The following is a 143,838-nucleotide window of genomic DNA, read 5'->3' as shown; positions in this document are numbered from 1 at the left end:
AGAGTTGCAGTTCAGAGTTTAGGAAATTGATGGATTGGGGAGAGGAGGGGGGGAGTCTTTGTTTGATGGGGATGGGGGGGGGGGGTGTTTAGCCTCATCAGCAGCGGATAAGGCAGGTTGGAAGCAGACACCTGACACCACCTTTTGACTAAAAGACAGACCCTGGCAGACAAAAAGGACTGTGGAGAAGGGGAGGCAGCACAGTATCCATCTCCTCCTCCTCCTCCTCCTCCTCCTCCTCCTCCTCTCTTCCCTCCAGTCCAGTCCTCAGCTTTCCTTCCCGTAGCACCTGCGCGCTCAGTCCCCCGGACTGACCATTCCTTCCCTCTCTTCCCCTCATCCTTCTCTCCATCCCTTCACTCCCATCGCCTTCTCCCTGAATCCTTTCTTTCATCCCATCGGCTTCTTCCCTGCTTCCTTCTCTCCTCCCCCTCTGATTCCACTTCCCTCCCTCTCCTCGGTTTCTACCTGCATCTCATCGGCTTCCCCCGCTTCCTTCTCTCCTTTCATTCTGATTGTCCTTCTCGGTTTCTACCTGCATCCCCCTCCCTCCCTCCCTCCCTCCCTGTTTCTATCTTTCCATTCCCGCAGATTCTCTTTCTCTCCCTTTCCTCGTCTTCTTCTGGCTATTCCTCCTTCCCTACTGCCATTGCTGTTGGATTTTGCTTGATTTGGGGGGGGGGGGGGTTCCCTGCCTCGTGCCCCCTCCCAGGCTCAAAGAGAGCTGGAATCCCCTCTGATCTGGATACCCCGAAGCAGGAGCCGATTTGCCTTCACCCTCCAGCAGAGCATGGGGCTGCATCCTTACTTCCTGGAGAGAGTCCACCACTGCCTGGACCAGGGATTTGGGAATGTCGGGGGCTAATGCTAGCTGGTGTCAGCTAAGGAGGATCCGGGCCCAATCTCCAGCATGGCCCCCCCAGCTTCAGCCGCAGCCACCACCAGTGCCAGCAGCACCAGCTCTGTCCATCAAGAGGAAGCAGAGGGAGGCAGAGAGGAGGTGAGGAGAGCAGTCATTGCCTGGGATGGGGGAACAGGGCAGGTGAGGAGAAGGGGGGCTGAGGGGAGGGGGGCTGAGAGGAGGTGAGGTAAAGGATTATTCAGCTTCAAGGGATAAGAGAGGAAGGGGGGTTACTTTCCTGGGAAGGGGATAGAGGGAAGGTGAGGAGGGGAACAGAGGGAAGGAGAGAAGGGGGGTTACCTGCTTAGGAGGGGGATGGAGAAGAAGTGAGGTGAAGGGTTATTGACCTGGAAGGGGTGAAGAATGGGGGGACAGGAGAGGGAAGGGGATCACCTTGGAGAGGGACAGAGATGAGGAGAGAAGAGGGGTTACCTGTTTAGGAGGGGTGGTAAGGTGGGAGGTGAGGTGAAGAGTTGGTCACTTGGAAGGGGTGAAGCGGGGAAGGACAGAGCGGGGGTAGCAGGGAAAATGGTTACCTGCCTTCAAGGGAATTGAAGGAGAGACTGCCTGATGGGGGTGGGAGTGCGAGGGGGGGGGGGAGCAGCAGAGACAAAGTGAGAAAGAAGGATTATTACCCATCTTGGAGGGGGCAAAGAGGATGTGGGGTATGGGGAGGTGATGCCTAGGACAGGTGTAGAGAGGAGGTGAAGAAAGTGAAACAAGGAGGAAGGTTAACTGATCGCTGAAGGGGTGGGGGGGGGGGGAATTGACAAAGGGGTTTTCTGCTGGGGGAGGGAGAGAAGTGGTTACTATTAAACTTAACCTGTTTGTTAAATCATAGCTATGTGGTATTTTAAATCTCACTATGACTAGCCCTTAGTATGGGGCAGGAGGGGGGGCATTAACCTCAGATTTGAGCACTTGTACTTCCCTTTTGATATAAACACTGCAGAACGTGGGGAGGAGGGGGGTGCGTTCCTCTGTGACAATGCAAAAGGGAATAATGTGATCAGACAGCTCCAGGCCATTGGGAAGGTTGGAGCCACTTCTGGTTTTACCTCCACTGCATCTATGGACTTGTAGTGTCCAGTATTGGTGAGAAAAGCGGGGGTTTGATCAGGGTGTCGGGATTTTTGCACTGCTAATCTCCTGGAAAGTGCGCCTGATCTGCAGAGGGTTTCCGTTTGTAAAAGAAAGAACAAGGTGTTCAAACAGGCACTGTTATCCTAAAAACCCTGGGGGAGGCAGTCTGTACCACCCCCATCTGGAGCTACAGAAGCAGCTGTAACCCAAGTGTGAGAAAATGGGATTACTGAATCTATATCATCTAACCTTCACCTGCCAGGGAGTTTCTGAATTATAGATGAGAGAAGGCCCAGAGGAGTCCCGGAAATTGAGGGGTGTTAAATGAAGGTGTGGTATAGTTGTATTTTGGGAAGGGCATGGGGGGAGAGCACCTCCTCTCCCCCAGCTGTTGCGGATGCCAGTGCTGAATTGGCTTCTTCCACTCACTGCCAATATGACCTCCTTGCCCCCCCCCCCCCCCCCCCAAGTAGGCAGGCAAACTGTGTCACTGGGAGCCCATATGTCTGTTTTCTGCCCTTTCATCGTGATGGACCTGGAAGCCTGAAGCAGGACATTGGCCTGGGCCAGTGCACTCTGGACAGACTTGTACCCTGCACAAGACCTGAACAAGCACTGACCCAAAATGACCTCCTTATTTGTACCAGAGAAAAAAGATATCTCAGGAGCATTTCTGCTATTTCTTTGAGTGCCGGATACTTTAGGAGTGTCTCTGTTATTACCAAACTTCTCAGATATCTTAGGATTATTCCTGTTGTTATTAGGGTTATAATACTCTTGTATTGCTCCATGGTGCGATTACACCTTGAATACTGTGTGCAATTCTCATCACTGAATCTCGAAAAAGATAGAGCAGAATTAGAAAAGGTACAGAGAAGGGCAATAAAAATGATAAAGTAGGTGGGATGACTTTTCTGTGAGGAAAGGCTAAAGCGGCTAGGGCTTTTCAGCTTGGAGAAGAGATGGCTGAGCGGAGATAGGGTAGACGTCTATAAAATAATGAGCGGAGTACAACGGGTAGAGGTGAATCGCTTGTTTACTCTATCCAAAAATACTAGGACTAGGGGGCACACAATTAGGCTACTAAGTAATAAATTTAAAACAAACTAGATAAAATATGTCTTCACTCAATGTGTAATTAAACTCTGGAATTCGTTGCCAGAGAATGTGGGTAAAAGCAGTTAGCTTAGCAGGGTTTTAAAAAGGTTTGGATAATTTTTAAATTATTAAGATGGACTTGGGAAAATCCACTGTATATTTCTAAGATAAGCAGCATAAAATCTGCTTTACTGTTCTCGGATCTTGCCAGGTACTTGTGACCTGGATTGGCCACTGTTGGAAACAGGATACTGGGCTTGATGGACGTTCAGTCTGTCCCAGTATAGCAGTGCTCATGTTCTTCTGTTCTTAATGGATATTTCAGGAGGCTCCCTGCTGTTCCAAGATTGTGGGATATTTCAGGAGGGTCACTGCTGCTATAGAAGATCTCAGATATCTCAGGAGTGGCCCTGCTGATACTTCAGGTGCCGGATCAATGGTGCAGCTAGGACTGAGTGGGCCCCGGCTGGAAAAATTAAAATAGCGGGGACGGGGGAGGTCAGAGAAGGGGTAACAAATCCTGCAAAAAGCAAACACATTCCACCTAGAAACAGAGACTCAGATACAAGATACCAGAGATGTACATTTCCAAAAGCTGACATATTACAATTAATAAATTCAGGAAAAAAATACATTTATTTACCTGTGTTGTCTGAGCATTGCTTTGATGCCAGTGTCTCTTTTCTGTTTTGTTTGGGGGGGGGGGGTTCTCTGCGGAGGAAAGGCTCTGGCAAGGCTGGCCACAGGCAGTCTGTTTAAACTGCTGCTTCTTCCGGTCACCTGCTGGGATTCTAGAGGACTTGGGGGGGGGGGGGGGGGTAGAGATGTCACACAAAGAAGGGGAGGAGGAAGGGAGATAGTGGTACTGGACACCTTAGGTGGTCGGTCATACAAGGCAAACACTGGACCAGAGAGCCATTGGATGGGCCTGGGCATTTTGCCAGACTCAGTCAGTGGTAGTTACGCCCCTGTGCTGGATATTTCAAGACTGTCTCTGCTATTACTGAAGGTCTCAGATATCTCAGGACTGTCTCATGTACTCCTGGACCAGTGCGAAAAAAGCCACGCAGTAGAGTTGGAACACCAGTGGCTGAGTGCGTGGCTTCTTCCGTGAGATTAAAGAGAAAATATTCTGTGGCAATGCAGTAAGCTAATGAAATACAAATTCAGCACAAGCAGAACTTGCGCGCTGACCAGGGAAAGCCTGCCTAACACCTGCGAAAAAGGTTCTGCGGTAAAGGCGGCTTCCCTGTGCGCGTGCCTGAAGAAAATGAACATGCCAGCACTCCTCTGCGCCAGGGGCATAGCCAGACCTCAGGGTGGGAGGGGGCCAGAGCCCGAGGTTGAGGACACATTTTGAGTGCCGCCCCGCCGCCCCCACCACCATGCCTCGCCTCCTTGCCCCCCAACCACCACGCCTCTTGGCCCCCCCCCCACCGCCTCACCTCACCTCGCCCCCCCACCGATTTGCCTCGCCCCCTCACAAACAAATGCCTTTGCTGGCGAGGGTCCCCAACCCCCGCCAGCCGAAGCCTTCTTCAGAGCGGTCTCCAGCGCAGCCGTGTTTGCTGCCTGCCCTTTCTCTTCTTGCTCCTCCTCCGCATGCTGACGCTGAGTGTCAGCATGCACAGGAGGAGCAAGAAGGAAGAAGAGCAGGGGGCAGGCAGCGAATGTGGCTGCGTCAGAGACCGCTCAGCATCAGCGTGCACAAGAGGAGCAAGAAGAAAGAAGAGCAGGGGGCAGGCAGCGAACGCGGCTGCGCCGGAGACCGCGCTGAAGAAGGCTTCGGCTGGCGGGGGTTGGGGATCCCTGCCAGCCAAACCAGGGGCCTGGATGAAATTTGCGGGAGCTCAGGCCCCTGTGGCCCCCCCGTAGCTATGCCCCTGCTCTGCGCACAAATCGGAATGTTGTTCTGTGTATTAATATTAGCCTTGCAAAAATTTCTTCTGCATAAAGTATTCGAGAGGCTCGTGTAGGCCTAGGGCAACATTCTGGTTCGCACGCAGAGGTGCGCTATCTCTTTTGTTTTCTCTGGACATGCGCACGGAGCTGTTACCTCCCGTTCTGTCTTTTAAAGCTGCGGGTACAGAAAGAAAGAAATAACTGTCAGTAAGTCCTCTTGACAAACCTTTTTACACTGCCACAGGCCTGAAGGTGAATTTCGTGCATTGTGCATGTGTTAAAATCCTCCATTTACTTCTGTGCTTTGTGGCGGAAAACCTAACGGTCTCATTACCATTCATTTTAATCTTCTGTGCGGCCATGTCTACCACGTGAATTAACTTCTGTGCTGACCCCCTTTCTGCGCCCAGTAACCACACGCTTCTGCTCGCAACAGGGGCGTAGCCAGACATCAAATTTTGGGTGGACCACTGGACAAGCTAGGTGGGCACATGTGGTATCGGCATCCTGTGCTCCCCACTCCCCCCCCCCCCCAATTTAAAACATTAAATACCAAAGCTGGTGGGGATACCCAAGCCCAGCCAATTGAAAACCTCCTTGAACGCATCCATGACTCTCTTCAACACAGCTCCACAGACACTGGCGCCCTGCCTGTGCATGCTCGATAACCAAGCCATCAACTGTTGGACCTGTGTTGAAGAGAGTCCTGGTCGCTATCAAAGAGGCTTTCAGATGGTGGGGCTTGGGAATCCCAACCAGCTGCAGTAAGAATGCGCTGCCTCTGGGTGGGCCTGAGCCCAAAGTGGGTGGGCCCCTGCCCACCCGGGCTAACCCATACCTATGCCACAGGCTAGCAGTTGCTTTCTGCATTGGCCCCTTAGTGCTCTCTGGGAGTCCAGGCAAATGAAATCTCTGGCTTTCCCAGTTTCCAGTGGTTTGAAAAGAGATGAGATTGGCAAGCGCTTCTGGCTCTGAAGGTCACACTGATTACATTCTCTCAGTCCATGCTCTAACTTGAGCTGTTGTCTAATCTCTTATGATTTTCCCAGGGTCTAGTTTAATACCCTGATAATATGTGCTTATCTGTAATTTGCACAGGATCCCAGAATAATCAGGGGTGTAGCTACCATTGAGGATCGACCACTGGTAGGGACCACCTGCTTTTGGACCAAAGTGCCCTCCTCTCATGCATTGGCTCTTTGCTCCCTGCCCTGTGGTCTGGTATCTCTCTTTCCCTTCCATCCTATGGGTCCAGCATCCCTCACTCCCCCCCCCCCCCCCTCCACATTGTCTTCCAAACCTGCTATGGGTTGCTCGTAGTGGTAGCAATGAAGACAGGCTGCCTCTGGCTGGCCCTGGAGCCTTCACTTTGCTGTGTCCCGCCCACAGGAAGTTGCATCACAAGAGGTTGGATGCAGCAATGGGAAGACCCTGGGGCTTGCAGAAGGCAGTTGGTTTTTATTGCTGCTGCCAGCCCAGCGACCCACAGAAAGCTTGGAGAACCATGGGGAGGGGTTGGGGGAGAAATTTCAGACCCATGGGGGAGGTGGGAACTGAGGGGGAAGACAGAGACTGAACTGGAGGGGGAGAAGAGAAGAGGAGAGATACTGACTTGGAGGGGGAGCAGAGGGAAGAGAGAGACCAGATTTGGGAGGGGAAGAGAGGAGAAGAGATGCTGAACCAATGGATAGAAGGAGGGAGAGAGAGATGCTGGTCGTAAGGAGGTGGAGGGACAGGGTGGCAGAGGAGAGAGAGGGAAAAATGCTGGCCCCAGGGTAAGAGGTGTGGGTGAAAGGAAGAGAGAGGGGAGAAGCTTGTCATGGGGAGGGAGAAGGACACAGAGAAAAGATGCTGGGCATGGAGTGAGCATAAGGACAGAGACACAGTGAAGTAATGCTGGACACAAGGGACAGGGACCCAGCGAGTGTTGCTGGACACGGGGAGATGTAGGGACACTAAGCAGCGATGCTAACCAGGACAAGATATAGATACAGAGGGGAGATGCTGAATTTGTGGAGGGTTATGTATCGGCCTTTCTGAGGTGACGAACTTTAATGTAATTTTAATTTGCTCTTTACCCTAGAAAGGCGGTATATCAAGTCCATGACCCCTTTTACCCTTTCATTACATCAGAGAGGGTTTTGGAACCTCTTGCAGGATCTGATATGTGTTGAGGTCGTTGTCTCTACAGCAGACTTGTGTCTGATCAGGTTTAAATTATAAGACACTGTCTCTTGAGGGTCTTTAATATATAATTGAGTTTTTCAGTCCCACCACCACTGTGACCTCATTCATTGGCCTTCAGTCTCACTAACTGGGGTGGTAAATCTCACTCTTTAGGATGGGCCATCCTTGGCATCTCTGACATTTTCCTGTTCTGTAAATCAGCTGCAGAGTGGCAGAAGCTTTGCTTCTTTCTTTCCGCTGCTCTATCGGTCTTCTGTTGGCCACAGGGTTTATGGTTTATTTGTCATTTACTATATCACTCTTAATAAAATAATAGTGCAAAAAGAATTACTAATTAAAATTATAAAGGTGGAAAGGAACAGCATAATATTCAAAAAAGGATAGACCCCACAAAAGAAGGAAATCGGATTCAACACATTAACCCCCCCCCCCCTTGTTTACAAAGCCATGTTAGCGGCTGCCAACACAGCCCATTCACTTTTTAATGGGCTGCGTTGGCATTGCTGCACAGCTTAGTAAACAAGGGGTAATTGAGCTAAAGTAACGTGGAGGAGTGGCCGCACCGGTCTTGCAATCCAGACGTGGCCAGTTCAAATCCCACTGCTGCTCCTTGTGATCTTGGGCAACTCACTTAACCCTCCATTGCCTCAGGTACAGACTTAGATTGTGAGCCCTCCTGGGACAGAGAAATATCCCGAGTACCTGAATGTAACTCACCTTGAGCTACTACTGAAAAAGGTGTGAACAAAGTGCAAATAAATAAATAATTATCAAATCTGTCAACTGCAGTAAGACCTAGGTTGTCAGAATAGGATTACCATATGTCCCCTTTTGAACTTCTTCAGCTATGTCCTCCAGGTTTTTTTGAATTTTTAGGAAATTATCCTCGTTTTCTTTTATGTGCCTATGACTAACACACATAATGAGAGAACCCGTCTCTGGCCTATGAGTCAGGCTGGCCACATGGGGCTGCTAAAGAGAGAGAAAGGCATTGCTGACCTCCTCTCTGTTTCTCTGCTGATTGAATCTGTCAAAGGAATTTTGTTCCCGCAGCACAACTTTAAGTAGATGTCATTCAAAGACTTTCTCACGTATCTCAGAAGCCATCCAGAGTTGCTGAGCGATCTCCGTTCTTCTGATAAGTTCACTTGGACTCAGACTCAGTCAAACTCAAATGCGGAAGTTTTTGAAAAGTAGATTATTATCTACTGCTGTACTTGTAAGTCAGTCACTGTTTGATGTGTGTTGATTAGCTAAAAGCCATTTACACATTTGCTATGAATAAATATTTCTTTGTCAAAGGAAGCAACCGGTTTTACTTTTTGTGTTCTCTGCAAATTTGGTAACCCTAGGTAGGAGAGGCCTGTGCAAACAAATTGGATTTTAGCATAGCTTTAAATTTAGTGAATATAGGTCATCTGTAATGTCACGAGGGAGCAGTGGTGTAGCCAAGGGTGGGCCTGGGTGGGCCCAGGCCCACCCACTTTGGGCTCAGGCCCACCCAGTAACAGCATACCTATGAATGTGGCTGGCAGGGATTCCCAAGTCCCACCAGCAGAAAATTCCTAACAACTGTCCCTCCTACATACCTTGTAAATAGCAGATCTTCATCTGCAGTGAGCAGTGACTGATACATACTGCTTGCACTGACCCCACAGCCTTTCCTCTGATGTATTCCCGCCTATGCAAACACAGGAAGTTGCATCAGAGGGAAGGCTGTGGGGCCAACATGAGCAGTGTGTATTAGTTGCTGCTCGCTGACGGTGAAAATCTGCTATTTAAAAGGTATGTGTGTTTGGTGGGAGGAGGGGATATTTGAGAAACCATATAGCATGCAGGCAAGAGAGGGAGAGACCAAATCACTTGTGGGCAAGGCGGGCTTCTTCTGCCTACCAATCTTGGGCCCAGGCCCACCCAAAATTGGGTGTCTGGCTACGTCCCTGCGAGGGAGAGAGTTCCGTAACTTTGGGCCTAAGAGGTAGAAAGGTGAGTGATGAATGCTTTCTAATCGAGCACAGGCTGAGTTTGGGAGAGACAAAAGTAAATCATTAGGGCTGCTTATACTGATAGGCAAAAGGGGCAGCTTCCCTGGGCTCCTGGATAAAGGGGGCCCAGCCACTCAATTGGTCTCTCTCTTTGTTCCCCCACTCCCTGGTGAGTCCTGCATCTGTCCCTCTCCCTTCCTCCTGCTCCCTCCTTACTTTTTTTTTACTATCGTCGTCAACAGAGCAGCACATCCCACCTACTCTGATTCAACTTCCTGTTTCCCTGTAGGTGGGATGTGCAGAGGGAAGGCCCTGATGCCAGCAGCCTGCCTTAATTGTTCCCACAATGAATCCTTTGCTGCCCATTTGCCATAATAAAGCGTTCCCTCCAGGAATAGACTCCAAATTTTTTCCAAGCTGGGAATCTAAAGACATACAGTTTCTACATCAAGTATTCCAAGACGAAAACCTTTCGAGTCCTTGTGAACTGAATTTTATTTATCAGGGAAGGAGGCATTTTCGTACCTACAATTACAACAAAATATTGCCTCTTTGGACAAGACTCAACTGACAGGGGAGATCTGTGAGACTTTGGATACAGCGTTGACGTTGGAGTCACAGCGTGAAGTTCCATTGACTGTTCATCATCATCGCCTTAAGGACAGCATGGGTTGTGCATCTAGAACAGGCATGGCTGCTGATTTGGGCATCGCTTTGCCAGAAGGTTGCCTGTTGACAGGGATCAAGAGCCTGTGGGGCCTTACAGATCATGTCCCTCACTGGAAATTACAAAATAAACTGAATATGAGGTTATATTATTCACCCAGGAGAGCCTGTCTAATGAAAATCTGTCCTTCGGCCGCATGCCCTAAGTGTGGGTTCAGGGAGGTGTCATTGGGACACATGCTGTGGAATTGTCCTATGATCCAAACTTTGTGGCAGATGTTGCTGACGTTCTTATCTCAGCTTTGGGCCCCTCCCAGTGAGAATGCAACCGAGTTTAAATTTTGGCACAGTTCTGACATTGTCCCCTCACAGACGGGGGGGGGGGGGGGGGCTCTAAGTTCCTCTGTTGGTTAACACTGATGGTGCTAAAGGTGGTCTTGACAGCTTGGCTCTCTAGGGACCCTCCCACAGTCCAACATTGGAGAGCAGCTATGATCCAAGTTCGTTAAAAAAAAATGTATTTTATTTATTACTAGTAAAAAAGGCCCGTTTCTGATACAAATGAAACAGGCGCTAGCAAGGTTTTCCTCGGAGTGTGTATGTTCGGGAGAGTGTATGTGAGAGTGACTGTGCGAGTGTGTGTGTGTGTGTGTGAGAGAAAGAGAGTGAGTCTGGGTGCGAGTGTGTCTGTGAGAGAGAGAGTGTGTGTGTGAGAATGAGAGTGTGTGCAAGTGCATATGTGAGACACAGTGTGTGAGAGAGAGAGAGAGAGTGTTTCACACAGATACAGTGTGTGCGAGAGAAAGTGTGTGAGAGACAGACTCTCTGTGAGACTGAGTGTATGAGACCAAGAGAATGTGTGACTGTGTGACACACATAGAGGCATATTTTCAAAGCACTTTGGGAGGCTAAGTGCTTTGAAAATGAGCTTGATAGTGTATGAGAGAGTGTATGAGAGTGAGAAAGAGAAAGATATTGACTTTGAGAGAGAGAGTGTGTGAGAGAGAGAGAGTGTGTGTGACAGAGATACCTCCCCCCCTCTCCCCCCCCCCCCCCCTCTGGTATCTGAGCGTTACTGTGCAGGACGCTGAGCTCTGGCTGTGCTTCAAGGAACTGACCAATCCTATTTAATAGAATGCACCTCCAAAATTCTGATGCAGAGAAACCTCGTGTGGTTGGTCACTTCTGCTTGTGACGAACCCGGAAGTACGTGATGTCAATTCAGGAGATGGATACAGAGAGCAGGAATGTCTCAGCCATGTAATCAGCTTCAGAATGTTGGAGGTGCGTTTTATTATATAGGATTTTTATTGCAGAAAAGGATAATGTAACAGATAAGCAATTATCCATGTTCCTACATTGTTCTTTGCAAAGTCAACAGTGTAGGGGTTACAGAGTATGTTCAGAGCGTTCGTGCTGTCCAAGGAGAGGTCCCATTTTGGTGTGGGTTTTGAGGGCAGTCATGTACTCCTTGAGGTAGTTAAGAGTTTAAAGAGGGTTGGATATGGGGTGGGAGTAAGTGAGGGGAGGAGTTGTGCACTTTTCAAGGTTTGTGGGGAGAGAATCTGCTTTTGTGTCTGTGTCTATGTGATGTTTTGGTGTAGGAATGTTTTTGCCATCATGTCAGCTGTTGTTTGGGGATGTGATGCCCCAGGGTTGGTTTGTGTGAGTCCAGAAAGGTTAGGAGGGGTCTCCAGGTTCTGGTCCACTTGTAGGAAGGCCCTGAATCTCTCTCCGTTTGCTATTTGGTGGAGCTTGGCAAGCCAATCTGTTTCTGTTGGAGGTGGGACGTTTTCCCATTTTGTGGCAATGGCCACCCTGGCTGCTAAGAGCAGGAAGCTGAATAGGTTCTGTCTGTCTAAGGTTGGGTTGATAGGGTCGTTTGTAATAAGTATTACGTTCAAGGTCTGCACTCTGGTTCATAAAATCATTCACGGAGATGCACCGGCCTACATGCTAGACCTTATTGACTTGCCACCCAGGAATGCTAAAAAATCAGCAAGCACATTCCTAAATCTTCACTTCCCCAGCTGTAAAGGACTAAAATACAGATCAACACATGCGTCCAGCTTTTCTTACATGAGTACGCAGTTGTGGAATGCATTGCCACTTGATTTGAAAGCAATCTACGACCTAATCAACTTTCGTAAATCGTTGAAGACTTATCTCTTCAACAAGGCATACCACGACGATCCATAATATGAACTGTAACTCATCACCACTTACCTAATATTCTGAATGTTTTCCCTCTGTACCTGATTGCTTAATTCTATTACGTTATCCACAGTGCTTTTTTTGTAGAAAAAATGGTGCCAGTACTCATTGTGGGCGGAGTCACCACATATGACCCCACCCCTATTATAGCCACACCCACATTTGCCACACCCCTTATACCAGCCATAGCGCATATAAACATACATCATTGAAAATATTATACTAGTATAGGAGAAAAAAATAACATGATTTTTTTTCATTATAAATAATTCCTGTAAGCTGTTACAGCTCCAGTATACCCAGTGCAAAATAAGACAGCAGATGTAAATTCTCAAATTGGACATATTCCAGACACTAAAATGAAAATAAAATTATCTTTTCTACCTTTGTTGTCTGGTGACTTTGTTTTTCTGATCATGCTGGCCCAGTATCCGATTCTGCTGCTATCTGTCCTCTTAACTCAGTTTCCAGGGCTTCCTTTCCATTTATTTCTTTACTTTCCTCCTTTCTTCTTCATTTCTTGCCCTACATCCGTAAGTAAAAGCTGGGTCCTCCACAGACTTGACTGTCCAGTGGATCCAGCTTCTGCCTATTTTCTACATCCATGTGCAGTTTTTCTCCTCTCTTCCTTTTCCCTCATCTCATCTCCTTCCTCACTTTCCTCGCCTCCATCCATGTCCAGCATTTCTTCTCTCTCCTTTCCCTCTCCTCCATCCACTCATGTCTAGCAGCCCTCCTCTCCCCTGCCCTCCATCCACCCATGTCCAGTGACCCCCGTCCCCCCTGCCATCCACCCATGTCCAGCGACCCTCCTGTCCCCCCTGCCATCCACTCATGTCCAGCAACCCCCCTGTCCCCCCTGCCATCCACCCATGTTCAGCGACCCTCCTGTCCCCCCTGCCATCCACCCATGTCCAGCGACTCCCTTTGTCCCCCCTGCCATCCACCCATGTCCAGCGACTATCCTTGTTTCCCTGCTCCCCCTCCCTCCAGCCACCCATACCCATCTGAGCCCCCCTCCCCGACCCAGTCCCCACCTGCCTATCAGCTCCATGCCGCCAACCCTCTTCCCCTGCCACCCGGCACCGTGATGACCCAGCCTTTAAAAAAATCAACGAAGCGGAGCGGTGCCTCACGTCTGTCCCGCATCCGCAATCTTTCACGGACCCCACTGCCCCTCCCATCCTGTCATCCCATCTCTTCCTGCCCCTTTCTTGCACCCACCTTGCAGCACCATATCCCTCCCGTTCCACTTTGCTTGCTGTGCGCTAAAAAACAAGCATGGCAGAAGCACGGGACCGTGGCTCTCTGCCTGCCGCTACTGCTTCCTGTGCCGACCCGGAAGTTAACTTCACATACCATGTTTCCCTGAAAATAAGACACTGTCTTATATTAATTTTTGCCCCCAAAAATGCGCTAGGTCTTATTTTCAGGGGCTGTCTTATTTTTCGGGGAAACATCGGGGTTGGCCCGCCCGCCCTCCGTCGCTCCCGGAACTAACCTTAAACGCCTCCTTTCACCTTAGCAGCAAGCAGTAGCAGGGCAGGCCACTCCTTCCTTCCGTGCCCTGCCCTCGCCTGACGTAACGTCCGCGAGGGCGGGGCACGGAAGGAAGGAGAGGTCTGCCCTGCTGCTGCTTGCTGCTAAGGTGAAAGGAGGCGTTTAAGGTTAGTTCTGGGAGCGACGGAGGGTGGATGGAGGGGGGCGCTTGGTGACCTCGGGTGGGGGGGCGGCCCCTGGGTGGCGGCCCGGGGGTGGCCTTGTCCGGCTCTCGGCGGCCCTGCTTTCAAAGAAAAATTTGCTAGGTCTTACTTTCGGGGGAGGCCTTATATCTACCAATTCAGAAAAACCTCTACTAGGTCTTATTTTTGGGGGATGTCTTACTTTCAGGGAAACAGGGTAAGAAGCAGTAGCAGCAGCAGAGAGCCACGGTCCCGCGCTTCTGCCATGCTTGTTTTTTAGCGCACAGCAAGCAAAGTGGAATGGGAAAGATATGGTGCTGCAAGGTGGGTGCAAGAAAGGGGCAGGAAGAGATGGGATAACACAGGATGGGAGGGGCAGTGGGGTCCGTGAAAGATTGCGGATGCGGGCAGAGGAAGTGCAGGACTCGCCGGGAAGGAGGGGTCGCTGGGAGGGGAGGGAGCAAAAAAAAGGTGCCGGTACGCCGTACCGTTGCGTACCGGCACAAAAAAAGCACTGACCACTTCTATCTTTTTCTTTGAATGACGAATGCCATGACAGAATATTGTAAGCCACATTGAGCCTGCAAATAGGTGGGAAAATGTGGGATACAAATGCAACAAATAAATTGTTGCAGGAATGAATGCATGAATTTGTGATGCTTCAGGAGTCAGACAGCACACACCAGTATGAGAAAGTAATCTTCTTTATTTGCCAGCAAACAAAGCAAGACATCAGTTCTAGCTCTCTTCTCTTTCTCTCAGCTCTTTTTGTCTTTCTCTCAGCTCTCTGTGTCTTTGTCTCAGCTCTCTTCTTATGCTGTCTTCTTCTTCTTCTGTCTGTTCCTTCTGTCCTTCTCTTTCTTCTGAGCTCCTTCTGACGTAAACTGCTTCTGCTCCTACTTAAATAGGGTCCTAAGCCCTCCTCCTAGCCTAGCCCCCTTTACTCCCAATTGGTTAAGAAATTGATTGGCTACCTTGCCTCAACCAATCATTACTTTTGAAATATCAGTTACATAGGTTCCAGACATCCTAAACTGACCTCTGACCTGGGGCCCCTTAAGCCAGACATTTGGTCTCCAGTCTCTTACATGTTATTATGATTGATTTCTCATATTCCTAGTACTAACTGCTAACTAAACTCTGGCATTCATTAAAGGGGTCAAAAGCCAATCTTACTTAATAGCATACAGATATACTTTCAGGAGGCCAGTCCTACACTTAGCTATAATTAATCAAGGAGAAGAGAGCTGACTAGTTCTGACCTTTTTCACCTATCAGCTTATACATTGAACCAGCCAGAACTATGGCTAAGTCAAACCACATGTTGATCTCCTCAATGCAGTCCTTGCTTGACCTCTTAAACAGCAGACAAAGAGTAATACAGAATTTAACAGATATTCTACACAGACACAAACCTTATTAATTTACACAGAATCAGTATTTCTTATAAGACATATTCTAAATATCAAAAACTTGTAAATACTAATCTATTGCCTCTCTCTCTCTAAATAGTATTTTCTATCTAAGCATTTTAAACTACAATTAATCATATGTCTGGCTCATTCCTTTATTCATTCATAATAGTTTACAGCTGTGCCAGCTAGCATTGGCAATTCACAAGGGACAGAGTTTCATTTCTCACTGACCTTTCCTAACCTTAGCTCGGCAAACGTAAATAACCTAAACCAGATGACATTCCTTCACTTGCTAGCAGAACTGAGAATTTAAAATAATATCTGAGCACCTTTAAACAAAATTAACCCTTCATATGATTTCTCAGAATTATTCAATTTCTTTTGCCCACTGCCTCATTCCCCCCTTTGAGACTAAAATCAGCTTATGCAGAGATAAGTCTCACAACTCAAACTCTGGAGATTATAGTGATCCTAACTAGGAATAGACTTGTGAATCACCATTACCCTACTTGTTAAGGTTCGACGGCATACTGCCGAAGCACATGAGGCCAGGAAACAAAACAACAACCCTGCTAAAACTAAGACTATTAGGGAAATGAACAAAGGACGTATCCAGGAGGTCAATGACCACCACCAGGAGGTAAGATCTAATCCTCCTCGGTAATCCTCCACATTAAGGCTGGCCAACTGTAGGACTTTATCCATAGCATGCCTAACTACATGCGTCCTATTTATGACAATAGTACAGCACTCTGAAGAATTTAGCACTGTGCAGAGGCCACCCTGAGCTGCAAAGAGATAGTCAAGGCCCATACGATTATACCTAGAAACTATACTTAATTCATTAATTTGATCCTGCAATGCATTGACTACCACATTCAGCTCATGAACTAAAACATGGAGTAGGGATTGAAGTCTCCGGGTAGCCATACCTAGTTCAGTAATACCCGCTACCGGGCCTCCAATTGGAATCCAGGCCGTGGCAGAAAGGGCTACAAGTCTCTTTTTAGTCAGAGGATAAGTAGAATTAATATACTGGAGGGCTAATTCAATCGCCTCATCCTCTGTGGCAACGGAGGAGGGTAAGGACAAAGCCTCTCGCTTAGAACGGTGCGGGGATGGTGGCTTAAGAGGAATAACTTTAGGAAAATAATTCAAGGTTACCAATACACAAAAATCATATGTGGCGGGAAGAATCATGTGGAGGACATTATCACAGAGCCAGTAATGACCAAGGAGAGGGCGACGAAAGTTCCCAATAAATGTTGGCTCAGGCTGGACAGGGTACTTAGGGTGCCCATAATGCGAGCCCCTATCCCAGGGGGAACGAAGACGAAATGGAGACTTTGCACACCATAGGCGCCAATCCCCAATTGTGACAGGCTGCTCATTTGTTAGTAACTCTTCATACCCCGGGGACTTATGAAAGTAGAAAATAAGCTTGGACACTATAGTCTTCTCAGTGGTACGCTTAGGAGCCAGATAATCACCTGGGTCATAATCTACAGGTATGGTAGCAGGGCACATAGGAGTACCTGGAGAAACTACCCACACAGATTCTCCTTTTTCTGGGAGAACATTAGTATAGTTACAGGGAATGGGAAGAACAGTTGAGATGCTTCTTGTTAAACAAAACACTCCAGAAGCTGGATAGGGAGACGTAAAAACTGGCCTTAGAGAAGATTCAGAGGGGGAAGTAGCATTATAAAAGGACCACCAAGTATAATCCTGGCTCCAAGGGCCTGAACTCGAAAAGTAGGGAGGTATAAGAGCTGGGAGTTGCACAGGGACAGGTACAGCTGGGACATCTGTAGTATAAGGAGAAAATCGGGAACACACAATACAAGGGGAAGTAATCTTTGCCTGGCTAATTAGTTCCTGGACAGAGTGTAACCAAAGGTTGGAGCGAGTTGGGGTATTAGGAACAAGGAGGCAAGGAGTAGAAAACAACAAAAGCATCCAAACTACTAACATTTTCTTTCTTCCTAATCTAAAACAAATACAGCAAACTAATTAAGCAATAATATTTCAACAGTCTGTGCTAATCACAGATTACTCTCATATAGTGTTCTCAGTCTTTGAGTTCTTATACCAGTTGGGATAGACCCTCAACTGATAAGGATCAAGCTCTCAAATTCCAAGAAAGCCAGAATCTGGACAGAAAGAGTCTCAGTATGAAGCCGAAGTTCAGCAGCTCCTGCAGCATGCAGTTGACCCTTCTTTTCAGCTAGTAGATTCTTTGGTTCGGGTCAAGCGCAACTTCAATGGCTCCGCTGGATCACTTTCTGCTCTCCACTGTCTAGGCTCCGTCTGATCCGTGCTGGGCTCAGTCTGGTCAGCAGACTTAATTCGAGACCAATGGACCCATGGAGTAATCCCTGCGACCTTCACAGCTGCAGGGGTAGAAAGCAAAACAGTAAAAGGTCCTTTCCATCGGGGCCCCAAAGGCTGGAGCTTCCAGTCTTTCACCCAAACTCTATCCCCTGGCAGGAAGGAATGTACCTGAGCCTGGAAGGGGACAGGGTTTATTTCTCTCACATAAGACTGAAGCTCAGAAATTATCTTACCCAGGAGGGCTACCTGCTCCTGCACCTGGGCAGACCCTAAAATCCCTATGTCTCCCTTAATTCCCTGTAAAATGGCTGGGGGCTTCCCATACATAATTTCAAAGGGAGAAAGGGCTGTTCCTTTAGTTGGAGTGCATCGGAGGCGGAAGAGGGCTAGTGGCAATGCCTGTGGCCATTTCAATTGGGTTTCCTGACAAATCTTTGCTAGGCTATTTTTCAAGGTTCTGTTTGCCCGCTCAACCTGCCCTGAACTCTGGGGACGGTAGGCACAATGCAATTTCCAGGTAATGCGCAATGCGCGGGACAGGGCCTGAAGTGTAGCTTCAACAAAGGCGGGACCATTATCTGAACCTATGGCAAGGGGCAGTCCATACCTGGGGATGACATCCCTAAGGAGAGCTCGAGCTACTTCTGTGGCTTTCTCAGTGACTGTAGGATATGCTTCCACCCACCCAGAAAAGGTACAAACCATAACTAAGAGGTATCGGAGCCTACCGCTCCTGGGCATTTCTGTGAAGTCTATAACTAGGGACTCAAAGGGTGTTAGTCCTCTAGACTGAACTCCTGGTGGAATACGGGGTCCCTGACGAGCATTATTCTGGGCACAGAGAGTACATCGGGCAGAGGCAGTGGCAACCAGACTATCCAATCCTTCCAGCACCACTACTCGATTGAGTAGGCGGGCTAGTGCTGTTTTCCCTAAGTGTGATAGGTCATGAGCTTGAGACACTACAGGCCAAGCTAGGTGGCGTGGCACCAGAACTCTGGTATCAGGGAGATGTAACCAGCCATCAGGTCTCCTTACTGCACCTTCTTCTTGAGCCCATTTCTCTTCCATTTGGGTATACATAGGTGTCCATTCTTGCAATCGGATTTGGAACAGGGGAGTCACAGTACTTGCTAGGGGTCCTCGAGCAGCTTCTTTGGCCACCCGATCAGCATGGCGGTTCCCTCGGGCCACTGGAGTATCTACCCTTTGGTGTCCCCTGCAGTGAATGACAGCTACCTTCTTGGGGGCCCAAACAGCCTCTAGCAGCTGAAGTATTTCAGGTCCATACTTAACAGGTTGGCCTGCAGCATTTATGAGTCCCTTTTCCTTATACAAAGCTCCATGAGCATGTAGGGTTGTGAAGGCATACTTAGAATCAGTATAAATGTTAGTCACCAGTCCTGCTGCTAGCTCCAGAGCTCGTATGAGGGCCACAAGTTCTGCTTTCTGGGCTGAAGTTCCTTGGGGCAGGGCTCTTGCTTCTATCACCTTGTCCTCTGTCACCACAGCATAGCCTGCCAATCGCTTAGAGTTCTCCACATAACTGCTTCCATCTGTGAAATAAATTACATCTGGGTCCCTCCAAGGAACATCTTTAAGATCTGGTCGACTGGAGTACACTTCATCCATAGTTTGGATACAGTCATGATCCGGTGGTCCCTCAGATGCTGGCAAAAGAGTAGCAGGATTGAATGTAGCCACTGTTTCCAGGTGTATCCGTGGATTCTCACACAAGCTGGCTTGGTACTTAACCATACGGTTATTTGTAAACCAGTGGTTGCCCTTATACTCCATGAGGGTGAGAACTGCATGGGGGACTTTAACAACCAGTTCTTGCCCCAAGGTCAACTTATCAGCTTCCTGGACCAGTAAGGCTGTTGCTGCAATGGCCCTCATACAGGCTGGCCATCCTTTAGCCACTCCATCCAGCTGTTTAGACAGGTATGCAACAGGCCTCTGCCAGGATCCCATCATCTGGGTCAGCACACCCAGAGCAACCCCCTGTCGCTCGTGGACATACAATGAGAAAGGTTTCTCCACATCAGGAAGGCCTAACGCAGGGGCTTGGAGTAGGGCTTTCTTTATGGCAATGAAGGATTGTTGAGCAGTAGGTCCCCATTCAAATGGTTCCTTTTCACCCCCCTTTGTGGCTTGGTAAAGGGGTTTCGCCATCAATGCAAAATTTGGAATCCAAATTCTGCAGAATCCGGCTGCTCCCAGGAATTCCCTAACTTCTCTTCTGGACTTGGGTTGGGGAATTGCAGCTACCGCTTGCTTCCTACTAGCATCCAGTCTCAGACTTCCCTGGGAAATACAAAAGCCCAGATACTTCACTTCTGACTGACAAAGTTGGGCCTTTGAGCGTGAGACCTTATAGCCTGCATCCAAGAGTAGCTCCAGCAATTCTCTAGTAGCCTCAAAACACTCTTCCTGGGTCACTGCTGCAATCAGGAGGTCATCTACATACTGGAGTAAAACTCGCCTGGAAGGCTCAGATTTAAAAGTCTTAAGGTCTTGTCCTAGGGCAGTCCCAAAAATGGTGGGGGAATTCTTGAACCCCTGTGGCAGGCGAGTCCATGTATACTGAAGCTTCCTTCCTGTTACTGGGTTTTCCCATTGAAAGGCAAAAAGCAACTGACTGGCTGGGGCCACCCGAATACAAAAGAAGGCGTCTTTTAGGTCTAGTGTTGTGAAATGGGTAGCTCCAGAAGGTATCAATCCTAACAGGACACATGGATTAGGCACTACAGGGTGTAATGAGATAGTGGATTTGTTAACCACTCGTAAGTCTTGGACTGGCCGGTAGTCCTCAGTCCCTGGCTTCTGAACTGGCAATAGTGGCGTATTCCATGGAGACTGGCAAGGACGAATAATTCCATGGGATAACAGACGATTCAAATGTGCTTGAATCCCTTCCAGAGCCTTTCTGGGAATTGGGTATTGACGAAGATGGATTGGCCGGGCACTTGGAAGTAAATCTACATGTACAGGAGGAATATTTCGGGCCAACCCTGGGGGATTATCTTCTGCCCATACCCCACTGACCTGAAAGCTGTCTGCCAGGGGTAGGTCAACTTGGCCCTGCGACTGATGCAGCCGCCATTCTTCTTCAAGAGGGCAGCAGAAACTCAATATACCCTTAGGGCTGGATGTCGGGGGCCGAAAGGAGACTGAAGTCTGGCCATCAGAGTCAAAGGAAATTTGGGCCCTAAGCTTGGACAGCAGGTCTCGACCTAACAAAGGGATTGGACAGTCTGGCATATAAAGGAATTCATGAGTGACTATGTGTGAGCCTAATTGGCATCTACGGGTTGTCAGGAAAGGCCTCCGGTTCTGCACCCCCGTGGCTCCCACCACTCGGACAGTTTTTCCAGACACAGGCGCTAATCGCTCCGTCACAACAGAATGTTCAGCTCCTGTATCAATCATAAATGGAATTGAGCGGCTCCCTATAGTTAGCTTGACCATAGGTTCCTGGGAGCCCAGTTTGTAGGAACCCGGTCTGTCCTATTCGTCCCATTCTGCCATCTCGGCTATCCCGATGATGTCAGATTCAGGAGGCTCATATCTTCCCTCTCGAACTCGGCCTCGGCTTCCTCGATCTCCTGGTCCCCTTCTCAGTCCCTGGCGCCTCTGGGGGCATTCATCTTTCCAGTGCCCTCTTTCCTTACAATAGGCACACTGGTCCCTCTCCAATCTTGGTCTGGGATTCTCCCCCCTTGGCCGGGATTGATTGAAGGAATCTCGGGGCCTGACTGGTGGTCCGGGGTCCCACTTTGGCTTCCCATTAGCTAGAGGTCGACCTCGGTTAAGGGTGGAATTAGTAATGGCTGCCGCTAAAAGGTCGGCCTTCTTCTGCATCTTCCGGTCAGCCTCTCGGCGCACCTCCTGATCTCTATTAATGAAAACCTTGGTTGCGATCTCAATTAGCTGGGTGGTATTCATCCCTGCGAATCCCTCCTGACGCTGCAACTTCTTCCGGATATCTGGCATACTCTGGGCCACCAATGCACTATTCACCATTCTCTGGTTTTCTTGGGCTTCAGGGTCAAATGGGGTGTATGTTCTGTAGGCTTCAATTAGTCGCTCTAAAAAGGCCCCAGGGGATTCAGTTGCCCCTTGGAGAATTTCAGAGACCTTTGCCAGATTAATGGGCCTCTTTATGCCTTTCCTCATACCTTCCAGCAAGTCCCGGCAATAGCCAGACAACAGTTCATAGTGCTGCCCATCATTTGGATCCCAATCTGGAGCTGCGCGAGGAAACCGAGCTCTAACCCATCCCTCTGGGTCCTGTGTCCCCCCGGGGACACGCTCTCGCGTGATGGCCTCAGCATTTTGCAAAATCTTCCACCTCTCCTCAGTTGTGAAGAGGGTCAGGAGAAGTTGTTGACAATCAGTCCAGGTTGGGTTATGGGTGGCCATAATGCTAGCCACTAGGTCCACCACTGCCTGAGGCTTTTCAGTATAAGAGGGGTAATGCGTCTTCCAATTCAGGAGATCGGTGGTTGTGAAGGGTACATACTGATAGGCCTGTGCCTGTATAACCTGACCCTGATTATTAGGATCCGGTCGAGTGGTAGTTACCTGACGAAGGGGCAGAACTCTCGAGGAGGTGGGAATAGAACCTGAGGTAGAGCTAGGAGCTACCCTCCTATCATGCTCAAAGGTGATTGCAGCAGGTCTAACCCATTCAGTGGAGGTATGTTGAACCCCTGAGGGATGGGGAGGGGTACTCATAGACTGAGAGGTGGTCACAGGTGAGTCAGTCCATTGAAAGGGATGCCGGGCCCCTGATGAGTGGGTAGGGGTATTAGAGGGAGAGGCTGGGCTGTCAGGAGTTGAGGAGTCAGGGAGTGGAACCCAAAGCGGGTCTTCAGAGGTTAACAGGAGAGGATTTGGCACAGAAGGGTAGAGGCCAGGTGAAAAGTCCAACCTAGGATGTGGTGGGGTTCGCACAGTGGGGGAGGAACTATCTGGAGAAGCCTGTGCTGGAGAAGCTTGGGCTGGGCGACGTGGATCTCTAGGGGTAGCACGGAACCCCAACAATGGGCCATAAGGTGGTGGCTCAAGGTCTGAGGGGTCATCAGAGAGTATGGGTTTCTCAGACAGGGTAGGGGCGGAAGCCACCGATTGGGTGGTAAGCTTCCTAGGGCTCTTTCCCTCTTCTAGTTTAGATTTTCTAATCTTTCTTTGAACACGGCCTAACATAAATTTTACTGGGGATCCCATATAAGTTTTCAACCACGAGGGAGGGTCAGTCACAAGGCTGTCCCAGGAATCTATATAAGGGAGTTGTTCAGAATATTCTGGTTCTCCTACAACTATGCTGTAGACCTTCCGGATTACTTCAATATCTAAGCTGCCACTAGGGGGCCACCCCACTCCCATAGATGGCCACTCAACTTCACACAAGGTTCTTAGAGTACTTGAGCTTAAAGTCTGTCCATAGTCATTAATTAAAAATCCTTTTTTAAAGTTCTTAAGCATACAGTCTAGGGGAGTATCAATTTGTCTAGATGATGTCCCACCCATAATGCTTACAGTTACAACACACAAAAAGGGAGGGAATTTTTGAAAATGCAGTAAGGGGTCTGCACTCTCGAGACACTAGGTAGACAGACAGCAATCGCTTCCTTCCGTTGCTGACCAATTGAACTCGCGTTAATTGGAAATGCAGCTATAAGAAGTCCGCACTCAATAATCATTCACGCATCACACATTCCATACAGAAAATCCCACCCAACAATTTCAGATTTCTCAGATACAGATAAGCTCAAGCGTTTTCGCTTCTAATCTCCTCTAGATTAGAAGGTACTAGGGCCTTCGCTGAGAGTTGATCAGGCTCTCCTTCCTCAATTTGTTTGAGGGGCTGATTTACAATTTTCTAGCTAGAATTACAATACAGAATACAGAATACATACCCGGCGAATGTTCTCCAGTCTGTTGGGTGCTGGGATTAATGCAGGATTCATCCCACCGCTGCCACCAAGAATTGTTGCAGGAATGAATGCATGAATTTGTGATGCTTCAGGAGTCAGACAGCACACACCAGTATGAGAAAGTAATCTTCTTTATTTGCCAGCAAACAAAGCAAGACATCAGTTCTAGCTCTCTTCTCTTTCTCTCAGCTCTTTTTGTCTTTCTCTCAGCTCTCTGTGTCTTTGTCTCAGCTCTCTTCTTATGCTGTCTTCTTCTTCTTCTGTCTGTTCCTTCTGTCCTTCTCTTTCTTCTGAGCTCCTTCTGACGTAAACTGCTTCTGCTCCTACTTAAATAGGGTCCTAAGCCCTCCTCCTAGCCTAGCCCCCTTTACTCCCAATTGGTTAAGAAATTGATTGGCTACCTTGCCTCAACCAATCATTACTTTTGAAATATCAGTTACATAGGTTCCAGACATCCTAAACTGACCTCTGACCTGGGGCCCCTTAAGCCAGACATTTGGTCTCCAGTCTCTTACATGTTATTATGATTGATTTCTCATATTCCTAGTACTAACTGCTAACTAAACTCTGGCATTCATTAAAGGGGTCAAAAGCCAATCTTACTTAATAGCATACAGATATACTTTCAGGAGGCCAGTCCTACACTTAGCTATAATTAATCAAGGAGAAGAGAGCTGACTAGTTCTGACCTTTTTCACCTATCAGCTTATACATTGAACCAGCCAGAACTATGGCTAAGTCAAACCACATGTTGATCTCCTCAATGCAGTCCTTGCTTGACCTCTTAAACAGCAGACAAAGAGTAATACAGAATTTAACAGATATTCTACACAGACACAAACCTTATTAATTTACACAGAATCAGTATTTCTTATAAGACATATTCTAAATATCAAAAACTTGTAAATACTAATCTATTGCCTCTCTCTCTCTAAATAGTATTTTCTATCTAAGCATTTTAAACTACAATTAATCATATGTCTGGCTCATTCCTTTATTCATTCATAATAGTTTACAGCTGTGCCAGCTAGCATTGGCAATTCACAAGGGACAGAGTTTCATTTCTCACTGACCTTTCCTAACCTTAGCTCGGCAAACGTAAATAACCTAAACCAGATGACATTCCTTCACTTGCTAGCAGAACTGAGAATTTAAAATAATATCTGAGCACCTTTAAACAAAATTAACCCTTCATATGATTTCTCAGAATTATTCAATTTCTTTTGCCCACTGCCTCAAAATAAATAAATAAATATGTAGCATTGCGGTTGCATATATTTTGGCTCTGGTTTGGCCTGTGATTTGGTGTCTGGTGTTCCATACCTTCTCCCAGAAAGACTATAGTTCGAGGCATTCCCACCAGATATCCTTGAAGGTCCCAGTGGATCTGCAGAGTCGTCACACCTGTTGGGGTTTGTGGTGTGACATATGTTCTCTGTAGTTTGTATTGTGAGTCTTGGTGGCCGACAGCTGTGGCAATTTTCCTGCAGTTTAGCATGATCTGTTCCCATATGGGTGGGGGAATGTCGAGGTCTTTATCTTTCTCCCATTTTTCTTGTACGGATGTTTTTGTATGTGGTTTTGTTTTGTACAGTTTGGTATAGCAGGGAAGTGAGACCTCTGAGGGATTGTGATGTCACCAGTATTGTTTCAAGGGGTTGAGTTTTCCCAGGAAGGTGGATCTGTCTGCATGGAGGAAGTGGTCTACCTGTATCAAGGAGAAGGGTTGAGAGGGGTGGTGCATCTTTTAGGAATGTTTTTACGTTTAGGGAGCGTGCCAGGTGCCCTTGACCTGGATTGGCCACTGTCGGTGACAGGATGCTGGGCTAGATGGACCTTTGGTCTTTCCCAGTATGGCACTACTTATGTACTTAACTTTCCATCATGGATGAAGTCGAGGATGCAGCGCGGGTTATTTTGGAGTAGCCAGTCGAACCGGGTATTTTGTTTGTATCCTGGTAGGAATGGGAGAAAGAGCAGGTGCTAAGGGATGGGTATAGGAAAAGGGGCTGAGAACAGGGTGCTGATACAGACACAAGCTGATTGGGAGGCAGGTGGGAGAAGGGGGTTGGGACTTGAAGATGAGTCTAGTGCTGGGTCTGGGAGGTGGGGTCTAGGGGCTGATGCAGAGACTGGGGATGGGCAATGGGAGAAGGCAGAGGATGGAAAGGAGCTTAGTGAGCAGGTAAGGAGGGAGAAAACAGAGTGGAGTGGAAGGAAGGGGTCATCATGAAAGAAAAAAGAGGGAGGAAACGGGTGAGAAGGGATCAGAATGGAGGAAGAGGGAGTAAGAAGGGCAAAGTGTAGACGGAGAGGGGGTGAGAAGGAGGAAGACTGGATAGATGGAGATGGGAAGAAAGGGGAAGGGGTGAAGGTTCTGGATGGGATAGAAAAAGGTTCAGAGGCACTGGAAAGGGACAGGTCTGAAGGAAATGAGGAAACCGGGTAGCAGGTAAGAGAGAGAGAAGAAGGGGGCTGGATGCCAGGAGGGGTTGAATGACAAGCAAAGAGCTGAGGTTTGTGAGGGAATTGGAGGAAGATAAATGAAGGCTGGGGAGGGATGAGTGGAAGATAGAAAGCTCACAGGTAGGTGAGTTTTGAAAAGAGAAAAACTGAGGACTAAAGAAGGGGATAATGAGGGGTAAGATCTAGCTGCTGGGTGAATACGCACAGAAGAGAGAGAGAGGAAAAAATGTCAGAGACAGATGTAGAGAGGAAAGGAAGACAGGAGAAGAAAGAATGAAAATGAGGCCCTGGGAAAGAGACGAAGACAACAAAAGAAAAGTTGAAAGGAGAGACTGTGATACAAGCGGATTAGGAAAATACAATGTTCAAACAGTAAAGGTAGAATACGGGTTATTTTCAGTTAAGTAACTGAGCACGTCATCTTGAAATGCGCAACCCTGATAACTTTATATTTTACACAGTACAGTATGTAGTGTTGCATTGCAGTCAGACTTCTACCTCGGGGTTGCTTATTCTGTATCTGAGATGCAGAAGTGATAGAAGTGAGATATTCTGCTAGTGTTGAGTTCCTGTGTAGGGACCTGCAGCACTTTGTTCTGTTTTTCTAGCAAAATGTATATTGATATTCTAGGCTGCTGCCTTGTAAAAGTAGGGGTATTACTATTTCAGCCCTGGACGTTAGTTCAGCTTTATTATGACAGGTTTTCTATGTGGGATGTGGTTGCTGGAGCTCTGAAAGGGCTCTTCCCTCCCCCCCCCCCCCCGCCCCACTACCTCGAGAGAGGTGGTGTTTTAGGACTCCATCTTAATTTTTCTGCCCGGGGCCCATTCATTCCTAAGCTATACCACTGAAAGAAGTATTTTGTCTAAGGTGTGAGATGTGTTAATTAGACCTCTTCTGTCACTTTTCTATTTTTATTAATTCATTGGAGGTGATACTGACAAGTTTGCTGTTTCTGTTGTTGGCTTCTTTAGTTGTGCTGAATGGGAGACTGTCTGGTCCTTGGAGATTAGTCAGCCTCATGGAAGAATTTTGAAATGTTTCCTCCATGCAGCATGCCCAACAAGTCAACTTTTACAATCATTCTATATCTCTCTCCTCTTCCATCACGAAGAAATGTTTGAGCAATACAAGTTCTCCTACTCTCACCTACTCGGAACAAGGCCCTGAGGCTTCATCATGCTCATCTCTGCTAGCCTCCAACGCTGCGGTATTACTGTTAAGCTGTTCTCGCGTTCTTATTTTAATCAATTCTCTTCTCCTATGTTCCCATGTTTATTTAAACTATTGGTTTCCCTCACTGATCTCTAGTTATCCTGCCTTACCATGCTCATCTGAACTAGTCTTCCCCATTGAGTACTAGTCCTCCATCCCTCCTATGTTCACCTTAACTAGTCTCCACCATAGAGCTCTAGTGCTCTATCCTTCCTGAGCTCATCTTAACTAGTCTCCATCATAGAGCTCTAGTGCTCCATCCTTCCCGAGCTCATCTTAACTAGTCTCCACCATAGAGCTCTAGTGTTCTATTCTTCCTGAGCTCATCTTAACTAGTCACCATAGAGCTCTAGTGTTCCATCCTTCCCCAGCTCATCTTAACTAGACTCCACCATAGAGCTCTAGTGCTCCATCCTTCCCAAGCTCAACTTAACTAGTCTTCACCATAGAGCTCTAGTACTCCTTCCTTCACATGCTCATCTTAACTAGTCTTCACCATAGAGTTCTAGTGCTCCATCCTTCTGAAGCTCATCTTAACTTGTCTCCATTATAGAGCTCTAGTGATCCATCCTTTTCAAGCTCATCTTAACTAGTCTTCACCATAGAGCTCTAGTGCTCCATCCTTCCCGAGCTCATCTTAACTAGTCTTCACCATAGAGCTCTAGTGTTCCATCCTTCCCAAGCTCATCTTAGCTAGTCTCCACCATAGAGTTCTAGTGCTCTATCCTTCCCGAGCTCATCTTAACTAGTCTCCATCATAGAGCTCTAGTACTCCATCTTTCCCAAGCTCATCTTAACTAGTCTCCACCATAGAGCTCTAGTGCTCCATCCTTCCCAAGCTCATCTTAACTAGTCTTCATCATAGAGCTCTAGTGTTCCATCCTTCCCGAGCTCATCTTAACTAGTCTCCATCATAGAGCTCTAGTACTCCATCTTTCCCAAGCTCATCTTAACTAGTCTCCACCATAGAGCTCTAGTGCTCCATCCTTCCCAAGCTCATCTTAACTAGTCTCCACCATAGAGATCTAGTGGTCCATCCTTCCCAAGCTCATCGTAACTAGATTCCACCATAGAGCTCTATATGTCAACATTTTTGATTGATGAAATTAAAAGTGAATAAGCAACAGGCTCCACAAATTGCATATTACAAGGCCAAATCGTCCAAACATGAACATAAGAACAATCATATCATCAACAATTTAACTTTTTTCCTCCCCACCTATAACCCTCCCTACCCTCCACTGCTATGTACTGAGTACACGTGCACAAAATATGCAATTTGTCTGGTCACTCCTGTGATCTGCTAGTTACAAGAGCACACTAATGTGCCCTCCTCTAACCGGGAGTTTCCAGAATACTTGTGTCCATATATATGAGGCTCTGCCAGAATCCTTATGTCTCAAAGCCGCTGTGTCTTAGGCAGATCCTTCTTGCTGAAAACCATAGACTTGACAACAACAGTTCCATGTGTCGTATCTAGATTCCATTTGACTTTACTCAAACATACAACTCGACCTCCATGTGCAATTATTTATTAACGTTATCTTTGTTATCTACTTACTGAACCGATTGTCTATACCCGCCCTCCTCCCCGCCCACCCCTCCCTTTTAAATAAAGCAAAAAAAAAAAAAAAAACTTGGCTAACATTACATGCCATTTAAAACTAAACTCCGCGCACTTGAAGAAAGGGATTGTATATAGGGTCTCCATGTCTCCAAAAATCTGGTTCATCTCTTCTGGGAGGGTCCCACCGCCCTACGCTCATGCAAAAGCAGCTCATGAAATCTGTTCCTCCAGTGCCATTAATCCACCATAGAGCTCTAATGTTCCATCCTTCCCAAGCTTATCCTAACTAGTCAGCTTATATGTGTGTCTGTGTGTGTCTGAAGTTTGCACCAGTACTGTCTGTGATGTACCTGTTCTGCTATGGGACAGTTTTAATCCTCGGGAGTTCTGAAATGTATTTTCCCCTCATGTGCTGAATTCTGCACTTGCCAGGAGGCAGGGTGAATCACATTTTTTCCCCTCTTCTGTGGCATACCTTTTCCCCCTTAGCACACACCCTGGCGCAGGGCGCCAAAAGCCTGACTTACCTGTTCCCTGGTAATTTCCATCCCTGGGTCTGGCAACACCCTTCTTTCTCAGGCCATCCTCCCCCCCCCCCCCCCCAGTCTACCTTTAAATACAGTTGTCCCCTCCTGAGCACCTAACGCTACCCATACTAGCCCCGCCCCACTTTGAGGTAACTTCCTGTTTCCGTAGGAGCACAGCAGAGGGAAGACACGGGTGCTTGGAAGGGGATAACTGCATTTAAAGACAGATCTTGGGAGGGGGGGAGAGTGGCCTGAGAGAAAGAGGCACATTGATAGAGGGGGGATGCTGATTCAAAAGTTGGCCCTGCCGCCACAGTCCCTCGAGCCAGCCCTGAATGAGAGAGAACTATTGGAGTGTATGTACAGTTAGGAGGGGGGTTTCAGAAAGAGTGCAATGGGTGTGTGTATGGGGAGAGTTGAGAGAAATCTATTGGGGGGGATGAGGTTTGAGAAAGAGAGAAAACCGGGGTGAGAGGTCTTGCTGGGGAACAAGGAGATAGAGAAAGTTGGGGAAGGGGGTGCCCACCCTGCAGAGGAAAACTGGAGGTTGAATTTGTCCAAGAGTGGAGGGGAGAGATCAAGCCTAGGGAGGGGTTGAAGTAAATGAGACTCCCCCTTTCTGGTGCTTCCCCAGGTCTGGGGTCCGAGCGGGCAGAGAGCCTCCTCAACGGGCAGACTCCTTCGGACCCTTTACCTCACAGTTGACGCGCAGTACCTCCTCCTGGGAAAAAGAAGTGGTTAGTGGGTTCAGAGACCCTCTTCTCCTCCCAGAGGCTCAAGCCCCCTTTGGGATCTAAACTGGCAAAGTTAGGACGAACCCCAGTGAACCATTACCTTCCAAGGTGCTGTTCAGGATTAACTCACTCCACAGTATCTGGTAGTTCATATAAAAATAACTGGAACTTTTATTAACCTCTGCAATCAGCAGTTCAGTCTGTTCAAACCAATGAAATACTGTAGATAACAGTCCAAAACAAAGCTGACTTGCTTTTAGTGTAGTATTTACAGAAGTACCGATCCAAAATATGTACACTTCATATAGCGCCTCTCCTTGTCCATCCCCTCAGTAGTAATCAACTCCCTCTTTCACATGGGCCCTGGGCTCCAGTGTCCTGACCCCAGTTACCATCTCCAGCTCCTAGAAGTGGTCCCCTTGACCCACTTTCCAGAGCTCCTGACTATGACTTCTCTCCCTCCTCGGCCACGGGTTGCCAGTTCTTAATCAGGGACTCAGGAAATCTCAACTACCCCAACTTGACATTTCGTCCTTTAGATTGTAAGCTCTTCTGCGCAGGGACCGTCCTTATTCGTTAATTTTGTACAGCGCTGCGTAACCCTAGTAGCGCTCTAGAAATGTTAAGTAGTAGTAGTAGGACTCACCTTTCTCTCTACACTGATCTAATGGCCGGGGAACCTTGGACCACCAAAGGACCATGTCCAAGCACATGATAACCCTTTTTTCCCCCCTCCCAACTCCTCCCAACATGTCACTCAAAAATCTCCCCTGCATCGTCTGGAGGCATTTTATTTCCTAACCCATCCTCTTGGGCGGGGCTTAATCCCCACCCAGGGATCTCCATGATACTCCCTCTACTGTCCTTGTACCAGGGCTGTGTCCTCTCAGTAACCCCATACAATGGGGGAAGGGAGGTTTACACAAAGTTTGAGAGTGAGACTGCTGGTATGTTTGTGTTTATGGGGGGGGGGGGGTACAGGGCGGAGAAATAAAGCCTGAGCATGGGGATAGATGTGGGAGTGTCAGGCCTGAGGCAGGGAAATGCCAGGCCTTTCAATAATGGGGAAATTGGCCTGTGGTGAGACAGTGTATGTTATATATATGTGTGTGTGTGTGTGTCTGGCTGATACCTGTTCTGTGGTGAGGCAGTGTGTGTTGTGTTTGCGTAGCTTGTACTGCTGCTGTCTGTGCTGTGCTGTTCTTGTTCTGTTTTGTGTGTGTGTGTGTGTGTGATTGTGTAATGGAGAAGGGTGCTACATCTATTTCATTGATAAATTGTGGATACTGATTTGTTCTGTTAGTCTCACAGTTCTCAATGAAAGTACATTTGTATAAAACTTGTTAAACTCAGTGCAGAGGTTAATGGATATTTGTGAGGGATGTATTTGAAGAATGCGTATTATTTTGTTGTTTCAATTAACTCCAGACTGGCAGAAGGAGGGAAGAGTTTGGTACTAAATGTGGTTGGTTAAGAGCATCAGAGGGGGCCACACAAATGTATTTTCAGTTGGACTGGTAGGTTGAGGGCAGAGCGAGGTCTGGCACATCTAGAAGGCTGGGTGGCACAGAATCCCCTCGCACCACACTCGGTCAGTAGAATGAGACCCACAGCTTGCTGCAGGAACAGGTTTACTTCATCTTGGATAGCCAGCAGAAGTCGTTTCCTCATCCCTTATACCAGTGGCGTAGCTACAGGTGGGCCTGAGTGGGCAGAGGCCCACCCATTTTTGGCTCATGCCCACCCGTTCTGGCCTCCAAAACAGTTCAGCAGCAGTAGCTGCCTCACTCTAGGGTTACAATATTTGGTCCCCCAAAAAAGGACATATGCCCCCCCAAACCCACCCCGCCCCCTTTCATACCCCACCCCGCCCCTTTCACACCCTCGCTCTGCCCCCTTTCACACCCTCATACCGCCCCCTGTCACATATTCCTCTCCCCCCTGTCACACACCCCGTCACCCCCCTTCCCTTCCCTTACTCTACTGCCCTGGTGGTCTAGTGACCTCTTCGGGGCAGGAAAGAGCCCCCTCTTTGCTGCCCGGAGCACTGCCCTGCATCCTGTTGCTGATCTTGGCGCCGATTCAAAATGGCCGCTGAGAGTTGAAGTCTCGCGAGGTCACGTCATCTTTCGGTGGCCATTTTGAATCAGCACCAAGATCAGCAACAGGATGTAGGGCAGCGCTCCGGGCAGGAAAGAGGAGGCTCTTTCCTGCCTCGAAGGCAGAAGAGGTCACTAGACCACCAGGGCAGTAGTAAGTAAGGGGAGGGGAGGGCCGGGAGGCTAGCATAGGACGGTCCGCCCACCCGCCAGAAATCCGCCAAATGGGCAGATTGGCAAAACCCGCCCAGTTGCCCAGACATGTCACTCCCCTCTCCTCCACCCTTGGACTTGACATTTTCCCCCTACCCTCAGCTCGGCAACACTCCCCTTTCTAGTTCTAACTCAGCACCTTTCTCAGCAGCAGCGATGCAGTCTGCTGCCTGTGCCAAACTCACAGTCTTCCCTTTTGTCACATCCCGCCCTCAGTGTCACTTCCTGTTTCCTCTCTGACATGATGCAACGGAAGTAAGCCTGCAGAATTGGTGCAGGTAATGGATGTACATCACTGCTATTGCTACTGTCGAAAGTACTAAGGTATGGGGGTCGTTTCAGAGAGGGATGTATTGCTAGGCTTTAGGGGGGCTGGAGACATGCTGGATCTGGGGGCAGAGGAGAGGGAGATAGATGTAGGACAAAAGGGGGGGGGGGATTTTAGAAGGCCCACCCATCCAAACTCTGGGCCCACCCAAAATGACAGGTCTGGCTACGCGCCTGCCTTATACGTCCCAATAAAGAGAAATAAGTTCATGAGATGTATTAACGGCTTTCTTCTCTTTCCTCTCCCTCCGCCCCAGAGGTGGCGATGTGGCCCTTTCCTCCTCCCACCAGAGGCTGACTGTACTTCCCATCTCTGCTGCCTGTTCAGCCCTCTCCCCCTCCTGACCCCCCAAACTGACTTGCAGTCCTCACAAGTGAAATCTCAGGGCATGCACTATTGAAAGGCACGATGTGCTAGCAGGATTGTATCATTCTCAGCTCTCCCCTGGAACTCATCTTCAGCCCCTCCAGGGGACACACAGGTTATTCCACCATCCTTGACTGTAATTGCATTTTAATGTCAAAATAAAGACCTTTTAAACACTGGAGGAGGCCACTGCTAAATTATGCATTCATTTGCTGTTGTCAAATTAATTGACAGTAATACGGATGACCTTTGTCTCTCTTCAGGGGCTGTCATTAAAAGAAAAATTCAGCAATAATTAATTTATAAAACTGATCATGCAGCGTTATTAAAGATTCTAATGAATTCTCTCTCTCTCTCTCTCTCTCTCTCTCTCTCTCTCTCTCTCTGCTTGGTCACCATGGGAACAGCAAAGGCCTGTGACACAGTCGCTCAGCAAATCGCTGTGCAGGGAGTCCCACTGGAAGTGTCTGCTGCTCTCCCTCCTCATGTACTGCTGCATGGGAGCCATCACGTGGTGCCATGTGACCAAAGTCACTAGGCTGACTTTTGACAGTGCCTACAAAGGAAAGTCCATGATGTACCATGACAGCCCATGCTCCAACGGATACATTTACATCCCCCTGGCTTTCCTGGTGATGCTTTACGTGGTTTATCTGGTGGAATGTTGGCACTGCCACACCAGGAACGAGCTGCAGTACAAGGTGGACTTGGAAAGCGTGCATGAACGGGTTCAGAGGATGCAGCAGGCCACGCCATGCATCTGGTGGAAAGCTATCAGCTACCACTATGTGAGGAGAACACGACAAGTCACCCGTTACAGGAACGGGGATGCCTATACCACCACACAAGTGTACCACGAGAGAGTCAACACCCATGTAGCTGAAGCAGAGTTTGACTATGCGAACTGCGGTGTAAAAGATATCTCCAAGGACTTAATGGACATGGAAAACTACCCAGTGACCAGATTACGGGTCACCAAATGCTTCAGCTTTGCCAATGTGGAATCGGAGAACTCTTACCTTACCCAGCGAGCTAGATTCTTCACTGAGAATGAAGGGCTGGATGATTACATGGAAGCCAGGGAAGGGATGCATCTCAAGAACGTGGACTTCAAAGAATACATGGTTGCGTTTTCAGACCCTGACAACCTGCCGTGGTACGTTTCCCATTACGTGTTTTGGATAGCTGCACTCTTGACCCTTTCTTGGCCCCTGAGAGTTCTGAATGAATATCGTACTTCCTTTGTCCATTACCATGTGGAGAAGCTCTTTGGTTTTGACTATGTGCCAGTGACACCGGCAGAAGAACGTTCATTTTGTCGGAGGATGCCACGGGTCAACACAATCGACAGTACTGAGCTAGAATGGCACATCCGGTCTAACCAGCAACTGGTGCCCAGCTATTCAGAAGCTGTACTAATGGATTTGGTGGGCCTTACCTCTTGTACCAGATACTCAGCCTGCCGGTATGCGGGTCGGTTTAGACAGAATTGTGAGCGCTGCCACAGGACTATAAGTAGCTCTTCCATCTTCTCCCGGAGTGCCCTAAGCATCTGCAATGGCAGTCCCAGAATGCCCTTTAGTGGAAGCCGCTTCTCTCTGGGACAGCTCTATGGATCCCGTCGCAGCTGCCTATGGCAGAGTCGGAGTGAGAGCCTTAATGAACAGAGCTGTCCCACTGAGCAAACTCCTCTCTCCAGCCAGGTCACAGTGGAAGAGGAGCCTCCTCCATATCAGGATGCCCTCTGCTTCCCTGTACTCATTGTACATCGCAATGAGGGCTGCATCAATCATGACCTCCATCGTATCCACCGCAATGGATCCTGTGTGGAAACCTCACTGTGACCATGTTTGAAAACACGGGTGTTGAAAAAGCGAACTCGTGCAAAATCCTGTAGGGAAGAACCTTTCATCATTTTGACATGCCAAACGACCTGGTAGGGTAATGTAAGTCAGAAGTTTCTCCTAACGAATCAACTGTTGGGATGATGCAACAAGCTAAGATTGTTTATCCTTCACTGAAAGGTTTGGCCATATTCTAGCAATACAACTCCAGTCTAGAGACCACATCTCTTAGCAGCTAAAGTCTCTAGGGCAGGCGTGCTTCAACAGAGCAGCTACTGAACACAACACAAAGCTATAAACCTTGATCACAACAGAACATATAAAGAAAACAAGTTAAGACGTGTGCTTGTCACATACGGTGGTCGCGGCCCTGTTCAGCCTCCAAAAATATGATTGAAGGTCAAGCAGAAAGTAGCAAAAGCACTGTTTTTCCCTACCTGTGACTTTCAAAGGCCAAAACGGACAACAGGGTTTTAACAAAAGATTTGGATGCGTTCTGCTGTTTACGGAACGCTGAGCACATACGGATAACATTTGTAAAATCTAGCTTTTATTTGGAGGAGGTTTCAGATTGTCCCCTACTGTGTGCCCTCTCAATCAGGTGAGAGGGTGGATAAATGTATTCCTCATCACCAAAAATTAAGGAGAACTATGGAAAATAAGGTAGGAAGGACAGGCTGTAGAAACAATCGAAATAAAATAGATACAAAAAAAAAGTAAAACACGATAAATAATGCTGTTTGACTGTTACAATATTGTTTGATACCATGAGATCTGCCCTCAGGTCTTCCAAAAGACCTAAATGAATAACATGCCAGCAATATCGATAACCATTCAGAGTAAAAACTGCTCTTTCTGGGTGGAAATGATTTCAGGGACTTGAAATGGTGATACCATCTACTGCCAGAGATTTTTGAGAAGCAGGGATAATGAGTGGATGGATACCTTATGAGCTGAGGTGGCGTGGGCATCCTGAAGATGAGTGACTATTGGACATCGGATGACAGGACTGTTCATATTAGCGATTTCTGGGGGAAAGGGCCCGCTGCACAGGGACTGGGCAGTTAGCAGATCAGTTTCATGAAATCGGGAGGCGGGACTGGTGGTTGGGAGGCGGGGATAGTGCTGGGCAGACTTATACGGTCTGTGCCAGAGCCCATGGTGGAACGCAGGGATAGTGCTGGGCAGACTTATACGATCTGTGCCAGAGCCGGTGGTGGGAGGTGGGGCTGGTGGTTGGGAGGCGTGGATAGTGCTGGGCAGACTTATATGGTCTGTGCCCTGAGGAGCACAGGTACAAATCAAAGTAGGGTATACACAAAAAGTAGCAGATATGAGTTATCTTGTTGGGCAGACAGGATGGACCGTGCAGGTCTTTTTCTGCCGTCATCTACTATGTTACTATCCTGCTTATAATCGAACGAGAAAAACGCCCAAGTTCCGACCTAAATCGGGAGATGGACGTTTATCTCACAAAAACGAATAACGCGGTATAATCAAAAGCCGAATTTGGACGTTTTCAACTGCACTCCGTCGCGGATGCGGACAACGTTGATGGGGGCGTGTCGAAGGCATGGTGAAGGCGGAACTGGGGCGTGGTTATCTGCCGATCAGAGATGGGCGCCTTTCGCCGATAATGGAAAAAAAATATGCGTTTTTAGCGAGAATTTAGGGCACTTTTCCTGGACCCTGTTTTTCCACGAATAAGGCCCCAAAAAGTGCCCTAAATGACCAGATGACCACTGGAGGGAATCGGGGATGACCTCCCCTGACTCCCCCAGTGGTCACGAACCCCCTCCCACCACAAAATATGCCGTTTCACAACTTTTTATTTTCACCCTCAAATGTCATACCCACCTCCCTGGCAGCAGTATGCAGGTCACTGGAGCAGTGGACTTCAGGCAGGTGGACCCAGGCTCACCCCCCCCCCCACCTGTTACACTTGTGCTGGTAAATGGGAGCCCTCCAAACCGCCCCCCCAAACCCACTGTACCCACGTGTAGGTGCCCCCCTTCACCCCTTAGGGCTATAGTAATGGTGTAGACTTGTGGGCAGTGGGTTTTGAGGGGGATTTTGGGGGCTCAACACCCAAGGGAAGGGTGCTATGCACCTGGGAGCTGTTTTACCTTTTTTTTTTTTTTTTTTGTAAAAGTGCCCCCTAGGGTGCCCGGTTGGTGTCCTGGCATGTGAGGTGGACCGGTGCAGTACGAATCCTGGCCCCTCCCACGAATAAATGTCTTGGAGTTATTCGTTTTTGAGCTGGGCGTTTTCGGTTTCCATTATCGCTGAAAAACAAAAACGCCCAGCTCAAAAAAAGATAAACGTCCATGTTTTTTCGAAAATACGCTTGGGTCCGCCCCTTCACGGACCCGTTCTCGGAGATAAACGCCCATGGAGATAGGCGTTTCTGTTCGATTATGCCCCTCTATGTATTCACCTATCTGTCTTAGTTTCTTGAGTGCTAGCTTCAGCTGGTCCCCCTCTTATTAAGGGTGGAGTAGATTCATTGAATTATATAATGGCATAGAGGAAGAGACAGGTTTATTACACCAGCCTCTGGGGTGTGAGGTTGATAATTACATGGCTCTACACCTGTTTTGGTTTTCTTTATATTCTCTTTATAATCTTACACATCTGGCTCTACCAACCCTTTCAGTCACCATGAGCCTTCATTTACATATTACCAGTCTTTAACCCTTTTTGTATCTGCTGCCTCACTTCCCATCCCTCCCCTTGCCCCAGCCCAGCCTGTTGCCAAGAAGCGTAGGTCATCAGTGTTATATATAGACTAGTAGGTGTTTCTGTTAAGAGCAGGCCAGCGTTTCCCTCCTCCTTCCCTCGCCAGCATCCCCAGCCCCAGCTCTTGCAGCAAAGGTGCATGAGCCAGATCTGAAAATGAATCTGGAGCAATGTCACTGGGCGAACTTCTGAAATTGTATTTTCTAAAATTTGTATTCCACAGGTCTGGATTAGATTACTCCTGGTGAGTTACAACAGTAAGACAAATAACAACATACATACAACATCTGGCTTAGGGGAGCAGACAGGCCTGGGCTTTAAGTAAGAAATTCTGGGGCGTCGTTCTGAGCTTCTCAAGGTAGCCGCGTAGCAGTGGTAAACAGTTTTCTCCAGGAAAGGGTTGACACCAGTTAACAGCATTTTCCCTCTTGTTCCAGAGCTTTTGTGAAGTGTTTATTTATTTATTTATTGCATTTGTACCCCACATTTTCCCACCTATTTGCAGGTTCAATGTGGCTTACATAGTACAGTCAAAGGCGCTTGCCCAGTCGGTTGGTAACAGATACAAGGTTGTATAATGATCGTATAAGTTATAATTGGAGGGTTGGAAGGGATGAAGATTGCGTGTTGTCCAGTACGATTATAGTCTTGTTGTGTTGCTGGGTGGGAGGTTTACGTGGGGTCGTTGGGGTAGGCCGTTTTGAAGAGGTTGGTTTTTAGTGATTTCCTGAAGTTCAGGTGGTCGTGTATGGATTAGTGGTCTTCATTAATTTTTAGGTTGGGGCACTTTGGATCCAAATGAGCTGAAGAAGAGCGCCAAATATCTTCTCATGTGAGAATCGATGACATCCACCCCACCAGCCTGTCTTCAAATTTTTTTATTGAGTGGATCCTCAGGGAGGTGGGCATTTCCAAATGCATTCTCTTCATCTATTGAGAAATGCCTTCTCCTTCAATCTTGCAGCTCTTCCCCTCATCCACTTCTCCCTGTTGGTCATGAACTTGGAGAGAGAAGCAGAGAGTAGCAGAAAAACCCGGAATGATGATGAGGGCCGGGAGGTCTCCAGGGGCTGCTGTTGGCTCCCGGACCTTGTACCACTGGTTTAGATCATAGGTTGATATTTTTTTAATATTGTTCCAGTATGCAACAGCGATACACTGGCAGAAATCTTCCTTTATAGAGGCATACCTTTTACGTTAGAAGAATTGAAATAATTAAGGTAGAACAGGGAGAAAACGAATGAACAATCCAAGCCCCAAAGAACATACCATGGAAGAAAGGGGCATATCAGCATTGTGGGGATCGAGGTAGTTGTGGGAATGGTGACCTGCTACAGTTGGGAGTAGATTTCAGGTTTCATGGATGCCTCCCTCTAACGTTTACAAAAATCAAAATTCTATGAAAATGCTGAAATGCTGCAGAAGAGGTTGGTCAAGCCATAAAAAGGGCTGTTCTATATTCCAGGTGCTTACATTTATGGACGGAATACCAACATTTGCATATGTGTACACATAGATGTGGAAATGCCCATGATCGGCCTAATACCCGCTTAATTTATATAGTGGGATTTGCAGGGGGACATTCACAGGGGAGGAGGATGGACGGGACATAGGCAAATCTCCTGCTTATGCTGAATCTAGGTCCCACACTAATAGCAGCTCTATGGCACCTACAGGTCAGGCATGTCGATATTCTGTAATGGAACCTGGGCAACCAAGTTCCGTTATAGAAATAGGCTTCTACCATGTGACCTGAAGAGGGGGTATTTATTGCATTTGTATCCCACATTTTCCCACCTTTTTGCGGGCTCAGTATAGAATATCCCCCAAAATGGTCAGTATAGAATATCCCCCAAAATATATTTCCATGGAGCATAGCGAGGCTCTGCCCTAAGGTTTAATTTTGCAAACAAAATGTAGAGATCTCGCTCAACGTGATTAGTTCCCATTCTTGGGGATTATGAGGGATGCAAAGTGATTTACCTGGTGTTACAGGAAGATAGTGACTCTGTCTATCTTTTGTTTTCAAAAATAGACAGTTTTGTGATTTGGACGTTTTATTTTTTGATCCATTTTTGAAAAAAAAAAAAAAGTCCAAGTGCAAAACGCACAAACTCAAGCCATTGGGTTGTAGGAGGAGCCAGAATTTTTAGTAGACTGGTCCCCCTGACATCCCAGGAAAAGCAATAGGGCACCCTAGGGGGCACTGCAGGGGATTTCATAAAATGCTCCCAGGTACACATCTGTCCATTGCTCCTGAGCCCCCCCAAAACCCACTTCCTCCAACTGTACACCACTACCATAGCCCTTACGGGGGAAGGAGGCACCTGTACGTGGGTACAGTGGTGAGTTTTGGAGGGCTTACAGTTTCCTCCACGGGTGTAACAGGTAGGGGGAGGTAGGAACCTGGGTCCACCTGTCTGCAGTGCACTGCACCCACCCACCACTAGACTACTCCAGGGACCTACATGTTGCTCTAATGGACCCGAGTATAACATCTGAGGCTGGCAAGTAATGTTTTACATCATATTTTGGGGGGATGGGAGGGGGTTAGTGACCACTGGGGGGAAAGGGGGAGGTCATCCCTGATTCCCTCAAGTGGTCATCTGGTTATTTAGGGCACCTTTTTGTGCCTTATTCATTATAAAAACAGGTCTAGCTCAAAACATCTTAGTTTTAGTCCTGGACGGTTTTGTTTCCTTCCATTATGGCTGAAAAACCTCTAAGTTTCAGGAACACCCAAGTCCCGTCTTGAACACGCCCCTAAGTACATAAGTACATAAGTAATGCCACACTGGGAAAAGACCAAGGGTCCATCGAGCCCAGCATCTTGTCCACGACAGCGGCCAATCCAAGCCAAGGGCACCTGGCGAGCTTCCCAAACGTACAAACATTCTATACAACTACAGTCAAAGCGTTTTACATATATTCAGCTACTTATTTTGGACCAGGGGCAATGTAGGGTTAAGTGACTTGCTCAGGGTCACAAGGAGCTGCACTAGGAATTGAGCCCAGTTCCCCAGAATCAGAGTCCACTGCACTATCACTAGGCTACTCCTCCGCTCCTAATAAAGACCTGAATGGTCCATCCAGTCTGCCCAACAGTGACACTCATTATCACTTCATGATTAAATCAACAATGAATGTGATGTAAAATATTTGATCATAAGTATATAAGTACATAAGTATTGCCATACTGGGAAAGACCAAAGGTCCATCGAGCCCAGCATCCTGTTTCCAACAATGGCCAATCCAGGTCACAAATACCCGGCAAGATCCCAAAAATGTACAAAACATTTTATACTGCTTATCCCAGAAATAGTGGATTTTCCCCAAGTCCATTTAATAACAGTCTATGGACTTTTCCTTTAGGAAGCCGTCAAAACCTTTTTAAAACTCTGCTAAGCTAACCGCCTTTACCACATTCCCTGGCAACGAATTCCAGAGTTTAATTACACGTTGAGTGAAGAAACATTTTCTCTGATTCGTTTTAAATTTACTGCATTGTAGCTTCATCACATGCCCCCTAGTCCTAGTATTTGTGGAGAGCGTGAACAGACGCTTCATGGTCTTCCTTTGGTGTTTCTGGGACATAGACCATAGAACTCTGCCCGACCCTGCCCTTACGTTCCAACTACTGGAGTTGCTGTCGAAGCCCACTCCAGCCTATCTGTCCTGTCATTTGCGGGACACAGACCGGGGAAGTCTGCCCAGCACAGTCCTCAGGTTCTAGCCACTGAAGTTGCTATCAAAGCCCTTTCCAGCCCATCCTAAACAGGATTGCCATATACGGGACACAGACTTTACATGTCTGCCCCGACACCAGCCGTAGTTCATCACAGCCGGAGTCACCATCTAAGTGTCACTTGACATATCCACACACATGCAACTCCTCATTAAGCTGCAGGAAGTGCTGCAGGGTTGTGGTATTGTTCCCATGCACAGAGCTGCAAGCGCTGAATGTTCTCTCACTGGTTCAGCTCCTTATTAAGCTTCTGGAAGCAGCTCATCCTCCTCATACATGAAGCCGTAATCATTTAGAGTTCCATATTCAAAAATGCAACAAGCAGGAAAGTTAACAACTTTAGTTAACTGTACCAGAAATGTAGCTTGTTTCTGTGTGTACTAAGTATCTAGTCTAAGGTTAACTGGATAATGTCTGGTTGTTTTTGGTCTGCCTGAGTTAAAGCTGGGTGTTGGATATCAACATGGACCAGCTACAGTTCAACTACACCCTGGGAATGCTCTCTGTGCTGCCTCTTTTCATCCAGGTAAATGTTATGCTTGTTACAAATCACCCACACAATATTTGGGTGGTCAGTGGAAAAACCTAGGGGGTGATTTTAACTATGAAGATTTATGAGTTCATAAGTGTTGCCATACTGGGACAGACTGAAGGTCCATCAAGCCCAGCATTCTGTTTCCAACAGTGTCCAATCCAGGTCACAAATACCAGGCAAGATCCCAAAAAAGTACAAAACATTTTATACTGCTTATCCCAGAAATAGTGGATTTTCCCCAAGTCCATTTAATAATGGTCTATGGACTTTTCCTTTAGGAAGCCGGCCAAACCTTTTTTAAACTCTGCTAAGCTAACCGCCTTTACCACATTCTCTGGCAACGAATTCCAGAGTTTAATTGCACGTTGAGTGAAGAAAAATTTTCTCCAATTCGTTTTAAATTTACTACACTGTAGCTTGATTGCGTGCCCCCTAGTCCTAGCATTTTTGGAAAGAGTAAACAAGCGATTCACATCTACCCGTTCCACTCCACATTATTTTATAGACCTCTATCAGGGGCTGCCAGACTGGAAGAGGGACTTCTCTACAAGGTCCCTGTAGACCTCCTCTATGTACTTCTCTTTCTCCCTCAGCTCCTCCCAGTCTGCTACTGTAGCCTCGAGAGAACAAACTCATTCTCTGAGAGCTAGGAGCTGTTGGCATCGAGCACACACATATAACCTCTCACCAAATGGGAGATAATCATACATGTGACACTCAGTGTAAAAGATTGTATAGCAACCCTCTCGCTGCTGGACTGCTGTCTGCATCTTAGTAAGAAAAATGTCAGGAAGTATTTTTTTCACGGAGAGAGTGGTGGATACTTGGAATGCCCTCCCACGGGAGGCGGTGGAGCTGAAAACGGTAATGGAATTCAAACATGCATGGGATAAACATATAGGAATCCTGTTCAGAAGGAATGGATCCTCAGAAGCTTAGCGGAGATTGGGTGGCAGAGCTGGTGGTGGGAGGCGGGGCTAGTGGTTGGGAGGTGGGGCTAGTGCTGGGCAGACTTCTACAGTCTGTGCCCTGGAAATGGCAGATACAAATCAAGGTCAGGTATAAACAAAAAGTAGCACATATGAGTTTATCTTGTTGGGCAGACTGGATGGACCTACAGGTCTTTTTCTGCCGTCATCTACTATGTTATTATAGATTTGTTTAATTAAAACTTCAGGTACTAGGGTTATTAGATGAATATAAAGAGCCTTAAGATTATCTAGTATAACGTGTAATTTATTTAGTGTTTGCTTCCCATAAACTAATTAAAAGTAATTAAAACTAATGAAAATTTAATTAAAACTCTAATGAAAACACTCATCTTGTTATCCTAATTAGAATAACTGACTATAAATGAAGAGTTGTGCTAGGGGGTGGGTGGGAATGAAGACTGAACTAGGTTCTGCTGTGCCTGCTAGATGCTGTCTGTTAATGCTGTATTATAAAGTTCAAGCTTTAAAACTAGGGGGAAAAGGGTATAGAGACTAGTTGATAAAGTTTGTGGGGTTTTTTAAATTCTGCCTATCAATAACCCACAATTCCTCCTTTAAACCCCTATCTTTAAGTTCCCAAAGCAGATAGCAAAATAATGTTCTCTTACCAGAGAAATGTCCTCTTCTCTCGGAACTTCTCAGAAAGAAAGTTAAGTGGGACCTTTCCTCTATATAGTTTAGCCGTTGAGTGAATTTCTAACACAGCCCAATAAAATAAATAGATAAATATCAACCTCTGAGTGTTAGATAAAAGCTGCGGAGAGTGACGGGATTGCAGGTGTGTCCCTTTGAAAAATTCACAATCAGTAGCAGCTACGTTAGCAGGGTCAGATATGGCGGTTGTTTCGCTCCACTGGACGAAGCTCTGTTCTCTGATAGCTCATTATTTAATTGTCCCCAGTACATTATGTTCAGAGTGACCTGCAGTTATGTAGGGGGCATGTGATGAAGCTACAATGTAGTAAATTTAAAACAAATCGGAGAAACGTTTTCTTCACTCAACGTGTAATTAAACTCTGGAATTTGTTGCCAGAGAATGTGGTAAAGGTGGTTAGCTTAGCGGAGTTTTAAAAAGGTTTGGACGGCTTCCTAAAGGAAAAGTCCATAGACCGTTATTAAATGGGGAAAATCCACTATTTCTAGGATAAGCAGTATAAAATGTTTTGTACATTTTTGGGATCTTGCCAGGTATTTGTGACCTGGATTGGCCACTGTTGGAAACAGGATGCTGGGCTTGATGGACCTTTGGTCTTTCCCAGTATGGCAATACTTATGTACGGGTTACACCTTTCTGACATCAGCAAGTTAAGAAATTGGACCTCTGCTCCACCAGCGATTGCCACTACATGGAGAAGGACCATCACAGGAGTCACTTTCCATCTCACTGAGAGTATTTTGTGATGAATTGTAAATATAGATGTTGACAAAAAAAATAACACAGTGTTGCCTTTTTTGTTGGAAAAAATAAAAAGTGCAAAGATTGGAAAACCAAGTTGGTGTAATAAAGTTTCACTCAATTGACGCTCAGACTCCAGGATGTGCAATTTCAGGTGCCATGCATCACTGATAGGGATGGAGTCAAAGAGGCAGCAGTGTATATGAGGGGAGCACACTCAGAGGGTACATTTGCAGGTCTTCTGCGTGCTTAGACAGGGCTGGCTTCACACGTAGGCACTTGCCTACTATAGGGATGGACTATTGGTGATGAAATGTAGATCACTGATCATAGTGTGTCGTCGTCTTAAAAGAGTGTACAATCTTTCCCAAAAGTGGACACATACGTGATGGTTTGCGCATATGCACACTATCGGGAAAAGAGTGTGCACTCTTTAAGAATCATGCAGCCTCTTTGCGCATAGGGGGAAGTTCTGTATAGATCACCCAAAGTTAGTTGCTGGAATAACCCATGCTAAGCTAGTGTTTGCATTTCAGCCAAAGGCTGTAAATGCTCTCACCCAACTGATGGCAGTTAGGCATGCAAAGGCAGGCATTCTATAACCTCACACCTAAATCTGGGAATGCCCCTTCCATGGCCACGCTGCCTTTGGAATTGCAGGGTACGAAAAATTAGGTGCCCATGTTATAAATAGGGTGTAGGGCAGAGCCATGCACAGCTCCTATTGACTGCCAATTACGGGAAAGGGAAATGGGACTTGATATATCGCCTTTCTGAGGTTTTTGCAACTACATTCAAAGTGGTTTACATGTATTCAGGTACTTATATTTGTACCAGGGGCAATGGAGGGTTAAGAGATTTGCCCAGAGTCACAAGGAGCTGCAGTGGGAATTGAGCCCAGTTCTCCAGGATCAAAGTCCGCTGCACTAACCACTAGGCTACTGCTCCACTAGCAACATTCCATGTAGAAGCCTGCCCTTGCAGATCAGCAATGCGGCCGCGCAGGCTTCTGTTTCTGTGAGAATATACTGCAGTGGGAATCAGGTCAGTAGAAGATGGAGAAGCTGCTAGGAAACCCCAGACCCCACCAACCAAAGACAAGAGAGGTGCTGTGGGACAGAGCACTATGGCTGGTGGAGATCCCCAGCTCCACCAACCAACGAAATGAAGGAACTGGCTTGAGGAGTGACAGAAGCCTGTACTGTTTCCCCCTGCTCCTCAACACAGGTACTGAGGGCATAAAAATCCATGATGGAATGAGTGACACCACAGAAGAAACAATGATAGCCTTGTGTGTGTGGCCTCAAAATGTAGATTCTAGAACACTTCCAGAAGAGATTGAGCCAGAAGTTGAGAATGACTGACACGGAGACAAGGACTCGTGGTAAATCCACACTAACGGTAATAATTTCAACAATTTGCGGGGATGGGTCAAAGTTGCAGGGACAGAGTTTGAGTTTGCGGGGATGGAGACATACTTTGCCCTCGTGTCATTCTCTAATGAGACGTTTCTGGCTAAGTGATATTCCATAAGTATGTACCTACAGTAGACTTCAAATAGAGGTTTTCCTAACACCTAAACTGAGTGATTCCCAAACCCATCCTGAGGGAACCTCGGCCAGTCAAGTGCAATTTCTACAACAAACCAGTCACAGGATTTTATTCATAAGGGTTTTTCTTTCTAATTTTGCGCTATGGTTGTGCCGATGCAGAAAGCTACTGTGGGCAGAAGCATGTAAGTAAGAGCTCAACGGACACTTTAGCAGGTGAACGATGCAGAAAGGTGGCGTTGAGACATCCAGACAGCAATGTCAGACAAGCACGCTGAAACTTTGGTTTGGATGCAAGGTGAGATATCAGGGGTAGAAAGGTAGATTTGGGAGTCATCAGCATAGAGATGGTAGGAAAAGCCATGGGATGAGATTAATGAACCAAGGGAAGAAGTGTAGATAGAAAAGAGGAGGGGACCAAGAACAGAACCCTGAGATACGCCAACAGGCAGAGGGATAGAAGTAGAAGAGGATCCACCAGAGTGAAGAAGAGAACCAGGAAAGGACAGAGCCCTGGAATCCAAGTGAGGACAGGATATCGAGGAGTATGCTGTGATCGACAGTGTCAAAAGCAGCGGAAAGATCAAGAAGAATGAGGATGGAATATTGACCTCTGGATTTAGCCAGTAATAGGTCATTGGAGACTTTAGTAAGCGCAGTTTCGGTTGAGTGGAGAGGGCGAAAACCAGACTGTTGTGGGCCAAGAATAGCATGAGAGAAAATCAAGGCAGCAGCGGTGAACAGCACGCTCAAGTAATTTGGAGAGAAAAGGAAGGAGGGAGATGGGTCGGTAATTAGAGGGACAAGTAGGGTCAAGTGAAGGCTTCTTAAGGAGAGGTGTGACCACAGCATGTTTAAAGGCAGCAGGGACAGTCGCAGTGGAAAGTGAGAGGTTGAGAATGTGACAGATAAAAGGAATAAGAGCAGGAGAGATGGCATTAAGAAGGTGGGTGGGAATGGGATCAGAGGAACAGGTGGTACATTTTGAGGAAGAAAGGAGAAGTGTGGTTTCCTCAATAGTAACTTCAGGAAAGGAGGAAAGGGAATGAGGGGAAGGAGAGAGAGGGGAACGGACTAGTGGAGGGAGAGGTGGTGAGGTAGAGAAAGCAAGGTTTATCTTTTCAACCTTGTTGTGAAAGAATTCAGCAAAGGTCTGAGGAGAGAATGATAGTTTGGGGGGGGGGGGGGGAGGAAGGTGTTGGACACCAAAGCAAGTTGGCTTACGGCACCACAATACTTATTTATGGCATTTTATCCCACATTAAACATTAATTCGATTGGAACCTGGGAGCAGTTAATTTTTCTTGCTCCTGGAGAGAGTAATGCATTGCCCCCCCTCAGGCTCTCTCCCCGGGTATAGCCAGCTCTGCAATTTTGGTGGGGGGGCTGCAGCAGTGGGGGAGGGCACAGAGGCGGACCGGGGAGCGAGCTTGTTGTTAAAAATTTACCAGCGCACCACTAGAAAATGTTATAAATAAGTAAATAAATAGACCGAAACTCTGAATGTTGAACACCTAATTCTCATAACATGATGTCTGTTGTAGAAGCCATTTACCAGGAGAGAAAAAAAATCTGCACCAATATTACAGGGTTAGGGTGTCCATATATTAACCAGCCCCTCCAAATGACACACCGATTATGATTTATAACAAATTACTACTCTACGTATGAAAAGTTATTCCCATATTATACTTCCTCTGTGTACATCCGTACGCACAAGCCGGCATGTTTGAAAATGTAACTTGTTTTTTTTAACAGCATCCTCCCCACCCCACCCACCTACCTATTCCAGACCTCCTTCGACCTGCCCAGTCCCCCGAGCCGCAGGGTCCCACTCCCAGCACATACCTGAAGGCAACCACCGTGGATTCTCCAAGGCAGGAAAGGTGCCCAGTCTTTCCTGCCCGCTGCTGCCGCTGACTCTCCTCCTGCCGCATCTTCTCTAAAATGGCTGCCGAGACTTACAAAAGCGGCCTCGCAAGACTTCAAAGAAAGTCTCGCGAGGCCACCTCTGGAAGTCTCGGCAGCCATTTTTAAAGACCGACGCGGCTGCAGGAGGGTCAGCGCCAGCAGCGGGCAGGAAAGACTGGGGGTCTTTCCTGCCCCGAAGAATCCACTAGACCACCAGAGAGGCTGCCTTCAGATATGTGCTGGGAGTCTATGACCCTGCAGCTCGGGGGTGGGGGGGGGGAGGAGAGGCAAGCCAGCTCACCTTGCCAGAACAACCGGCTCGCAAGATGCTGAAAAATTTAACAGCTGGCTCATGCGAGTTGGTGCGAGCCGACTTCAGCACACCAGTGCGTAGGTGAAAACCATATTCTCTTTGATCCTTAACCCAACTTCAAGGTCTTGCATAATTCTACTCTTCAGCATTGCTTCCATTATTTTACCTGCCACTGATTGTAAGCTATCAGGTCTGTAGCTCTTTGCTTCCCCCTTGTGGGCAGCACCATGTTTGCTCTTCTCTAGTCTCCTGGAACATCCTGTTTCAAGGGAAAAGTCAAACAAGGTCGCAGCTCCTTAAGCTCCTTCAATATTCTAGGCTGAACCTCATCAGGTCCCAGGGCTTTGATCACCTTCATTTTTGCCAGTAAGCTGAGGACTGCCTCCTCAGTAAATAGCAATGTCTACATCTCAAAACCTTTTAACGGCCTTGCCTTTTGCCTTTGGTCCATCACCCTCATCTTTTTGGTATCTACAGAAGGTTTTGCCCCCCCTGCCCTCACTGACAGAGGAATACACTTCTCAGTTTGAGCTTTTGCCTGCCTCATTGCCCTTCCTGCCTCATCTTGTTTCTTTGGTAGTTTTGCCTATCCATTTCCTTTACCGAGTGCCAGGGGCATAGCTAGGTGGGGCCACGGGGGCATGGGCCCCCACAGCTTTAGCCCTGGCCCCCCTGCTTTCAATCCCCCGCCGCCAAACCTCCCCCACCACATTTGACCCCTCCTCCAGCCGCCGCTGTCAGGTACCTTTTTGCTGGCGGGGGTCCCCAATCTCTGCCAACTGAAGTTCTCTTCAGCGCCAGTCTCTGGCGCGTTGCTGATCTGGATTCTGTTTCTGTGAGTCCTGACATCCTGCACGGAAACAGAATCCAGATCAGCGAAAGCGCCGGACTCAGAGACCGGCGCTGAAGGGGACTTTGGCTGGTGGGGGTTGGGGACCCCTGACAGTAAAGGTACTTGGCAGTGGCGGGGGAGGGTTGGCGGCGGTGAGAGGGGGGTCAAAAGGGATGGGGAGGGGTGCAGGTGCTGGGGGGTAAAAAGTAGCGGAGGTTCGGCAGCGCCGGGGGGGGCGGGGCTAAAATGTGCCCCCTCACCTCAGGCTCTGGACCCCCCTCCCGCCAAAGTCTGGCTACGCCCCTGCCGAGTGATATTCCTTTTGCTTTCATATTCTCACTGAACCACACTACTTTCTTCCTTCTTTTCTTTTGGATACCCGACACACTAATATTTTGCCCCTTTCAGCGTTTCTGTTTATTGCTTTCCAGAGTGGTAAGTTGAAAGCGAAAACTCTTGGGCCTCTCTACCCTCCTCTCCCCCTATGTCACCACCCGTAACCTCCGCTCTCAGGACAAACCACTCCTATCTATACCCTTCTCCACCACCGCTAACTCCAGACTCCGCCCCTTCTGCCTCGCATCACCTTATGCCTGGAACAGACTTCCCGAGCCCATACGCCAAGCGCCCTCCCTGCCCATCTTCAAGTCCTTACTTAAGGCCCATCTCTTCTCCCTTGCTTTTGGCGCCTAACCACCTTCCCCATTCATGCTACCTACACTGACTACATAGTTTGTAACCTTTAGATTGTAAGCTCTCTTGAGCAGGGACTGTCCTTCCCCATGTTTTAACTTGTACAGCGCTGCGTAACCCTAGTAGCGCTATAGAAATGCTAAGTAGTAGTAGTAGTAGTCTGTGAATGAAAACCCAGGACAGAGAGCCAGGCTTGATCTGACTGGGCTGCAAAACCGATCAAAGAGACTGTGGAATGCAGACCAAAACCAATTCCAATATTAGGTGATTTGAAGGCAGAAATGAGGAGCAGTGAGATGAACAGACAGGCTTTATTACTTCAGTGAGGATTTTTATGAGATATTGTGTTCAATTCTGGTCGCCACATCTCAAAAAAGATATAGTGGAATTAGAAAAAGTATAGAGAAGGGCGACGAAAATGATAAAAGGGATGGGACAACTTCCCTATGAGGAAAGGCTGAAGCATCTACGGCTCTTCAGCTTGGAGAAAAGACGGTCAAGGGGAGATATGATAGAGGTCTATAAAATAATGAATGGAGTGGAACGGGTAGACGTGAATCGTTTGTTTACTCTTTCCAAAAATACTAGGACTAGGGGGCATGCGATGTAGCTACAAAATAGTAAATTTAATACGAATTGGAGAAAATATTTCTTCACTCAATGTGTAATTAAACTGGAATTTGTTGCCAGAGAATGTGGTAAAGACGGTTAGCTTAGCAGGGTTTAAAAAAAAGTCTGGACAGTTTCCTAAAGGAAAAGTCCATAGACCATTATTAAAATGGCCTTTTGGGAAATACACTGCTTATTTCTAGAATAAGCAGCATAAAATGTAATGTACTGTTCTGGGATCTTACCAGGTATTTGTGACCTGGATTGGCCACTGTTGGAAACAGGATGCTGGGCTTGATGGACCTTTGCTCTGCCCCAGTGTGGCAATACTTATGTACTTATGTATCAGCTGCTCCTCACTACCTGCCTTCATAGCCCCTGCATGCAATGTGGCGTATCTCTGCAGCTCACCCAGCTGATTGCGTATTCTCAGGTGCTTGCAAAATGAGTAGTGTGACCAGCAGAGCTCTTTCAAGAACAACAGGAAGACGAAAAGCCAGATGAAAAAGTTTTATTCTTAAAATACCCGAGAAGCCATTGTGTTTCGGCCAAGTGCCTGCCTCAGGGGTCTTGGTACTGGTTGCCAATGTCTATAGGCTTGCATGTTTAAAACGCACACTGTCTACAATAAAAGGCAAAGAACATAAACTGGAACAATGAGTGCGACTGCAAACAGGGTTCACTATGTATTTACAGGTGCCACATATCCTCCACAGTCCTAGAGTATCTGAGAGAGGTATGAGTACCCGGGGCCCTGGCAGAAGGCTCAGCGGTAGGTGTCAGTAACGCGTAACCAGATGGCAAGAATTTATATCAAAAGGAAGCAGAGCTAAACATTAAGATCCAAATCAAGGTGTGTTTTTAGCGCTCCCTGGTGTCAAGTGTGGTGCTGGAGTGCTTTCAGGCGGGCTCTCTCCTGATTATTCTTCAGGATCTGGTTAATGCAGAACTCGCTTTCCTGTCCCACTTCCGTCAGCCGCAGGTCAAACTCCACCAGTGTCTTGTTGTCTGACATTCCTTCTACCAGCTGCTTGCCGCCATCCTGAAATTTCAAGGGAGAAACCATTAAAGCTAAAAACTGAGGTGTATCTGAGGGAAAGAATTATTTAGCTCTTAGGGACAGAGCTGCCAAACAAGGAACAATGTTACAGCCAAATTCTCATGCAGAGGCCTTTGTCTTTTTTTTTTTTTTTAAATAGCAGCATCTGAGAATGATGGGACATAACACAGGAGTAAGACGTGACAGGAAGTGCTATGAAACAGGGGCGTAGCCAGACTTCGGCCAGAGGGGGGTCCAGAGCCCGAGGTGAGGGGGCACATTTTAGCCCCCCCCGCCCCGCCATTGCCAACCCCGCCACCACCAGCTTTGCCCCCCCCCTGCCGACGACCCTCTCGACCCCCCCCTCCCGCCGCCAACCCGCCATCACCTACCTTTGCTGGCAGGGAACCCCCGCCAGCCGAGGTCCTCTTCTTCTCGCAAAAGGCTTCCTTCTGTTTCTGATCTGCAAGGCTTCGTTCTGTGAGTCTGGCGTCCTGCAGGACGTCAGAAACAGAAGGAACTTTTGCGAGAAGAAGAGGACCTCGGCTGGTGGGGGTTGGGGTCCCCCGCCAGCAAAGGCAGGCGACGGCGGGTTGGCGGCGGGAGGGGGGGGTCGAGAGGGTCATCGGCAGGGGGGTCCAGGACCAAATATACGGGGGCCCAGGCCCCCCTGGCCCCACGTAGCTATGCCACTGCTATGAAAGGGGCCGGGTTAACCACTGGACCAGGCGAGGAATTGACTTAGGGTGCTGGCAATAAAGAGTGTCAACATCCAAAGCCTCTGATGTCACTTGGCCTAATGGTTCCTCTTCCCCCCTCCTCCCCATGGGTGCAGCATCTCACCTTCCTTGGTCCAGTATGTTTCCCATCTCCTCCCCACCCCAGCCTGGTCATTCTTTCCACACACACCACCCCCTCCCTGCAAGTCCGGCATTGTTCCTTCTCCTCGTTCCCTCTTCTCCTGGACAGTCATAGATTGGGGGGGGGGGAGGTGTTGGACACCAAAGCAAGTTGGCTTAGAGCACCAGAATACCTTGAGCCGGTACAGGTCATCGTCGTTCAGAATTCAGGCTGCCACTCTTCCCATCCCCCTTTCTTGTGAATGGGCCGAGCACAAATAATAAGGGCTTGGCCCTGGCTGTCCTGAATTGATTCTCAGATGCAATGAAACTCTAGCCTTCTATCACAAGTGCCCCTGAGTAGAAGCAGTAACTACCCCTAGAGATGTTGCAATTGTGAAAAGTACACTTCAAAACAAATGACTGCTACTACCGAGAGCCAGTGGCGTACCAAGGGGGGGAGGGGTGGGGGCGGTCCGCCCCGGGTGCACGCCGCTGGGGGGGTGCTGTGGCACGCGCCTGGCAGCTGAGTTCGCTGACTTCGCTGCAGCTCCCTCTGCCCCGGAACAGGTTACTTCCTGTTCCGGCCGGGGCAGAGGGAGCTGCAGCGAAGTTAGCGAAGTCAGCGAACTCAGCTGACAGGCGCGTGCCGCGGCACCCCCTCCCCCCCCAGCGGCGTGCACCCGGGGGGTGTCATTTCGCCGGGGGGGGGGGGGGGGCACATCGGCGCTCCGTCCCAGGTGTCATGCCGGCTAGGATCACCACTGCCGAGAGCCACAGAGATTCTCCTGAACCTGCTGAATTAGAAGATAAACACTTTAGAGCTGGAAGGTACTTCCACAGGCTCATAATGGCAAATGTTTTAACTCTGCAATGATCAGACACCATCTTTAGAAGAGATTTTAGTGTTCCCAAAGGCTCCCTCAGCACGATGAAGGAATCACCTCCTCCCAAATCTTACTGCATCATTGGATTTTATAATGATATACATTATGCTGTGCAACGTAGTAGGGTTAAGGAGGGTGATTCTAAATAAAATTTCTCCTAGCAGTCTGAGAAAGAACCAACGTACCATTCCGATGCGGTTGGAAGTAAGGTTGATGCTTCTCAGTGCCTTGTTCCGAGACAGGACCAGTGAGATTGCAATGCCTGTTGGCTCAGTCAGCTCATTGCTGCCCAGGTGCACATTAACCAGGGTACTATTGTGCAGGAGGGCCTGGCATATCGCCTGGCCCCCATCGTCCCCCAGGTGATTGAGACGCAGGTTCAGGGTGGTCAGAGTGCTGTTTTTTGTCAAGGCACAGGCGATAACTTGTGCCCCGCTGGCATGGATTTGGTTATTGCACAAGTTGATTGTTTCCAGTTTGCTGCGGTTCATAACTTTGCAGATGGCTCGAACTCCCCGATCACCTATCAGATTATGAGAGAGGTCCAGATGTACCAGTGAAGGGTGATCCAGCAGACTGCTCATCAACACTCGAACTTTTAAATCGTCTACTTTGCTCTTATACAGCTTAAAAACCTGCAGAAGTGCAAGATAAAATGGTTACAGTGCCAATCCAGACAGCTGGAACACTGATAAGAAGAGATATTTATTTATTTATTTTGTTTCATTTGTATCCCACATTTTCCCACCTATTTGCAGGCTCAATGTGGCTTACAATTTTCCGTCATGACTTATGCCATTTCAGAGTACAGATACAATTGGTAATATATATATATAACATGGATAATATCATGAACAGTCAGGTAAAATGAGAAAACATACAATTGGTATCGTAAATAAACATGGATTACATAATAAACTTAGACAATACGATATAGGAAGAAAATAAACCGATTATTAAGTAAATGATGGTGAATTACAGTTCCAATTATCAGGACAGCGTGACGTTATATGCAGATATGCCTCCCTATTCCTCCCTACGTGACCTGGCTCTCAACTCAGTCCTTGGGACGTACCCAGCCAGTCAGGTTTTAAGGATATCCAAAATGAATTTGCATGAGAGAGATCTGCATGTACTGATTCCATTGTCTGCGAATCTATTTGTGTATGCGTCTTTGTTTGTCTGTGTGTTTCTGGGTATGTGTCTGTGTGTCGTGCAGGTATATTTTCAAAGCACTTACTTACAAAGCTCCGTGGAGGGGCATAATCGAAAGGGACACCCAAGTTTTGCTGAGGAGGTCCTCGCAAAACGTCCCGATGGAGGGGCGGGGAAACCCGTATTATCGAAACAAGATGGACGTCCATCTTTCGTTTCGATAATATGGTCGGGGACGCCCAAATCTTAACGTTTAGGTCGTCCCTAGAGATGGTCGTCCCTAGATTTGGTCGTTTCTGATTTTCGGCAATAATGGAAACCGAGGATGCCCATCTCAGAAACGACCAAATGCAAGCCCTTTGGTCGTGGGAGGAGCCAGCATTTGTAGTGCACTGGTCCCCCTGACATGCCAGGACACCAACCGGGCACCCTAGGGGGCACTGCAGTGGACTTCATAAATTGCTCCTAGGTACACAGCTCCCTTAGCTTGTGTGCTGAGCCCCCCAAACCCCACTACCCACAACTGTACACCACTACCATAGCCCTTACAGGTGAAGGGGGGCACCTAGATGTGGGTACAGTGGATTTATGGTGGGTTTTGGAGGGCTCACATTTACCACAAGTGTAACAGGTGGGGGGATGGGCCTGGGTCCACCTGCCTGAAGTGCACTGCACCCACTAAAACTGCGCCAGGGACCTGCATACTGCTGTGATGGACCTGAGTATGACATTTGAGGCTGGCATAGAGGCTGGCACAAAATATTTTTAAAGATTTTTTTTTGAGGGTGGGAGGGGGTTAGTGACCACTGGGGGAGTAAGGGAAGGTGATCCCCGATTCTCTCCGGTGGTCATCTGGTCAGTTCGGGCACCTTTTTGTGCCTTGGTCGTAAGAAAAACAGGACCAGGTAAAGTCGTCCAAGTTCTCGTCAGGGACGCCATTTTTTTTCCATTATAGGTCGAGGACGTCCATGTCTTAGGCACGCCCAAGTCCCACCTTCACTACGCCTGACACGCCCCCGTGAACTTTGACAGTCCCTGCAACAAAAAGCAGTTGGGGACGTCCAAAATCGGCTTTCGATTATACCGATTTGGACGACCCTGTGAGAAGGACGCCCATCTTCCAGTTTGTGTCGAAAGATGGGCGTCCTTCTCCTTCGAAAATAAGCCTGATAGTAACTAATGAAACTTTGTAAGTCTAAATACTTTGAAAATGAGTGTGTGTGTACCTTTATGCATATTCATTGTGGATATCCTGAAAACCTGGCTGGTTGGGTGTGTCCCGGGTACTGGGTTAAGAAGAACTGTATAATTAATCTATACTTTCCAGGCTCCCCTCCCCGCAAGTGGTGGTGCCCTGGAGAACATGATTCTCCCCCTCTTTGTGCTTTCCTGTTAATATGTATTTCATCCCATCCTTCCCCTTGCTCTGCTGCCCACCGTATATTGTAAGTCACTCAGGCATTCCTTGATGGACGGGGTATAGGCCTCTAATAAACTTTAACAACACCGAATACCTCTCTCACAGACCGATGATTAAATTCCCCGTGCTGTTCCGAATAGGGCTGAAAAATTAGCACGGGGAATTAAAGCCCGGATTATCAAAATTAATAGCATGCAAATTTATATGCGCTATTAGTTTTGATCATGGAGGGGCTTCTGCGGAAGGATTGTGGCTGGGCATGCGACCAAGGCACAATCCTCCCGCAGACGTTGTTTGTCAGGTCCAGGCTGTCAAAAAAAAAAAAACAGACCTATCAAACAGACCAGGCTAGATGTCTGTAGACCTCCAGCCCCCACCCCCACACCCAGACAAGTTTCCCTGGTGGCCCTCCACCCTGACACCAAAGAACTTTCCCTGGTGGCCACCTGCCCTGGTGGTCTAGCACCCCCTCAAACCTCCCTCCACCGGTACCTTGAAGATGGAGGAGGGAGTAGCATTCCCTCCTCCTTCCAGCACCAACTCCAAAAGGGTGGTGCCCTGCCCACTGCATCCTGGGATGTGCTGGGCAGGGCTAGGGCTTCCCTACCACTATAAGAGAGTTTCTCCATTATATGGTAGGGAAGCCCCACCCAGCGCATCCCAGGATGCACTGTCCAGGGCATCGCCATTTTGGAGGCGGCTCTGGAAGGAGGAGGAAATGCTACTCCCTCCTCCGTCTTCAAGAAACGGTGGGTGGGGTTCAAGGGGTGCTAGACCACCAGAAGGGGGGCTGGAAATTCGCCAGACCTCCAGTCCTGTAGCCCTCTCAGTCCAGAGGTGGGCTGTGGGGGCTTTTGTTCAGGTAGGTTGGAGGTCCCCCGGACCTCCGGCCCCTTGTGTCCAGGATGGAATAGGGGGCTTGCAAGCATGCCAATACATGCTGGACAGGGCTCCCCATTCCTCCCCAATGCTCTGCAAACCCTAATGCCAGCTCCAAGCTTGCGAAGGGTTTGCCGCAGAAGCAGTGTCCTTATTTGGCGCTCTGCCCACTGAGAAATAGTTAATGCCCTGTTTAGCATGTGTTTGCATGCTACTTGAAGTCAAAGCCAGCGAGCTTGCTGTTTCACGCGCTCGCCGGCTCTGATCTTGGGGCGGGAGCAAACACGGGCACTAGTACGGAGATAATAGCCTCCAGCATCCGTGTTTGCTTCTGATCATCTGCCCCTCACAGCAGTTGATAATGTGAAGATGGGGGAAGAGTGGTTTCAAGTTACCTTCAACGACTTGCAGAACTTGTTGGCTTTGGCCAGGGAGATGCAATCCGCATAGGTGAACTCAAAGAGGTTCCATTCAAAGTTCATTCCACAATTTTTCACTCCATAGACAAGGTGTAGCTCCTCCAGGTTAGGCAGGGCATCTATAACGATTGACAGGTCAAAGTGGTCCGTTAGGGGTAATTCAGCCCCAGAATCACTTTCTGAGTCAGATGAGTCTTCATCGTCTTGCTTCTTTAGGTCCATCTTTATTGGCGGAAGAAGCTGGGTGATGTTCAGCTTCCTGATGTAGTTCTTGCAGAGGGGCAAAGCCTCCCGGACCAGACTAGGATCTGTTACTCCAGGAATAAAGTGCTCAATGATATTCTCCATGTGACGTTCAAAGAACATCCGCTTCCAGTTGCCCCCATACGATGAGATATCACAGATTTCCCAGCGTTTGGTGCAGACCCTCCGCCAGTAGCCCTCATCACTGATCAGGTTGGCTGTGACGGAAAGGGGTAGGCTGGGGGAGAGTTTCTGTAGTACTGTCTCTTGATGCTTGGGAAGCAGCTCCTCCACAATGGGATTGCCTGTAAGAGAGAAAAGGATGACTAGTAGAATTCTCTTTTGCATTCTTGCTCATTTCCCAGGAAATTCAGTTATGATTGTAACACACTGAATAAGATCCCAAGTGGTAGGACCTAGGGTTTAACTGGACACGGACTTGCTGTTTCATCAGAACGCTTGAAGGAGTGAGTAGCTGGCATGGAGCAGAGAATGTCCATCTTGCTCCCTAGCCAAGTAGCTTAATATTTCTGGGATTATATTAAAAATCTTAGTGGAATCTCCACTCTGGAAGATCTGATCCCAGTCAACTTCCAACCTCCTTCCTAGTAGAGTAAGAAATGGACTAAGTTTCAGCCCATGTTGGGAAGTTGGAGGCACAGGCAAAAATTACTTAGAAGGGAAAGGGCTGCTCTTCCAGAAGACTGAGAATCAGCAATAACCTGAAGTTGCCGTAAGTCTTACAATGGGACAAGATGAGGTTGGCATAGCCTTACCTAAGGAGACGCCTACTGAATTCTGTACCACAGCTCAACTGTTTAAGAAAATATTGAGTGCAACTTATTTAATTATTGCCTTGTAAATAAAGCCAGACCAGCTTTGAAGGGCTTCTGCTGAGTACTTTAGCATTATTTGGACTTACATGAGAGGCTGTGCAACCAGAACCACAGAGGAATGCTTCCTGAACTGGAGTCCCCAACCAAGGTCTGCTGAAACAGTCAATTAAGGTGAGAGCATTAAAACCAGTGTTCCCTTTAAAGTGCACTGATATGCAGCTGCACAGCAGTCCTCCAGGAAGGCAGGGGTAAGACACCGAGGAAGGTGGGAGACGTACGTGTAGAGGCTTGGGAAGGAGAAAAACAGACAGGGGCAGATGCTGTGGAAGAGGGTGGGTGGGTGCTGGATTACAAGAGGAGGCAGTGCATGGTTGCTGGAGAAGGGGGTAAGAGGTAAAGAGCAGGTTCCGCAAAAAGGGAGAAAGGGGCAGATCAGGGACTGGGAGAAAAAAAAAAGACAGAAAGCAGATGCTAGGAAGGAGGCAGAAGGCTGGATACTGATTTCTCTACACACAAAGGCAATCGAATGGGGTGAGCTTCACACAGCACTAGCAACTAAGGAGCATGGGTGGGACAGATCAACAGTTGGTTTGTTTTGAACACCAAAGGTGTTTCACTGTCTGACTACACACATCCATAACACTGCTAAAATCTGTTACTTCTTTCTCTCTAACATCACCAATATCTGTCCCTTCCTTTCTGATCACACTACCAAAACTTTTATCTACAGCATCAACTCTTGCTTAGACTACTGCAACCTGCTCTTCACAGGCCTCCCACTCAATTATATGTCTCTTCTTCCCAACTTCTGCTGCATGACTTATCTTCCACCAGTGCCACTATGTTCACATAACACCTCTTAAGTCACTTCACTCAGCACCTATGTGTTTTGCATTTAGTTCTCTTACTGACTTAAAAGTGTATTCATTATCAATAGAAATCAAACAAAATAAAACATGGAAAAGAAAATAAGATGATACCTTTTTTATTGGACATAACTTAATACATTTCTTGATTAGCTTTCGAAGGTTGCCCTTCTTCCTCAGATCGGAAATAAGCAAATGTGCTAGCTGACAGTGTATATAAGTGAAAACATTCAAGCATTACTATGACAGTCTGACAGGGTGGGAGGAGGGGGGTGGGTAGGAAGTATGCATGGGGACATCAAAGCATATCATTGATATTCTAACAGGGTGGGTGTGGATAGGTGAGGGGAGGGTGATCAACAGAGACATACAGCTTTATGGTTTATAATGGGCTAGGAACCCCAGATCCTTGTTAAGTCCTTTCTGTTGGGTGTTAAAATATTCAATCATTCTGACTTCAAAGGTCTTACGTTCTTGTATGGTTTTAAAGTTACCTTTCAGTATTCTCACTGTGAAATCACTGGTACAGTGTCCTGGTTCTGTGAAGTGCTGTCCCACCATGGTGGGGGCCCTACTGGCTGTATTGTTCATGTGATGTCTATGTAAATTGAATCTTGTCTTAAGCATCTGGCCTGTTTCTCCAATATAGCATCCTTCGTTACATTTTTTACACTGAATGATATATACCACATTGGAAGATGAGCAAGTGAAAGATCCCTTTATGTTGAATATCTTTCCTTTGTGGATAACTGTGGGGTCCTGTGAAATATTTTGGCATAGTTTGCAACTGGATAAATTACAGGGACGTGTGCCCTTCTGTTCCTTTTCAGTCTGTGATGGAAGTTTACTTCTGATTAGCTTGTGTTTTAAGTTGGGTGATCACACCTTTACAGATGCAAACCAAATGGGGATAATAAACCTCTCGAACCATCAATTATCACAACATGAGGTCTCTGTGCTCTCCAAAGGGCTCTCATTCTGCCCATCTAGTAAACTAGATGAAATCCAACTATACTCAGACCTAGAAGAATTCTTTAGAAAAATGCGCCTTAAAACACATTTCTATAATAAAGGGACACCAAACAGACCGGAGTACAGTCTTAAACAAAAGAACACTTATTTCACCCCACAGGAGGGACAAAACTACAAGCTGGATAATTACATAGAAAGTTTCAGACATAGGGTGAAATCCCAACTTTCCAACAAACAAAAGAGAATCCTGTACAATCTTACCCCACCAGAAAGAGCGGCCATAAGAACCCTACAAACTAACGAACGCATTATCATCAAACCCACAGACAAAGGAGGCGCAGTGGTAATTATGGACATACAAAAATACATTGAAGAGGGGCACAGACAGCTCTCAGACAATAAATACTACAGGAAACTAACTGAGGACCCCACACAGGATTACACAAAACAGCTGAAAGACCTTATCAAAACATTTCCTACACAAGCGCAACCTCACCTGAAGAAACTCATACCAAACCAGCCTGCTGTGGGCACATTTTACATGCTACCCAAGATCCACAAACCGGGAAACCCTGGCAGACCAGTCATATCAGGTATTGGCACACTCACGGAAGAAATATCTGGATTCATAGAGGGAATTCTGAAACCTCTCGTACACAAAACTAACAGCTTCATACAAGACACCACAGACTTTCTGAATAAATTGAAAAATATCAAGCAACTACCACCTAACACCCTTCTGGTCACGATGGATGTAGAATCACTATACAGCAACATTCCACATGCGGATGGCATAGCTGCATGTGGAAGACTCCTAAAAAAATCCACACTGGACCATCAATACTCACCAGAAACTATTACAAAATTAATCAAATTCATTTTAACTCACAACTACTTCCGCTTTAACAATGATATCTATCTGCAAATAATGGGCACTGCGATGGGCACCAGGACAGCACCCCAATATGCCAACCTTTTTAACCATTTTGAATCCCCAGCCGACCGAGAAGGATGATGGACAAGGGAGGCAGCGCTCCGGGCAGGAAAGAGGGGACAAACGTGCGTGCGGGCAGAATGCGCCGGACGCCCCGGACATGCCCTCAAAAACAGGACATGTCCGGGGAAATCCGGACGAATGGTAACCCTAGCCCAGAGCCATGTGCTTCTCCTTTATATACCTCAGGAACAGATAGGGATCAAATAACTTCTTTCCTTCCCAGCCAAACTCCAGTTTCATTTCCTTGATGTAAGGAAGGTGAGCATTTTGACAGGTTCTACTCTTTGAAGTCTCTAGTTTTGGAGCCTCTCTGTCTGGCTTCCTTTGTTCTCACAGACAGCCCTGCTCCCAGATGCCCAGAGAGGACGAAGGTATGTTAATTGAGAAGAGTGGAGGAGTGGCCTAGTGGTTAGGGTGGTAGACTTTGGTCCTAGGGAACTGAGGAACTGAGCTCAATTCCCACTTCAGGCACAGGCAGCTCCTTATGACTCTGGGCAAGTCACTTAACCCTCCATTGCCCCATGTAAGCCGCATTGAGCCTGCCATGAGTGGGAAAGCGCGGGGTACAAATGTAACAAAAATAAATAAATAAAATAAACAAAAGGGCTAATAGGCAGCTGGGCAGCATTTGGTCCATTTGCCATCCTCAGTGATTCCTGAGGGAGGGGGGAGTTATCGGGAGTTGGTTTCATCAATCCTGACATGATCCAGCAATCCTGACAAGGGCTACTCAAAGATGTTCCCGCTCTCATGTGGGATGTGACAAGCAGTGGCATAGCAAGGCGGGGCAGTGGGGGCGGTCCGCCCCTGGTGTCAACAGGTGGGGGGGTGCTCCGTCCACCCCCCCCCCCCGGCGCAGCGCCTCTCACTCCCCCCGACAGCCCCCATCTGCCTACCAGCTGAGCTCTGGCCGGCACCTCCAATCTGCAGCGCTGCTGACTTTAAATGAAGAAAACCGTCTCGCCGTTGGCCCTTCACTTCTGAGTCCCGCCCTCTGATATAACTTCCTATTTCCTCGAGGGCGGGACTCAGTGAGTGAAGGGCCAACGACCAGACGGTTTTCTTCATTTAAAGTCAGCAGCGCTGCAGATTGGAGGTGCCGGCCGGAGCTCAGCTGGTAGGCAGGTGGGGACTGTCGGGGGGAGTCAGAGGCGCTGCGCCGGGGGGGGGGAGGGGTTAGGGTCCACGCCAGGGGGGGGGGTGCATGCAGCAGCGATCTGCCCGGGTGTCAGCCAAGCACGGAACGCTACTGGTGACAAGATTGCATTCTGTTGCCCCTTTTTATTTGCTGTTTAATTGAGTCATTGGTGGCCGGGATTCGAAGGGGCTTAACTTGGGTCAGAGGAAAATAAGTTTGTGCTTGTGGATGTTATCATGCTATTGATCTGTAAGCCTGAGTCCTTGTTTCCGGTGATCATATGAGAGCTCCAGGGCTATGACTGGTTATCAGGCTTTAAGATCAACAAAGCAAAACCAATTATTGAATGTGTCAGGCTTTCAGAACCCTTCCCTTTAAAATGGGGTATAAAATAGGGGCAGATTTGTCCAAAATGTATCACTTAAATTGCACTCCATTGTTACTATTACTTTGCAAATCATTTTCTCTCTTTCTTTCTTTTTTTTTACTGTGTCTACCAGTAAATGTATTAACAACATGTAAAACTGTCATGACAATAAACTTATTTAAACCTGAATCTATACACCCTAAAAGATACCATTCCCAGTCCCTATTAAACACCCTAAGAGACACCACTCCCAGACCCTATTTACTTCTATTATACACCCTAAAATACACCAATCACAATTTCTACTTACTTGTGTTATACACCCTAAGAGTCTCCACTCCCAGCCTCTACGATATAGCCTGAGACACCACTCCCAGCCCCCGTTTAACACCCTAAGAGACACCACTCCCAGCCCCCTATCATACATGCAAAGAAACACCAAATCCCAGCTCCTTTTAACTTCTGTTGTAGACACTGCTACTAAGAAGTGAAGACAAGTTTTGCTAGTGCTTGTATAACAAGCCATAAGAGACACGAGTATCTTACTTTCAAAGTTGTTGACGATGTGCTGGAGGCAGAGGTCAGTCAGCGGAGGCACAGTGGTGAGTGACCATTCTGGGTCCTCTGTAATAATCCTGCGTAGCCTTCTAGCGGTGGAAACTCGCTGTTTGCCCACGCCCGCCGTTGAAGTGGTCAAGTCAGCCTGACCTGCAGGGTCTGTCATTTTGCAGTCTTGGAAATGCCTTGGAGGTGAGCGGACTGCCAGAGGTCAATATTCAGCTGCCTCTACGGACTCATTCCTGTCAAAAACAAGTTCCCAGATAATTGGAAAAGCATCAAGATCTTTTCTGGTAATTAAATCAGAAGCCCTTAATGTAAAGTCTATAAATGAAGTAGCAGCTGGGTGAGGGAGGGTTATAGGAGAGAATAGCACCAGTGCCAGTCCAGTTTGGCCCTGTGTCTGATTTGCATTTATTTGGAATTACTTTTTTTGCTTTTATACATGCAGCTGCAGCTGTCATTCACATATTATGAACCATCCGGCTTGTTTACAGAAGACTGTAAACTGTTAGCAGAGTGAAGCCAAGCCAGAGCCAGGGTGATTGTCATGCATTTTAGTGTTGTAGCTTTTTCTTTTCCAAGTGTTTATTGACTGAGGGGCCAAGGGGTTGTCTTCCTATCTTTCTGCAATCCTGATATAGAGAGATTAGCAGTGCAGCTAGGCAAAGTGGACCTGGGTGAGTGAGTGATAAAGTGTGGGAGGGGAGGGGAAATGGGCAAGTGGAGGGGAGGGAAAGTAAGAGGACGGAGGTGAGAGGAATTTTGAGATAGGGATGAGGAGGAGTGGGGTTGGGGAAGAGTAGGTAAAGTTAAGTGGGGGAGTGGGATGTAGAACAAAGGGAAGTGGGGGAGAGAGAAGAATAGGTGGGGGAGCGAAAGGCTAGTAATTGGAGTAGGAGGTGAGCAGGTGGGGGAGAGGGGATAGTGGAAATCAGCATGAGGGGAAAGGAGGGCTAGTGAGTTGGGTGGGTGACTACCAGGTGGGGGGGGGGGGGAGAAATAGTAGAGTGATGAGTAGAGGGTTGGGGAGGGTGAGTGATTGAGAAAGTAAAATTATGTATCATACCTGATAATTTTCTTTCCATTAATCATAGCTGATCAATCCATAGACTGGTGGGTTGTGTCCATCTACCAGCAGGTGGAGATAGAGAGCAATCCTTTTGCCTCCCTATATGTGGTCATGTGCTGCCGGAAACTCCTCAGTATGTCGATATCCAAGCTCCATCCGCAGGACTCAGCACTTAGAGAATTACACCCACAAAGGGACACTTTGCCCAGCTCACCACCGCCGAAACGGGGGAGGGGAATTAACCCAGCTCATCCCCACACAAGTGGGGGAGGGAAATCCGTCCAGCTCATCCCCGTGGAGCGGGGGAGGGACACCACCCCGCCGATGCGGGGGGATCTGGCTTATCCTGCAACCGCAACCGCGGGAGGAGCTGACTGACCCTAACACCACCGAAGCGGGAGGGGTACAAAGCTGCCCTACAGCCGCACGAAGCGGGAGGGAGCGCCGGCAGAATTTATGTCTCAATCCAGCCCCGTAAAACAGAGGGGAGAGGAATGCAGCAGCTCACTGTAACACAAACTCGTCTCAACTCTTGAAGAATCCAAGTGAAAAAACTTGAACACGAAGTCCTCCTGAACAGGAACTGAAGACTAAACTTGAATCTGAAATGCAACCAGAATATAAACAGTACAGATATTTGGGAGGGGCTATGGATTGATCAGCTATGATTAATGGAAAGAAAATTATCAGGTATGATACATAATTTTACCTTCCATATCATCATGCTGATCAATCCATAGACTGGTGGGATGTACCGAAGCAGTACTCACCCAGGGCGGGACATTGAAATCCCTGACCGCAACACTGAAGCTCCAAACCGGGCCTCCGCCCGAGCAGCCACAGTCAAGCGGTAATGCCTCGAGAAGGTATGGGCCGATGCCCAAGTTGCTGCCTTGCAAATCTCTTCCAAGGAGACGGACCCGGCCTCTGCCATCGAGGCCGCCTGAGCTCTAGCGGAGTGAGTCTTCAGCTGGATAGGCGGCACCTTCCCCGCGGCCACATAAGCCGCTGCAATGGCTTCCTTGACCCATCTTGCCACTGTAGGCTTAGCAGCCTGCAAACCCTTACGAGGACCTGCAAACAGGACAAACAGATGATCCGATTTCCGGAAATCATTGGTCACTTCCAAGTATCTGATGATGACTCGTTTCACATCCAGATATTTGAGAGCAGAGTATTCCTCTGGGTAGTCCTCCCTACGAAAGGAAGGGAGACAGAGCTGCTGATTCACATGGAAGCGAGAAACAATCTTGGGCAGGAAGGAAGGCACTGTGCGAATAGTCACTCCTGCCTCAGTGAACTGCAGAAAAGGCTCTCGACATGAGAGTGCCTGGAGCTTGGAAACTCTTCTGGCTGAAGTGATAGCCACCAAAAAGACTGCTTTCAATGTCAGGTCTTTCAGAGATGCCCTCGACAAGGGTTCAAAAGGCGGCTTCTGCAAGGTTCTTAGCACCAGGTTGAGATTCCACGCAGGCACCACTGAGTGCAGAGGAGGGCGCAGGTGATTAACTCCCTTGAGAAAACGCACCACATCTGGCTGTGAAGCCAGGGAAGCACCCTTCAGGCGGCCCCTGAAGCAAGCCAGAGCCGCTACCTGGACTTTAAGGGAACTGAGCGACAGGCCTTTCTCCAGACCTTCTTGCAGGAACGCCAGCACTGAAGAAATTGGAGCAGTGAAGGGAGAAAGTGAGCCTGCTTCACACCACGCTGCAAAGGTACGCCAAACCCTGGCGTAAGCAGTAGAAGTAGAGCGCTTCCTTGCTCTCAGCATAGTGGCGATGACCTTGTCTGAGAAGCCGTTCTTCCTCAGTCGCTGCCGCTCAATAGCCAGGCCGTAAGACCAAAGGGGGAGGGATCCTCCATCACCACGGGACCCTGATGCAACAGGCCCTGCTCCACTGGCAGCCGCAGAGGGTCGTCCACTGACAGCCTGATCAAGTCCGCATACCAGGGATGTCTGGGCCAGTCCGGACCCACCAGGAGTATCCGGCCCGGATGCTTTGCCACCCGGTCTAGTACCCTGCCCAACATGGGCCAGGGCGGGAACACATAGAGAATCTCTTGTGTTGGCCACTGTTGGAGAAGAGCATCTACTCCCAGAGATCGAGGGTCCCGTCCTCTGCTGAAAAAGCGCGGCACTTGGCAATTGGCCGATGACGCCATCAGATCTAGGCTCGGCTGGCCCCAGCGCTTCGTGATGTCCAAGAACGCCTGAGCCGATAACTGCCACTCTCTGGGATCCAAGGTATGGCGACTGAGAAAGTCCGCCTTGACATTCATGACTCCGGCAATGTGGGCCGCTGACAGCTGTTCCAGGTTCGCTTCCGCCCACTGGCATAGATTCATGGCTTCCTTGGCTAGAGGGGCGCTCTTGGTACCTCCCTGGCGGTTGACATAGGCCACAGCCGTGGCGTTGTCCGACAGGACCCGTACTGGCTTCAACGCCAGTACCGGGATGAACTCCAAAAGCGCCAACCGAATGGCTCTGAGTTCCAGGAGGTTGATAGACCACTTTGCCTCTGCAGGAGACCAGAGCCCCTGCGCTGTCCTTCCCAAGCAGTGGGCTCCCCAGCCCGTCAAAGAGGCGTCCGTCGTGACGACAATCCACTCCGGGGTCACAAGAGGCATCCCTGCAGACAACATGTCTGTCTTCAGCCACCAGCTCAGCGCCTTGCGCACTGCTGGGTCCAAGGGAAGGCGCACAGCATAATCCTCCGACACCGGAGTCCAGCACTGCAGCAGAGAGTGTTGTAGTGGTCTCATATGAGCCCTGGCCCAGGGCACTACTTCCATCGTGGCCGTCATAGAGCCCAACAGCTGCACATAGTCCCAAGCCCGAAGCGGAGAGGCTACTAGGAACTGGTCCACCTGAGCCTGAAGTTTGACAATCCGATTGTCCGGCAGGAACACTCTGCCCACTTGGGTGTCGAATCGAACTCCCAGATACTCCAGGGACTGAGTCGGGCGCAGCTGGCTTTTCTCCCAGTTGATGATCCACCCCAGGGAGCTCAAAAGAGCAATCACCCGGTCCACAGCTTTGCCGCACTCTGCATAAGAGGGGGCTCGGATCAACCAGTCGTCCAGATAAGGATGGACTTGTACTCCTTCCTTCCTCAGGAAGGCCGCGATGACCACCATTACTTTGGAGAAGGTCCGCGGAGCAGTAGCCAACCCGAACGAGAGGGCTCTGAACTGGAAGTGTCGGCCCAGTACTGCAAAACGCAGAAAGCGTTGATGAGGAGGCCAGATGGGAATATGCAAGTACGCTTCCTTGATGTCCAAGGATGCCAGGAACTCTCCTGCCTTCACTGCCGCTATAACAGAGCGGAGGGTCTCCATGCGAAAGTGCCGAACTTTCAAGGCCCGATTGTCCCCTTTGAGGTCGAGGATAGGCCGTATAGAACCTCCTTTCTTTGGTACCACAAAGTAAATGGAGTAACGTCCCTTGCCAAGCTGATTTTCTGGCACCGGAACGACCGCACCCAGGCGGATCAGATTGTCCAAGGTCTGCTGCACTGCCACAGCTTTGACCGGAGACTTGCAGGGAGAGAGTACAAACCCGTCTCTTAAGGGTCGGCAGAACTCTAGCTTGTAGCCGTCTCTGATGACTTCCAGCACCCAAGCGTCTGAAGTTACCCTGGGTCCACTCGCCCAGAAACGAGGACAGGCGTCCTCCAATCTGCACTGGGGCATGGACCAGGACCCCGTCATTGGGTACGAGACCCTGGGGGAGGACCGGAGGGCGCACCTCCGGGACGGCGGTCTCTGCGAAAGGAATGCTGCTTGGGGGAGAAATTCCTCTTGAAGGAAGAGGGGGCAGAGGAGCTCGACCTTGCCCGGGCGGTACCGACGGGCTTCCTGAAACCGTCCGCTGGAGATACCGGGGCGAGCACTGGCCCGAGCCCTGACCTCTGGTAACCTCTTGCCCTTAGACGTGCCGAGATCGGTCACAATTTTGTCCAGCTCGACCCCAAAGAGCAGCTTGCCTTTAAAAGGCAACTTAGCCAGGCGGGACTTTAGAGGCATGGGCAGCAGACCAATGTTTCAGCCAAAGCCACCGCCGCGCAGAGACTGTCTGAGCCATACCTTTAGCCGAGGCTCTCAAGACATCATACAGTAAGTCTGCCAAATAGCCAAGCCCGATTCCAGGGTCGGCCAATCAGCCCTCAAGGAAGGATCCGAGGGGGAAGCCCGCTGCACCATCGTCAGGCACGCCCTGGCCACATAGGAGCCGCAAACTGAGGCCTGCAAACTTAAGGCAGCCACCTCGAAGGACGACCTTAAGGCCACCTCCAATCTTCTGTCTTGGGCGTCCTTTAGGGCCGTGCCACCTTCCACTCGCAACGCCGTTTTCTTAGTCACCGCAGTGATTAAAGAATCCACGGTAGGCCAAAGAAGAGCCTCCCGTTCACTTTCAGGCAAAGGATAGAGGCGGGACATAGCCCTAGCCACTTTGAGGCTCGCTTCCGGGACATCCCATTGAGCCGAAATTAAGGTGTGCATGGCATCATGCACGTGGAAGGTTCTTGGCGGGCGCTTCGTCCCCAGCATAATGGCAGGAGCCAACAGGGGCTGAGGGAGAGACGTCCTCTGGAGAGGAAATCTTCAAAATGCCCATGGCCTGCACTAACAGGTTGGGCAAATCCTCTGAGCTAAAAGCCGCGCTGCAGAGGGGTCATCCGCTCCAACCGAGCGGGGATCCGTCTCCTCCAAGGAATCCGCAAAGGACCGTTGGGAGAACTCAGATATGCTGCCCTCATCTACATCGGAGGAGACAAAGTCCTCCAAGGCCTGGGAATCAACCCGAGGGCGTTTACCTCTGGGAACCTCAACCTCTTTACCAGACGAGGGAGCAGGGGCAGCGTTTGCATAAGGAAGGCCTGATGCAGCAGCAAAACAAACTCGGGGGAGAAACCCCCCAGACTGTGCACTTCCGCAGCCTGGGCTACAGCCCTAGACGCACCCTCAACCGGCGCTCGCAAGAGCGGGGGAGAGACATGCTGCGCATCCAAAATGGCGTCCGGCGCGACACTCCGCGAAGGAGCCGCGCGGGAAGAACAGCGCTTAACTTTAGCCGCTTTTGTGCCGTCGCCCAAATTAAGGGCGTTCATGGCATTAATGTCTCCAACCTCAAGGGCGGCCCAAGAAGAAGCCGTCCGAGCCGCGTGGCCGGCCAAGATGGCGGAGGCGAGGAGCGGGGGATGGGCGTTTATGGCGAGAAAAACCGCCACGCCGGAGGAAGGACCGGGACATTCATCGGTCACGAAACTGTCACCCAACAAGGGCGAATCAGGCTTTAAGACCCCCGCATCCCCTCTAGAAGCGCTCAAGCGATCCGGGGAGCGACTCTTTGCGCCCTCGCCCTCCGACGCCATATGCCACGTGGAGAACAATCGGGGAACCCCCTGCCCGCTATAAAAGGTAAAAATTACCTGCTTTCCGCTCCGAGCTGTAACGACCTGGTGTCCCAGTGAGTAGCTGCAATAAACGTTTAAATAAACGTCGAAATAAACGCCTTTAAGGACGTTCAAAATTTTTTTTTTTTTTTTTTAACGGAGCCAGCGGGAGGGGGGAGAAAAGGAGGGACCTGGCGCCACCAGGTTTGCACTTGCTCAAGAAGAGCCCTCAACCCCAGGCACTCAACAAAACCTAAGAATTAGGCTTGGAGGCCTAGCCAGAGCTGCTGCTGTGTGTGACCACCACCTGCTGAGATAGAGAACATACTGAGGAGTTTCCGGCAGCACATGACCACATATAGGGAGGCAAAAGGATTGCTCTCTATCTCCACCTGCTGGTAGATGGACACAACCCACCAGTCTATGGATTGATCAGCTTGATGATATGGAAGAGTGGAGGAGTGGCCTAGTGGTTAGGGTGGTGGACTTTGGTCCTGGGGAACTGAGGAACTGAGTTCGATTCCCACTTCAGGCACAGGCAGCTCCTTGTGACTCTGGGCAAGTCACTTAACCCTCCATTGCCCCATGTAAGCCGCATTGAGCCTGCCATGAGTGGGAAAGCGCGGGGTACAAATGTAACAAAAATAAATAAATAAAATAAACAAAAGGGCTAATAGGCAGCTGGGCAGCATTTGGTCCATTTGCCATCCTCAGTGATTCCTGAGGGAGGAGGGAGTTATCGGGAGTTGGTTTCATCAATCCTGACATGATCCAGCAATCCTGACAAGGGCTACTCAAAGATGTTCCCGCTCTCATGTGGGATGTGACAAGCAGTGGCATAGCAAGGGCGGGGCAGTGGGGGCGGTCCGCCCCGGGTGTCAACGGGTGGGGGGGTGCTCCGTCCACCCCACCCCCCCCGGTGCAGCACCTCTCACTCCCCCCGACAGCCCCCACCTGCCTACCAGCTGAGCTCTGGCCGGCACCTCCATTCTGCAGCGCTGCTGACTTTAAATGAAGAAAACCGTCTCGCCGTTGGCCCTTCACTTCTGAGTCCTGCCCTCTGATATAACTTCCTATTTCCTCGAGGGCGGGACTCAGTGAGTGAAGGGCCAACGACCAGACGGTTTTCTTCATTTAAAGTCAGCAGCGCAGCAGATTGGAGGTGCCGGCCGGAGCTCAGCTGGTAGGCAGGTGGGGACTGTCGGGGGGAGTGAGAGGCGCTGCGCCGGGGGGCGGGGGGGGGGGGGGGGGGTTAGGGTCCACGCCAGGGGGGGTGCCGTGTTACACTGCACCCAGGGGGGGGTGCGCACAGCGGCGATCTGCCCAGGTGTCAGCCAAGCACGGAACGCCACTGGAGACAAGATTGCATTCTGTTGCCCCTTTTTATTTGCTGTTTAATTGAGTCATTGGTGGCCGGGATTCGAAGGGGCTTAACTTGGGTCAGAGGAAAATAAGTTTGTGCTTGTGGATGTTATCATGCTATTGATCTGTAAGCCTGAGTCCTTGTTTCCGGTGATCATATGAGAGCTCCAGGGCTATGACTGGTTATCAGGCTTTAAGATCAACAAAAAAAAAAACAATTATTGAATGTGTCAGGCTTTCAGAACCCTTCCCTTTAAAATGGGGTATAATATAGGGGCAGATTTGTCCAAAATGTATCACTTAAATTGCACTCCATTGTTACTATTACTTTGCAAATCATTTTCTCTCTTTCTTTTGTTTTTTTACTGTGTCTACCAGTAAATATATTAGCAACATGTAAAACTGTCATGACAATAAACTTATTTAAACCTGAATCTATACACCCTAAAAGATACCATTCCCAGTCCCTATTAAACACCCTAAGAGACACCACTCCCAGTCTCTATTAAACACCCTAAGAGACATCACTCCCAGACCCTATTTACTTCTATTATACACCCTAAAATACACCATTCCCAATTTCTACTTACTTGTGTTATACACCCTAAGAGTCTCCACTCCCAGCCTCTACGATATAGCCTGAGACACCACTCCCAGCCCCCGTTTAACACCCTAAGAGACACCACTCCCAGCCCCCTATCATACATGCAAAGAAACACCAAATCCCAGCTCCTTTTAACTTCTGTTGTAGACACTGCTACTAAGAAGTGAAGACAAGTTTTGCTAGTGCTTGTATAACAAGCCATAAGAGACACGGGTATCTTACTTTCAAAGTTGTTGACGATGTGCTGGAGGCAGAGGTCAGTCAGCGGAGGCACAGTGGTGAGTGACCATTCTGGGTCCTCTGTAATAATCCTGCGTAGCCTTCTAGCGGTGGAAACTCGCTGTTTGCCCACGCCCGCCGTTGAAGTGGTCAAGTCAGCCTGACCTGCAGGGTCTGTCATTTTGCAGTCTTGGAAATGCCTTGGAGGTGAGCGGACTGCCAGAGGTCAATATTCAGCTGCCTCTACGGACTCATTCCTGTCAAAAACAAGTTCCCAGATAATTGGAAAAGCATCAAGATCTTTTCTGGTAATTAAATCAGAAGCCCTTAATGTAAAGTCTATAAATGAAGTAGCAGCTGGGTGAGGGAGGGTTATAGGAGAGAATAGCACCAGTGCCAGTCCAGTTTGGCCCTGTGTCTGATTTGCATTTATTTGGAATTACTTTTTTTGCTTTTATACATGGACGATAACTATAAAATTCCTATGGGATCAGCTGCAGCTGTCATTCACATATTATGAACCATCTGGCTTGTTTACAGAAGACTGTAAACTGTTAGCAGGGTGATTGTCATGCATTTTAGTGTTGTAGCTTTTTCTTTTCCTAGTGTTTATTGACTGAGGGGCCAAGGGTTGTCTTCCTATCTTTCTGCAATCCTGATATAGAGAGATTAGCAGTGCAGATAGGCACCCAGGCAAAGTGGACCTGGGTGAGTGGGTGATAAAGTGTGGGAGGGGAGGGGAAATGGGCTAGTGGAGGGGAGGGAAATGAAGAGGACGGAGGTGAGAGAAATGTTGAGATAGGGATGAGGAGGAGTGGGGTTGGGGAAGAGTTGGTAAAGTTAAGTGGGGGAGTGGGATGTAGAACAAAGGGAAGTGGGGGAGAGAGGCTAGTAAGTGGAGTAGGAGGTGAGCAGGTGGGGGAGAGAGGATAGTGGAAATCAGCATGAGGGGAAAGGAGGGCTAGTGAGTTGGGTGGGTGACTAGCAGGTGAGGGGGGGGGGAGAAATAGTAGAGTGATGAGTAGAGGGTTGGGGAGGGTGAGTGATTGGCAGGTGGGGGAGAAAAGGAGGAGTTGTGGGAAGGGGGGAGGGTATCAGGCTGGAGCAATGCTATAACCCCACCAGGGCACAGGCGTGCAGCGGGTCTCCGAGGGGGACGAGCGCTCTCTGGAGGAGGTGCAGAGTTCCCCGAAGCCCCCGAGCACGGCCGGCGTCCACGTCTCCCCTGACAACCACCAGCTGCCGCTCTGTCCCCGCCCCCAGGAAATAGCCAGGCCAATCATTGAGCCGAACGCCGCGTCCTCACCGAACGTTCCCTGGAAGGAAGACGCAGCACGTTGGAAGAAAGAGGCAAATGGAGATCTGCAGAGGGGGCGGGGCGGGGGGATTCCAAGCGTGTTATGTGTCCAAGGAGATTAGATTTAGATCAAGGAAGTTTTCATTCTCCAACCTCCATGGGCGGGGCGAAGGCGACGCCAGTGTCAGCATTGGTCAGTGCTGGGTGCCAGGGGCGTGTTGTCCGAGGAGGTTTTATGAGGGGGCGGGGCGTGTTTGGGGATTGGGTTACGTTGATGCGCGTGTCGGAGCTGGGTGGGCGGAGCGCGAGGCTGGTTGTTCAGGTGCCGCGCGGCGGCAGCGGCTGTCAGGATGTGCGAGCGGGGGGAGGAGAAGCCGCGGCCCCCGGGCCTGACCCCCGACGCCCCCTCCGGGTTCAAAGAGAACTCGAGCCAACTGGAGTTAGAGAGGGTGGACTCGGCCTACGGCTCATCGTCTATCACTGAGTCGCTGCTGGACAGCTGCCCCCGGGGACAGGAGGAGCAGCACCTCGAGGCCCTCACCTACCTGTCTGAGGATGGAGACACGTGAGTGCGAGGGAGGGAGCCAGTCAGCACCTCCCACAGCAAGAGGAACCACGAAATGAGTGGACCCCCTCCCCGACCCCCCCTCACAATGGCTGTCTCTGGAACCCTTCCCCAACCCCCCCCCCCCCCACAATGGCTGTCTCTGGAACCCTTCCCCAACCCCCCCCCTCACAATGGCTGTCTCTGGAACCCTTCCCCAACCCCCCCCCCCCCACAATGGCTGTCTCTGGAACCCTTCCCCAACCCCCCCCCCCACAATGGCTGTCTCTGGAACCCTTCCCCGACCCCCCCACACAATGTCTGGCTGTCTCTGGAACCCCGACCCCCCCCCCCACAATGGCTGTCTCTGGAACCCTTCCCCAACCCCCCCTCACAATATCTGTCTCTGGAACCCTTCCCCGACCCCCCCTCACAATATCTGTCTGTCTGGAACCCTTCCCTGACCCCCCCCCCCCCAACAATGTCTGGCTCTCTGGAACCCTTCCCTGACCCCCCCTCACAATATCTGGCTCTCTGGACCCCCTCCCCGACCCCCCCCCTCACAATGTCTGTCTCTGGAACCCTTCCCCGACCCCCCCCCACAATATCTGGCTGTCTCTGGAACCCTTCCCCAACCCCCCCCTCACAATGGCTGTCTCTGGAAACCTTCCCCGCCCCCCACAATATCTGGCTGTCTATGGAACCCTTCCCCAACCCCCCCCCCCCCAACAATGTCTGGCTGTCTCTGGAACCCTTCCCCATGCCCCCCCCCCACAATGTCTTGCTGTCTCTGGAACCCGACCCCCCCCCCCACAATGTCTGGCTGTCTCTGGAACCCTTCCCCCCACAATGTCTGGCTGTCTCTGGAACCCTTCCCCAACCCCCCCCCCCCCCCACAATGGCTGTCTCTGGAACCCTTCCCCAACCCCCCCTCACAATATCTGTCTCTGGAACCCTTCCCCGACCCCCCCCTCACAATATCTGTCTGTCTGGAACCCTTCCCTGACCCCCCCCCCCAACAATGTCTGGCTCTCTGGAACCCTTCCCTGACCCCCCCTCACAATATCTGGCTCTCTGGACCCCCTCCCCCACCCCCCCCCCACACAATGTCTGTCTCTGGAACCCTTCCCCGACCCCCCCCCCACAATATCTGGCTGTCTCTGGAACCCTTCCCCAACCCCCCCTCACAATGGCTGTCTCTGGAAACCTTCCCCGCCCCCCACAATATCTGGCTGTCTATGGAACCCTTCCCCAACCCCCCCCCCCCAACAATGTCTGGCTGTCTCTGGAACCCTTCCCCATGCCCCCCCCCCACAATGTCTTGCTGTCTCTGGAACCCGACCCCCCCCCCCCACAATGTCTGGCTGTCTCTGGAACCCTTCCCCCCACAATGTCTGGCTGTCTCTGGAACCCTTCCCCACCCCCCCCCCCCCCACAATGGCTGTCTCTGGAACCCTTCCCCGACCCCCCCACACAATGTCTGGCTGTCTCTGGAACCCCCGACCCCCCCCCCCCACAATGGCTGTCTCTGGAACCCTTCCCCAACCCCCCCTCACAATATCTGTCTCTGGAACCCTTCCCCGACCCCCCCCCTCGCAATATCTGTCTGTCTGGAACCCTTCCCTGACCCCCCCCCAACAATGTCTGGCTCTCTGGAACCCTTCCCTGACCCCCCCTCACAATATCTGGCTCTCTGGACCCACTCCCCGACCCCCCCCCCCCGACCCCCCCCCACACAATGTCTGTCTCTGGAACCCTTCCCCGACCCCCCCCCCCCCCACAATATCTGGCTGTCTCTGGAACCCTTCCCCAACCCCCCCTCACAATGGCTGTCTCTGGAAACCTTCCCCGCCCCCCACAATATCTGGCTGTCTCTGGAACCCTTCCCCAACCCCCCCCTCACAATGGCTGTCTCTGGAAACCTTCCCCGCCCCCCACAATATCTGGCTGTCTCTGGAACCCTTCCCCGACCCCCCCCCCCAACAATGTCTGGCTGTCTCTGGAACCCTTCCCCATGCCCCCCCCCCCACAATGTCTTGCTGTCTCTGGAACCCTTCCCCCCCCCCCACAATGTCTGGCTGTCTCTGGAACCCTTCCCCCCACAATGTCTGGCTGTCTCTGGAACCCTTCCCCAACCCCCCCCCCACAATGGCTGTCTCTGGAACCCTTCCCGACCCCCCCACACAATGTCTGGCTGTCTCTGGAACCCCCGACCCCCCCCCCCCCCCACAATGGCTGTCTCTGGAACCCTTCCCCAACCCCCCCTCACAATATCTGTCTCTGGAACCCTTCCCCGACCCCCCCCCTCACAATATCTGTCTGTCTGGAACCCTTCCCTGACCCCCCCCCCAACAATGTCTGGCTCTCTGGAACCCTTCCCTGACCCCCCCTCACAATATCTGGCTCTCTGGACCCCCTCCCCGACCCCCCCCCCCCCACACAATGTCTGTCTCTGGAACCCTTCCCCGACCCCCCCCCCCCACAATATCTGGCTGTCTCTGGAACCCTTCCCCAACCCCCCCCCCTCACAATGGCTGTCTCTGGAAACCTTCCCCGCCCCCCACAATATCTGGCTGTCTCTGGAACCCTTCCCCAACCCCCCCCTCACAATGGCTGTCTCTGGAAACCTTCCCCGCCCCCCACAATATCTGGCTGTCTCTGGAACCCTTCCCCGCCCCCCCCCCCAACAATGTCTGGCTGTCTCTGGAACCCTTCCCCATGCCCCCCCCCCCACAATGTCTTGCTGTCTCTGGAACCCGACCCCCCCCCCCCACAATGTCTGGCTGTCTCTGGAACCCTTCCCCCCACAATGTCTGGCTGTCTCTGGAACCCTTCCCCAACCCCCCCCCCCCACAATGGCTGTCTCTGGAACCCTTCCCCGACCCCCCCACACAATGTCTGGCTGTCTCTGGAACCCCCGACCCCCCCCCCCCCACAATGGCTGTCTCTGGAACCCTTCCCCAACCCCCCCTCACAATATCTGTCTCTGGAACCCTTCCCCGACCCCCCCTCACAATATCTGTCTGTCTGGAACCCTTCCCTGACCCCCCCCCCCCAACAATGTCTGGCTCTCTGGAACCCTTCCCTGACCCCCCCTCACAATATCTGGCTCTCTGGACCCCCTCCCCGACCCCCCCCCCACACAATGTCTGTCTCTGGAACCCTTCCCCGACCCCCCCCCCCCCACAATATCTGGCTGTCTCTGGAACCCTTCCCCAACCCCCCCCCTCACAATGGCTGTCTCTGGAAACCTTCCCCGCCCCCCACAATATCTGGCTGTCTCTGGAACCCTTCCCCGCCCCCCCCCCCCCCAGCAATGTCTGGCTGTCTCTGGAACCCTTCCCCATGCCCCCCCCCCCACAATGTCTTACTGTCTCTGGAACCCGACCCCCCCCCACAATGTCTGGCTGTCTCTGGAACCCTTCCCCCCCACAATGTCTGGCTGTCTCTGGAACCCTTCCCCAACCCCCCCCCCCCCCCCACAATGGCTGTCTCTGGAACCCTTCCCCCCCCCCCCCCCCACAATGTCTGGCTGTCTCTGGAACCCTTCCTGGCCCCCCATGTCTGACTGTCTTACTATTATTACTACTTACTTTTATAAACAGACATTCCCTGCTAGAGTTTACAATCTCTTCTCTATAGGAAAGAGGACAAATAAGGGATAAGGGAATTACTTAAGGTGGAAATGGTAAAACAGACCTGGGTACTGAACAAATTAATAGGGGTTATGAGTTAAAAGCAGCCTCAAAAAGGTGGGCTCTTAGTCTAGATTTGAAGACAGCCAGAGATGGAGCTTGATGTATTGGCTCAGGAAGTTTATTTCAGGCGTGTGGTGCAGCAAGATAAAAGGAACGGAGCCTGGAGTTGGCAGTGGAGGAGATAAGTACATAAGTATTGCCATACTGGGAAAGACCAAAGGTCCATCAAGCCCAGCATCCTGTTTCCAACAATGGCCAATCCAGGTCACAAATACCTGGCAAGATCCCAAAAAAGTACAAAACATTTTATACTGCTTATCCCAGAAATAGTGGATTTTCCCAAGTCCGTTTAATAATGATCTATGGACTTTTCCTTTGGGTACAGGTAATAGAGATTTACCCAATGAATGGAGTTCCTGGGAAGGAGTGTAGAGAGAGATAACAGTGGAGAGGTACTGAGGACCTGAAGAGTGAATGTGCTTGTAAATGAGTAAGGAGAAAGGGAAATGGGACTTGATATACCACCTTTCTGAGGTTTTAGCAACTACATTCAAAGCAGTTTATATATTCAGGTACTTATTTTGTACCAGGGGCAATGGAGGGTTAAGTGACTTGCCCAGAATCACAAGGAGCTGCAGTAGGAATTGAACTCAGTTCCCCAGGATCAAAGTCCATTGCACTAACCACTAGGCTACTCCTCCACTCCAAGAGAAAAGAGAACCAATGAAGTGACTTGAGGAGAGGGCTAATGTGAGTGTAGCAACACTGGCAGAATATAAATCATGCAGCAGAATTTTGAAGGGTTTAGAGATGTCTAAGTGGGAGACCTGTGAGAAGCAAGTTGCTTTTCAAAGGTCTAAGCGTGAGGTGATAAAGTGTGGCCAACTGGGCGAGGTGTACGGGAGAAAAGGTAACCTCCACGATGCAGGACAGCAGCTGAAGCAGTCTTCAGGTCAAAGCCAAGTCTCCAGTTAGTGCAAGCAGATGGAGAGTACGAGAAGTAAAGAGGTCGTAGATGTAGGAAAGCACGTTGGAGACGGAGCAGGCATTCCACAGGGCACATGAGAAAGGCAGAGAAGGGGAAAGGAGAGGACTGGAGACATTATGGTCTGACCTCCACGAGTAGGGCAAGAGCTGATTTGGAGGCCCAGGGTTGGAATTGATAGCAGGAGTAGGAGAGGCAAGACAAGGAGGAAGATGAGAACGGAGATGGTTGATGTTTGAGAAGGGAGAAGACAAAAGGGATTGTGAGATGATGAAAGCAGAAGGTGAGCAATGTGGCTCTGAGGTATGCAGTGGTTTCAGATAGGGAAAGAGAGAGATTGGGAAAAGTCAGTATCAAAAAGAGAAATTGTACTGGAGCCATTGGGAGTGGGAAGGAAGGAAGATAAAACCTGTAGAGAGAGAATGTTTTGTGCGCCTGACAGCACATGGCATCTGAAGCAGAAGCTCTGAGTGTCTTGGGGTGGATCTGGGAGTCACCCTGGAGAATGCTGGGAATAATATGTAGGTGGGCTGCAAGATCTCCACAGCACCTGGTAGGCAGCAGCCAATGGGAATGCTGGGTACCTGGAGTGGAGGCCTGAGTGGATCGGGATGGATCTAGGAGTCACCCCGGAGAATGCTGGGAGGAATATGCAGATGGACAGCAAGACCTCCACAACCCTCTCCGTCTGTGTAACTCTTCCTCAGCCCCCCTCTGTCTGTCTGTGGTAATTATCTCTGCATTTGACACCAACCAGAGGTATCGGTGTGAAGTGAGCTACTGGGCCCAACCAATCAACATTTTACCTCACATAGCATCAGTTGGTAGGTAGAGAACTTAGGGTCAGAGGTAGAAGATGGTTTCTTTGACTCCCCTTCCTCATAACCGAAAAGGTACTCCACTATCTATCCGTTCTGGATATCAGGATAAGGGCATATTTTAGTATCGGGATTTTCATTCATTGGCCTTCCCTTGGAATCAGTACTAATGATTGATCTATAATATATTCTTGTAAGCTCTTAGTGACCAGTAGGGATCTTGCCAGTGTTTTAGATTAATCAATTACCTGTGACCAGTGTGTCTCTTACTATCTGTCTTCACAGATTGTGCATCTGTTGCTCTCTTGGCGCAGGAAGTAAATGATGGGCCTATTTTTTCAGTAGTAGTAGCGGAGGAGAGAGAAGATTTTTGATGCTGCTTTGGTGGCTTCTGATCTGAATTAGGGACTTGAAGTGTTAAAACACTTTTCACACTAAAGCTTTCTTCTGTCTCCAGTAAATGAGGATGGCAAGATCTTCCTTCAGGAACCAAGTCGTGCCAACGGGGCAGGCATTAAATGTTAGGAAAATATAGTAGTTCATTTTTTTTTTCTATAGTGCTGGCACAGTAGGTGCTCAGGTAGGTTTAAGTGGCATGTTTACAGTTTAGGAATGGGACTGGATAGGTGTGTAAGCACTGCCAGCCCTGGGGGCAGAGTGAAGAGGAAGCAGAGCAGGATCTGTGGCCCAGAAAAACTATGTACAAAAAAATATAAAAAAAAAAGAGGTGTAAACTGTATAACGAGTGAAAATTCTTCCAGACATCAGGTGTATAGGGAGGTGAAGCACCTTTGCATCCAGCCTTGTGGCGCAGCCTGTGTAGGTTTCATTATATCCTGTCTTAAACCTAGAGATCCCCCCCCCCACACACACACTCGAGATCTGGCCTTCTAACAGTTCCTTTCCACGTTGCAAAAGAAACTCTTGTGCTGACATGGTTTGCAGGTGCAGCTCAGCAGTCAGCTCTTGGTTTTGCCGAGGAGTGGGGGTGCACATGCCCTGTACCCTTGGACAGGGGAAGAGTGGCATTCTGTCCCTGTGTGTTCCCTCCCGTGGGAGGGGAACAGCTCCCTTCATACTCAGTAATAAATTGAGATATAAAAGGGGGGAGGGGAGTGGTGCAGCTGGGTTTATTCTCTTGCGTTGAGCTGTGGTTCATTTTAGAAAACAGTCTTTTCTATCAGAAGCTGAGCATCCTGTGTGCTCTGAAGTGGGCGAGGAGGAGAGAGAATGAAAGCCCAGGGGGCTCCGGTGTGTGGCATGAAACCGAAAGTGAATGAGAAGCTTTCTCTTCGGAGGGGATTTCAGAGCTTCCTGGTTAGATAAGAGCTATGATTATGCTTCACAGAGTGCGAGGTCAGCCTGCTGTTGCTCGATTCCTCTTTCCTCTGCTGTGCATCTCAGAGAGCCTCTTACAGTTTATTAATGACTAGATATACTGCCATCACAAGATTAATTGAGCACAGCTTTTCACAATATCATAATACTGGTCAACATAAAATCTGAAAAAAGAACTCCATTTCTCCAGTAGGAGAGAAGCCATTCATGCACAGAGAATAGCAAAAAACACATAGGTATATACAGATACTGATGAGACTGAATCCCTGAAAGCAGAGATGGCTACTACGTAAGTACATAAGTATTGCCATACCGGGACAGACCAAAGGTCCATCAAGCCCAACATCCTGTTTCCAACAGTGGCCAATCCAGGTCACAAATACCTGGCAAGATCCCAACAAAGTACAAAACATTTTATACTGCTTATCCCAGAAATAGTGGATTTTCCCCAAGTCCAATTTAATAATGATCTATGGACTTTTCCTTTAGGAAGCCGTCTAACCCTTTTTTAAACTCTACTAAGCTAACCTCCTTTACCACATTTTCTGGCAATGAATTCCAGAGTTTAATTATACGCTGAATGAAGAAAAATTTTCTCCGATTCGTTTTAAATTTACTACATTGTAGCTTCATCGCATGCCCCCTAGTCCTAGTATTTTTGGAAAGCGTGAACAGACGCTTCACATGTACCCGTTCAACTCCACTCATTATTTTATAGACCTCTATCATATCTCCCCTCAGCCGCCTTTTCTCCAAGCTGAAGAGCCCTAGCCGCTTTAGCCTTTCCTCATAGGGAAGTTGTCCCATCCCCTTTATCATTTTTGTCACCCTTCTCTGCACCTTTTCTAATTCCACTATATCTTTTTTGAGATGCGGCGACCAGAATTGAACACAGTTTTCCATTCCTTTCCTAATAATACCTAACATTCTATTTGCTTTCTTAGCCGCAGCAGCACACTGAGCAAGAAGGTTTCAACGTACCATTCACAACGACACCTAGATCCCTTTCTTGGTCCGTGACTCCTAATGTGGAACCTTGCATGACGTAGCTATAATTCGGGTTCCTCTTTCCCACATGCATCACTTTGCACTTGCTCACATTAAACGTCATCTGCCATTTAGACACCCAGTCTCGTAAGGTCCTCTTGTAATTTTTCATAATCCTCCCGTGATTTAACGACTTTGAATAACTTTGTGTCATCAGCAAATTTAATTACCTCAGTAGTTAATCCCATCTCTAGGTAATTTATAAATATGTTAAAAAGCAGTGGTTCCAGCACAGAGCCCTGGGGAACCCCACTAACTACCCTTCTCCATTGAGAATACTGACCATTTAACCCCACTCTCTGTTTTCTATCTTTTAACCCGTTTTTAATCCACAATAGAACACTATCTCCTATCCCATGTCTCTCCAATTTCCTCTGGAGTCTTTCATGAGGTATTTTGTCAAACGCCTTCTGAAAATCCAGATACACAATATCAACCGGCTCCCCTTTATCCACATGTTTGTTCACCCCTTCAAAGAAATGTAGTAGATTGGTGAGGCAAGATTTCCCTTCACTAAATCCATGTTGACTTTGTCTCATTAATCCATGCTTTTGAATATGCTCTATAATTTTGTTCTTAATAATAGTCTCTACCATTTTGTCCGGCACCGACATCAGACTCACCAGTCTATAATTTCCCAGATCTCCTCTGGAACCTTTTTTAAAAATCGGCTTTACATTGGCCACCCTCCAATCTTCCGGTACCACGCTCGATTGAGTGAAGAAAGATTCTCTCCGATTTGTTTTAAATTTACTACTTTGTAGCTTCATTGCATGCCCCCTAGTCCTAGTATTTTTGGAAAGCGTAAACAGACGCTTCACATCTACCCGTTCAACTCCATTCATTATTTTATAGACCTCTATTATATCTCCCCTCAGCCTCCTTTTCTCCAAGCTGAAGTACTGCTACTACTTATTTCTATAGTGCTACTAGACGTACGCAGCGCTGTACACTTGAACATGAAGAGACAGTCCCTGCTCAACAGAGCTTACAATCTAATTAGGACAGACAAACAGGACAAATAAGAGATAAAGGAATTACTAAGGTGGGAATGTTAAAATATGGGTACTAAACAAGTGAGTGAAGGGTTAGGAGTTAAAAGCAGCATCAAAAAGGTGGGATTTTAGGTTAGATTTGAAGATGGCTAGAGATGGAGCTTGACATACCGGCTCAGGTATATGGTGCAGCAAGATAAAAGAAACGGAGTCTGGAGTTGGAAGTGGAGGAGAAGGGTGCAGATAAGTGAGATTTATCCAGTGAACGGAGTTCCCGGGGAGGAGTGTAGGGAGAGATAAGAGTGGAGAGGTACTGAGGAGCTGCAGAGTGAATGCACTTGTAAGTCAATAAGAGGAGTTTTAACAGTATGCGGAAACAGATAGGGAGCCAGTGAAGTGACTTGAGGAGAGGGCTAATATGAACATTTCAACAGTGGCGGAATATAAGAACAGATTGAAGGTGAGAGAGATGGCTTAGTGGAAGACCTGTGAGAAGCAAGTTGCAAAAGTCTTTGCGAGAGGTATAAGAGTGTGGATAAGGGTTCTGGTAGTGGCTCAGAAAGGAAAAGACAAATTTTGGTGATATTGTAAAGAAAGAAACAACAGGTTTTAGAAGCCTGTTGAATATGTGCAGAGAAGGAGAGAGAGGAGTTGAAGATGACCCCAAGGTTAGAAACTGATGAGACAAGGAGAATGAGTGTTTTCCACAGAGATAGAGAATGGGGGAAGAGGAGAGGTTGGTTTAGGGGCTGGGGAGGGCTGGAAACAGGCACCCAGAAGTAAATCTGAACAGGCGAGAGCAAAATATCACTTGAGCTGGCTATATGTGGCATTTCAGGCGCTGATAGCAGTTGCCTGTCTCTGCACTGCCATAGATTCATCTGTTTGAATACCTTGTTCCTTTATTACAATTTATTTATCGCCTTTTTGAAGAAATTCACTCAATTCAAGGTACAGCAAGAATAAGTCTAACATAGGCAGGAGGCAATTACAGCAGTAAAAACGTTCAAATAACACTCCAAGGTACAGTATAGTAACGTTACAACGTCAATACAATACTCAAAACATTTTAATAGACAGCATAGGGTGTCAGCAAAGATGGAACATTGTTAAGACAGAGTAAGAGGAAGGTAAGGGGACTAACTTAAGAAAGTTGCACATAAGGTCAGGGAAGTGATTAAATATTATCTCGGCTAGGGTAGGAGTGGCTAAACACGTGCTGCTACAGGATGTGCAGCCAGCGTCGCTCCTTCCTTGTGTGTATGTGACCAGTAAGTTACTTGTTCCTTTAATGGTCTGGGTGAAGAGATTTGCTTTGCTTAGGGTTTGCAGGGACTGAGCTCTGCTCTAACCTGTGTCCTCCAGTATTGTGCTGGAGCTAATGATGTTGCCTGCTCTTAGCAAAAGCTGTCTCATCTGCACCGAGGGGGTGTGTTAATGAAGCAAGCATGTCCCATTGTCCTCTGACACCGAAGTGTCATGTGGAGTGTTTAATAAAAAGTCCCAAATATTTATAGAATACTACTCGATTAGGTAGGCCACTTTGTATAGGAGTGTGTTTATAAACTTGCCTCCCTTCTGAATATCCTCCCTGCATTAAAATAAGATTTTTTTTTTAGCCCGCCCTTATCCAGGGTAGGTTACAATAAAACATTCATTAAAAAAAAATACAATGAACACATAGAGAAAAAAAAAAAGTCAAATCAGATCACAAATATCATCATCAGTCAGAATTATAAAAAGCCTTAAACTGTTAGGTGTTTCCGAAATGCTGATTTACTGGTTTCACATTTGAGCCACAGTGGCAAACTGTTCCATTCAATGGCACCTCTGATGGAATAAGTACCCAATTTTGTGAGTGCCAAACACACATGCTGTAATGCAGGAATCATAAGCATATGCTGATGCTCAGAATGCAAGATCGAGATGGCTTATAGTGAGCTGAGTCTTTGTAAATAGCCTCATGAATCATGATCAACAACTTATACAGTATTTTCCGTGTTACATGCATTCACTACTTCAGATTGTACATTAATTGTCCTGAAAATGACAGATACAAATCAAGGTAAGGTATACACAAGAAGTAGCACATATGAGTTTATCTTGTTGGCCAGACTAGATGGACCGTGCAGGTCTTTTTCTGCCGTCATCTACTATGTTACTATCCAGCTTATAATTGAAAAAGAAAAACGCCTATATTGCGACCCAAATCGGGAGATAGACGTTTATCTCACAAAAACGAATAAAGCGGTATAATCGAAAGCCGAATTTGGACGTTTTCAACTGCACTCCGTCGCGGATGCGGACAAAGTTGATGGGGGCGTGTCGAAGGCGTGGTGAAGGCGGAACTGGGGCGTGGTTATCGGGCGATCAGAAATGGGCGCCTTTCGCCGATAATGGAAGAAAAATATGCGTTTTTAGTGAGAATTTAGAGCACTTTTCCTGGACCCTGTCTTTCCACGAATAAGGCCCCAAAAAGTGCCCTAAATGACCAGATGACCACTGGAGGGAATCGGGGATGACCTCCCCTGACTCCCCCAGTGGTCACAAACCCCCTCCCACCACAAAATATGCCGTTTCACAACTTTTTATTTTCACCCTCAAATGTCATACCCACCTCCCTGGCAGCAGTATGCAGGTCACTGGAGCAGTTATTAGGGGGTGCAGTGGACTTCAGGCAGGTGGACCCAGGCCCCCCCCCCCCCCCCACCTGTTACACTTGTGCTGGTAAATGGGAGCCCTCCAAACCGCCCCCCAAACCCACTGTACCCACATGTAGCTGCCCCCCTTCACCTCTTAGGGCTATAATAATGGTGTAGACTTGTGGGCGGTGGGTTTTGAGGGGCTCAACACACAAGGGAAGGGTGCTATGCACCTGGGAGCTCGTTTACCTTTTTTTTTTTTTTTTTGTAAAAGTGCCCCCTAGGGTGCCCGGTTGGTGTCCTGGCATGTGAGGGGGACCAGTGCACTACGAATCCTGGCCCCTCCCACGAACAAATGCCTTGGATTTATTCGTTTTTGAGCTGGGCGCTTTCATTTTCCATTATCGCTGAAAAACAAAAACGCCCAGCTCACAAATTGTCGAATAAAACATGGACGTCTATTTTTTGCGAAAATACGGTTCGGTCCGCCCCTTCACGGACCCGTTCTTGGAGATAAACGCCCATGGAGATAGACGTTTTCGTTCGATTATGCCCCTCCATGTAATTTCCCTCTGCATTATGGTGTTCTATGGATGATTCTGAATATTCCTGTTTCTTAATCTCCACAAAAGTAGAAGTAAGGAAGAGGTTGGAAACTACAGGCTGATAAGTCTGACTTCCATGGTAAGTAAATTAATGCAAACACTTTTAAAACTGAGAACAGTGAAGTTTTTTTGGAATCCAATGGATTACAGGACCCAAGGCAATATAGTTTTACCAGAGGCAGGCCTTGTCAGACAAATCTGATTAATTTTTTTGACTAGGACCAGAAAGTTGGATCAAGGGAGAGCATTAGATGTAGTGTATTTAGATTTTAGCAAAGCCTCTGACACGGTTCCACGTAGATGACTAAAATAAACTGAATGCCCTAACTATGGGTCATAAAGTGACTAACTGGATTAGGAACTGGTTGAGTGGAAGGGTACAGAGGGCAGTGGTAAATGGAGCTCACTCTGAGGAAAAGGTTGTTACCAGATCGCCAAAACCTGTCGTTTCTTTATCTACAACATTAGCAAAATTCGCCCCTTCCTTTCTGAATTCGCTACCAGAACCCTTATCACCTCTCGCTTGGACTATTGCAATTTACTTCTCACTGGTCTGCTGCTCAACCATCTCTCTCCTCTCCAATCTATCCAAAATTCTGCGGCACGACTTATTTTCCACCAGAATCGTTATACCCACACTAGCCCACTCCTCAAGTCACTTCACTGGCTCCCTGTCCGCTTCTTCTCGTACTGACCTTTAAATGCATCCACTCTGCAGCCCCCCATTACCTCTCCACTCTCATCTCTCCCTACATTCCTCCCCGTGAACTCCGCTCACTGGACAAATCTCTCTTGTCGCCCCCCTTCTCCTTCACTGCTAACTCCAGGCTTCGTTCCTTTTCTCTCGTGGCACCTTATGCCTGGAATAGACTTCCTGGACCTATACGTCTAGCTTCATCTCTACCTGTTTTCAAATCTATGCTAAAAACCCACCTTTTCACTGCTTCTTTTAGCTCCTAACCACTACTCAATTACCCTCCCCTTGTCTCTTCCTTCTCACCCATTACTTCCCTCACCCGTAACTGTCTTGTCTGACTGTATTATTTAGATTGTAAGCTCTTTTGAGCAGGGACTGCCTCTTGTGTCAGGTGTTCAGCGCTACGTGCGTCTGGTAGCGCTGTACAAATGCTAATAATAATACTAGTAGCGTGTCCAAGGTCCAGTTTTTGGGCATGTTCTTTTTAACATTTTTGTACGAGGTATTGCTGAAGGAGGGCTCTCTGTTAAAGTTTGCCTCTTTGCAGATAATACCAAAACCTGCACTAGCATAGGCACCCCTGATGGTGTGGATAACATGAGGAAGGACTTAGTGAAGCTAGAAGAATTGTCTGGAATTCCACAGCTAAGATTTAATGCTAAGAAATGCAGGGTCATGCATTTGGGCTGCAAAAACCCGAAGGAATGGTAGAATTTAGGGGGCGAAGAACTTTTGTGTATGAAAGAGGATCTTGCTGCTGGATCTTAAGGTGGCCAGACAGGTAGAAAAGGTGACAGCGAAAGATGCTTGGATGCATAGGGAGAGGAATGGCCAGTAGGAAAAAGGAGGTGATGATGCCCATGTATAAGACTGATGAGACCTCCTTTAGAATATTGTGTACAATTCTGGATACCTCATCTTCAAAATGATATAAATGGGATGGGGTCGGTCCAGAGGGCGGCTACTAAAATGGTTAGTGGTCTTCATCAGTTTCAGAAATTCTTCTTGTAATTCTTTACCATCTGCTCATGATCTAACAGCTTCGAGATGGATTTTTGATCCTTTAGGAAAACGATGAATGCACATTTCTTTCAACTGGGGTTCAGTCCTGGTTTGTTTTATGCAAAAAGGCATCTTCTGTACCCTGAACTTTCAGCTGCAGTTATTTGCTTGGTATTTGATCGATTTATGTATTTTATTTATAAAACTTACTAGCCGTTAAGCCCGTAAAAACGGGCGGGTATTGGAATGTTTTTTTCCCCAAGGCCCCCCTCCCGTTGCAGCTGCAAAGCCCCCTGCCATCCTCCTTCCCTGCCAGCTCCAAGGCTCCAGTCCTCCCCCCTTCCCAGCTGCAAGGCCCCCTGCCCTCCCTCCCTCCCAGTTCCAAGGCCCCAGGCCCTCCCCCCCAGCTCCGAAGGCCCCCTTCCCTCCCTCCCAGTTCCAAGGCCCCCTGCTCTCCCTCACAACTGTAAGGGGCCCCATTCCCTCACAACTGTAAGGGCCCCCCTGCCCTCCCTCCCAGCTCCAAGGCTCCAGTCCTCCCCCCTTCCCAGCTGCAAGGCCCCCTGCCCGCCCTCCCTCCCTCCCTCCCAGTTCCAAGGCCCCAGGCCCTCCCCCCAGCTCCCAAGGCCCCCTGCCCTCCCTCCCTCCCAGTTCCAAGACCCCAGGCCCTCCCCCCCAGCTCCCAAGGCCCCCTTCCCTCCCTCCCTCCCTCCCAGTTCCAAGGCCCCCTTCTCTCCCTCACAACTGTAACAGCCCCCCTGCCCTCCCTCCCAGCTCCAAGGCTCCAGTCCTCCCCCCTTCCCAGCTGCAAGGCCCCCCGCCCTCCCTCCCTCCCAGTTCCAAGGCCCCAGGCCCCAGGCCCCCCCAGCTCCCAAGGCCCCCTTCCCTCCCTCCCTCCCAGTTCCAAGGCCCCCAGCCAGCTGGAAGGCCCCCTTCAGTCCAGCCCTCCCAGCTCCAAGGCCCCCCTCCTTCTGAGACCTCCCATGTCCCCTCCCCCCCCCCAAGGTAGCCGCTACCGCCCCCCCCCCCACGCCGGAGGCGCCACCACCCCCCCCCTCACCCGGCCCGGGCCCTCTCTTCGTTATTCAACTTACAGCAGCGCCGAAACAGCAGCAAGCAGCAGCTCCCGTTGGCCTTCCTTCACTGCCTGTGCCTCGCCCTCGTGTGACGTCACGTCGGCGAGGGCGGGGCACAGGCAGTGAAGGAAGGCCAACGGGAGCTGCTGCTTGCTGCTGTTTCGGCGCTGCTGTAAGTTGAATAACGAAGAGAGGGCCCGGGCCGGGTGAAGGGGGTGGTGGCGACTCCGGGGGGGGGGGCGGTAGTGGCTACCTTGGGGGGGGAGCGGTAGCGACGTCAGCGGTTCCCTCCCTCCCCTTCCGCGCAGTTTCCCTCTCTGTCTCGCCCCCCTCCCCCCGTCATCACGTCTTGACGGGGGCGGGACAGAGAGGGAAGTCTCTACTGCGCATTTGCAGGTGAGTCGGTCACTTGCCATTTATAGGTTTGATACCCTGCTGAAACCTAAGTGGCTAACAGCATAACATACGTAATAGTGAAAACAAAATATACAAACAGCAATTACTTCATTATTCCACACAGGCCCCCAGAAATGACAACAAATTGCTGCTGGGCTCTGACCACATCACATTAAAAGGCCTGAACAAAAAAATGAGTTTTCAGAAGCTTCTTGAAGTGTCCTCCGTTCGTACAGAAATGCAAATAACTAGGCAAAGCATTCCACAATACTGAACTTTCAACCGAAAAGGCCGCAGCACTCGTCAGAGCATAATGGGTTGTCAGTAACAAATCAATTGCTCATTTTTTCACAGATTGCAGACTCCTAGCAGAAGCAAACAGTTTTATCATAGAATGAAAATACCAGGGAACCTTCCCATAAACAAGTATAAAACTCAAAACAGTCCTAAATCGCACGGGCACCCAATGTAGCTGCCCCAAAGTGGGAGTAATACGGTCCCATTACACTTTTATTTATTTTTTACATTTGTATCCCACATTATCCCACCTTTTTGCAGGCTCAATGTGGCTTACATAGTACCGTAAATGGCGTTAGCCAGTTCCAGTATGAACAAATACAAGGTGATAATATGGTAGAATGAGGTACTTGTATGGTAAATACATTGGGGGAACTTAGAGAGGAAGAGTTAGGATATGTCCATTATGGTCTTTGGTTACGTTATGTCGCAGGTATCCAGGTTTTATAAGTTGGGTCGGTGGGATATGCTTTTCTGAACAGGTCTGTTTTTAGATCTTTTCGGAAATTTAGGTGGTCAAGCATAGTTTTTACTACTTTTGGCAGTGCGTTCCATAGTTGTGCGCTTAAGTAAGAAAAACTGGATGCATAAATGGATTTGTATTTGAGTCCTTTGCTGCGTGGGTAGTGGAGGTTTAGGTATGATAGTTCTGATTTTATTGTGTTTCTAGTTGGCAGGTCGATGAGGTCTGTCATGAATCCTGGGGTCTCGCCGTAAATAATTTTATGAACTGTCGTGCAGATTTTGAAAGCGATGCGTTCTTTGGGAGTCAGTGCAGTTTTTCAAGGAGTGGTTTGGCGCTGTCAAAACATGTTTTTCCAAATATGAGCCTAGCTGCTGTGTTTTGGGCGGTCTGAAGTTTCTTAATGATTTGTTCTTTGCATCCCGCATAGATTCCATTGCAGTAGTCTGCGTGGCTTAGTATCATTGACTGTATCAGGTTGCAAAATATTTCCCTTGGGAAGAATAGTTTCATGCGTTTGAGTTTCCACATTAAGAAAAACATTTTCTTTATGGTGGATTTCGCTTGGGTCTCTAGTGAGAGGTTTCGGTCGATTGTTACTCCGAGAATTTTCAGGGTGTCTGAGATAGGGAGGGTGTAACCTGGGGTGTTAATGTTCATGGGCTTGTATGTATTGGGATGAGATGAGACAGTGTGTTTTTTGTGTATTGAGTTTTAGTTGGAATGCCCATGAGTTCATGATGTTTAAGCTGAGCTTGATTTCATTGGTGATTTCTTCCAGATCATGTTTGTAGGGAATATATAATGTAACGTCATCAGCGCAGATAAATGGGTTAAGGCCTTGGGTGGATAAGGCCTTGGCTAGTGGAGTCGTCATGAGGCTGAAAAGGATCGGTGACAGTGGTGATCCTTGCAGTACTCCACAGTCTGGTTTCCAGGGTGATGATATGTTTATGCTTGATTTCACTTGATATGTTCTGGTGGTTAGAAAACCCTTGATCCAATTGAGTGTTTCCTCTGATTCCGAAGTAATCTAGGAGTCTTAGCAGTATGTTATGTTTGACCATGTCGAACGCGCTGGACACTTGCAGCAGCATTCTGCACTACCTGCAAGGCTTTAGCACTGGACACCCCCCAAATACAGAGAATTTCTGTAGTCCACCTTTGATATCACCATACTTTGGACAACATTAAGAAAATCAAAAAAGGTCAACTTTGTCTTCAAGCGATACAAGAAAAGTAACTGAGTTAAAGATGCTCAAACAACATGGCCAATCTGAGCATTCTTAGTAAGATGTGCATCCAGTATCACCCCCAACAACTTCAGTGGTTGGACCCCATTTATGGAATGCTCTTCCTCTTTCTTTACCTCAGGGTTCTTCCTATGTTTTGTTTGGAAAACAGTTAAAGGCTTTTTTTGTTTTGTAGAGCTTTTGGTGGGTTTGTGTAAGGGTTGGGCTGTTTTTAGGGTATGAAGAATGTGTTTTGTTGTTGTTGCTGTATGACACTATTGGTTTGTTTTATTGTAACTAGTTTGAATGGGCGGGTTATAAATTTTGTTAAATTTCACTCGTAGCAGACATCTCCACTCCACACACTTTTACTGTCTGGGGCCTCACTCTCCCCACAGTCATAATCTCAGTCTTCTTCAAATTCAAAGCAAGCTTATTTACCACCATTCACTCACCTATAACCTTCATATATACTGATATCTGATCTGACAGACTCGATCCCCGTACCTCTGTCGGAAAGAAAAACTGCACGTTGTCGGCATAAAGGCGATACTCAACCCCCAACTGCTCAAACACCTGACACAGCGGTGCCAAATAAATGTTAAAAGGGCAGAAACTGCCGATCCTGTGGGACCCTCCTCCCAACCTCAGTGGGGTCAAAAATTGTCCCCCACTACAACCTTGCGTACTGTGTCCATGCAGATAGGGGGAAAAAAACCCATTCATACACTTTGCCACCTATTCCTAATAGTTTCAACCTAAGCAATAATAAAGGGACATGTACTGAATCAAAGGCAGAGGAAGCATCCAAAGATATTGGACATAAACACTGATTTCTGTCTAACCTCCGTCTTGGTACATCCACAGTAGATACCAATAATGTCTCCACTGCATGAGTAAACTGAAAGTAATCTAAACGATTATTCTGCTGCAAGAGTCTTCCAACTGATGCAACACTACTTCTTCCATCGCCTTCACTAAAAAAAGGGATAACTGAAATAGGTCTATAATTTGACATTGAAGCATCCAGTTTCTCACATTTCAGCAAAGGTCACACAGTCACCTGCTTACTTATTCCAGGTAAACAACCTTATTCCAAAGACTTATTCACAATCATGGATAACACTGGAACAACTTTCCCTGCCAACAAATGTATTGTGGCAGACAAACAAGGATCCAGTAAGGACCTTGGGGTAATACAGGACACCAACCTCTCTATTACCTGTACACTGACCAACTCAAACTCATCCCATTTAACCTCCAAAATCTCAAACATCCTCAATCCTATCCATCACCACACAACCCACTATCCTATCCAACTGAACCATCTCATTTTCCAAAAAAAGTGGCATATTCTCTCGTAGCTTAGAGGTTAGTGCAGCGGACTTTGATCCTGGGGAACTGAGTTCAATTCCTACTGCAGCTCCTTGTGACTCTGGGCAAGTCACTTAACCCTCCATTGCCCCTGGTACAAAATAAGTACCTGAATATATGTAAACCACTTTGAATGTAGTTGCAAAAACCTCAGAAAGGCAGTATATCAAGTCCAATTTCCCTTTCCCTAGTTGAGGTTCTACATGGAATGTTGCTAGTGGAGGAGTAACCTAGTGGTTAGTGCAGTGGACTTTGATCCTGGGGAACTGGGTTTGATTCCCACTGCAGCTCCTTGTGACTCTGGGCAAGTCACTTAACTCTCCATTGACCCAGGTGCAAATAAGTACCTGTATATACTATGTAAACCGCTTTGAATGTAGTTGCAAAAAGTACAGAAAGGTGGTATAGCAAGTCCCTTTCCATTGTCAATTTATACAGTCATGAACAATCAAGACTTACATGCACATATTTAGTATTGTATGCACTGGAAGTCATCTGAAACAGTGAGGCAGACACTTGGTGCCCTGAACCAGTGCCTCACCTGGCTTTGACCTTGCCAACAGTAAGGGTAGTGACAGCAGGTGGTAAGGTGACGTACACAGTCCCTCACCCATTTCCCACCTCGCAGCAAGCTATGCAGATAGTGTGGTAGGTTACCATGTGGTAATATATGTGGCAGCAGCTTACTGCCAGTCAGTTAAGACCCTTCATTTTCTTGTTTCATGTTTTATTATATTTCATATTACTACGTGTTATTTTCTTGCTCCTCCGATATTGCTACTATTTGAGATTCTACATGGAATATTGCTACTATTGGAGATTCTGATGCTACTATTTGAGATTCTACATGGAATGTTGCTATAGCAACATTCCATTTTTAGATTGTGTGGTGTACAGCGCTACGTATTCGTTGTAGCGCTATAGAAGTGATAATGTAGTAATGTAGAAGTAGTAATGTAGAAGCCTGCTCTTGCAGATCAGCAACGCAGCCGCGCAGGCTTCTGTTTCTGTGAGTCTGACATCCTGCGCGGCCGCATTGCTAATCTGCAAGGGCAGGCTTCTAGATGGAATGTTGCTAGTGGAGGAGTAGCCTAGTGGTTAGTGCAGTAGAACATGGGATATTGCTACTATTTGAGATTCTACATAGAATGTTGCTACTATTGGAGATTCTGTTGCTACTATTTGAGATTCTACATGGAATGTTGCTATTCCACTAGCAACATTCCATTTTTAGATTGTGAGCTCTTTGAGCAGGGACTGTCTTTTCATGTATGGTGTACAGCGCTGCGTATGCCTTGTAGCGCTATAGAAGTGATTAGTACTAGTAGTAAAAATGTTTGATTGGTGTCCATTTCTGAAATGCATTTCCAGCTGTGCCTCAGTCTTCTGTGCTCGACCCACTAATGGTCTTTTAGCAGGCGATGCTAGAATCTGCCACAGCAGGATCGCACTTCGATGTGCTTGGTAGTTAAAATTCAGTGCAAAATTGCAGAAGCAGAGATCCAAGGAAGGGGTGACCACAGCGAGTGATACACTAATGAGGGTATCTTTTTTTTTTTTTTTTTTTTTTTTTTTTGTTAACATTCAATTTCTTTTTTTAATTCAGCATATCTGACTAAAGGTCTCTCCAGAAACAAAAAATGAGGTTTTAATGAATTCTATTAGAGCAAATAGTCCAACCCAATGAGACTTGAGGAACTAAGTGGGGCAAACTCAGGAGTGACATTGGAGAATATTTCTTAGCAAACGCGTGATGAATGCATAGAGCACAGAAATACGGAGCGGTAGATGGTATCTTGTGCATCTGATCTGCCCAGGTTCATTCTCTTGCTTTCCTTTTCACACTTTCGCTTTTAAGCTTCCTGGATAGGTCCTGGGGAGAGAAGCTGTGATAATCATAAACCAACCTTAGCTGCCGTGAATTGAGGGAAAAGTTGGAGATGGATTTTTTTGGGGGGGGGGGGGGGGGGGGGGGGGTAAGGTAGACTATTCAGGTTATCCTAGTCTGTAGTCTGGATCGGCAACACCCTTTCTGCCCTTTTCTTGTCCTCTGCTGTTTATTCTGAATAACTTATCTTCTGTAGGAGTGGAATAGGGAGTTCTCTGGGGTTTTCCCAACTTCCTCTGTTACTTGTCACGTTTTTCTTTTTCCGGATATCAGGCCTCGGGCTCAGGCCCTGCCTTAGTCACTGGGCAATGAGAAGCTATTTAAAGAAGGGAAAGTTTGGGAGCAGCCTGTGAGCTCAGATGGTAAGGGGACTCCTCACCCTCCTAGGCCCTGTTTCTCATGCTCACATGTTGAGCACTGCGCTGTCCACTGACTGGACTCTTCCCTCTGGCAGTCATTAAAGGTGTGGTTCTGGGATCTTTCCTGCAGGACCAGGCTCTTATTGCTTCATTTTTCCAGGACACGATTCAGAAAGCAAAAAGAGCTGCAGGAAATGATAGGTTAATGGGAGCTGAATCCTCCCTACACACACAGCTACTATTTTTGGTTTGCTGGAATTGTCTGACAGAGAGAGGTGGGTGACCCAGAGGCTTCAAATGCACAGCTTTGGATGGGAACAGCTCTGACCTGTCCCTGCTCTTCTCTCTAGCATGATACTGCTTAGGGCCCAAATATTAAGGAGGGCCGTCGGCCATGGTAGAAAATGACACGGGGACCCGCAGTAACCATGGAGACAGGGCGGGGATGGGGACAGAGCCCGTGAGGACGGGGACGAACTTTGTCCCCGTGTCATTCTCTACTTTGAAGGCTGTTAATGAACTGGATCGTTATTTATGTTTGAGTGATGCAGACAACGATATTTTTGTTTTTTGGAAAAACAAGTAAACACGCTGGCCACAACTAAAGACAGACACAATCCAATTCCTCTCTAAATCGGATAATAGATGTAAATTAATACTAGATAACATTGCCCCAATCCAAACCAGAACCTCGCACAGAAAAAACTCAATACCATGGTTCAATGAAGAATTGAAAAAACACAAGTCAGAAAACTAGAACGTGCGTGGAACAAAAAGACAGACGATCCCACTCTTAACGCCTGGAAACAACTCCGAAGGAAATACAAATATACCATAAGACAAACCAAAAGACAATACTACAAAACTGAAGTTGGGCCAAACTACAAAGACACACACAAACTCTTCCAACTCGTGAATAAATTATTACACTACCCCAGTCACCAACAACAGCAAAGACACTCCAGAGCCGACGATTTGGCGAAATACTTCAAGGAGAAAATCATACAACTGCGACTCAAAATACCAGCCAGCCCAATCAAATACACTACACTCCTAGAGTGCCTAGACCCAGACCCTGGAGTCTACCCATCAGTCAGGATCTGGACTGAATTCACTATATTACCAGAAGATCTTATCTCACAAGCACTTAAAAGATTCGCCAAATCTCACTGCAAATTAGACACATGCCCAAACAACCTCATGAAGTCGTCCCCCCAACAATTTATAATGGACCTAACTAACCATGTGAACTTTATGTTACAAAATGGACTCTTCCCAGGGGAGAAAGGCAACATTTTACTCACCCCCATACCCAAGGATGCAAAGAAAAATGCCAATGAACTAACGAACTATAGACCAGTAGCATCTATTCCCTTAATCACCAAAATAACAGAAGGCATGGTGACCAAACAACTTACAGAGTATCTAAACAAGTTCTCAATACTACACGATTCCCAGTCAGGATTTCGCTCTAATCCTAGTACGGAAACCGTACTAGTCACGCTTATAACCAAACTCAAACAATTGATAGCAAACGGCAACAACTATACTGTTACAATTCGACATGTCAATCGGAGGCAACGTTCTCAATTGGTTTAAAGGGTTCTTAACCACCCGCTCATATCAAGTGACTTCAAATTCGACTACATCAGCTACTTGGACACCTGAATGTGGAGTTCCACAGGGATCTCCCCTCTCACCGACCATATTCAACCTGATGATGACACCCTTGGCTAAATTACTATCGAATCAGAATCTAAACCCATATATATATACGCTGATGATGTAATGATCTTTATCCCATTCAAACATGATCTAAGAGAAATCTCCTATGAAATCAACCAAAGCCTACATATTATGAATTCCTGGGCAGATGCATTTCAATTGAAACTAAATGCAGAAACCCAATGCCTAGTACTCACCTCGCAATACAACAAGAAGGAATTTACCACCATCAACACACCTAAACTAAGTCTACCAGTTTTGGATACCCTAAAAATTCTCAGAGTCACCATTGACCGACACCTAACACTCAAGAATCATGCGAAAAACACAACTAAAAAGATGTTTCACTCAATGTGGAAATTAAAAAGAGTCAGACCATTTTTCCAAAGGAATGTCTTCCGCAACCTGGTACAGTCATTGGTACTTAGTCATCTGGACTATTGTAACTCACTCTATGCCGGCTGCAAAGAGCAAATACTCAAAAAAACTCCAGACAGCCCAGAACACGGCAGCCAGACTTATATTCGGTAAACCAAAATACGAAAGCGCAGAACCCCTACGCGAAAAACTACACTGGCTCCCACTCAAAGAACGCAACACGTTCAAACCCTGTACCTTGGTCCATAAAATCATCCATGGTGACGCCCTAGCCTACATGTCAGACCTAATAGAACTACCACCCAGAAACGCGAAAAAATCCTCTCGCACATTCCTCAATCTTCATCCTCCCATGTGTAAAGGCTTGAAATACAAATTAATGCATGCATCAACTTTCTCCCATACAAGCACACAGTTCTGGAACGCGCTGCCACGCAACCTGAAAACGGTCTATGAAATGACCAACTTCTGCAAACTGCTGAAAACCTATCTCTTTGACAGAATATACCACAAAGATCAACACGTGTAACTGTTCATTTTTAAGATAGCCAGAAATGTTCTTTATGTTCTTTAATGTCTTTGCTCTAACACTATCATGTATTTCACCATCATGTACCCAAAGCTTTCTGTAAAACCAAATGTATACTCTTCTATTTCCAGTATCCACGATGAATTGTAAGCCACATTGAGCCTGCAAAGAGGTGGGATAATGTGGGATACAAATGTAGTAATAATAATAACAACAAAATTTGCATGGTGGATCCTGTACATCCTGCTAGCTGCCCATTTTCTAAGAAGACATCTTCTATTGCAGAAAGGACTGCGGAAGACAGGAGAGCTAGACTGAATCCTGAGATTGTTGATGACTTCTTATTCATCCACAGATTAAAAAATCATAACAGGGCTTAATAGGTCATATTTCTGTCCCACTAGGGCATACAGAGTGGGTTGTATTTTATGTTATTTATTTATTAGGATTTATTTACTGACTTTTTGAAAATTCACTCAAGGCAGTGTACAGTAAGATGAGAATAAATCAAACATAAGCAATAGATAATTACAGCAGTAAAAATATTTAGTATACTACTTACAAAGTCAACACAATATGGAATAGAACATTTTGTACCCTTGGACATTTTAACGGTGGGTTAGGATTCCTTGAGGTGGTAGAAGTCAGCAGTTGTTGGGCATGGAAGGGTAGAGGGGGGTTGTGATGAGGTTATTGTTGTTGTTGTTTTCTATTTGTAAACAGTTGCACAGCATGTTGTTTCTTTTTATACTTTGAAGTGTTAGAGGCTTCTGCAGATGAGGACAGAGCCCGCGAGCATGGGGTGGGCATGGGGACAGAACCTGCAGGGACGGAGATAGAGCCTGTGGGGGCGGAGTCAAACTTTGTCCACCTGTCATTCTCTATTTTAATCCACCACTTATTGTTGTTCTCTCTCATTTCTCCCCCCCCCCCCCCACCTTCATCTGCAGAATCTAAGTTGCGTCCCTTACACACATTGCTGTTGTAACATCTGAAGAGTCTCACCCCCCTCACACACACATGCTGCCCCTTCCACATCTGCAGTCTCACTCCCCCCCCCCACACACACATACATTTCACATGCTGCCCTTACCACATCTGCAGGGTCTCACTTCCCCCCCCCCCCCACACATACATTTCACATGCTGCCGTTACCACATGCCATGAGTGGGAAAGCGCAGGGTACAAATGTACCAAAATAAATAAAATAAATCTGCAGTCTCCCCCCCCCCCCACACATACATTTCACATGCTGCCCTTACCACATCTGCAGTCTCCCTCCCCCCCACACACATACATTTCACATGCTGCCCTTACCACATCTGCAAAGTCTCACTCCCCCCCCACACACATACATTTCACATGCTGCCCTTACTACATCTGCAGAGTCTCACTTCCCCCCCCCACACATACATTTCACATGCTGCCCTTACCACATCTGCAGAGTCTCACTTCCCCCCCCCCCCCCACACATACATTTCACATGCTGCCCTTACCACATCTGCAGAGTCTCACTCCTCCCCCTCCACACACATACATTTCACATGCTGCCCTTACCACATCTGCAGAGTCTTACTCCTCCCCCCACCCTTGCTGCTGTCATCACATCTCACTCCCCATGCATGGGTTGCCCTGTTCTTCCATAGAAACGTAAAATATAACAGCAGACAAAGACATAAGTGGCATCCAGTCTGCCCAGTTTCCTTCCTGGTGCATAGCACAGATCTAGAGATCTTCGTTTTTGTCTTGGGGTTCCTGGCTGCAATCACCTTACTACTACTACTACTACTACTATTTAGCATTTTTATAGCGCTACAAGGCGTACGCAGCGCTGCACAAACATAAAAGAAAGACAGTCCCTGCTCAAAGAGCTTACAATCTAATAGACAAAAATAAAGTAAGTAAATCAATTAATGTGTACAGGAAGGAGGAGAGGAGGGTAGGTGGAGGCGAGTGGTTACAGGTGGTTACGAGTCAAAAGCAATGTTAGAGGTGGGCTTTCAGTCTAGATTTAAAGGTGGCCAAGGATGGGGCAAGATGTAGGGGCTCAGGAAGTTTATTCCAGGTGTAGGGTGCAGCGAGCCAGAAGGCACGAAGTCTGGAATTGGCAGTAGTGGAGAAGGGAACAGATAAGGATTTATCCATGGAGCGGAGTGCACGAGAAGGGGTGTAGGGAAAGACGAGTGTGGAGAGATACTGGGGAGCAGCAGAGTGACTACATTTATAGGTTAGTAGAAGAAGTTTGAACAGGATGTGAAAACAGATAGGGAGCCAGTGAAGCGACTTGAGGAGAGGGGTAGTATGAGTAAAGTGACCCTGGCGGAAGATGAGACAGGCAGCAGAGTTTTGAACCGTTTGGAGAGGGGATAGGTGACTAAGTGGGAGGCCAGCAAGAAGCAGATTGCAGTAGTCTAAACGAGAGGTGACAAGGGTGTGGATGAGGGTTTTGGTAGAGTGCTCGGAAAGAAAGGGGCGGATTTTACGGATGTTGTCAAGAAAGAAACGACAGGTCTTGGCGATCTGCTGGATATGAGCAGAGAAGGAGAGAGAAGAGTCAAAGATGACCCCAAGGTTTCGATCTGAGGAGACAGGGAGAATGAGAGAGCCATCAACAGAAATAGATGATGGGGGGGGGGGAGTGGGGAGGTGGGTTTGGGGGGAAAAATGAGAAGCTCAGTTTTGGTCATGTTTAATTTCAGGTGGTGTTGAGACATCTAGACAGCAATGTCAGACAAGCAGGCTGAAACTTTGGTTTGGATGCAAGGTGAGATATCAGGGGTAGAAAGGTAGATTTGGGAGTCATCAGCATAGAGATGGTAGGAAAAGCCATGGGATGAGATTAATGAACCAAGGGAAGAAGTGTAGATAGAAAAGAGGAGGGGACCAAGAACAGAACCCTGAGATACGCCAACAGGCAGAGGGATAGAAGTAGAAGAGGATCCACCAGAGTGAAGAAGAGAACCAGGAAAGGACAGAGCCCTGGAATCCAAGTGAGGACAGGATATCGATATGCTGTGATCGACAGTGTCAAAAGCAGCGGAAAGATCAAGAAGAATGAGGATGGAATAGAGACCTCTGGATTTAGCCAGTAATAGGTCATTGGAGACTTTAGTAAGTGCAGTTTCGGTTGAGTGGAGAGGGCGAAAACCAGATTGTAGTGGGTCAAGAATAGCATGTGAGGAGAGAAAATCAAGGGAGCGGCCGTGAACAGCCATGCTATGCCCCAACCCCCCTTTACATCAGGCTTGTCCAACCTTCTATCGGGAGCCACATTTTATATTTTGTAACATCCAGAGGGCGAAAACGCATGTGCGACTGCACTCATGCTATGTCTGAGTATTATATGTACTCACACACTCTCTGAAAACACCCAGTCTTTCTTCTGTGTTCCCCTAGCCTTCACCCAATCTCTCTCTCTCTCTCTGTCTCTGTGTCCATTACAGAAGTTTCTGAGATGAGGTAGCCGCTATATTAAAGAAATTAGCAGTTTCTAATTGCGCTTTAGATAAACATCCTCAAAAAAACAATGCAAGTGAAGCCCTTTTAGTGACTTTTATAATCACTGACAAAACCCCCTCCTTCCAAATTTATTACACCTTAGTGTGTGAATCCTCTATAGATGAGTATCAGTTTTTCATCAATTTTTATGCACAAATCATACTATAGATAACGGGCAGAAAGCGGTCACTTATCTTTAAGTTCTGTCAACTTGCCGAACCCCGACAGGTTCCTGTTTCGCTGGTGCTTTGTCAAGGGATCTGAGTGGTTGCGGACATCTTATTGACCCTTTCATAAAAATTGATTTAAAAAACTGACACCTATAGAGGATTCACACACTAAGGTGCAATAAATTGGGAAGGAGGGGGTTTTGTCAATGATTATAAAAGTCACTAAAAGGGCTTCACTCGCATTGTGGGTGTAGATTACATGACATATTATGTCCCTGTGACAGTATGAGACTTTCCCCTGACACCTTTGGTTGTACATGAGAGTTTTATCAGTCTACTGATGTTTTTTTTTTAAGTTGACGGTTAGACGGTTGGGGTTAGATGGTTTCCTAAAGGACAAGTCCATAAACCACTACTAAATGGACTTGGGAAAAATCCACAATTCTAGGAATAACTTGTACGTTTGGGAAGCTTGCGAGGTGCCCTTGGCCTGGATTGGCCGCGGTCGTGGATAGGATGCTGGGCTCGATGGACTCTTGGTCTTTTATTTATTGTTTGCATTTGTATCCCACATTTTCCCACCTCTTTGCGGGCTCAGTGTGGCTTACAATAAGATATGAATAATGAAAATACATTTGTTACAACTTGGTTATGGGTTACATTGTACAAGTTATGCGAGATAATCGAATTATCATTAGGAATATCACAATGGGACATCAACATTGAGACATTGGGAGGAGAAAATGGGAAGCTTAAGGGCAGTGTTAAAACACAAAGGCACATGGTGTACATATTTCTGTGAGTAAATGTATGAGTAATGTGGAATTATGGGGGATGAGAGATCATAAGTGGATGTATGATGCATTGATGAACAGTGAGTGTGGACTCTGTGTGTTTTGGTTCTTTCCGTAAATTGTCTCAAATAGATGGGTCTTCAGTAATCTGCGGAAGGATGCTTGTTCGTGGATCACTCTTAAGTTGCACGGCAGTGTGTTCCAAAGCTGCGTGCTCGTGTGAGAAAAGGTTGACGCGTGTAGCGTCTTGTATTTCACGCCCTTGCAAGTAGGGAAATGGAGGTTGAGGTATGTTCGGGAAGATCTCCTAGCATTTCTGGGTGGTAGATCAATCAACTCGGACATGTAGGCTGGGGCTTCGCCGTGAATGATCTTGTGGACTAGTGTGCATACCTTAAAAGTGATGCGTTCCTTAAGTGGAAGCCAGTGTAGTTTCTCTCGTAGTGGTGTTGCCCTTTCATATTTTGGTTTTCCGAAGATGAGTCTGGCTGCTGTGTTCTGGGCTGTTTGAAGTTTCCTCAGTGTTTGCTCTTTGCAGCCTGCGTATAATGAGTTGCAGTAATCCAGATGGCTGAGGACTAGGGATTGCACTAGGTTACGAAAGGCGAATCTTTTCCCAGTGTGGCGTTACTTATGTACTTATTTTGAGTAGACCAGAGTCGCATTTATACTGGGGTTGACAGTTTCACTTAGATAAACATCCGGCATACCTCTTCTCAGAACCTCCAGCCTTTATTATTCACTGTTTGGTGAATTTGGTGAACTTAACTAAGTCAGAGTTACTTTTCTGTGTCAATGGGAAATATTGTGTTAACTCCTATCCCTAAAGCTACTGGTTTTGATCTTTTCTTACTGACTAGCCTTAGACCCAGTGCAAGCATACCTTTATCGACTGTTAATAGAATTTTTGGTCAGTTCGCAACTATCAAATTATATACTTGCAATTTGATCTATTAAGCTCCTCCCAGCATGGATTCTGATGTTTCTATAGTACTGAAACTTTACTAATAGCTTTTAACGTTGGAAATCAGGAAATTTATTGGGTAAAGCGTTCCGAGCAATTTTAGTGCAATTTGGCATCTCAGCTGTGTTTAACACACTAAATCATGAAATATTGTTTTGTAAACTTTCTGAACTTAGGATCTCTCTCGGGTCAAGTTTTGAACTGGTTTGAAGGGGTTTTGTTTTGTTTTTTGAAAAAATAGACGCTACCAGGTTCTTAAGGATGGCATTTTTTTCTCAGGCCTGGTGTCTGCAAGGATCTCTAGTTTCTCCTCTTTATAATCTTTTTTTTTTTTTTTTTAATCTTTATTGTCCAATGCAATAAGATTAACAAACAATATTCAAAAAGTCATATAAATGCAAGCAGACAGATCGAAAAGAAATATAGCCGAAATGACAATACATTTTGTCGTTTACTCCCACCCCCTTCTCTAATCCACCCCCCCCCCCCCACAACCACCCACAAACCCATCCTCTTTATAATCTTTTTATCAGTACTTTGGAAATGGTCATTTTTAATAATGAAGTATTAATTCTTCCCTACACTGTTGACATTTTTGTTGTAAAGGGTCATGGACTTGATATACTACCTTTCTGTGGTACAACCAAAGTGGTTTATTCATTCTTATATCCCACAATTATCCAAAAGCATTTTTCCTTAGTGTCCCTCCGGACCAGCCCAGAATGTGACTGATGGGTTGTGCATGCCTTCCAGCAGGTGGAGACTGAGAAAACTGTGACTCTAGAGAGAGCCAATAAGAGCCCTTGGCAACTAGAGAAAGATCCAGTAATCTCAGTCTCCGGCAGGTGGAAAAGTGGTGAGCCCTTCAGTCTCATTCTTTTCTTTTCCTGCTGTATTTCTCTTGGTTTTGAATCCTTGGTTTAGCCTTTTTTTTCTGTGCATCTGGTAAAAAAAAAAAAAAAAAGCCTGTTGGAGGCAGAGGCCTGTGGGGGTCTCTGTGCCTCGGGGGTGTCAAACTCTCACCTTTCTGTGGTACAACCAAAGTGGTTTATTTATTCATATATCCCACAATTACCCCAAAGCACTTTTTGGTTCAATGTGGCTTTTAACAGTTAGGAAAAATTACAGTTGTGTTGTACAGTTACATCGCAGTAATGAACATCCATTACAGATTCATTAACCATACAGTTTCTTGAAAAGGTAGGTTTTTAATTCTTTTCTGAAACGAAGATAATTTGTAATACTACTTGTGTCCATGGGAATTGGAATTCCACCATTTCGAACCCAAACAGCTGAACCCAGCAGTATAAATAGATTAGGTTTCTACAGATGGGTAAATGAAGTAGTAAATAACCTCTGGTTTACATATCCTATGCAGGTACTTTTAGTTCCTATTGAATTTAATCCTAATGCTGTTGAGAAGTTAAGAAATTGGTCTGTAAGGTGCGCTAACAATTAGACGTCCATAGGAATATAATGGGCGGCTTATTAAGTTCACACACTACTGTATTTTTCGGATTATAAGACGCACTTTTTCCCCCCAAAATTTGGGAGGAAATTGGGGGGGGGTGTCTTATAGTCCGAATGTAGTTTTAAAAGCACCGTAATTCCGTTTTGCAAGGTCCCTCCCTCGCTCCCTCGCTTCGTTTTGCAAGGTCCCCCCTCCCTCCCTCCCTCACTCCGTTTTGCAAGGTCCCCCCTCGCTCCTTCCAAATTGCAAAAGTTTTATCTGGTCGTGGTTGCGGCAGCAGCAGCAAAAAGAGGCACGCTTGGCGCGTCAGTCTTCCATTCTGATGTCTCTCTCTGCTGAGCAGAGAGAGACGTCAGAACGGAAGACTGACGCGCCCAGCGTGCATGCTTTTTGCTGCCCCGACCACGACCAGGTAAAACTTTTAAAATTTGGAGGGAGGGAGGGGGGACCTTGCAAAACGGAGCGAGGGGGGACCTTGCAAAACGGAGCGAGGGAGGGAAGGTCCTTGCAAAACGGAATTATGGAGCGAGGGAGGGGGGACCTTGGAAGACGGAGGGGGGGCCCTGGAAAATGGAGAGATTGGGGGCCCTGCATTCGGACAAGACGCACTAGACCATAAAACGCACCTAGGTTTTAGAGGAGGGAAAAAGTGCGTCTTATAGTCCGAAAATGTTTTTTTCCCTATTTCCCTCCTCTAAAACCTAGGTGCGTCTTATGGTCCGGTGCATCTTATAGTCCGAAAAATACGGTAATCATTATCACACCTTAGTAAAAAGGACCCCTAAGTTCATCTTAAATTAAATACAGATAAAACTAAACTTCTCTGGTTTAGCTCTAACCAAGACTTGATCCCGAAAATAGTGTCCTTTCCAGATGGAATATCTTTGAAGGTTGAGACTCCCTGTAGGGTTCTAGGGATGCTTCTCAATTCCTGCCTGATCATAGAACCTCGGATTAACTTCATATTGCAAAAGAATTTCTTTAAACTTTGGCAGTTGAAATCATTGTGTTCTTATTTTCTTCAAGATCATTTTAGGTTGATGGTGATTTTGTCTTCTCTAGATTATTGCAACTCCTTATATTTAGGAATCTCACTTAAATTGCAGAGGAGACAATAGCCATATTCGTGAGATGAAATTTGATTTGACTACACCTCTGATGAAGCTTCATTGGCTTCTCATGACATCACAAGTTGAGTTTAAGATATAAATCTCTGTTTGGCCAGGCTCTTAAAGATTTTGCTCCCTGGGTTTCACTACTAGGATCCTCGTTTACCAGCAGAAATCCTGCCCAGTTGCTTTTGACTTTTTCAACTATTAAAGTTCTAAGATAGGTCTGTTTATGAGAAATCTTTTCCCTTTTATGCAGTGAAAATTTGAAATGGTTTACCGTTAAATGTGCATCTTGACCTATACTAGTTTCCAGAACTTACTGAAATATCTGTTTTTAAGAAATTTTATGAAGTTGTAGAACAATAATTCTTGGGGGGTTCTCTTTAATCTGCAATATTTATCATCTGCCTTGAACCTACTATGGTGGGGATAAGGCGGGCTAGAAGCATTTTAGTATAGTATTTACCCCCCTTCACCCAGTCTCTCTCTCTGATATGTATCCCTTTGCTCAGCTTATCTTGTACTGCTTTAGTCCCTGGTGGTGGTAAAAAAATAAAAAAACTAAAGTAAAAGGAGTCAGGAAAGCTCAGGTTGTGCTATTACAGGTCGTTGGGCTCTCTTTCTCTCTCGCTCTCATGTCCCACCTTCCCGCTTTCACCTAGTCTCTTTCCCTTGATGTAGATGGCAGGGCATCTTTCTACTTTTGGGGATTTCTCCAGGTACTTGTGTCCTGGACTGGCCACTGTTGGAAACAGGATGCTATGCTAGAGGAACCTTTGGTCTGACCCAGTATGGCACCTTTTGTATTCTTAATTACACCATATAACCTCCACATTATATGGTCCCAGTACAGCATACAGGTATAATCATTGCTTGATGTTAAATTAGATCATGAGATGTACTTTTCTAGTTTATTAGACAAATACTAAGGGCCCAACCCATGCAAAGCCTTGTCAAACAAATGATTTTAAAATCAGATAAAGGTGAGAGGATCCGGGATTCTGAACTGTTGGCACAAGGTGGGTGCCATGCCAGTCCTTCCTAACATATGAACATAAGCGTTGCCATACCGGGACAGACAGAAGGTCCATCAAGCCCAGTATCCTGTTTCCAACAATGGCCAATCCAGGTCCACAAGTACCTGGTAGGATCCCAGAACAGTAAAACAGATTTTATAATGCGTATCCTAGAAATAAGTAGTGGATTTTCCCAAATCTATCTTAATAATGGCTTAGGGACTTTTCTTTTAGGAAATTATCCAAACCTATTTTAAACCCTGCTAAGCTAACTACTTTTACCCACATTCTCTGGCATCAAATTCCAGAGTTTAATTACATGTTGAGTGAAGAAATATGCTACTTGCGTGCCGCCTACTCCTGGTATCTTTGGAAAAAGCAAACAAGCGATTCACATCTACCCGTTCCACTCCACTCAGTATTTTATAGACATCTTTCATATCTCCTCTCAGCCATCTCTTCTCAAAGCTGAAGAGCCATAGTCACTTTAGCCTTTCCTTAAAGGTAAGTCGTCGTCCCATCCCCTTTATCATTTTTGTTGCTCCTCTCTGTACCTTTTCTATTTCCGCTATATCTTTTTTGAGGTGCGGTGACCAGAATTGCACACAGTATTCGAGGTGCAGTTGTACCATGGTGCGATACAAAGGCATTATAACGTCCTCACTTTTGTTTTCCATTCCCTTCCTAATAATACCTAACATTCTATTTGCTTTCTTAGACACTGCCGCACACTGAGCAGAAGATTTAAATGCATCATCAACGATGACACCTAGATCCTTTTCATGGGCGGTGATTCTTAATGTGGAATCTTGCATTACATAGCTATAGTTTGGGTTGCTCTTTCCAACTTTGAGGGCATTTTCGATATGATATCTAAATTAGACTTTCAACGTTTTGCTGACAAGTCCAAAATCAAGTGCTGAAAATAACCATATTCAAACCAGAAAAATGTATTTTTTTTTTTAATCTTTGAAAGTGACAGTTTCCTAGATGCTGTGCTTAGTACATCCATCTTTGTGGACCATTTACAAAAAAAAAAAGGCCAAGTGAAAAATGTACAAAATCAAGCCATTGGGATGTAGGAGCCAGTTTTCCTAGTAGACTGACCACAAAGTCATCCCAGTGGGGCACCCTAGAGGGCACTGCAGTGCAGGGATGTAGCCAGACTTCGGCGGGAGGGGGGGGGGTCCAGAGCCCGAGGTGAGGGGGCACATTTTAGCCCTCCCCACGGCGCTGCCGACCCCCCCCCCCCCCTGCTGCCACCCCTCCCTCGCCGTGGGCTACCTTTGCTGGTGGGGGACCCCAGTCCCCACCAGCCGAGGTTCTCTTCTTCCCGAGAAGGCTTCGTTCTGTTTCTGACGTCCTGCACGTTGTACATGCAGGATGTCAGACTCACAGAAACAGAACAAAGCCTTCGCGGGAAGAAGAGGACGTCGGCTGGCGGGGATTGGGGTCCCCCGCCAGCAAAGGTAGCTCACGGCGGGGGAGGGTTGGCAGCGGGAGGGGGGGTCGAGGGCCAAATCTACGGGATGTGCGGCAAAAATTGACGTGTGTCCATTTTGGATCTGAGACCTCACCGTCACCCAGTAAGGTCTCACTTGGTAACCATGTAGTAATTGTCTACTCGTGTAGAATGATAATTACTGCCCGGTTTCCAACACATGCAGGAAAATAAATTATGTTCCAGTGTGCGTAGCAGACGTGCATAAAAAACAAAAATACCGCCCTGGCCATGCAGTAGCCGGGCGGTAACTCCAAACTGACACACGTATACGCCTACGCGGCTTATAAGTTCTTTGAAAATGAGCCCCCTGGTCTACTATGGTCTCTATTATTGCAACCTCGCTATCGGGATACCTTATCTTCCCTGTTTTGGTGACATCTTTTAAAAGCAACTCTGATGTCCACCAGCCACCTAGCTGTCTACATGCCTAATGATCGAATCTCCAACTACAACGACCGTCCTAATTCTTTCCTCCTGGGCAGAAGCCCCTGGAGACGCATCTTCGGTGTGAGAGGATATTGCATCCCCTGAAGGACAGGTCCTGGCTTCAGGATCGCTTCCTGCCTCTCTCTAGTGATGCTCTCCCTTCAGGAGACCTTTCTCCATGGCAGCACAGAGGTTACCAGACTGGAAGTGGGACTTCTCTACTATGATAACTAAGTCAATAGACAGTATGGACTGTTAATCCTGCTAAGGTGTAATCTAATACAAACAAACTGAAAAACAGCCAAACACAATCTCAAAGGGTCATATGAAAAGAGATTGCACAGCAATAGCTAACTAGTGGGAAATACCCTCAGAAACCAAGGTCTTTGCCAAGGTCTGAACACCAGGACACTGATATCTACATGAGATTTTTGTGCCTGTGATCTTGTCTCATTCATACGGTATAATATCCCACCTGTTTTCAAACAAAACTATTCACAACAAAACTAATGATTTGAAAAACATAATCAAAAATGAAAAATTAAACATTCCAAGCTTGAATAAACTTAGCTTTTTCAAGGCTGGCTTGGTAACCCCACAATCCAACTGTTAACTTTCATTTGTTCAACGGGGCCCAAATCGTTTCACCCACATGGCTTCATCAGGAACCACAGTTTTTACATGGTTACAGGGGTATAAATTTTAAGCCAACTAAACTTCTCAGGAGACCAGCACTGTGCAATCTCTTTTCATATGACCCTTTGAGATTGTGTTTGGCTGTTTTTCAGTTTTTTTGTATTAACTTCTCTACTATGCCCTATAGGCGTCCTCTAGAAACCTCCCTGCCTCAGCTCCTCCAAGTCTGTTACTCTAGTCAGACCCGTTCCCTGAGTGCTAGGAGCTCTTTGCACTGAGCACACACATGTGACTTCTCATCAACTGGGAGACCACGCTTATTTTTAGCGTGCCTTTGTAAAAGAGTAACAGAGTAAATTACAGTAACAGAGTAAATTATAACAGATGACCCGCAGGGTCCATCCAGTCTGCCCAACAAAGGCCAAGCTGCATTTGTCACTCTGCAGGTTAGTGCCATTCATGCTTAACACTGGTTGGCAATTTACCATCATGCCAACCACATATAGGTAGGGTTACCATATGTTCGGATTTACCCGAACATGTCCGGGCAACCGGGCGGGTTTTGCGAATCTGCCTGTTTGTCCGGATTTCTGGGTGGGCGGGCCGTCCTATGCTAGCCTCCCGGCCCGCCCCTCCCCTTACTACTCTGCTGCCCTGGTGGTCAAGTGACCTCTTCCGCCTTTGGGGCAGGAAAGAGCCTGTTGCTGATCTCGACGCTGATTCAAAATGGCTGCCAAGAGTTGAAGCGACCTCGCGAGACTTCAACTCTCAGCAGCCATTTTGAATCAGCACCGAGATCAGCAACAGGATGCAGGGCAGTGCTCCGGGCAGCAAAGAGGGGGCTCTTTCCTGCCCTGAAGAGGTCACTAGACCACCAGGGCAGTAGAGTAAGGGAAGGGGGGTGACGGGGAGGGGAGTGGAGGGGGGTGATAGGGTGTGTGGCAGGGGGGAGGGGAATATGTGAGAGGGGGTGAAAGGGGGCGGGGCATGTGTCCTCTTTTGGAGGGACCAAATATGGTAACCTGACATATAGGTAGGTAAATATGATGCAGTCTTGGGACAATATTTTGTAACCCAAAGTATTGCTAACAGTATTTAACTTGCTAATCTCAATATTAAGATTTTCCCGCCCCCATGAGGTGCATACCACCCTCACTCATAGCATATGATCTCCCCCTTCCTTCATCCAGGCCCAGCCCTGCCACTGTTCAACAGTTTTTCTAACAAAGTTGCCTCCTTCCAGCCCACACAGACCAATGACACGCAATCGCCACATTCTCCTGGCCTGTGCAGAAGCAAGAACAGCACCTGCAGCTTTCTGATGTTGCCCCAGGTTTGTGGCAATTTATATAAATTCTTAGAGTTTCCACATCATACCTAGAAAGTTGGGAGCTATTCTCGCATGGTCTCTATACTGAGGCAGCATATTCCTAGGAGCCTTATGCAGAGGTGTTACCACATCCCTTTCACTACTGGTTTATATCTCGTCCTCTGCTTCTGACCACCATCTTGTATCACCCTTTGTAGGCAGTAAAATGGAATGGGCCTCCGGGGCTTGTGGTTCAACCAACTTCTTACCCTAAATGGCCTCAGCTACTAGGGAACTTGGGCACACAGAGGAGGAGGTTGGTTGGTTGGTTCGGTGTGAATTGGTATCTTTGGGATTTCTGCTCCCTTGATGCATGATCTTAACAACCAATCAGTTGGCTGGTGCTCAAGCTTTTGTAGGTCTTTCTCATTCTGTGTACTTTCAGAGCTGTCCACTCTGTTTGCACACCTTAGTGTCATTTTCCTTCTAACCCTGTCACAATCTCTCGCAATGATTTTAAACAGGACAAGTCTAAGGATTGACCCCTGAGGCACTCCACTGCTCACTCTTCTCTGAATGAATTCAGTTTACCACTACCCTTTTCTGCATCCTGCTACATACTCTCCGAGCCCCCTTCATGCCCCTTAACTATTCCTGCATGGTATTTTTTTTAAATCTAATTCCTTTAACGCTATCTTATCTGTTTATATGGTGCATCTCTCTTACACCCTATGCTGTCTTTAAGATGTTTTATTGTGTTGATATTGTAATGTAGGATACTGTGACATAATGTCTATTGCCTGTGTCTAGATTGTTCTTGCTGTACATCCCTTTAGGTTAATTTCTTCCAAAAGGTGGTAAATAAATCCTAATTAAAAAAAAAATTGCATATGAAAATTTGCCAAATGTAAGTTATTTAACGTTTAAAGTACATGATTGAAATGTTTTTGCGGGTCTGCGGAGTGTCGTCCCGACATAATACCAGATCTTCATCTTGCTCAGTGATATCAGCAGCAAATGTATTTCGGAGTTGCTGCTACTGGGGCAGCGTTTGAAATCGCTGGTTATATCGATTTGGCAGTTACGTTTCTTCAGTCTGTCAAGTGACAATTATTTTTCAAGAAATGTTTTGCTACATAATGTTCTGTTGTCTTGGAAAATTTTTTCTGCACTTGTCTTCTAGTGAAAAACCCTTGTTGATGATAAGCTGTAAATAATGACATAATTACATCATGGTTTCAAAGACTATTTATCATATGACTTATCTGTTGATAGCTCTATCAGAGGTATATTAGTGAGCCAAGTTTTATTATCATAATCCAGCTATTGGTTTTATGGAGAAAAATAAAGGGAAGTCCTGTTATTATGAAACAGTGTAGAACAAAACACATTCACTACAGTAATTAAGCAAAAAGATTCTGAGTACAAGAATAAATCGGTACAAGACATTCCAACTGGAATTACAAACGGTCAGACAGGGGCGGGCCCAGCAGGAGAAAGACGCGCCATCGAAGCTGGGCGAAGGCAGGCATCAGGCTTTCTTCTTGCCCGTGCAGCGCCTTCGGACAGAGGAGAGAGGCGCTGCACGGGCCCGGTAAGAGGGAGGGGGGCCCGATGGAGGAGGGGAATGGCGGCGACGACCCCAAAAGGGGGCGGGGCACAGGACGGAGGATGTCGGGAGGCGGAGCTGAGGTGAGAGAGTAGTGAGGAAGGGAGGGGGGCTGCTCGAATTTTGCTTTTTCGGGGTGGGGGAGCGGCGGAAAGTAGGGAGCAGGGCTGCTTGAATTTTGCTTTTTCGGGGTGGGGGGAGCGGCGGAAAGTGGGGAGCAGCAGGGGGGGCAAGGCCGTCCGTACAGGACGCTCCTGATGAGCGCCCTTGCCCCCTCCCGACCCTTTTTTTTTCTTTTTGTTTTGATTTGGGAGCCATGTGCTTGTGATTTGACTTTGTTTTGACTGTTTGTGGCATGCGCAGAGCAGCTAACATAACGCTTGGCTGCTCTGCGCATGATTTGGGGGCCGATTAACGATGTGTATTGTGATTCTTTGATACATTGTACGTTTCTATACCGATCTGAGCATGTGACTTTTTTTTTTGGTGCATTCTTCGTTTTTTAAAAATCGTTAGGGCCTTTAACGATTTTGATTTTTTTACGTTTGCTTGATGCATCTACCCCTTAATAATATTCAAAGCCTCTCTAGATTGAAGGAAGGCATCTAAGTTCTAAACTGATCTTTAATTATACTCTTCAAAGAAATTAAGGGGAAAATACACAAATGCAAGGCTTCTGGGCTCCAATAATAAAAAATTTTATTGTATTTGGGAATAAATCAGGAAAGGTGATCACTTCATGACCATGAAACAAAAGATGACAGCATTTAAAAAGAACAACAATGCCACGTGTCTTTCAGAAGCTTTAGCAAATACAGGGGTCCTTTTACTGAAGGGTGTTAAGCTCTTAACGCATGGTTAGTAAATGCATTTTGTGGTATTTGTCCTGTTTTTAAGCGTTAAACTGCGCTTGAGTGATTTTTTTTTTCCAAAAATATTTTTGGGAGGGGTGTGGTATGGGTGGAGAATGGATGTGGATGGGGTTAGCCAGCTCATTATACTTAACACTAACCGTTAAGCCCGTAAAAACGGGCGAGTATTGCAGCCCTCCTCTCTCCCTTGGCCTCACCCTGTCCACCGATCCTTCCCCCCCCCCCCCATATCCAGCGACCCTCCTCTTTCCCTTGGCCTCCCCCCTCCCCCCATGTCCAGCAACCCTCCTCTTTGCCCTGCTCTCACCCCAAGTCCAGCAACCTTGGCCTCTCCCCCCTGCCCTCCCCCCATGTCCAGCTACTCTCATCGCCGCCGCTCCCTCCCTCATCCGTGCCGGGCCCCCTGCACTGACCTGACAATGCCTCTCATCTCCGTGTGAAAGCGCTACAGGCAGCAGCAGATCGCTCTGCTGCTGCCTGCAGCGCTTCCACACGGAGGTGAGAGGCGCTGTCAGGTCAGTGCAGGGGGCCCGATACGGAGGGGGGCGGGGATGGGGGGAAGGTGGAGGTTGTTTCGCGCGATGTTCCTTTCCAGGCTGCAGCGGCAGCGTCCGACAATTCGACTCCGTTTCCCTCTCTGTTCCGCTCTCTGATGTCATGACGTCTTGATGCGAGGGCGGGACAGAGAGGGAAGTCTGTACTGCGCATTTGCAAGTGAGTACGGTCACTTGCCGTTTATATGTTTGATGTGTTAATTGTCTAATGCAGAGTTAATAGAGGAGTGTTAGCACCTCCCAATATGCTCATGTATGACTGTAGGTAAGTACCACACACTACTGATTACATGAGTGCATGACCTGCGAAATAAAAAGGTGCCATGTTAGATTTGCAGTTAAGACGTGGGAAAACCCCGCATAATGCTCATAGCAATTTAGTTATTCTATTTACAGTGTCCTCAATACATGTTTCCACTAAATTTGTCACCTTCAAATTCCCATTAGAAGAAATAATATCAAACCCCTTCTTTTTCAAAATGTTGGTACATAAAAAACTTTTAAGATCTCTAGAAAGGAGGAAGGAAGGCAGTTGTACAGTCTGAACAAAATAAGATGTAAGCATTTCAAATAGAGATCAACTTAACTGAAAAATGTATACATCACAAATGATTAGATCATAAATTATTTTCTGATTCTTTAAATTTAGATATTAATAAGAGTATTTTCTTTAATCAAAGCCAGATTAATCAGCTTTTCTCTTATTACACTCAATTTGTTTTTCCTAAGCTGTAATTTTACAGTGGATTCCCCTGAAAAGGAACACAGAGAGATAGCGGGTAAGCACAGATTCTAGAGTTACAAATTTGAAAATTTACTGAAAGGGAGACATTGACGAATCTCCCAACATCTTACTTGAAACATTAATTAACAGTTTTAATCATCTTCAAATAAGCTCCTCTTTGATCAATCCCACTACTAGAAGCCAAAGATACTTGAGTTTTTCCCTTCCCGCAATCAGAATCTATAGAACTTGCGTTAGAATCAACTGCAACGTCCATAACCCAACAAGCCCAAGGTCACCAAATTCTACTACCAAAGGTACCACCATTTCAGAGATGCTACCAAGTGCAAGAACATCCAGGGTTTCTTCAGATGGAAAGGGTCCTGGGTGTATCCAAGTTGCTTGAGCAAGTTTAATGGAGCCTCTTCATCCGCATTTGAGCCCATGGCAACAAGAGAAGAGGTATCTGTGTCCTTGGGTTTAATTCAATGTTTTCCCATATCAAGGACAAAAGTAACAAACCATGAAACTACAAACCAAATACATAGTATCTCCTAGCTCCCAATATGCCCCTTTGGTCACACATCTGTGGCTGTGCATTGAAAAAGCACGACTGCTCTTGCAGGATGTACAGGTTACATGCTGATTATGTCAGTGCTCCTTTCGCAGATTTGTCTAGCCTTCCTGCTCGGCTCTCACCAGTTTCCGCTCTCGAGCGATCTTCCCAGGCTTCCACATCCTTGAATTCTGTTATAGTTTTGGTGGTCTCCACCTCCGATATCTAATGTTCTTCCTTTTTTTTTTTAAATTGATATTTTAAATTTTACATCACACAAGCTTAAAAAAAAACTTGTAAAGAAAGTTCAGTTAGTTACAATTAAATTTAGTTGAAGATAGTTCTAATAAGGAAAAACAGAGAAAAAAAAACGTAACCTCACAAAAGTCCACAAGTGGAGTCAATTGATGCTATATTGGAGATATAAGGAAAATACTTCAACATATATATCGGTTGCAACAGATTCACTGTCAAACAAAGGTTGTTACTCAATCTTATTAGTTTTAGTTGTTAGAAAAGAAGAGAGTTAACTAAGATCATCTCTCTATATAAAACACACCTCCAACGTTCTAATGAAGCCGGAAGGCAGCCTGAAACCAGAAGATGTAGTTGTGTAGATCGCTTTTTCCCCATGAGTATCTGCCCCGCCCTTGCGTCACAACGTGATGACGTCGAGGGCGGAGCACTGACACTCACCAAATCGGATCACCCAAGCCCCTCCGCCCTGGCGCATCACCCAAGCCCCTACCCCCCCTCTCGGGCACATCAACCCCCTCGCCACCCGCAGCCGCCAATACTAACGCTGTCCGGCCGCTGCTGCTTCTCCTGTTGAGCAGCAGCGGCCGGTACAAAAAGAAGAAAGCAAAAAAATATATTTTAAACCTGAAACGCGAATCCGTAGACAGCCATCTGGCATTGGCTGTCGTCTCTGCAGCCACTCCTCCTCTCCCCTGCACGTCACTGCCCCTGGAGGACCCCGGAGGAGCGCAGCGACATCAGAGGGGAGAGGAGGAGCGGCTGCAGAGACTAGGTGGGGAGGGGGTCCTGAGACCAGAGAGGTGGGGGTGGGGAGGGGGGCCCTGTGAGAGGGGGGTGGGGGCTCACACTCACTCACATACACTCTCTGACACACTCTCTGTCTATCACACTCTGTCACACACACACACAGTCTCACACACACAGACACTCTGTCTCTAACACACACTCTCTCTCACACAAACACACACAAACACTGTCTCTCTCTCTCTCTCTCTCATTCTCTCTCTGACACACACACTCTTTCTGAAACATACACTCCGAGGAAAACCTTGCTAGTGCCCGTTTCATTTCTGACAGAAACGGGCCTTTTTTACTAGTAATATACATATTTCATTGACTGTTAAGTGACCAAACATTTACATGGATACTTAAGAAAAAATGTTGCTCTGATTTTTAGTGTCTCTTGTTTCATCTGAAAAAATTTCTGACGTCATTTTTGCATTTCCCTCGAAACATCTGGAAATACTCGAATTTTTAATCCTTGGAAAGTTTTATCCTTATTTTTAAAAAACATCTTCAATATCCAGATCTTATCTGGAGTTAGAGCTACTGTCGCCACCAAGGTGGCTGGTATTATTTGATCTAATTCAGAAGTTTCCAGCAAAGCTGTAACGTTAAGCTCTTGATTGTTCTGTATCTGTTGTTCCTCCATTTTCTTTACGGGAAGGTAAAAAACCTGAGCAAATGGGGGAATATTCTCTTCCCCTATTTCCTAAGTTTCTTTAAAGTAATTTTTTAACATCTCTCGGGGAGAGATCAGAGATTGTTGTGGAAAATTAATAAAACGCAAATTATTGCGCCTAGAGCAATTTTCCAAGATCTCTGTCTTTCTCCTAAGATTAGTCAAATCTTTAAGCATAGTCATTTGTAGTGTCTGTGTTTGCTGCAGTTCTTTCTCCTGCTTAAGGACTTGTGTTCTTCCTGAGTCTACTTTGAATGTTGCATCACCATCTATAATTCTAGAACATTATTTCTGCAGACAAAGGTTTGCATTGTGGATGGCGATCATACCTTTGAGGTATTTGGATGTCCCCTCTCTATTCTCATCCTATTTAGACTCAAGTTGCATTCACAGGGCTTTTTGTGCAGATATTGTTGGGAATTCAAGCATCTCTTGAACCTTAAAATGTACAGGGTCATGGGCAGCCAGGAGGGAAGATAAAGGTGCCTTTCATCGCAGTGCTGCACAGGGATTTGCACTCCCTCTTCCTACAACCTTCCCTTGTTGCCCACAGTACTCCAAATGAGGTCTCACTCTATGATTGTGCAGAGACATAATTATCTCCTTTTTGAAAATTTACCTCTCCCAATGCACTCCGATGTCTGTGTCCCCTGAGATGATGAGGCATGATCACCCTGAGATCTTACCTGGGTCTCACCCCTTCCTGTACCCCTCTGTACATTTCCGAAGCCTAAATGTAGCACTGGCCACTTTGCATGACCTTGTTCTTAATCACTCTTCATTTCCTCTGTTCGCTTGGGTTGTCCACTCTCTTGACGTTAGTTATCTTCAGAATGACAATCCTTTGCAATATTACTTGGATTTAGCTCACACTGTTTACGATGAATTTCTGTCCTTGGAGGGCTGCTTATATAAGTTTTACCTGAGGCAGTGGAGGGTTAAGTGACTTGCGCAAGATCACAATGAGCTGCAGTGGGATTAGAACAGGTTTTCCCTGGTTGTCAGCCCAGTGCTGTAACCAATAGGCTACATTTCCACTCCATGCAGAATCTCAAATAGGGAAAGGGAAATGGGAGTTGATATACTGCCTTTCTGAGGTTTTTGCAACTACATTCAAAGCGGTTTACATATATTCAGGTACTTATTTTATACCAGGGGCAATGGAGGTTTAGGTGACTTGCCCAGAGTCACAAGGAGCTGCAGTGGGAATTGAACTCAGTTCCCCAGGATCAAAGTCCACTGCACTAACCACTAGGCTACTCCTCCACATTGAACAGAATTAGACCCAGGCTGGAGCTCTGAGGCACTCCACTGGTAACTCCTTTTTCCTAGGAGTGAATGCACTCTCCACTACCCTCTGTTGGTCAACATTTTCTATCCCCTTGCTAGGCTTGGATTGTGCTTGGGGAAGGGCCTCAATTTAGTAGGTATATTTGTGGCATACCCAAGGAGGGGGCTCCATTCCCCCAGGCATGTTTCTGGTACACTTTTTGGATGGGCTCTCACTTGCCCAAGTGTATTTTTTGGTTCACTTGGGTGGGGGTTTCCCACTTCTTGCTTGCACAAGGCTTCTGCTTCATTTCTGACCCAGTGGTGCACAGTCTAGTCATTGGGGGCTGGTGATGTCTGTATGTGTCCATTTTCGCACTGTAGCTGGAAAGCAGAAGTGGTTGATGAAAGTGTGAGGAGACGTTGGCTGGAATTTCCCTGATCAGACCAGAATAGCAACACCCAGTGTGTCTTTGTGCTTGTGGCGCTGTAACTTTCTGTGCCCCTCCCTGTCACAAATCTACCTGTGTCTCTAATGGGTCTATACCACTGCCTCTGTAGGAGTGTCACGGGGTGTGTGTGTCTCCGGCTGTCTGTGTGTATTTGTGTATGTCGTTTTTGTTGGTGGGGGAGGAGACTTGCTGTAATATACTCGTTAAGATGAAGCTGTATCAGTATTAGTCATTCGTGCAGAATGTGAGGCTGGGGCTGCTGCTTTTGGCTGTCTGAACACAGTGGCATCATTTGTATCCAGATAACAAGACCCGGTTTTAACATAGTAGATGGCATCAGATAAAGACCTGAACGGTCCATCCAGTCTGCCATAGGAAATGGAATTGCAGAGTGTGTAGGCACTTCACTGCAGATTTTCAAAAAGAGATCGCCCATGTGCTAATGAGTCTGCATGCTTTCAGTCTGCTGAGCATGCATGTGACAGAGGTAGGTGGGTGGGGGGGAGAAGGGGCAAAATACCAAGTTGTGTTGGATCATATAAGTACATAAGTATTGCCATACTGAGTGGAGGAGTGGCCTAGTGGTTAGGGTGGTGGACTTTGGTCCTGAGGAACTGAGTTTGATTCCCACTTCAGGCACAGGCAGCTCCTTGTGACTCTGGGCAAGTCACTTAACCCTCCATTGCCCCGTGTAAGCCGTATTGAGCCTGCCATGAGTGGGAAAGCGCGGGGTACAAATATAACAAAAATATAAACAAAAATAAAAAATACTGGGAATGACCAAAGGTCCATCAAGCCCAGCATCCTGTTTCAAACAGTGGCCAATCCAGGTCACAAGTACCTGGCAAGATCCCAAAAAAGTACAAAACATTCTATACTGCTTGTCCCAGAAATAGTGGATTTTCCCCTAGTCCATTTAATAATGGTCTGTGGACTTTTCCTTTGGGAAGCCATCCAAACCTTTTTAAAACTCCGCCTTTACCACATTCTCTGGCAACGAATTCCAGAGTTTAATTACACATTGAGTGAAGAAACATTTTCTCCGATTCGTTTTAAATTTACTACATTGTAGCTTCATCGCATGCCCCCTAGTCCTAGTATTTTTGGAAAGCGTGAACATACGCTTCACATCTACCTTTTCAACTCCACTCATTATTTTATAGACCTCTATCATATCTCCCATCAGCCGCCTTTTCTCCAAGCTGAAGAGCCCTAGCCACTTTAGCCTTTCCTCATAGGGAAGTCGTCCCATCCCCTTTATCGTTTTCGTCACCCTTCTCTGCACCTTTTCTAATTCCATTACATCTTTTTTGAGATACGGCGACCAGAATTGAACACAATATTCGAGGTGCGGTCGCACCTTGGAGCGATACAAAGGCATTATAACATCCTCATTTTTGTTTTCACCTGCAAAAAGTCCTGTTCACTCTGCTAAAGACTTTTGAAAATTGTTCTCATGATGTGATTAAATGTTAAGATTATTCCATCCCCAGCAGTGCCAATGCATAGTCGCCGCTAACCTGCGGCACACCCTGCTGTTTCACTACTGAATACCTCAACACTATGCACACACACAAACAAGCTCTGCCAGTTCACCTCACTTCTAACCTGCAGCTCCCCCTGCTGTTTCACTACTGAATACCACACCACTATGCACGCACACAAACAAGCTCTGCCAGTTCACCTCACTGCTAACCTGCATCTCCCCCTGCTGTTTCACTACTGAATACCACACCACTCTGCCAGTTCACCTCACTGCTAACCTGCAGCTCCCCCTGCTGTTTCACTACTGAATACCACACCACTCTGCACGCACACAAACAAGCTCTGCCAGTTTCACCCCACTGCTAACCTGCTGCTCCCCCTGCTGTTTCACTACTGAATACCACACCACTCTGCACGCACACAAACAAGCTCTGCCAGTTCACCTCACTGCTAACCTGCAGCTCTCCCTGCTGTTTCACTACTGAATACCACACCACTCTGCCAGTTCACCTCACTGCTAACCTGCAGCTCCCCCTGCTGTTTCACTACTGAATACCACACCACTCTGCCAGTTCACCTCACTGCTAACCTGCAGCTCCCCCTGCTGTTTCACTACTGAATACCACACCACTATGCACGCACACAAACAAGCTCTGCCAGTTCACCTCACTGCTAACCTGCAGCTCTCCCTGCTGTTTCACTACTGAATACCACACCACTCTGCCAGTTCACCTCACTGCTAACCTGCAGCTCCCCCTGCTGTTTCACTACTGAATACCACACCACTCTGCACGCACACAAACAAGCTCTGCCAGTTCACCCCACTGCTAACCTGCAGCTCTCCCTGCTGTTTCACTACTGAATACCACACCACTCTGCCAGTTCACCTCACTGCTAACCTGCAGCTCCCCCTGCTGTTTCACTACTGAATACCACACCACTCTGCACGCACACAAACAAGCTCTGCCAGTTCACCTCACTGCTAACCTGCAGCTCCCCCTGCTGTTTCACTACTGAATACCACACCACTATGCACGCACACAAACAAGCTCTGCCAGTTCACCTCACTGCTAACCTGCAGCTCCCCCTGCTGTTTCACTACTGAATACCACACCACTCTGCACGCACACAAACAAGCTCTGCCAGTTCACCCCACTGCTAACCTGCAGCTCTCCCTGCTGTTTCACTACTGAATACCACACCACTCTGCCAGTTCACCTCACTGCTAACCTGCAGCTCCCCCTGCTGTTTCACTACTGAATACCACACCACTCTGCACGCACACAAACAAGCTCTGCCAGTTCACCTCACTGCTAACCTGCAGCTCCCCCTGCTGTTTCACTACTGAATACCACACCACTCTGCACGCACACAAACAAGCTCTGCCAGTTCACCCCACTGCTAACCTGTAGCTCGCCCTATTTGCTACAGCGACAGGCCTAGAATTCTTTTTGCTACTGATCTGTTTATACGTAATTTTCTATTGCTGGTGATAATATGTAGGTTCTCCTTCTGTCTCTATTTCTCTCTCTTTCTGTGACTCAGAAAATGTATTACTTTGTCCAGTTGTGTAAAATTGTCATAAGAATAGCCATATTGGGTCAGACCAGTGGTCCATCTAGCCCAGTATCCTGTTTCCAACAGTGGCCAATTCAGATCACAAGTACCTGAAAGAATCCCAAACAGTAGAAAGATTCATGCTACCGATCCTGGGGCAAGCAGTGGCTTCCCCATGTCTACCTCAATAGCAGACTATGGACTTTTCCTACAGGAACTTGTCCAAACCTTTTTTAAACCCAGATAATACTAATCACTGATACCACATTCTCTGGCAACGAGTTCCAAAACAACTGTTTCTTTGAGTGAAAAATATTTCCCTCCTGTTTGTTTTAAAAGAAACACTGTGTAACTTGAGTGCCCCCTAGCCTTTGTACTTTTTGAGAGAGTAAAAAAAAAAAAATCTATTTACATTTACCCATTCTACACCACTCTATGTGTAGACCACTATTTCCCAAGTTGGTCTGGAGTATTCCCATGTGCCCCCTTGCCAGTCTGCTTTTCAGGATATCATAAGAATATAAGCATTACCATTCTGGAACAGACCGAAGGTCCATCAAGCCCTGTATCCTGTTTCCAAAAGTGGCCAATCCAGGTCAGAAGTACCTGGCAAAATCCGAGACCAATAAAACAGATTTTATGCTGCTTATCCTAGAATATGCAGTGGATTATGGGCTTGTGATCTTAATTGGCCACTGCAGTCCACTTATTAAGTCAAATTTGATCATATTGTTTCCCAGCGGACTCAACACCATTACCTCTCGCACTATGCCCTGCATTCCACTAAGGACTAGATCTAAAATAGCTCCCCCTCTTGTCAGTTCCTGGACCAGTTGCTCCAAGGTGCAGTCATTTTTTACATCTAAGAATTTTACCTGCCTATCATTCCCTAATGTGACATTTAACCGGTCAATATTGGGATAATTAAAGTCGCCCGTTATTATAGTGTTGCCAAATTTGCTAGCATTTCCAGTTTCTGTTAATATACCTTGATTTGTTTGATTGTTCTAACCTGGTGTAGTATAGCCCTATGAATGTAGTATTTCCCTTCACACATGGAATTTCTATCTGTAAGGATTCCACGTTGCTGTCTGTATCATGCAGAATTTTTATTTTGTTTTGACTCCTTTCCCTCTTTAACATACAGGGCAACACTCCCCTCCAATTCGACCCAGTCTATCATTGTGATATAATTGATACCTGGTAACACTGTCCCATTGATTGTCCTTCCACCAGGTCTCTTAAGATAGCTTTTCATTTAGTGCCATATTCTCTTCCTCTCCTATCTTATTTTTTTGGCTTCTGGTATTTGTATAGAGACACTTCAGTTTGTGTTTTTTCCTTGCATCTACAAGCTGCTTAGAAGTTGAAAGGGATAATGAGCAACCTTTCCTCTGTTCTATCCTGGCTTTCTATCACCTTTATTGAAATGTCTCGATCTCCTTTTTAAATGTTGAGCAGCCTGGTTCCATCCCAGTTAAGGTGTTGTCCATCCTTTCGGAATAGCCCCCTCCCCCCTTTCCCACAATGTTGTCTAGTTCCTAACAAATCTAAATCCCTCCTCCCTGCACCATTGTCTCATCCAAGCATTGAGACTTTGGAGCTCTGCTTGCATTTTGAGTCCTGCACATGGAACAGGGAACACTTCTGAAAATGCTACCCTGGAGGTTCTGGTTTTCAGCTTTCCACCTAGGAACCTAAATTTGACTTCCAGAACTTCCCTGCCTCTCACATTTACCTATGTCATTTACCAAGAATAACTGCTCCTCCCCAGCACTGTCCAAAATCTTATCTAGGTGAGACGTGAGGTCTGCCAGTAACCAAGCGATCCTCACATACACCATCCACCCAGCTATCTACTTGTCTAATAATTGAATCTCCAACTAATACGGCAGTCATAACTCTTGGGCAGAAGCCCCTGGAAGATACATGCTTGGTGTGAGAGGATATTGCATCCTCTGGGGGGGCAGGTTCCTGTCTCTCCAAGGTGATGCTGTCTCTTCAGGTGACCTCTCCTCCATGGCAGCACAGAGGTTGCCAACCTGGAGGTGGGACTTCTGTACTATGCCCCTGTAGGCCTTCTCTGTATTCCTCTGCTACTCTAACCTCCAGCCATACTGGATCAGACCATGGGCTATCTAACGCAGTATCTTGCTACCAACCGTGGCCAATCCAGGTCACAGTACCTGCCAGTAAAATTATCTGAATTATATGGCTGTGCCAGTGTAGCTGAAATCTGCCTCGGTGTTATTGGGAAGATAGGTTAAAGAGTGGCTTGTGCAGGGTGGGGAAATGGTGTGGCCCTTTGGAATATTGCACATGATCTGCTTTTTCTGTCCTTGTAGATTCCTGCACTTGGCCATTATACACGGATGTCCTGAAATAGCTGTTGACTTCATCTCATTGGTCACCACTGAGGTGTTGGAGATTCAGAATGATTCATGTCAGGTAAGAATCGTGTGTTGTGTGCTTAAGTCACATTCCTAAAAAGTTCTGGAGACACCTATCTACCCCTGTGACACTATAGCGCCACCTCTGTCTCTGCATCAGAAGAAGACACGTGCCCTGCCTGGATCCCTGTTCCAGAAGAAGGTCGCCTGCTAATGCCCTGAATGACCAGATCATTTAGACATAGCAGGCTTTCGGGGGCCCACATTCAGAAAATGCTGAGCTGCTAAATGTAAGATCCTAGTTTTGAGTTGCTAAATTTCAAATTCACCTAAATTTAGGACCTCAAAAGTTATGTCGCTAAATTGAAGCCTAAACAAAAAAACAGCACCACTGGCCTTTAAAAATGGAACACAGTTCTTTAATGAATGAGCCTTGACAAAAAGTGTTTCGGTGACTAGCACCTGCGTCAGGGGTCACAGTGATGATGTGGAAAACTCGGGGAATAACTCGAATATATTCCTCTACAATATATTATTCCTTACACCACGTCTCGTATAATAAAAGCTACAAAGCAACAAGGCACTTTCACTTTCTGTATCTAAACGGATACAGAAAGTGAATATATTCGAGTTATTCCCCAAGTTTTCCACGTCATCACTTGTGACCCCTGACGCAGGTGCTGGTCACCGAAACACGGCCCGTGTCAGGTCTTTTTGTCAAGGCTCATTCATTAAAGAACTGTGTTCCATTTTTAAAGGCCCGTGGTGCTGTTTTTTTTGTTTGGACTTTAGTTTGTACTTCATTCCCTCTCTTTTGCTATAGCTAAATTTAAGCCTGCCATTCATGCCTAGATTTGAGTCTAATGTAGGGATTTAGTGCTAAGCTCTTATTTTGCTAACTCTGCCCTAAATGTGCCCTCCTTGTCCACTTTTTAGAATGCTCGATTTATTTTAAATATAAATTTAAGTAGTCAGCCCTACTATATTGTCAGAGAGGCCAGTTTAGGAACCTGAACCCTTTGAATATTGACCTATTGATTTCTGAGCCCTGTAGCTTCAGTTCTAGGTTTGAGGATCTCTCCAGAATTATGGGAAGGTCCTTGATGTAGATATTGAAGAGAGTGGATCTGTTCTTGTCTGAAGCTCTCTGCATGTTTTTACCTTACAACTGATGGATGAACGTATCGATTTGATTATGTTCTCTGTTCTTCATGGACAAGCAGGATGAATCGGCCATATTCTACAAATGAGAATATACCATACCTTTCCTGCATTTGTATCCCGCCTACTTCTGCATAAAAATCAAAGCAGATCACAAAATTTAAGCTATAAAACATATCTAAAATCACTGAAAATATTTGTTAAACAAATACTGTAGGTCTTCAAAGATTTGTGGAACAGAATATAATTGGTCATTGTCTGGAATAGTGTTCCGTAAACGTACTAGATTGGTAACTGAATGAACTTTCATGAAATCTTTTAAGTAACACACGCTTAACTGTAGGAAAATCTAAACTTATTGTGGATCAGAATCGAGATGAAGGTATAGGTAATAACTGAATGCGAGAACTTGGATGTAAACCATAGATAATCTTAAAAACCATACATGCAGCTTTAAATTCTATATGTGCAGCAACTGGCTACCAGTGCAAATCCATCACCAATTGCGTAACTCGATCATACTTTTTTGACACTGTAAATCAATTTTGCTGCCATATTCTGCATTAGTTATAATCTATACAATAACTTGCTCTGGATTCCTGCATATAAAGCATTGCAGTAGTCCAAATGTGAACAAATCACTTGAATTAAAACCCAAAAATGATCAGGAAAAAATAATCATCTCGTAGCTCTTAATTGACGTAGCTTAAAATAGATCTTTTTACCCAAACTTCCTACTTGGCAATTCCATTGCATTTCAGAAACTCCCTCCACTACCAGGCATTCCATGAAGTAACACAAACCCCTGGATAAAATGCACTCAACATAGAGAGAGATTTATTTATTTATTGCATCTGTATCCCACATTTTCCCACCTAATTGCAGGCTCAATGTGGCTTACATTGCTCTGCCCTGGCTATTGCCATGGCAGAACAGAAATATAATTAATAATAACACAAGAATATGAGTAACAATAGTGGAATAAAACATTAGGTATAAGAAGATTGATAATGAAATAACAATTAAAACAGTAATGTTCAGGTGATGGGTCGTTATGATATGTTCTATTGAAGAGATAGGTCTTCAGTGATTTCCAAAAATTGATAAGGTCACTTATTTTTTTCACATCAAGTGGTAATGCATTCCAAAGCTGCGTTCCTATGTAAGAAAAACTGGATGAATCTATTAACTTATATTTCAGTCCTCTGCAGCTAGGGAAGTGAAGATTTAGGAATGTGCGTGAAGACCTTTTAATATTCCTGGTATTAACAAACCTGTCCTACCAATCCAACGTTAACACTCGGAGCCATAGGAGCCAGCTTTTCACAATGATTGGGGTGTTAAATGAAACATATTAGCCCTGTAGCCTAGTGGTTAGTGCAGTGGACTTTGATCCTGGGGAACTGGGTTCGATTCCCACTGCAGCTCCTTGTGACTCTGGACAAGTCACTTAACCCTCCTTTGCCCCTGGTACAAAATAAGTACCTGAATATATGTAAACCGCTTTGAATGTAGTTGCAAAAACCTCAGAAAGGCGGTATATCAAGTCCCATTTCCCTTTCCATCGCTGGTCACAGTGAAAGTTTGCTTAATCTTAGAGGTACTCAGCATCCACTGCAGCCATAGAGTTAGAACTTGTACCCCGAACTCAAACTGTGATTGTTTGTGGAAAAACAGGCCGGTCCAAACAGTGCATCATGCCCTAGAGCACCAATACCCCTATTGGAAGGTTCAGATCCCAAACCAGAAGAAGCTGGGCTGCAACAGATTCCTACACAGAAATTACACACCAGCAGAATACCAATGTTCAAAACACAGATATACCCTTATCAAATAGAGTAAGTAACCACAGACTGGAGATAGATGTGCAGCTAAAGCCTGAGCTGGAAACCCCACGAAGCAGTGCTGGAGAAGTGGAAACAGAATTGCATTTCCTCCTGTATTGCGTAAAATACAAAGATCAGAAATACGCATTTCCTAAAACCACCAGAGAAAATCAGACTGAGTAGGAAAACGCTATATGATCCTGAAAGAGAAGAAACAGAAACGCATTTCCTTCTGTACTGTGTAAAATACAGAGATCAGAGATGCACATTTCCCAAAGCTCAGAAAAATTTAAGATTGAGTAGGACAAAATCTGCATAATTCTGAGGGAAAGAGGAGAAATAGAAACAGAAATGCATTTCCTCTTTTACTGTGTAAAAAAAGAGTGATCAGATATACACATGTCCCAAAGGTATAAGAGAAAAATCAGGTACCCCGCTACTAAAAAAAAAAAAAGGCAGTTAAAACTCTACCGCAGAAAAAAATGTTATTTTCTGTACCAGGCAAGAAATGTGATGTGATCAGAGATAATGCAGACCAGAAGCTGGGAACGGTTTGTATTGTTTATTATAGACTTGCTATACCCCTCTTAGTCCAGTGGCTGCAGGGTGGTTTACAAAACTAAGATTTAAAGGAACTGCAAAATAAACAGGACGGTGAGTAACGCAGAAACACGGAAAAATGTAGGCAGATAAAGACGGTATGGCCTATCCAGTCTGCCCATTCAGGCCATCTACTCTTCCTATCACTCCCTTAGGGATCCTATATACTAACCCAAGTTTTCTTAAATTGAGATATAGTTTTCATCTCCACTGGGAGGCTGTTCAACAAATTCACCACCCAGTTACCCCTTTCACCTTCATCCTATGCCCGCTCATTCCAGAGCTTCCTTTTAATTGAGAGACTTGACTCTTGTGCATTTATGCCGCATAAGTATTTAAATGTCTCTATCATATCTCCCCTCTACCGCCTTTCTTCCAAAGTAAGCATATTGAGATCTTTAAGTCTGTCTGATATGCTTTATGACAAAGACCACTAACCATTTTAGTAGCTGCCTTCTGGACCGACTCCATCTTGGATTTTTTTTGTCTTCATCTTAATATTTTTATTGATTTAAGAACAGAATAACGTATTATAAAGCATTATAACATCATACAAATGCCAAAAAGCGTGAGGGAGGGAAAAGAGAGAAAAAGAAGAAATATTAAAAAAAACCCAGGAGGGAAAGGACTTCTCAGCATCTCTAAAGTACATTAGTAACAAAGACCACTTCTCCTTATAAGAGATATAGCGACGTGACTTTTTAGCAAGGAATGATTCATACTTGTAAGTCTGAAATACTAAATTCCACCAGCCTTGATGTGTGGCTTGACTCCATCTTGTTTATATCTTTTTGAAGGTTTGATCTCCAGAATTGTTCACACTATTCTAAATGAGGCCTCACCAGAGTCTTATACAGGGGCATCATCACCTCCTTTTTCCTACTGGTCATTCCTCTCCCCGTGCTTTCAAGCATCCTTCTAGCTTTTGCCGTTGTCGTTTCGACCTGTTTGGCCACCTTAAGATCATCACATATGATCACACCCAAGTCTCGCTCGTCTTTTGTGCACAAAAGTTCTTCACCCCCTAAACTGTACCGTTCTCTCAGGATTTTGCTGCCCAAATGCATGATTCTGCATTTCTTAGCATTAAATCTTAGCTGCCAAGTTCTGGACCATTCCTCTAGCTTTGCTAAGTCCTTCCTCATGTTATTCTCATGTAGGATATACGAATATAAGAAGAGAAGAGGAATAGAGCATGACCTCTCGGTCCACAATTTTATTTACTATTACTTTGTAAGTTATCTGCTGGGTTTTTTTTTTTTCTTTACCAGTAAATGTCACTTTCACAACAGATGTAAAATCTGTATTAAGATTTATTTACCACCTTTGTAAGAAATTGCAGTGCTTTGCTGGGAAGGGAAGTGAGAGGTGTCAGTTTATTTGCATTGTCCCTCCTGCCCTCTGCGGCGGAGGGCAGGAGGAAGAATGCAGATAAACTGACAGGGAATGCGTACGCAACACACGCACCTTGAATGAATACGCCACTGATGCTAACTTGATGAATACTTGGAGGCTAGACTTTTTAGGGAGTATGACACATATACCTCTGTGATTGCTTGGGTTGTGGTACCCCTTGTTTATAGATTTGATGTAATTTCCCCCTCTAATCATGTGGGAAATGGCCTGAAGATAGTCGGGTTAAATAGTTCTGCTTGTGTTCCTTCTCCATCACTGAATGTTACTGTGAGCGCAGAACTTGTTACTCTAATTCAGGAATGTTTCCTGACCTGATCATATTTTCAGGTGTTGACAAGTTGCACATAGAGTGGCAAAAGGAAAGAACTTCAAGGTCCAGAAAGAGATGTCAAAGGTTATCCCCTGGGCAGAAATCGGATTCTGTTTGTGGCCTATTGGCAGCATCCCCTGTGCTTTGCGGCTCTAACTGCTGTCCTTGTGCTTTTTGCAGTCTCCTCTCCACCTGGCGGTGTACCTGGATCAAGCAGAGGTAGTGCAGGCTCTGGTGCGGAAAGGCGTGAATCTGGAACTGCAGGATCAGAACGGCAACACTCCTCTGCATATAGCCTGTCAGTGGGATCACTTGCACTGTGCCCAGATACTGCTGCAGGAAGATGAACCTGTGAGCAGTTCTCAGATACGTCAAAACCTGCAACTTCAAAACTGGAAAGGTAGGGGGACTGCAGGCCGAGGAGAGAGCAGCTGGAATATCCTAGATAGCAGTCAGATCCTGCTAGAGAGTAACCCAGAGACAGCAGCCGAAATCTGCTACTGGAGGGAGGGAGGACGCCCCTAAAGGCAGCAGCCGGAACCTGCTACGGGAGGGTAGGGTGGGCGCCCCTAGAGGCAGCAGCCGGAACCTGCTACGGGAGGGGAGGGTGGGCGCCCCTAGAGGCAGCAGCCGGAACCTGCTACGGGAGGGGAGGGTGGGCGCCCCTAGAGGCAGCAGCCGGAACCTGCTACGGGAGGGGAGGGTGGGCGTCCCTAGAGGCAGCAGCCGGAACCTGCTACGGGAGGGGAGGGTGGGCGTCCCTAAAGGCAGCAGCCGGAACCTGCTACTGGAGGGAGGGAGGACGCCCCTAAAGGCAGCAGCCGGAACCTGCTACGGGAGGGGAGGGTGGGCGTCCCTAGAGGCAGCAGCCGGAACCTGCTACGGGAGGGGAGGATGGGCGCCCCTAGAGGCAGCAGCCGGAACCTGCTACGGGAGGGGCGGATGGGCGCCCCTAGAGGCAGCAGCCGGAACCTGCTACTGGAGGGAGGGAGGACGCCCCTAAAGGCAGCCGGAACCTGCTACAGGAGGGGAGGGCGGGCGTCCCTAGAGGCAGCAGCCGGAACCTGCTACGGGAGGGGAGGGCGGGCGCCCCTAGAGGCAGCAGCCGGAACCTGCTACGGGAGGGGAGGGGGGGCGCCCCTAGAGGCAGCAGCCGGAACCTGCTACGGGAGGGGAGGGCGGGCGCCCCTAGAGGCAGCAGCCGGAACCTGCTACGGGAGGGGAGGGCGGGCGCCCCTAGAGGCAGCAGCCGGAACCTGCTACGGGAGGGGAGGGCGGGCGCCCCTAGAGGCAGCAGCCGGAACCTGCTACGGGAGGGGAGGGCGGGCGCCCCTAGAGGCAGCAGCCGGAACCTGCTACGGGAGGGGAGGGCGGGCGCCCCTAGAGGCAGCAGCCGGATCCTGCTACGGGAGGGGAGGGCGGGCGCCCCTAGAGGCAGCAGCCGGATCCTGCTGCAGGAGGGAGGGACCCTCAGAGGTAACAGTGAGATGCTGATGACATTACACTACATGCAGGAAGATCTGCAGAAACGGGGGTAATTTAAGAGTATCACAAATGAGTGATAGAAGCTGAGGCCTTTTTCTCCTCCACTATTGAGTTTTTTGCTTTACTTTATGTTCATATTTCTTTATCGCACAGTAGCTTCTACCACTCATTTGTGAGCTGATTTGTTTTCAGGATATTCCAATTGATATTCAGCTCATCCCAGATTCTAGGTTGTAAGAGAGCCAGGCTTGCTATTTCTTCCTCTGCACGTTTTCTGTCTCCTCCCAGGTTTAGCATGCCTCCATATTGCTACTCTGAAGCAGAACTACTCTCTCATCTCCCTGCTGCTCAGGAGAGGCGCTGATATTAATGTGCAGGTAGGAGCTCAGGGCCTTATCCTAAAGCTCGCTGAAGAGGCGAGAAAAGCTAGTACGTGGCCAGCACACCAACCAGTATTAGGAGAGGGGGCTCCAAATCTGCCTGAAGCTTGATTGGAGCCCCCTCCCAGTTTCTCTGCCTTGGAACACCAGCCCTGCAGGACCACGTGAGACCCCTGGCTTTGGTTAATCTCCTTACTATGTTCTGGACCTCGTATCCCTGATTCCATTTGCTTTTTGTGGTCCTGTTCTATTTTTCTCCAGCTCATTTTGTTGTGTAGAGCAGCATTTGAGTGGGTTGATGGCGAGTTAGTTGATAGGGGTCTGTATGCGACGCTGTGTGTTGTGATTCTGTCCACATAGCCATCGTGTCTGGCATCGGTCAGAAAGCAGCTAAAAACTGTAGAGAGGATGTTTACACCAGCACCGCAGTATGACTGGTAGTTCCTGTTTGCACCCACTCTCTTGCCCGGTCTGATTTCCGATGCCCCCCCTCCCCCCCCCCCCCCCCCCCCCCCCCCGTCTCACGCACTCATTTTCTTTCCAGGAGGGTACTGGCGGGAAGACACCCCTCCACCTCGCAGTGGAGACTCAGAACTGCAGCGTGGTGAGCTACCTGCTAAGGATGGGTGCCCTGGTGGACGCACCCATGTTCAACGCTTGTACACCACTGCACCTGGCAGTGGGCAGGAAAGATGCCTCCATGGCCAGCCTCTTATGCCATTCAGGAGCCGACACCTTGCTGAGGAACATGGAGGATGAGACGGCACAGGACCTGGCAAATGGGAATGATGATGTAAGACTTGTCCTCTTCCTCCTTAACTATGATAAGGAATGTTTGTAACCCTGACTTCTGACTGGATTGCATTTCCAGAGGAAATAAGCTTTAAACTCCTTGGATAAATAGTGTGGTAGCCATGTTAGTCCACTTTGAAGATTTTTTATTAATCAAAACAGAATATAAAATGAAACTTTTTATTGGACTGGAGATTAAAACCTCCCTCAGCTCAGAACAAGCTGGACGTATCTTGTTGGTCAGTAACTGTCCTGACCTGAGGAAGAAGGTTTAAACCTTTGAAATGTTATTAAAAAAATGACTCCCCTTATATTCTTTTTTTTTTTTTTTTTTTGGGGGGGGGGGGGGGGTTATTTATTTAAACTCCAGGTGTTTGGTGGGAAATAAGGTCGGAGAGAAGTAAATTGCATTTCCTATCATTCTCAAGGTTGAAAAAGGCTAGTTGTGGTCCAGAATTGGCATACGAGTTCAAGGGCAGTGGGTGTAGGGAGCATCAGCCTCTCCCAGCAGGAGGCGCCATGAGAAATGATTCAGGAGTGCCTATGGAGGAGCCTGCAGATCCAGCGATCCCAGCCCCTCCCAGAAGGAGGTGCTGTGCACTAGATGTCGGACAGTATCCACAAAGACCAAACTAAAATCAGGGATGTAAAAAAGCCAAAATCATTTATTAAGACCCTACACGGTCCGTGTTTCAGCCAAAGAGGCCTGAAGCCTTAGGATGCAGTGAGGTGTTGTGGTATGTCGTATGCAAGGCTCAGCCCACCAGAGCAGCATCTTAGGTACAGTGCTATGAATTAAAAACTGGCCAGCACTGTGCATACAAGGGGACCACCAACTGCACCCCCCCTTAAATATTCTGTCTTTCTTTCCTCAGATTCTTGCTCTTCTGCCCTTCGATGATCTGAAGATTTCAGGGCAGCCAGTGGTGTGGTCGGAGCAATGCAGAAAGAATCTGTGCAACCCCAAGAGAGGAAAGAAAGATTAAAAGGCTCGAGACTGACAGTGAAACTGTCTACCCTACACCTTCTAGGAACAGGAGACTGGCGCCAGCTGTCACGTGACACTTAATTCCTGAACTGTTGATACCCAAGGGATCGTCTGCCCTCATGCCGAGGGGGGATGTGCAAACCACGGGATTAGTAGCAGTGGCTGCTGCTGAGTTGGAATGAACTAGGCCCTGATGCTGCTGCTGACTGCTCTGGAGCCCCCCCAGAATCCACCTGCTCTTGGTACAGAAGCTGCTGGGGAGTGGCAGAGGACTAGTACTTTGAACCGTGCCTCAGCTAAAAGCTGTTTCCCTTGCGCTGTGCAGCAGGTTCTGAGCAGTCTCGTGCTGTGTCCTGTGAGTATATTGTTTTTAGAGACAAGAGGGCCTGGGTGGTACAAGGGACTCTGAAGGCTGCCACCTTACCACTTTGCTGCCATTGTGTTAGTCCTCTAAAGGGTCCAGTTTGCCCCTGCCTTTTCTGTCTGTCTCTCTATTCTTCTGTACACACTTGTGAAACTTCTATATTTGTAAATAAAGAATGAAGAATAAAGTTTTGGGGACTCTTGGTACCTTTGCAGAAATCTCAGTACTGTATGAAATGCCTGAGCACAGGGAGCTTCTGACCATACTGCAGGTCTCTCCATTTGCCACTAGGTGGGGATCTTTGCATAAATCTTCCCAGATGGTTAAGTCATAGAGTCTTGTAGGATTATCACTTACCTGCTGCTAGGGCAGGATTAACGAATAGGCAAACTAGGCAGGTGCCCAGGGCCCAAATGTTTAGCAGGGGGCTTTTGAGATGTGCCATCTAATTGAATGGTTCCCCTGGCACTGCTAAGACAGATACTGGTAGAAACAACCATGAGATGGGGTAAACAGAGCCACCAGTTCTGTGGGGGTCTGTCTGTCCTCCCCATCCCGTGTATTGTCCTCCAGTTGTGCCTGAGCATAAGCATGAGCTCAGGCACAATCCTCCCGCAATTCTACCCCATGATCAGAGAGAATTGCATGCAGTTGTCTCTGATCATAGATCCAGTAACGCCCGGCAATGTTCCAGCGCTGTTTTTAGAGTGCTGTTTGGAACAGCGCGGGGCTTTTGACCTGCCCATGAGTGCTTTAGAATGTATTTGTGTTATTTTTTTTCTGTTTGAATGACTAACACCGTGAGAGGATCTGCTGCCCTGCTCTTCCTGTGTTTATATTTTTACTCCTGCTTGCTTGAGTAGGTGGGGAGACTGGGGGGCTGCAGTCCAGCCTTGTTTCTGAAACTACTGAAAAAAGCCTAATTTGTGGGAATGCAGAGGCACATGGTGGAGTACAACGGGAAAGCTACAGGGATGTTCAGTTGGCTTGGGATCCCATACAGTGTCACGTGTTCAGAATTGTGCAGCTGGACCATTCAGCTGTTACAACCTTTCCCTGTGTAAATACATGCATGAAAAAACTCCCTACAAATGCTACCTAGGAAGCTGGTGTATGCTGCTGTCTCTTACATAAGAAGGCCTGCCGACACTCAGTGGTACAGAATCTTCAGTTCTCTCTATTGAATTTTTTCCATGCTGGCTGTGATCTTTCTTGTTCGTACTCCACCATCCAGTGCACCAGTTACCTTTTCTGATCTTCCGGTTTCTCTCTCCTTAATCATTTCTGCATCAAGATTTGATCACCTTATGGCTTCTGCTGTAATTCTCTCTGTATTTCCTGCTTCATTTGTGCTTGACTTTCTTGTTTACTGGTCTTATTCTTTAACGAGAATGTTACTTTCCAGGTTCTGTCGCTTCTTTCCATCCATGTACCGGTGGACTTTATAGTTCATTCCTTCTGTTCATCAGAACATTGTGCAAGGTTAAGAATGAAGACTGACTCTAGCCATTTCCTTTCATACGTCGGCACTTTTTGTGTTTGGTCCTGATGCTGTTTAGTGATAGAAGGTGGTCCTTGCAAGCAAAACAAGAATCAGAAAAGTGCTTGGGACACCAGAGGGAAGGATGTTGGTTATGATTTATGTTTCAACAATTTTTATTGATGAGTCAGCATATTAAACAGTTCCCACAAATTCAATATTACAAAATTAAATAGCAGAGCATGCGACATATGAACGTAGTAATAATAATCCTCACCAAAATATTATTATTTCCTCCCTCCCTCCCCTTACCCTAATAATCGTCACTTGTAACATAAACAACAGAAACAGCCACATACACCTACGAATACTAGCCAACTGCTCAAAGGATATGCTGTGACCACAAATTTTATTAAGGTTTGGTTCATATTCCACCCCCCCCCCCCTTCCTCCCTCACTCCCTTACCCTTTGACACTTCTTATATACACCCTTATACATTAAGTAGCAGACTACGCCCCTTAGGACTAGGAATTTGTAAGTAAGGTGACCAAGTCTGAAGAAATCGCTTCTTGCGCCTGGGAGACGACTTCGCCTTGTTGGTTATGATTTAAAATGATGTCCAGAAAGGGAAGTTTTTCCTTTTTATTGCTACATTCAGCTGGGATTACCTGATACTGTCAAGATATGCCTGAAAGCTTTTGATACTGTTTCTTTTTTTTTTTTTTTTCCTTTTTATTTTAAGACTTTTTTCTTCATACAATAACAAAACAATAAAAGATAACAATACGTTTCCTCTGTACATCTTTGCTTAGTGTATCTTTTACATCTTGTAGTAACGTGCTTGATATAACACACAGCCTAACAATTTTCTATAATTTTTATTTATTTTATTTATTTTTGTTACATTTGTACCCTGCGCTTTCCCACTCATGGCAGGCTCAATGCAGCTTACATGGGGCAATGGAGGGTTAAGTGACTTGCCCAGAGTCGCAAGGAGCTGCCTGTGCCTGAAGTGGGAATCGAACTCAGTTCCCCAGGACCAAAGTCCACCACCCTAACCACTAGGCCACTCCTCCACTGTCGCTACTATTTGAGATTCTACATGGAATGTTGCTATTCCACTAGTGAAGTCGGCCCTTGCAGATCACCACTGTGGCCGCGCAGGCTTCTGCTTCTGTGAGTCTGACGTCCTGCACGTCAGACTCACAGAAACAGAAGCCTGCGCAGCCTTCTATATGGAATGTTGCTAGTGGAATAGCAACATTCCATGTAGAATCTCCAATAGTAGCAACATTCCATGTAGAATCTCCAATAGTATCTATTTTATTTTGTTACATTTGTACCCTGCGCTTTCCCACTCATAGCAGGCTCAATGCGGCTTACATGGGGCAATGGAGGGTTAAGTGACTTGCCCAGAGTCACAAGGAGCTGCCTGTGCCTGAAGTGGGAATCCAACTCAATTCCTCAGGACCAAAGTCCACCACCCTAACCACTAGGCCACTCCTCCACTATAATCAGATTAAAAGTCCTAATCCTCCCCCCATCCCGCTCATATTTATCAATAAGTAGAAGAGATAGAGCACTATTGGGATGATCTTTCTTTTTCATACATGTCCCAAACTTTATGGTATTGAGCCAGTGTGCCTTTTCGAATAGCTGTCAACTTTGACATCAGTCTTAAATTGTCCAGTCTCTGCAGTACTCTCTGTACGCCTGGCAGTGTAGGCTTTTTGCAGGCAGCTGCGATACTCAATTTGCTCGCCACAAACAGCTGAGTGGCAAACCGATGTTATGGCAGGCTTAATTTCTTGCGGCTTAAAGTGAAGTAAACATATGTCCATCTTAACAGGGTAGGTCACATTTGTGATTTTGTTCAGCACTGTTACTATATCTTTCCAGTATTGCTTTACCCATTCACACTCCCACCAAATGTGAACCATATCCCCTTTTAATCCACAATTTCTCCAGCAGAGCCCTGATCCCGTCTTAAACATATGCAGCAGGCGGCTAGGTGTATAGTACCAACTATAAAGAAGTTTATGCCCATTTTCCATCAATGCACTCGAGGTGGAAACTTGTAGCAGTGACCTGAATACCTTGCCCCATTGGCTAGTTTCATAGGTCACCCCCATAGCCACTTCCCATTTGTCTGTGTAGTATGTTACTGGGTCATCCTGATATATCAGCGCTTTATACATCCTGGATATTCCCCCTCGTCCACCACCGCCCATCATCCCTTGTTCTAATCGTGTTTCAGTAAGGCTTAGCTCCTCCTCTGCTTTATGCTTAATAAAATCTTTCACTTGGAGATAGCGATATGCCTCCAGAGGAGATAGCCCATTGAAGAGTTATACTAGCCCTTGCTCTCAGTAAAATACAGGCCAATGGCTCATAATAAGAGCTAGGCTTCTTAAAATCAAAATCATCTCTGATACAAAAGAGAGCTAGCTTGTAAAAATCAGAGATCACCTTTGACACAGTTACATTTTACTGTGGCAAGTACTGAGATGAGGTAATTGAGAGCTGGCAAGGGTGGGGGCAATGTACTCTATAAACAATCCTGAGACTGGCACCTGCAAGACGTCATAAGCAAGAGTTGCTATGGTTATGTAGAGATAGTACTGGGTCAGCTGCACCCCGGGTGAGAGCATCCAAAGGGGGGGGCTAGAGGAAGGTTTGGGAACATATGAAGTCATTCTGATCAACTGATAAGGGCTAGGAGCCCTGTTGAGACAGCTGGGGTCCATTGAAATGAATAGGGTCAAAATTGTATATAAGGAGCAGTTTGAGGAGTATTAGATCAGACAAGAGGAGAAGAAGACCAGAGAAGGAAGACTCCAGAAGGCTAGAGAGAGAGAGGACGTGCCATGATATGCTGCCCCATTATGTGAATGCTTAACTTGCCTGTACTACCATTGGTAAGATTGTAATAAACTATCTTATTATATCTACTACATACTGGGTTCCTTTCTAATTACAAGAGTCTATACTGCCTTGACGGTGTAAGCCTGTCATGAGCAGATTTAAGGTTGGGGTAATTAAGCATCTAGAGGGGATTTGCAGTTCTCTCTAGGATAGTACAGAGAGCCCATGGCTTCTGCTGCCCAAATGGGTGAGGCAGACCTAATTATAAACACCATGCACCTGGCATAGTTCTGTGTACGGGATCACTCGCTCCTGGTCATACATTTGGCCTAGTTCACAAAGTCCCCGCTCTTCCCATTTTGTGTAAGCCTCATCTATTGAGCCTGGGGTGAAGGCCGGTGCAAACCTAAGGTACATATGAGTATAATATGTGCGTCCAGGAAGGAACCCTTCTCTTATCTTGCTCCAGGTCTCCAAGGGCCATCGCAATTGAGGAGGACTGCTTTTTATGAGGTCCCCCAGTTTTTGCTTGGAGACCCACGGCGCTGCTCTCAACAGGACTGACCCCCACCAATCCTGCTCTAGTTTACTGCCTAACTTAACCTCTCCATGTAACCACACCGATAAAATCCTTAAGTGTGCCGCCTGGTAGTATTTCTGTAAGCAGGGTACTCCCATCCCGCCTCTTTCTCTAGGTTGATACATTACTTCTCTCCTGACGCGGGGCGGCCTTTTCCACCAGATGAAGGCGAACATTTTTCTCTGTAGCCCCCGTAAATATCCCTCCGGGATTGCTATAGGAAGGGCCATAAAGAGGTATAGGAGTTTAGGGAGAAAAAACATTTTTATGGCGCTGATCCGCCCCATCCAAGACAGCGTAAGTCCCTCCCATCTTTCTAGTACCTGTAATAGTTCCTGCGTTTTATCTGGGAAATTAGCTGCGAATAGCTCCTCCAAGCTACATGGAATATTTATCCCCAAATATCTAATACTTTTCTTAGCCCACCTGTAGGAGAACTGCTCTTTCAATTGTTGCAGCTGCCCTTCAGAAATATTTACATCCGCCTCAGATTTATCAAAATTGATTTTAAAGCCTGATACTTTCCCATATGTCTGGATCATTTCCCCTATTATCGGGAGGGCCACTAGTGGATTTTTTAGTACAAGTAATATGTCATCTGCAAATAGGAGAATTTTTGTTTCTAGCCCTCTCCACATAAATCCCCTGATCTCTTATTTGTATGGCTAGAGGCTCCATCACTATGGCAAAGAGCAAGGGGGACAGAGCATATCCCTGTCGTGTACCCCTGTGAAGCCTGAATGATTGAGAAAGTTGCCCATTGACTCGTACTGAGGCTTGTGGTTCTTTGTAGATCAACCTGAGCCAGCTGCCAAACCGCCCCTCAATGCCCATTCGCTCCGTGACCTGAAAGAGAAAGGACCAGTCCACCCGGTCAAAAGCTTTCTCGGCATCTAGTGAAAGTATACAGAGTGGGACCTTGCTAAGTTGTGCATTTTGTATCATAAAGAGAGCCCTTTGAATATTATCAAATGTCTGTCTGTTTTGTATAAACCCTGCCTGGTCTTCATGTATTAGTGTGGGTAGGCACCTTTGCAACCTTGTGGCTAGAATCTTAGTGAAGATTTTGTAATCTACGCCCAGCGAGGATATGGGCCTATAAGAGCTACATTGCAATGGGTCCTTCCCTGGTTTCTGTATTATCGCTATGGTAGCTAAATTCCATGTCGGTGGATGACCCGCCGTAGTCTCTAGTGAGTTAAAGACCTTCAGGAGTATGGGGGCTAATAATTTACCAAATAGTTTATAAAATTTGTTAGTAAATCCATCTGGTCCTGGTGCTTTGCCTGGTTTAAGATCCTTTATGGACTGTTCTACTTCTGTCATTGCTATGGGCTCCGATAGTGCCTTCCGAGCATCACTAGAGAGCTGGGGGAGGTTCACTTCTTCTAAGTATTGAGCCCTGGATTCTTCTGTCTCTAATGTTTCCTGGGAGTATAGGGCCTCGTAAAACTTTTTGAAGGCCAATCGTATGTATTGGTCGTCAGACCTCACTTGTCCCATCTCGTCTCTTATGCTCCCCACTCCATTTCGTGCGGTTTGTTGTTTTAGCTTATAGGCCAACAGCTGGCTGGCCTTATTTCCAAACTCAAAATGGGCCTGTTGTGCTCTTTGCAGTTGTTCGGAGATATCTGCTAATTCTAATTCTCGTAGCTGTTCCCTGATCCCCCTTATTTGGTCTTCGCATTTCTCAGACTTCTGAGTGTCCCCTCCTGCCCTCTGATGTTCTAAGTGTTGTAAGTCTGTCCTTAACTTATGCTCCGTTGCTGATCGCTGCTTCCAGCAGTGGGCGCTCAAAGCTATAAGGTGTCCCCGCATAACGGCCTTAAAGCCCTCCCATAGGACCACCGGCGTAACCTCCCCATTGTCATTAAATTGTATATAGTCCGTAATGTGGTTTTCAATTTTAGTGACATTGTCTGGATCTGATAAAAGTGCGTCATCCAAATGCCAAGGTCGCCGAGTTTTGGCAGACCCCCAATTTTTCAGGTGGAGGAGCACCAAGGAGTGGTCAGACCAGGTGCATGGGATAATCTCCACCGAAGCTGTAAGTCCTAGTGTCCTCCCATCTCCCAACCACTTATCTATTCGCTATGAAGTCTTATGGACCGCCGAGTAGTAAGTATATTGACGCTGTGTGGGGTGCACCCTACGCCACAGATCAACTAGGTGCCAGCGGTCTATCATCTCCTGTAACCTGCGCCTGTTGTGCCTAGCATACTGCCCTCCCAATAATGAGTTGTCCATGTTTTGTTGTAGTGTAACATTAAAGTCACCTATCATTAAGGAGCCCTCCACATGTGCCATGATTACTCTATCAAGTTCTAGATAGAAATCTCCCTGATCTAAATTGGGCCCGTATACATTAACCACCGTGTAGGATTGCCCCGCTAAGAACAAAACCAGGAGCAGGTACCGGCCCTCTCTATCCCGTATGACCTTCTTGACTTCCTAGGGTTTAGAATTTCGCAGGGCTATGAGCACTCCCTTACTCTTTGTTTCCCCCATTGATGATGCAAAGTATATATTTGGATACCCTTTATGGGAGCAGAGCGACTCGTATTTTCGTTTAAGATGAGTTTCTTGTATCAGCGCTACGTCTATCTGCAGGCGGACTAACTCTCTAAATAGGAGTTGGCATTTCCTAGGGATGTTTAGCTCCTTAACATTAAGTGACAACCATTTTATGTCAGCCATTGGAATTAAATCTCCTCCACTTATTTCGCCAGCCCTGATGCCATTCCAGCTCTGTATCGTGGTAACCCATGTGTCTGGCCCATGTGCTCCCTTCCATCCCACATGTGGAAGAGAAAGTGAGATATGGAACGCTTACCGCGTACCCCAACAGTTAAACTAAACCTTTCATTCAGTCTCTAGGACCCTTTCGGTCTCTGTTTAGGCATATATGTCCATATACCTTTGCTCCCCGGCGTTAGAGTTTCATCTCTAGTCCCTCGCCGCCGATTGTTGTCGCTGTAGACGCCTCAGCCCCTTCCCTGCTCGTTTCCACTTTGGAGGGACATTTTGCGATGGCCGCCGTTGAGTTCTATTATTATCTGCCAGATCCTTTTCCATCTCCATTTCTGGGCAGGCCACTCTCGTTTCTGCTAAGGAGCGCACTTGATGCTGTTTGCCTTCTTTGCAGAAGACCAGTGCAAACGGGTGCCGCCATCTATATTGGATGTTGGATTCTCGGAGTATCTTTGTAAATGGGTGAAGCTCACTTCTCCGTTTCAGGGTCGCCGCCGCCAGGTCTTGGTATATCTCTTGTATGAGTCCCAGGTAAAGTCCTGCGATTGGCAAGATGTTTTGAGCACTTGCTCCTTGAGCTTGTAGCTGGTAAAGCAAGCAATTATATCCTTTGGTGCATTGTTCCTCACTGGGCCCAATGCCCTATGTGCGCGCTCTATCTGTTTGGTCTCTTCCGTAATTTGTGCTCCCCCTTTGCTCATTAGCTCCACCACTATCTTTTGTACCACTTCTTCACAGTTTAGGTAGATTGGAGTTTTCTGGGAGGCCCCAAAACCTCAGATTGTTCCGGCGGCCTCTGTTCTCTAAGTCCTCCAGCTTTTCTAACTGCTGCTGCTGTGCTGAGCGCAATTCAGATATTTGCTCATCTATTTGCCCCAGGGCCTCGCCATGAGTCTCCAGCTGCGTTTCCATATCTTCAAGTCGCGAGCCCAGCTTACGGATTTCGGCCCTGAGGTCCGACCCCAGCATTACCACTTCTGAGCGCAGCGATTGCAGGTTAGCGCTGATTTCCTGAAGCCAATCTTTCAGCTCCGTGGGGATCGCCATGCCAGCCTCCGCTCCCTCTCTCTGCTCTGAATCTACATTTTGTGGGCGATGCCCTGTCATTTCTGGTGGCGTCTGCGGTTTCCCTGGCTACACCATTTTGTTTTTCCGTGGCTCCGCCCGTGGCGTATATGCGAAGCTCGCCAAATTTGCCTTTGCAGGCTGCTGGAGCATTGACCGGGAGTTCTGCGATGTCTTGCGGGGTTAGTGCACGGGATCGCTATCGTTCGTTTATTGTTGGTCAGGTTTAAGAACCGCTATTTTCGAGGGGTAAGCTCTGCTCTCATGCGTCCATTCGGGTTGATGACGTCACTTCCTCCCGATACTGTTTCTATATGTGTAATTATTTCTATAAGACCAATACTGCCTTCAGCTCTTGGGATGTAAATCTCTGCTTCCATAGCATCCCACAGATCAATTCAGAGACTTGTGGGTTATGTCCGTCTTCCAGCAGGTAGAGATAGAGAGAACTTTAGAGGATTCCTATATGTAGTCATGTGCAGCCACCTTCACCTCGGTATTCTGTCTGTCTAGCAGGTGGAGGGTCATACCCTGCAGCCTTGGATTGATCTGGCTCCTGCTTTGTCCCCCGGGGTGAGTTGTGCTTCAGGGTTCAGGTCTCCCTGGTTAGGGATGCTGGAGGTACACCTGGTGGTGCCAGTCCCTTCCTCCCCCCATCGACTCCTTCTGTCTCCTGGGTGATCTGCCCTGGTGTTTGGCTCCAACTATCTCCTGCCTCTCAAAAAAGAAAAAAAAAACACCCTCTCCTAAGGCACTTTATCTTCAGCTGGTAAGTGCTGCTGTGAGCTGTACAAAAAAACCCAAAAGCCCTAATCAAGCAGAGGAGCACCAAATCTGGGGGGGGGGGGGGGGAGTACATGTGTGGAACCGCTTCATGGTCACAGCGATGCCCTCAGAATCGGTTAAACGCTTCTGGTGTGGGAACTGGAGAGCAGAGTCCTGTTCTTGGCAGCACCGCCGCAGCTCGACTCAAGCGGGATGCAGGGTTTGGCAGTTGGTTCCAACACACCGGAGTCTTTGTCGGTGGGTGGCTCACTTGTCTCTGCTGCACGCGCTCTGGTGGGCACCATTTTTTTTCTATTGTGTGCAGCCTCTGAGGAACCGGCAGAGCAGGGGGAGCTGCGGACTCCAGTGGAAAAGGCCGGCTCGAGTGATTCAGCAGCACTGACTGAGGCTGCAGAGGACTTGAGGACGGATGAAACCCCATTTTCCACGGACACCAACTTGTCAGGCTGGGGCGCTTATTGCCTCGGGCAGACAACTCAGGGGACCTGGTTTCCGGTGGAAGCGTCTTGGATGATCAACCGGCTGGAGCTGCGCACGATTTAGCTAGCACTTCATTGGTTTGTGCTGCTTCGGGGTTGGCATGTCCAGGTCCTATCCAACAGTGCAACAGTGATGGCCTGTGTCAACAGGCAGGGAGGCACCGAGTGCTCCGCTAGTGCGGGAGGCTTCTCGCCTCTGGGCTGAGACACACCTGTCCCTCTTGGAGGCGCATATCACGGGGTCATCGATGTCCAGGCGGACTTTCTCAGTCATCACCTGCTAGATCTGGGAGAGTGGGAACTCTCAGTGCAGGCCTTTGAGCAGATTAAGGAGTGCTATGGCGTTCCAGTACTCGATCTTAATGGCCCATTGGGTCAACGTGAAGGTGCCCCACTTTTTCGGCAGGAGAAGAGAGTTCAGGTCAGAAGGGATCGATGCGCTTCTCCAGGCCTGACCTTCATCCCTTCTCTGTGTTCCCTCCGTGGCCCACGGTGGGACAGATCTTGGGACGCATTGCACGTCATTCGGAACTGGTGGTTCTCATGGCCCCCAACTGGCCCAGGCACTCATGGTATGCAAACCTAATCCGCCTGCTGAAAGATAGTCCCCTGAGGCTTTCCTCTCAGCATGGTCTCCTGAGGTAAGGGCCCATTGCAGTGGAGAATCCTCTCCCCTTTGGTCTCACGGCTTGGCTCTTGAGAGGGCACGCTTAAGGAGAAAGGGTTACCCGAATAGGGTGATTACCACGATGCTCCAGGCTCGTAAGCATTCCACTTTGACAGCCTATGCTCGAGTCTGGCGAGAGTTTGGGTCCTGATGCTTGGCAGCGGGCCTTTCGGCTGCTTCTGCCTTGGTGTCTTCCATCCTGGCCTTCTTGTAGGATGGCCTTGCTAAGTCTTTGTCTCTGTTCTCCCTTGTGCTCCGCCTTGGCCTGCTTTTGGGGCTGCCACTGGCTTCTCACCTGACATTGTCTGCTTTCTTCAGGGAGTGAACCACCTTCGCCCGCCAAGGCTGCCGGTAGTTCTGGTTTGGAATCTTAATCAAGTCCTCCGTGTGCTTCAGTGGGCCTTCTTTTGAGCCTCAAAACCGTTTGTCCTAGAAAGATCTCACGTTGACGATGGTCTTCTTGGTGGCCATAGCTTCCGCCAGATGGGTGTCAGAGCTGCAAGCTCTGTCCTGCAGGGACCCCTTTATCCGTTTTATGGAGGCGGGGGGTCTGAATTAGGACGGTTCCGTCCTTCCTGCCTAAGGTGGCATCTCGTTTTCACTTGAATCAGCCACTCTTTCTTCTGGCTTTTCGCAGGGAGGACTATTCGTCCAAATTTTGGGCACTATGGTGCCTGGATGTGAGGCATATTCTGCTCCATTACCTGGAGCTTACCAGCACTTTCTGTTGCTCCGATCATCTTTGTCCTCTTTGCTGGTCGCAAGAAAGGGGGATATGGCTTTGAAAGGTACGGTGGCCTGTTGGCTGAGAGAGGCAAAATCTGCGGCGTACCTAGGTATGGGAAAATCTCCTCCTTTGCGGGCGCTTTCTACCAGGGTGTAGGTGACTTCCTTCACTGAGTCCCGCTTGGTATCTTTGGAGGAGATTTGCAGATCGGCCATTTGGGCCTCTGCACATTTTTTCTAGACATTACAGTCTTGACGTGGCAGTGTGTGTGGACAGAGCCTTTGGTTCTT

General features: G+C 47.4%; 3 protein-coding genes across 3 annotated transcripts; 2 read left to right on the top strand and 1 right to left on the bottom strand.

Moving 5' to 3' along the window:
- Nucleotides 1–5,593: 5,593 nt before the first annotated feature.
- Nucleotides 5,594–34,769, top strand: TMEM151B (transmembrane protein 151B). Its single transcript, XM_030199248.1, has 3 exons — nt 5,594–5,748; nt 29,820–29,922; nt 33,333–34,769. Exons 1-3 carry the CDS (start codon nt 5,594–5,596, stop codon nt 34,767–34,769), a joined length of 1,695 nt encoding a protein of 564 aa, XP_030055108.1.
- Nucleotides 34,770–50,617: 15,848 nt separating this feature from the next.
- On the bottom strand, nt 50,618–62,936 carry TCTE1 (t-complex-associated-testis-expressed 1). Its single transcript, XM_030194599.1, has 4 exons — nt 62,688–62,936; nt 56,699–57,270; nt 53,035–53,484; nt 50,618–51,126 (listed from the first exon to the last, which is right to left on the bottom strand). Exons 1-4 carry the CDS (start codon nt 62,863–62,865, stop codon nt 50,962–50,964), a joined length of 1,365 nt encoding a protein of 454 aa, XP_030050459.1. The 5' UTR covers nt 62,866–62,936; the 3' UTR covers nt 50,618–50,961.
- Nucleotides 62,937–72,931: 9,995 nt separating this feature from the next.
- Nucleotides 72,932–132,335, top strand: NFKBIE (NFKB inhibitor epsilon). The gene is made up of 6 exons (XM_030195757.1): nt 72,932–73,214; nt 122,781–122,883; nt 128,319–128,538; nt 129,912–130,000; nt 130,548–130,796; nt 131,671–132,335. The coding sequence occupies exons 1-6, from the start codon at nt 73,000–73,002 to the stop codon at nt 131,779–131,781; spliced, it is 987 nt and encodes a 328-aa protein (XP_030051617.1). The 5' UTR covers nt 72,932–72,999; the 3' UTR covers nt 131,782–132,335.
- The last annotated feature ends 11,503 nt before the right edge of the window (nt 132,336–143,838 follow it).

This window comes from Microcaecilia unicolor, chromosome 3 (genome assembly GCF_901765095.1).
Source record: "Microcaecilia unicolor chromosome 3, aMicUni1.1, whole genome shotgun sequence".
NCBI lineage: Eukaryota > Metazoa > Chordata > Amphibia > Gymnophiona > Siphonopidae > Microcaecilia > Microcaecilia unicolor.
This window is presented reverse-complemented; position numbering and strand designations above follow the sequence as displayed.

Bases quoted from the DNA above. Each gene is read 5' to 3' on its own strand.
- TMEM151B (XM_030199248.1), top strand. From the start codon at position 5,594: ATGACTCTCTTCAACACAGCTCCACAGACACTGGCGCCCTGCCTGTGC. The intron at 5,749-29,819 runs GTAAGAATGCGC...GTGCTTCCCCAG, and splicing joins GGGAATCCCAACCAGCTGCA to GTCTGGGGTCCGAGCGGGCA. The intron at 29,923-33,332 runs GTTAGTGGGTTC...CCATGGGAACAG, and splicing joins CCTCCTGGGAAAAAGAAGTG to CAAAGGCCTGTGACACAGTC.
- NFKBIE (XM_030195757.1), top strand. From the start codon at position 73,000: ATGTGCGAGCGGGGGGAGGAGAAGCCGCGGCCCCCGGGCCTGACCCCC. The intron at 128,539-129,911 runs GTAGGGGGACTG...GTCTCCTCCCAG, and splicing joins GCAACTTCAAAACTGGAAAG to GTTTAGCATGCCTCCATATT. The intron at 130,797-131,670 runs GTAAGACTTGTC...TTCTTTCCTCAG, and splicing joins TGGCAAATGGGAATGATGAT to ATTCTTGCTCTTCTGCCCTT.
- TCTE1 (XM_030194599.1), bottom strand. From the start codon at position 62,865: ATGACAGACCCTGCAGGTCAGGCTGACTTGACCACTTCAACGGCGGGC. The intron at 53,485-56,698 runs GTAACTTGAAAC...GCACTTCTGCAG, and splicing joins AGTTCTGCAAGTCGTTGAAG to GTTTTTAAGCTGTATAAGAG. The intron at 51,127-53,034 runs GTACGTTGGTTC...TTGAAATTTCAG, and splicing joins CTTCCAACCGCATCGGAATG to GATGGCGGCAAGCAGCTGGT.